At 35.2% G+C, this 112,906-nt stretch overlaps 14 protein-coding genes and 1 long non-coding RNA gene across 33 annotated transcripts; 7 read left to right on the forward strand and 8 right to left on the reverse strand.

Annotated features, from left to right (window-relative positions):
* Positions 1 to 3,458: 3,458 nt before the first annotated feature.
* On the reverse strand, positions 3,459 to 10,143 carry LOC116770136 (ATP-dependent RNA helicase DDX42). The gene is made up of 15 exons (XM_061527795.1): positions 9,696 to 10,143; positions 9,522 to 9,612; positions 8,522 to 8,691; positions 8,177 to 8,417; positions 7,649 to 7,805; positions 7,039 to 7,178; positions 6,714 to 6,813; positions 6,450 to 6,578; positions 5,936 to 6,110; positions 5,752 to 5,848; positions 5,336 to 5,486; positions 4,806 to 4,999; positions 4,378 to 4,487; positions 3,769 to 3,913; positions 3,459 to 3,627 (listed from the first exon to the last, which is right to left on the reverse strand). The coding sequence occupies exons 1-15, from the start codon at positions 9,935 to 9,937 to the stop codon at positions 3,493 to 3,495; spliced, it is 2,277 nt and encodes a 758-aa protein (XP_061383779.1). The 5' UTR covers positions 9,938 to 10,143; the 3' UTR covers positions 3,459 to 3,492.
* A 167-nt stretch (positions 10,144 to 10,310) lies between these two features.
* LOC133320212 (uncharacterized) lies at positions 10,311 to 11,103 on the forward strand. The gene is made up of 2 exons (XR_009753649.1): positions 10,311 to 10,660; positions 10,799 to 11,103. It is a non-coding gene; the product is annotated as an uncharacterized LOC133320212 (long non-coding RNA).
* An 82-nt stretch (positions 11,104 to 11,185) lies between these two features.
* LOC116770393 (partner of Y14 and mago) lies at positions 11,186 to 12,539 on the reverse strand. Its single transcript, XM_032661848.2, has 3 exons — positions 12,346 to 12,539; positions 11,791 to 12,054; positions 11,186 to 11,577 (listed from the first exon to the last, which is right to left on the reverse strand). Exons 1-3 carry the CDS (start codon positions 12,377 to 12,379, stop codon positions 11,315 to 11,317), a joined length of 561 nt encoding a protein of 186 aa, XP_032517739.2. The 5' UTR covers positions 12,380 to 12,539; the 3' UTR covers positions 11,186 to 11,314.
* Positions 12,540 to 13,147: 608 nt separating this feature from the next.
* On the forward strand, positions 13,148 to 15,372 carry LOC116770250 (protein lin-37 homolog). The gene is made up of 6 exons (XM_032661646.2): positions 13,148 to 13,451; positions 13,586 to 13,700; positions 13,788 to 13,991; positions 14,111 to 14,249; positions 14,708 to 14,856; positions 15,205 to 15,372. Exons 1-6 carry the CDS (start codon positions 13,370 to 13,372, stop codon positions 15,212 to 15,214), a joined length of 699 nt encoding a protein of 232 aa, XP_032517537.2. The 5' UTR covers positions 13,148 to 13,369; the 3' UTR covers positions 15,215 to 15,372.
* LOC116770248 (rRNA N6-adenosine-methyltransferase ZCCHC4) lies at positions 15,334 to 17,885 on the reverse strand. The gene is made up of 6 exons (XM_032661645.2): positions 17,508 to 17,885; positions 17,005 to 17,246; positions 16,429 to 16,632; positions 15,990 to 16,194; positions 15,564 to 15,893; positions 15,334 to 15,456 (listed from the first exon to the last, which is right to left on the reverse strand). The coding sequence occupies exons 1-6, from the start codon at positions 17,799 to 17,801 to the stop codon at positions 15,370 to 15,372; spliced, it is 1,362 nt and encodes a 453-aa protein (XP_032517536.2). The 5' UTR covers positions 17,802 to 17,885; the 3' UTR covers positions 15,334 to 15,369.
* A 3,538-nt stretch (positions 17,886 to 21,423) lies between these two features.
* On the forward strand, positions 21,424 to 24,798 carry LOC116770033 (complement component 1 Q subcomponent-binding protein, mitochondrial). Of its 2 annotated transcripts, XM_061527849.1 has the most exons (6): positions 21,424 to 21,761; positions 21,885 to 21,923; positions 22,644 to 22,794; positions 23,010 to 23,206; positions 23,398 to 23,486; positions 24,346 to 24,798. In XM_061527849.1, the coding sequence occupies exons 1-6, from the start codon at positions 21,527 to 21,529 to the stop codon at positions 24,496 to 24,498; spliced, it is 864 nt and encodes a 287-aa protein (XP_061383833.1). In that variant the 5' UTR covers positions 21,424 to 21,526; the 3' UTR covers positions 24,499 to 24,798. The 2 variants fall into 2 exon arrangements, with proteins under 2 accessions (XP_061383833.1, XP_061383834.1); XM_061527850.1 differs by lacking the exon at positions 21,885 to 21,923 and having other exon boundaries at positions 21,426 to 21,761.
* A 391-nt stretch (positions 24,799 to 25,189) lies between these two features.
* On the forward strand, positions 25,190 to 51,110 carry LOC116770425 (amyloid protein-binding protein 2). Its single transcript, XM_032661891.2, has 13 exons — positions 25,190 to 25,393; positions 43,047 to 43,160; positions 45,576 to 45,690; positions 46,392 to 46,518; positions 46,963 to 47,136; positions 47,205 to 47,363; positions 47,437 to 47,644; positions 47,839 to 47,997; positions 48,581 to 48,686; positions 48,828 to 48,970; positions 49,096 to 49,261; positions 49,371 to 49,499; positions 50,175 to 51,110. The coding sequence occupies exons 1-13, from the start codon at positions 25,205 to 25,207 to the stop codon at positions 50,276 to 50,278; spliced, it is 1,893 nt and encodes a 630-aa protein (XP_032517782.2). The 5' UTR covers positions 25,190 to 25,204; the 3' UTR covers positions 50,279 to 51,110.
* A 33-nt stretch (positions 51,111 to 51,143) lies between these two features.
* Positions 51,144 to 56,117, reverse strand: LOC116770426 (annexin B10). 7 transcript variants are annotated; one of them, XM_032661897.2, is made up of 8 exons: positions 55,908 to 56,117; positions 55,403 to 55,579; positions 54,692 to 54,896; positions 54,528 to 54,607; positions 53,549 to 53,662; positions 53,153 to 53,285; positions 52,066 to 52,247; positions 51,144 to 51,540 (listed from the first exon to the last, which is right to left on the reverse strand). In XM_032661897.2, exons 1-8 carry the CDS (start codon positions 55,914 to 55,916, stop codon positions 51,484 to 51,486), a joined length of 957 nt encoding a protein of 318 aa, XP_032517788.1. In that variant the 5' UTR covers positions 55,917 to 56,117; the 3' UTR covers positions 51,144 to 51,483. The 7 variants fall into 7 exon arrangements, with proteins under 7 accessions (XP_032517788.1, XP_032517787.1, XP_032517789.2 ...); XM_032661896.2 differs by having other exon boundaries at positions 51,144 to 51,543; XM_032661898.2 differs by lacking the exon at positions 52,066 to 52,247 and adding an exon at positions 52,275 to 52,456.
* A 787-nt stretch (positions 56,118 to 56,904) lies between these two features.
* LOC116770284 (SPRY domain-containing SOCS box protein 3) lies at positions 56,905 to 64,585 on the reverse strand. Of its 3 annotated transcripts, XM_061527808.1 has the most exons (7): positions 64,207 to 64,585; positions 63,576 to 63,772; positions 62,233 to 62,461; positions 60,860 to 61,087; positions 59,419 to 59,486; positions 58,806 to 58,865; positions 57,854 to 58,518 (listed from the first exon to the last, which is right to left on the reverse strand). In XM_061527808.1, exons 1-6 carry the CDS (start codon positions 64,331 to 64,333, stop codon positions 58,833 to 58,835), a joined length of 882 nt encoding a protein of 293 aa, XP_061383792.1. In that variant the 5' UTR covers positions 64,334 to 64,585; the 3' UTR covers positions 57,854 to 58,518; positions 58,806 to 58,832. The 3 variants fall into 3 exon arrangements, with proteins under 3 accessions (XP_061383790.1, XP_061383792.1, XP_061383791.1); XM_061527806.1 differs by lacking the exons at positions 57,854 to 58,518; positions 58,806 to 58,865 and adding an exon at positions 56,905 to 57,645 and having other exon boundaries at positions 64,207 to 64,584; XM_061527807.1 differs by lacking the exon at positions 58,806 to 58,865 and having other exon boundaries at positions 64,207 to 64,583.
* A 546-nt stretch (positions 64,586 to 65,131) lies between these two features.
* LOC116770034 (uncharacterized) lies at positions 65,132 to 71,186 on the forward strand. Its single transcript, XM_061527844.1, has 5 exons — positions 65,132 to 65,623; positions 66,563 to 66,686; positions 66,897 to 67,164; positions 67,641 to 67,841; positions 68,279 to 71,186. Exons 1-5 carry the CDS (start codon positions 65,548 to 65,550, stop codon positions 68,468 to 68,470), a joined length of 861 nt encoding a protein of 286 aa, XP_061383828.1. The 5' UTR covers positions 65,132 to 65,547; the 3' UTR covers positions 68,471 to 71,186.
* A 501-nt stretch (positions 71,187 to 71,687) lies between these two features.
* LOC116770035 (protein HID1) lies at positions 71,688 to 78,557 on the reverse strand. Of its 3 annotated transcripts, none has more exons than XM_061527958.1 (17): positions 78,400 to 78,557; positions 78,111 to 78,324; positions 77,523 to 77,668; positions 77,394 to 77,447; positions 77,125 to 77,324; positions 76,793 to 76,934; positions 76,630 to 76,701; positions 76,365 to 76,559; positions 75,895 to 75,985; positions 75,180 to 75,410; positions 74,728 to 74,892; positions 74,044 to 74,191; positions 73,710 to 73,813; positions 73,556 to 73,641; positions 73,088 to 73,248; positions 72,671 to 72,829; positions 71,688 to 72,370 (listed from the first exon to the last, which is right to left on the reverse strand). In XM_061527958.1, exons 1-17 carry the CDS (start codon positions 78,463 to 78,465, stop codon positions 72,307 to 72,309), a joined length of 2,298 nt encoding a protein of 765 aa, XP_061383942.1. In that variant the 5' UTR covers positions 78,466 to 78,557; the 3' UTR covers positions 71,688 to 72,306. The 3 variants fall into 3 exon arrangements, with proteins under 3 accessions (XP_061383942.1, XP_061383941.1, XP_061383943.1); XM_061527957.1 differs by having other exon boundaries at positions 73,088 to 73,251; XM_061527959.1 differs by having other exon boundaries at positions 73,088 to 73,251; positions 78,111 to 78,311; positions 78,400 to 78,520.
* A 210-nt stretch (positions 78,558 to 78,767) lies between these two features.
* On the forward strand, positions 78,768 to 80,039 carry LOC116769947 (acyl carrier protein, mitochondrial). Of its 2 annotated transcripts, none has more exons than XM_032661178.2 (3): positions 78,768 to 78,990; positions 79,180 to 79,299; positions 79,581 to 80,039. In XM_032661178.2, the coding sequence occupies exons 1-3, from the start codon at positions 78,823 to 78,825 to the stop codon at positions 79,758 to 79,760; spliced, it is 468 nt and encodes a 155-aa protein (XP_032517069.1). In that variant the 5' UTR covers positions 78,768 to 78,822; the 3' UTR covers positions 79,761 to 80,039. The 2 variants fall into 2 exon arrangements, with proteins under 2 accessions (XP_032517069.1, XP_061383944.1); XM_061527960.1 differs by lacking the exon at positions 79,180 to 79,299 and adding an exon at positions 79,334 to 79,447 and having other exon boundaries at positions 78,770 to 78,990.
* Positions 80,040 to 80,201: 162 nt separating this feature from the next.
* LOC116770009 (uncharacterized) lies at positions 80,202 to 86,252 on the reverse strand. 4 transcript variants are annotated; one of them, XM_032661326.2, is made up of 7 exons: positions 86,014 to 86,252; positions 85,859 to 85,944; positions 83,913 to 84,065; positions 83,619 to 83,725; positions 83,397 to 83,540; positions 82,223 to 83,319; positions 80,202 to 82,143 (listed from the first exon to the last, which is right to left on the reverse strand). In XM_032661326.2, exons 1-7 carry the CDS (start codon positions 86,051 to 86,053, stop codon positions 80,966 to 80,968), a joined length of 2,805 nt encoding a protein of 934 aa, XP_032517217.2. In that variant the 5' UTR covers positions 86,054 to 86,252; the 3' UTR covers positions 80,202 to 80,965. The 4 variants fall into 4 exon arrangements, with proteins under 4 accessions (XP_032517217.2, XP_032517219.2, XP_061383940.1 ...); XM_032661328.2 differs by lacking the exons at positions 85,859 to 85,944; positions 86,014 to 86,252 and adding an exon at positions 85,136 to 85,380; XM_061527956.1 differs by lacking the exons at positions 83,619 to 83,725; positions 86,014 to 86,252.
* Positions 86,253 to 88,877: 2,625 nt separating this feature from the next.
* LOC116770005 (6-phosphofructo-2-kinase/fructose-2,6-bisphosphatase) lies at positions 88,878 to 106,687 on the reverse strand. Of its 4 annotated transcripts, none has more exons than XM_032661323.2 (10): positions 106,265 to 106,687; positions 94,573 to 94,698; positions 94,157 to 94,317; positions 93,773 to 93,907; positions 92,488 to 92,748; positions 92,073 to 92,291; positions 91,242 to 91,476; positions 90,894 to 91,021; positions 90,453 to 90,483; positions 88,878 to 89,557 (listed from the first exon to the last, which is right to left on the reverse strand). In XM_032661323.2, exons 1-9 carry the CDS (start codon positions 106,431 to 106,433, stop codon positions 90,469 to 90,471), a joined length of 1,449 nt encoding a protein of 482 aa, XP_032517214.1. In that variant the 5' UTR covers positions 106,434 to 106,687; the 3' UTR covers positions 88,878 to 89,557; positions 90,453 to 90,468. The 4 variants fall into 4 exon arrangements, with proteins under 4 accessions (XP_032517214.1, XP_061383708.1, XP_061383710.1 ...); XM_061527724.1 differs by lacking the exon at positions 90,453 to 90,483 and adding an exon at positions 90,642 to 90,674; XM_061527726.1 differs by lacking the exons at positions 90,453 to 90,483; positions 106,265 to 106,687 and adding exons at positions 90,642 to 90,674; positions 96,708 to 96,903.
* Positions 106,688 to 108,698: 2,011 nt separating this feature from the next.
* Positions 108,699 to 111,040, forward strand: LOC116770008 (uncharacterized). Its single transcript, XM_061527654.1, has 5 exons — positions 108,699 to 109,057; positions 109,338 to 109,653; positions 109,848 to 109,936; positions 110,024 to 110,195; positions 110,848 to 111,040. Exons 2-5 carry the CDS (start codon positions 109,402 to 109,404, stop codon positions 110,875 to 110,877), a joined length of 543 nt encoding a protein of 180 aa, XP_061383638.1. The 5' UTR covers positions 108,699 to 109,057; positions 109,338 to 109,401; the 3' UTR covers positions 110,878 to 111,040.
* Positions 111,041 to 112,906: the final 1,866 nt, after the last annotated feature.

Raw genomic sequence — 112,906 nt, forward strand, 5'->3', positions numbered from 1 at the left:
TCCCCAGGCTCCGCCGTGACATGACATGAGATGGCTTCTGAGTCCAACGAAATCCTGTCACACTGTTTAGTTTATCAGTCCATCTAGTAATGAACACATGTGCTCTTGAAAATACGTTTACAACTCTTAGACTATATCAGCTCCTTTGTATTGTATTAACAATATAATATAATAGCTATTCTGCTGTGACAACAACAAACGTGAAGCAAGTATCCAAGGAGTATTATTGTGTCCGTTACATAAATTAGATTCAGACGGTGTTTGAACCACACTCATTCAATGATTAGAGTTCTTATCTACAATCAACGGTCGCGTGCAAGACAGCAATCAGACGAATAAATTAAAACTTAGACGATCGCAACTGCTTTATGTGTATTCAGAACGTTTTACTAATTCCATCACTAGGTATAAATAGTCTTATGTTGTTGACGGCTTCGTATATTAAAATAGTGTTTAATATAATTAAATTCTTACTCAAAATTTAATACGAGAGCCAAGAATCTAAATAACACTTTTATGGCCTTATTATAAGAACTTGTGTACGTCAAATGTTAACACTTAATATTTGAGTAGTAAGTATTTAATGCTAATGTTACCGTAGACCGTGTTATTAAAATATGTATAATAATAAATAATAGATATGTATCTACATCTAGTAGATGCGGTTGGACTATATGTACCTAACCGAGGTTATTCCAAAGTTAAATAGATACTAAAACAATTCTCCATTATTTATTTTAAAAAAAATTGCAACAACTACATTTATAACTATGTTATTAATATATATCAAGTACGATACCTTTGGCAGATATTCATATATTTTTTTATTTCATGATTCTGCTTTAGCGTGGATAGAATACCTTTATATTAGATCCAGAACATTATCTAACAATAAAATCAAAATGCAGTAGTTACTTTAATTATCAAATATCAAGATAATTTAATGAGGAAATTAAAGCAAAATCTTTTATAACATTCAGAATGATTTATAACCAAATAATAGTAGACATGAATATTAAAATAATGTTTAATTAAATAAGAAAAAAGGTTCTTTATGACTACTACAGCCTTTTTTGTACTTATTATGTTAGTTGAAATTCTTGTAAAAAATACTACTCATTGTACATCCGTATAGCATCCGGTTGGTTGGTTTTTCTGATAACAAAAAAGGTTTCGAATTTTATGATAAGTACATGAGATTATAGTTAAGATCCTTAGAAATAAATAATATTGAACTGCCTAATTAATAATTTTCTGTTTAGAGTCAGTCAGTCAAGTTATCATGCTAACTTTTTAAGGATAGACCAGCTAAGATATCATCTAAGGATATTTATAGGTAACAGAGCCAAGAAGTGGTCATACGACTAGAGCTCGACATGGGCTGGCTCGACCGGGGAGGTGCCACACTCTCTGAGAAGATCGGCGTGAAGTAGCCTTTAATGGCTGCAATTCGTCCACTGAGTGAGAGAGCCGTTTCCCTGTTCCTATTCCCATTCTTGTCTACCCTTTCTCTTTTCCTTCCCTTTCCTTTCCCTCTTCTACAATAACAGTCAGCAACACATCTACCACATCCCTTACAGCTACGTAACCCTGAAAATGTTTATAATATGAAAACGGCTTAATGTATAAAGTTGCCAATACTTTTATTGTTTTTCGAAATAATCTCCGTTCCTTTCTACACATCGTTGCACTTGATGGATCCACTGAGAAAAGCAGTGGGCCTATTGTTCTTTAGGGGTCTCTTCTATGGAATTTTCGTATTTCAAGTCTCGTAAAGCGAATACCATAAGCGAAGCCAACTACTAATTTTTATCTTCAGACTTGGTAATAAATAGGGCGCCAGGTCCGGAATGTATGGCGGATGACTCGTTATCTCAACACCTGCCATAGTCAAATATTCAACAGGCCGTTTTGCGGAGTGCGCCAATGCATGTCGTGGTGAAGAAGCATCCTCTTTCAGGACGCTGCTGTCGATTTTTTTTCAAGACAACAGGCAAACACCGATTGACATACTGGCCTGCAGTAACTATCCTTCCATCTTGTAGCGCAACTGTCGAGATGTGACTTTTCCGACCAAAGAATGAGGCAATCATTTTATATCCTTGACTTTTTACTTCTTTATCTCAGTTGTAACAAGAGTTTTAGAATTGCCTCCAATTCACAAAAACAAATAACAAATGAATGCAATATACTACATTAGGTTACGAAAGAGTTTTAAAATTGAAGTTCAATAAAAAGTTTCTAACTGGCCCGCTCTAAACATTTTCAGTGTTACCCACATATTGCAGATGTCCATGGGCGACGGTGACTACTTTCCGTCAAGTAGGAAGACTGCTCGTTTACCAAGTTTGATATAAAAAACAATCGAAAAAGGGTGAATATGTGTCGTGGATTTAAATAGATTTACTAAACAACGCTGATGTTTTGACGATTCCACCCAAAGGTCATAAGTCGATATGAGAATTTTTTTTTGTGCTATTAACATAAAGAAATTGACGGTTAGTATTTGTCAAATATCTGAATGTTAACGTAACGATTAAGTCGTAAATAGTTAACTGTTTTCTTGGTTTTGTTATAAATAGAAACATCTGTAGTTATTAGAATGGCGTCTTAAAATTATATTATATTGATAAAAGAAATCGACCTTTAGTTAAAGAGGTTTGTTTTCACTTTTCAAGCTAAGGCTTTCATAGTACCTTCTTCTAGAAACGTTTTGTAATTTGATAGTACAATAATTAAGGTAAAAAAAAGATTAAAGAATAATAGCGAGATTTTTTCAATAACTTTGATGTTGTGCACACATCTATCTATTGATAATATTATTTAGTAATATTTTACTAACTCCATATATAATCTATATAAGTGGAACTGTCTCGAGGGTAGACGTACATCATTGTGAATGTATACGGAGCTGTATAAATCTGTTATCTCTTTCTAGCACAATAACCTCAAGAATCTACCAATTTGTTAGACTTCTTCTTCCAGTGACATCATGAGCCCAAGTATCAAGAATCATTGCTGTCAACGTCGATACTTGCAGTGAACACATGCAGGGAACCATTCCAGAATAGAGATGCTGTGACCTTGAAGTATATACTGCCCCGACCGCAGAACTAACTTGGAGGTTAAAAAACAATTTTCAAAAATAAATTATATAAATCCATAGCAATATCAAAATACCTCCAACTCAAGCGTTACCAGAGAAATGTCCTATTTCTATGTCATCGGTAAATGTTGATCCTGCACCTGCTCCTCCTCCGCTTTAATACAGCTTTCACGTTATAACGTGACCGTTGCGGGCCCGTTGCTACACACGCTACTGGTCTTTATAGTAATTTAACGAAACAAAAGAATTTCGGAACATCTTCATGAGTGAGTTATAATTTATTTTCTTTGCTATTTGTATTGTGACAGGGGCGAGGGAGGGGGAGGGGGAGGGGGAGGCAAAACACATAAAAGGCATCATATCAACTGTAATATATTGTATGTACACTATTCCCAGCGGCTCTTCTTGCCGCTCTTGCGCAGTCTCTCGGTTTTGTCCGTGTTCGCGTTGGCCGGCGCGTTCACCCCCGGCTGGAGGACGGGCCGCGTCTGCTCCCAGGAGTGGTCCGACGACGCGGTGAACTGGAATAGATCAGCATTATAATAACATCAGAAATGACTCGGTTGATGCTTGTGAACAAATACGTACTGGTCTAATACATGTAATGGGTAATGTCTTGTCCATTCCTGCTGGTAGATGTAAAAGCATTAGGTATATCTCACCTGGTTGTATTGTGAGCGGAAGGCTTGTTTGAGCGAGGCGAGGCGGTCGGTGGCGGGGCCCCCGGCCTTCTCTACCGTCTTCTCCACGCTGGCTGTGAGAGACACCTCGTCGTTGTAGGCGGGCAGCCCGGGACGCTCTTTGTAACTGAAACAATCCATGATGGATACAATCGTTACTTCTATTTAATCTTGTGATTCTTTCTCTTCTTCTTCTGTTTCTTTCTTTCTCGCAGACTCTATTTTTGACTGACAATATAGTTTTGGATATCTCCTGGGACTTCTAGCTCAGCAGTGGGCTGGAACTGAAGAGTATAAAGCCTGTCGACTTAGACGTTATAAGACCCACAACCAGCTCTATCACAAAACTCTTCTATCGGAAGTACTATTCCACGGATTACCACGGATTACACATTATATGCATTTTTTCAATCTCAATCATCTTGATTTCTGTACATATATTTGTGACCGGAACACCAGTTTCTCATCCGATGGATTAAAGATCTCATCTATTAATTTCTCTCGTCTCCATAAAACTGGGACGTGTCGTGACTCTCAGTTCGTCTTCAGAGCCAGCCAGTGTGTATTCTCCATATAATGTGAACCATATACCCGAGTCCGCAGCCGCCTATGTTCAGATTCTTGCCCTTCCCCTTCTTGAACCGTGATTTCCGGAACCACGTTGACTGCATCGCTAGCTGCATCAACTCCTCCGGCACCTCCTGACAGATGGAAAATACGCAATGTATTACAATCATATGTATATTGTTCAACCATGACAATGAGGGAAATATAAGGAAACTTGATCGACCACAGACATCCAATGTGAACTGTTGGCTCATATCTTAGAACATGCAGGTTTTATCTGATTATTTTTCTCTATGACTTAGACCAGGACAAATAAAAGTACCAATTATAAACGTATAAACAGCATTATTTTTCAATGCCTAACATCATAGCAGAAATCTAGTTCTAAGTCAGTTTCACCCAGGCCGTGCCTATGGGCTGTAGCTGTATATGTAATCTCTGTTCCACCAGACCTGCTGCACTCCCTCAAGGTTCCTGAGCAGGTGTCCCGCGAAGTCCTTGTCCCTGTCCCGGGACAGCAGCGTGTGCGCCGTCCCCGGGACGCCGGCCCTCCCCGTGCGGCCCACTCTGTGTGTGTGTGTGTCGATGTCGCGCGCCACGGTGTAGTTCACCACCGTGCGGATGTGAGGGATGTCCAAACCGCGAGCTGGGAACGGAAACATCAGTAATTTGTATTAAATTAACTCTGCAAACGGACATTACGCTGGTTAAAAAAAAAGTTTTGTAGAATTAACTCTTAGTTAACAACATCTCTATTTCACCAAGTCCCAAGCTTGGATTAACCGATACCAAAACAAGTGGATGTATAATAATCGTAACCAACCAATAAAACTCGACGAATCTTAATGAAATTTGCCAAAAAAATAGAATACGTTTCTGTACTGAAACGGCTCTCAGTGGCGGCCATATCACCTCCTGTTCAAAGCCGTCCCATCTGTCTCTAAGACAAGGACATCTGTCCGCACTACTGCATCCTCATTACCAGCTACGTCGGTGGCGACGAGTATGTTGCTCTCCTGTCTCTTGAAGGCCGTGATGACCTTGTTCCTGTCCGCCTGCTCCAGGTCTCCGTGCAGCAGCAGCGCGTCATACTGCTGCACGCCGAGGTTTGCTGCTGTCTGTTCCGCTTCCAACTGCTCAAAACACTATACTGTTATGAGGTCCTTATTGACGATACTAATATGTTCTTAAAATCCTCAGTTCAATGTTAAAACATTTTTTCGAGAATCTTAGTGTACGAGGTATAGCTGAGGATCAACATTTATTTTTCTATAGTTATGTTTGGAATACTTTGAGCTAAAACACAAGTCAAGTAGGAGCTGCTCATGCGGGTCGTGTCGATGAATTGATTTTTGGATGTTGTAAAGATATCCTGAACACGTATAAAAGCGAGATCACCTTCTTCGTAACAAATATCAACACGCTCCCCGACGACAGGAAGTCGACTAAATTCTCCAACAGCCAGGGCCACTTCTCTTCCGGTTTATTGAAGATACTGAAACAGCAAAGAAGAGCTTCAGAACCAACTATCTCTATTGATAATGCCGGGGGAGTGTATTGGACCACTGGACGTGTATCTCACGTGACTCGTTGCTTCACCAGCTTGGAGGCTTCTCCGGCCGCTCCGTGTTGGACTCGCACGGGGTCGTGGAGAGCGTCACGGGCGAGGCGCTCCACACGACGAGGAAAGGTCGCGGAGAACAGCAGGGCCTGGCGCTCAGGACGGACGTGGCTGCAGATGGAACGGACCTGAGGCTCTGGAGGAAGAGGATGGAAAGATTAATATAGAGATACAGGACATACACGGGACACACGTGTAGGCTATCAAATATATTGCATCTGTGAAGATGTCTGCTGCTGAGCTTAATAATTCATTACAGAACTGCGAGAAAACAACATTTTTGTTTCCGTAATTAAACTATGTTAAATAGAGCGTGGATTTCATACGGACGAAACCAGAGGCTGGTGTGTCAGACGCATTTCATTCAAATATTTAATATATTACACGGTATAGATTAACGAAAAATTTAAGGCGATTGTTTAAAGTTTTGTGGTAGAAATATATAGACTATCTAGTAAATTTAGACACGACGAACCAAACCCCATGTCGAACATCCGGTCGGCCTCGTCCAGCACCAGGTACGTGACGCGCTGAAGATTGGTCGCCTTGCACTTCACCAGGTCGATGACCCGCCCCGGAGTGCCAACGACTATCTCCGCGCCCCCTACAAACACAGCGGTTGAAGGATATAAAATACCATGTAAGATCCTCTTCCAAACTGTCGCCGACAGTCCCCGCCACTCACATATTTAATAAACTATTTGGTAAATCTTAATTTTAAATAACAACAGGTCCGTACCTTCCAAAGCCTTACTCTGCTCCCACTTGGACCCCCCTCCATAACAACAAACACATCTGATGTTGTATACTTTGCCAAATTTCTTCGCCTCCATGTATATCTAGTGGAACAAAAACATACACACACGTGACACACGACAGAACTCGAATATGGCCGATCTAATACATGGCTAATGTGTTTAAAATCTAAAGTATATATAATTCTCATCGACTTGATCGAACACAGCGTTACATACAGACGAAACAAAATATAATTTTTAAAATAATAACAAAAGCCTAAACTTAACAAATATCATTATTATAAATATTAATATTAATATGTATACTTGTTGAGCCAACTCCCTAGTGGGGGCCAGTATGAGTCCGATGGGCCCATCCCCCGGAGCCAACTCTTTCTGATCCATGATGTGGACGAGCAGTGGCCAGAGGAATGCTGCCGTTTTACCAGAACCAGTGCGGGCAATACCTAGTGTTTGGAGACATTAAGTTAACATGACATATATATATAGGAACTGACAAAACCACTATCAGCCCCAGTCTTAGCTACGCCATCCATGAAACATGTAGTAAAGATATTTTAGATTTCTATACAGAAAATATATTTTATTTATATATGCTCTATTACACCCTTTTTTCTATTTTTATGCTAAAAGTAAGGATGGAAAAGTTAAATGTTTTTGAACAAACACATGTCTGCAATCTCCTTTATTTTGGCGACATTAGATATTATTGATTATTACTCGATTTGGGATATTTATATACAAGTGCCGCGTACAAACATAAAGTGTGTTTTATAAAAGGTCAAGAAAACTTAATCGAGGCCAGGGTATGCATATATTAAAATTAAAACTTTCAAACGTATTAAAATATTTTGGAGTAAAATAAAATGTTCCTGGAAGCACGTCTCCTGAACCGGGATACACAAGTCTAGATCACCTATGAGATCCCTTCCGGAGAGCGCCGCTGGTATGCCAGCCGCCTGCACCGGCGTCGGCTGAGTGTACTCTGACTTTCGAATAGCCTTCATCAGCTGTTCATCGAAGCCCAAATGACCGAAACTACTCACAGGTTTCGGAGGATCAGGTCCGGAAATCTGGAGACGATGAGATATTACATTGAAATAAATTCAAAACAACTTTTTCGTACTTTTTTACGTGCCGTTGTATTACGATTGTCAATGAGCATTACGATTTCTATAACGAACTCACTAAGAATAGGTTCGTAGGAAATATGTACACGGTAGAAGTGGGAGCGAGAGGTATAACGGCAAAATCTCTCTACAACCCACTGAAAGACCTCTTCCTGTCCGGAACTAATATCAATTCATTCTTGGAACGTACTTCGAAGGCAGCCCTAGTGGGTTCTTTCCAAATTTGGGTAGATAGAGAGAGGAGCTTGGACCCGCACGGTGATCCATTGAACCCTGCGGAGTTTCGTCATAAATGTATTAATATTTAAACGCACCTTGACCCCCAAGTTTTTCTTCAGCTCTTCCACCTGATGCTGCTCTAGTTTCTCTATATCTTCGTGTGGTGTATAGAAGTTCTTTTCGAACGGTTCATACTGAATCTCCGAATGGTCTATCGGTGGCAGCGGATCTATAAACTTTTTCTTAGGAGGAGCGATAGGATTTCCATCCTCGTCATACTCTATTTCAACGTCGGAGCCATCATCGGCTGTCTGGAGTGGATTATCTTCCATGTATCTAAATAAAATGTTAAATAATTTTAATGACAAAAAACAATATTGCTATTGAAAATGTAATACTAATGTGTCTGCCTACTTCAACCAGCCATGAAGACTACTCACTTATAGTAACTTTCTTCGTCGTCCATCTCATCAATATCTCCTCTGGTCCCTCTCCCGGCATCACCTTTTCCACTAACCGCATTCTCTTTGCTAACCTTCATATCTTTTGCCGCCTGTTTCTCCAGACCGGCCATGTACGCGTCCAGGGGATCTTCCTCTTCTTCATTTGCCTAACGACACATTTAAAATAGTAGTACTAGCTTTTGTTATGTAGATAGATAGTTTATAAAATAGTTATAGTTACAGCCGCCATATGTGAAACATACTACATTTAGTGTTCTGTACTTAAAAAGGCTGTTATAGAATAACAACCACCTATGTAGGATGTGGATCAAAATTAAGAAAATATTTTTAGACTATCTGACAATTACAGTTATATCTGATCTTAAACAAATCATTGAAGTAAATATAAATATAATTAAAAATAACCATTATTCATATTATTACTGAACTCATAATCTGATAATTAGAGTGAACAGGATAGATATTTCTTCATGTGCGGCTGTATACTTGGAGTAAATACCTTTATATTTAAAAAAAAAAATAATAAGCATCACATTTCTTGTGCTTTTTTAACTCTTATAATATATTCAACCATGCTTAGAAATAGAATTTCAAATATGACATTGTTATTGTGGTAAAATAACTCCATAGAATCTCTAGTACAGATTATAAAACCCTCAACCTCATAAATCACAAAAAGTATTAATTATCTTGAAAAAAGATTTTTCATTTTCAAAATATTGTTTGTTGATCCAGTCCCTGGTCGAAGCTGAGCAGTTCCAAAACCCAAATAAAGGAGAAATATTCTTAAAGCTACTAAGAGTCACATGACGTAAATACCATAAAAGTAATGTTCTCACAAATATTTAGGTACAGATTTAAATCATTATTTAGCCATGAACTTTTCCTGCCAGCCTATTGGATCAAACAAATATATAGTGCCTTAAGACATTCAGATTTTGTTTTGCTTGAGGTTTTTATAAATGTAATATTTTACCCTAGAGCTGTTGGCTTCATTAGTAGGGCTCCCTGGTGCTGGTATATAAGCAAGAGCTGGAGTCGGAGGCTCATCATCTTCATCAAAATACCTTCAAGCAAACATTATAACTTTGTTTGGTTATATTTTTCATTACTATGAATCCCCAACGAGCTTTATGTTAATGATACTCACTCATCTTCAGTCTTAGCTCGCTTTTTCCCAAGTGTACCCCAAGTACCACCGATGGCGTTCTGTGTTATCGCGTTCATAGTTGAATAACCCTGCTTCGATAACCCGGGATTCGGAGGAGGGACAGCATTCATTTGGGAAGGAGGCGGAGGAACAGCGTGTAGTGAAACGTTCGAAGGGTTCCGTTTTGGCATCGTGAATCCGGAAAATCCGAACCCCTTGCCCCCACTCGAATTGTAACTCATGTTGATGTTATAAATTCAAGCACTTAAACATACATTACAAATTAGTGTCTTTATGTTACCACGTAAATGGTCTCATTAGTTTTATATTATTTGTAGAGTTTAAGATTTATTGTATACATAATAAAATTTATTAGTAAGGAACGACACTTAAATATAAAGGTAACTTTTCGTCGATTTGTTCAGGATTCAGGAAACTAAAATGTCAAACATGCATAAATGTCAAATTATGTCTCAAGGAGTTACTCGTTTAAAAATATATTAGAAATTATTTTCATATATTTGACATGTAAAATATCTGATGTTCAGAAGTTATATCTAAAGAAATAAAATTATACACCTATTAAATTAATAATCAAGAATTCAGTATATAGTAACATGTTAAAACCACAGTGACAACAGATTGTACCTAAACCACAGATATTATGACTTTGACATTTAGTTTTAAACTTGACATAAATTTTTCATATTGAACTATCAACAATTATCAACGTTATCCACTACTTGTTTTTCTGTGTTAAAGAACGCAAAATGTTTTTCAAAGTATTCATGTTGATATTTTCTGCCTTAGCAATTAGCAATGTTGAAGCAGCGCACAGCTATGACTTTGGAGACTTCCTAGCCACAGTTTTAGGAATTGGGATATCTGTTATTGGTATTCTTGCGTGTTTAGGTAATTACGCCAGACAGAAAGCAAGAAACGAGTTTATTTAAATTATATTCAACGTAAGTAAGCAAAATTAGATTATAATTATTGTGTAATATTCTATTTTATAAACTTGTTAAGATTCTTGCTAAACAAGTTTGAATAAAATCCTGCAACATTTTTCTATCAATAAAACCTGTCATTTTATATATTTCCAGGTATAATCGCAGGATCAGAATATATCGTATCGAGGTAATCGTAAATATGTTTCTGTCTAATGAACAAGAACATACAACAAAACAAATGTAATTATTATTGCACATTTATATTTCTTATCTGTTATATCTGAGTTTGGCTGAAATAATATTATTAAAATCTTTTTTTTATCCTTTGACATAAAATGTAAAAAAATATCTATGATATAAAAAAACAATATTGTGATTTTTGATTATTATATTATACATGTGAAATATGGTGTTGCTGTATGGTACTTTAGTGAGGCAATAAATATGTATATATTAAAGATTTTGTATCATTAATTTTTTAAATTCACAATTTTCTTTTTTCATTGGAAGGTAGAAGAGGAATATGGAATAACAAAAAAGTTTTAATAGTTGTAAATAAAATTTTATTTTTGAGAATACTCAAATCCTGAGCTGATAGTCGGTGAGCTTTCAAATAAAAGAAAATGATTGCTTTATAATTTCTTACAAAGTTATGAACGTTGGCTCAATTCATCCGCAATTTTTCTCTAATAACTCTATTTCTTTGACAATTTCACTTTTCTTAGTAATTTTTTCTTTCTGTTCTTTGTCAGGATTTTTAAGGGAACCAGATTTGATTTTCTCTTCCAGTGTTTCTATATCCCTCAGTTTCTTTTTTAAGTTCTTGAGTCTTTTAGCAGGGTCGGTGGTCGTACTCGGGGCTGTCTTGAAGCTGGGTTCTATTATCTCGCATGTTGTAAGTTTTGAAAGTTTCTCAGCGGCTTCATCTACACCTGAAATATTTTTTTGAATTTAATATTATTGCTTTTACTGACTTTAAAAACTATTTAAATATTAAGTTCATTTGTTGTACCAAATATGAAATAACAAGAGATTTATGTAGACAGTTGATTTGGTTATAATACTAGATATAACAATAAGACTAAGTTGAAACAAGGTTTATAATATAGACTCTATATACTCTATATTATAGAGTATAATAGTACCTGTCTTCTTTTTTTTCTTCTTTTTTTCAACATTAATAATCATGCCAGGTATTGGTTGTATGACACCTTTTTTGGACTTTTTGGCTTCAGCGGCTATTTCTGGAGGAAGACCAACTGGGAGACCTGTGCTCTGCCGAGCTTTGAATTGCTTGCCTTTACTCTCATACAGAGGCACTTCTTCTTGAGGCACATAACCATCTTTTATGCGTCTAGGTTTTCTCCAAGTTCCATCGGGGCGCTGTGTAGCAGGTATAAATTTAGCCCCTAGAATATAGAACTCATTATGAATTATTATTATAATAGCTAGCATTATATATCGTGCGCCTTTAACCAATAACAACAGGTTGTTTACATGTGTAAATTAACTTTCTCCAGATAACTTGAAAACAATTATTTATGAACGTCTTTTATTTACGCGCCAATTAACATGACTGCACGTCCTAAATACTTGGCTAACAAGAAAATGATCACTGAAAATATATCTTAAATTTGATTATATTTTAAGAAATTATGAATTAGAATAAGAAATAATATAACTCTTTATTCAAATCTCACCATCAGCGTCATGTTGATATGCAGTTGTCGCCATTATTTTTCATTAACGTTTCGCTGCCGGCACTTATTATTTCTACAATTTTATAATACACACTTTAACATATAAATTGTTTAAATCTGGCAGTGTTACTTTTGAACCTAATAATAGGATTTAGTTAAGTCCTGGACTCGCCAATGAAATGCCAATATTGACATATACAAATTATCACGTCATTGTCAAAAAAATATTTACAACCTCTTGCGATTATAAATTATGTTTAACATATCAACTGTATTTGTCCTGATATAATTTTTTAGTTACGTTCTATTATTATTATTTTAAATTTTAAGGTCATTTAAATATTTCATTAAACAACTTTAGCTTTTTGAACCACTATATAGCTTAAATATAGTCTGTAATTTCATTATAAAACCAGAGATACTAGTAAAACAGCTTACTCAACCTAATCGTAAAACATTGTTTTGCATACTTTAATGCGGAGATAGATATAAAATTTTATCGTCAGAGAACTTAATTTTGTTAATAATATTCTCTTTCTTTAATTAATTAATAAATTTTAATACCTTGAAATGATAATTTTACAATAAAGCTTATGACTGAAAAAAATTAAACACCTTTCGGTTTCAAAAATTCATCAATCAATTTTTAGATTTTGTCATTATATTTGTTTAAAAAAATTATTAACTTGGCGCCATAAGGCCTAAACATCACAATTGAAATATTACGCTGGATGATAAATAATAAGTCGTAAAGTCATATAACTAGTGACATCTGTAGTGTAAATCTGGTTTATTTATTCTCATTGAAATATATCTGACATTTGACAAACTTAAACTGTTAAAACTAATAAGTAATAACTTTGTGTAAATGTTTACAAGGATTGTATGCTCCCGCTTTTGTTGTTTACTATCCTTATTTTAATCAAATGTATTACTGTGACTTGACGTATGACTAAATCTATCTTTTTAATTGTGTATATTTTGGATTTCCCTTTAATACCTTTTTTTTCATAACGAATAAAAAATGCCGTTGTCTAAAAGGAGAAGGTTGTTTACACCTAAAAAACACAAATCGAAACCGAATATAAAAGAAAGAGATTCAATTGGTAAAGTGAATAATGTCATTATAGTTTAATAAATTATTTTCAAAAGTATATTGTAAAAGTTAGAAACACATGAAGGCATTAAAAATTAAGATAATTTCAAAAAAAAAATTTCTATAATTTATCTATGATTACAGAGAATGAGGTTACAACAGCCCGAGGGCGCTTGAAGGGTGCTCTAATGGAAATGCTGGAACCTATGGCAGAAGAATCTGATGCCTCATCTGAATACACGCCCGTTAAAAGGGAAAGGTAATTTAGACCTATGTATATTAATAATTAAATTAAATTAATATTTAAACAACATTGACTCCCATTCTATCTATGTTATAAATTCAGAAAAGTAAGTCAAGAGAAATCGGAATCATCCTCAGATGAAGAGGAACAACTTGCTTCAAGAAAGTCTCCTCAAAGACAGTCATATGTCCTCAAGTTGTTTGACAGAAGTGTAGACCTCTCACAGTTCAGTGAGGACTCTCCACTTTATCCTATTTGCAGGGCATGGATTGCAAATCAGCCAAAAGCTAATTATAAGGAATTTGGGTATGTATGGAAACTTTAAAGATAGACAATAATATATCAATATATAGACATTTTATTGTAAAATGTGTCTGAACTCTGATTGTTTTCATAAATAACTAATTAGTTTACATATCATATAGGAAAAAAAATATTGAGCCCACAACACCATCAGATGATAGTTTAGAGTTACCGGGTCCAGAAGGACCACCTATATCCAAAATACCAGATTTAATACCAGAGCAGAAGGCCTGCAGTAAAGACAATATAAATTTAAACTATGTAAGTATATGCCTTCTTGTACCACACAAGTACAAAAATCTACTTCAGAAATATTTTAAGACCTTTCCGGAGTAGGCTTAACTTTGAATGTATAAATGTTTGTAAAAGTATTTTCTGCCAGTAATGTTAGTATGTCATAACATTACCCTCCATTACTTGGTCTTTAATTTTACTTTATTTATTATTTCTAAAGAATGTCAACAACATTTATGAATAAAGTTTATATATAGTAAACATCTTAGATTTAACGCAATGTAAAAAAAAAATTCTTCTATACTTTGGAGCATTAAATCCTTGAGCATTAGTTATACTAGGTTGATTCTGCTAATGATAAGATATCAAGTAGATAGGTAGATCATATAACAATATTAAGTTCTGTCATTTAGTCTTGCTACTTAGTACAATACATATATTGAACATAGTTTTATTTGATGCAACAATAATAACATATGCTTCAGAGGGAAGCACCACCACCTAGTAAAGACCAGCTAATAAGATGGCACACTGCTCGGTGGGCGAATGTACGCTCTGCCTGGCTACAACGAGCCCACGAAGCGGAGTCCAGATACAGTGCAACCCAGGCTGTACTCAATAAGATTAACATTAAGTGAGTATTTCTTGCTACGACATTTTATTAATAATTAATAAAGACCAGTAAGTGATTACCATCTGTTATTATTATTAAGTTTGTACAGATTCACAAATACAGATAACATCAAATAATTTATTGTGTTAATATTTTTGATTTAGAAACAGAGAGAGACAGTTTGTGGACATTTATAAGTTACACCTAGTAAATATTTAGTCATAATGATATTATTATATTGCCAATAATATACCATGGACAACAACTTTCACTAAGTTCCTGACAGCAGTTCTCTTAAATTTCAGTTATCTATTAATTTGTCAAATGTTACTTTTTTTCTGTTATTTTAAAACCCTTCTTTTATTTCAGTGCTATGTGATCATCTCTCCAAGACCGATTTTTTTTTTTCATATTTTTAATATAAGCCTTATTTGATATGATTTTCTATTAACAATCATTGTGATCAAATTCTATGGGATTTGTTAAAGAAAAATGTGATTATTATGATTTTAATCTTTAATAAACGTGTATTATTTATTTATGTTTTTTCTTCTTATTTTCTCCCTTGCTCTGTGGACATTCTGATTTCTTGTGACCTTTTTCATTGCAAATATAACAGGACTGTAACAAAATAAACAACAAAATATCAGAATAGAATTTTCCCGCGTGGTAAGATTCATTTAAAAATTAAAAATATAAATAAATTCCAAACATCTAAAGTCCCTCACCTGTGATTCAACAATAGTGCCGCAAACATGTCCTTTCTCCTGGCAACACCGTTCACATTTCTCACAGTGTACAAATGTAGGCTTCACACACCTCTTACAAATGTTACAGTGTTTGTATGTCATGCCATTCTTACTGGTGCATTCTCTGCACTTGGTGCAGTGTCTGTTAGATGTGGACACCCAGAATTTACACTTGTCACATAGTTTATAGCTGCTGTCATTGGAGAGGTCAATGGTAGAAAATGGTAGGTTAGTGAAGAACCTAACAGGTGATCCAAATTTGCGACCCCCATTCTTATTTCCAAACTTTTTGTGATTGGCATATTCCACCTTTAAAACATACAATATATATTAAATAAAAATTTTTTAAACATTAAAGATAATATACAAATAGGAAATAAATTTTCATCCAAGCCTATTCTTTACCTGATAATCATGCATTTTGATCTCGGGCATAATATTTTTAATATAAGGCTCTGCAAAGTATGGGAAAGCCCATATGATTGGCAAAATTTTATCAGCAGTTTCACATAATGTATTATACAAGTTAGATAGTTCTTTTATAGTCTGTATCAAAGGTTCAACTCTACCTCCAAACGGAGGGTCCATTACAATTGCAAGACCTTTGTTTCTGAAAAACGGTAAATACAGTTAATACAAGAAGAAAATAAAACCAATTTTCTATATTATACATACATTAGTATATTAAAATGAATTTTGGGTTTAATTAGTGGTTAAAAAGTCACAATGCCCACATCTAGCTGTGGGTGCATTATAATTTCTAATGTCTCTGTATTTATGTTATTATAGATGAGGAGCCATAGACTATTATCATAGATTAAAAAAAAATCAATTTATAACTTACTTAGACTGTTTCATGAATTTCTTAAGTATTTTTTCATCCTTATTACCATCAAAGAGGTAGTTGTTAAACATATTGTACCATAAAAACTTGTTAGTTGGATGAAACAGGTGGTGGCGAGTATCATAGTCCAGGAGCAGGGAGTTAAACTCGGGATGATCTTGAGCTGCTTCATGGATTGTTGGAGTGCCAATGCAGACGATATTACTGAAAAATGTTCAACAGTTGTTATTTAAAAATATATTTTTATAAAATCTATCAAAACAATATTTTTTAATGTCCAAACAAAAGGTATTATTCACTATTACTATTACCTGCAGTTAAAGTCTATAACACAAAATCAATAGCTTTTGAATTATACAATGTAAAAATATACTCATGTACAGCCTAATGAATGGTTTTAATTTGTTTGTCTTAAGATTCGCTGGAAAGAGGAACATAATGCATCCTAGGATTTTCACTCAAAGTGTAAATATACAAAAAACTATACAAGTGAAGTATGTATGAGCCATTATCATGAAACAGTTGATCGTTTTTGTATATTTGTGTGTAAAATGTGATTATCAACATTCAACATACCTTATCTTATTATTAGTCAATATCCCCAGCACAGTGCTGATAGCTTTCTTAGAGAATAAGTACTGTGCTTCATGGCCATCATTCTCGAGGGGTGGTAGTACGGTCGAGGGATGTGTTAGCTGTTCATTGGTCAGTGACAGGATAACTTTGTGATCCTTTATATGTTTCCTACTTTTGGATATTATGTACAGTTCCTTGCAGGTGTTGCAGTATGCTCTGTCTGATGGATGTTGAAGTTTAACCTTAAAAGTGGCACATTAACTTATATTTATATGTATAACATCTGTGACAGAAGCTGTATGCTTTAGATATGATATTCTTTTATTTAAAAAATATGTGATTATTTCCTTAAAATTGATTTGTAAGTTTTTCACAAGTAGTACATATTTGAATTGAATATAAATAAATTTTTAACTTATACTTGGGTCATTTCGCATTTGCGATTTATAAATTAACGTGTACACAGTAAGAGGACAAGTTTTGAGTAATTTAAGAAATCTAACCTCTTGCAAGTTCTTCCATGCAGCTTCTTTGTTTATCTTAGGGATAATGCTATAATATTTTTCATTTCTTTTCTTCACACCCTCTTTCTTCCACTCTTCTTCCTCAATGTGTACTGTACAGTCCTTCTTATTTCTACATGCAGAACATGCAAAATACCGGCCCTTAGGGGAGGCAAATAAGAGAGTCGGACCGTGCAAGCATAAAGGATGTGATGTTACATCTTCAACAACAACCTCTACAGGGCCAGAATTTTCAATTTTCTCTGCAGTTACATACTTCCTTTTCTTAGTCATCTTCAGTTTATTAATGTAATAAAAATAACGACTACACGTGAAAATGGAATGTGACAACAACAGGCTAACAGCACGTCCGTAACTTGTCACTTTTAACCATTGACAGCCTATTGTCAAAAATAAAGCTGGATACCCACCTATGTAATTGAAATTTTTGCTTATTTTGCTTGCTGAGTGATAAAAAGTTAGACTTTCGCAAAGAACCCAAAAGTCTGACTTAAACTGTACTACGTACTTGAAACAGTACAAGAGATGAGCCTGGTATATCAACATCTAAAAACACACAATAGTGTAGAAGCACGACAATCGTCGGTAAGTTTTTGCCTTTACTTCGGATAGAGTTGACCCTCATATATCCCATGGTGAATCATTGACTGGAAACTACCAGGAGTCCATTGACATCCGAACACGTCTTAGCATTCCAAACATGAAACAATCGACAGGGAAGGTTCACGACGACAATTTAGCGGTCCTATTAGAGCATCCGGGCTCGAAGCAGGAATTGAACTTGTAAGTAGAAACCTTCCAAAATACTGTTTACGACTACTTTCACGAGCAAAATCTACCTCAAAATTGTTATGCTCATAAAAATAAAGAAAACTCGTTCAAGATAGAAATGAGGAGGAATAATCTAGCTAGGGCGGTAAGATCAATTCTTAAATTAATTCAAGGAATATCGGTGCAAACCGCGGAACATCACAATAATTTTGACCAGGCAAAACATGAAGTAGATTTCGATAAAAAACCCCTTTTGAGTACTCGAAAACCACTTTTAAGAAAGAAAGCTTCTCTTGACCAAGGAACAAATTTACGACCATTATAAAAGCAAATATGAAGTGCCCAAAAGTTTCAGAATATATAGGGATCCGGACGGATACAAACCTGAAATTCTTCGCGTCGACTTCCACGGCATTCCACCAATGATGGAGGAAATAGATTATCATATTAAGAGATAATCGTCTAAATCTGCACCAGGACACGATGGTATCCCATATATAGTATTTAAAAAATGTTCATCGGTTCGTAAACATCTTAGAAATATATTCGATAAAATCTGGTCAAGGAAACAAATCCCGGAGTCCGTCGGGAAAGCAATCTTTGTCCTCATTTCACAAAAAGATCGAGTTACGGATCCGAAAGATACTAGACCGATAGCCTTAACAAGCACTGTAGCTAAAATCTTTTTCTCGGTCCTACAAACGAGAATGACGCCATTCATGCTTAATAACAGATATTTTAAGCCAAATCACCAGAAGGATTTTTTACCGGGGATATCTGGATGCCTAGAACACAACACTTTGTTGTCGGAGAACGTAAAAGATGCTAGAAAAAGCAAGAGGCAAATAATAGTTTGTTATATAGACTTAGAGAATGCGTTCGGGTCGATACAACATGAGCTAATGTTATTCGCGCTAAAATGGTATAACATTCCAATAGCAATTAGTGATATGATCGCGTCATATTACTCAAAATTAAAGTTTTCTATAATATCTAAAGAAGGCGTTTCAAAAACTTTTAAGTTATAATGTAGGACTATTTCAGGGCTGTTGTTTGTTTCCAATAATATTTAATATTGTAATTAATATTTTAGTAGATAAACTAATAAGCAACAATAAAAAATTGGGCTATCAGTTCAAGTTTAATGACAAATACACAGAATCCATCTTAGCCTTCGCTGACGATCTCGCAATACTGACACGTAACCCCAAACACTGTCAAGTTATATTGGTTAAGGTAGATAAATTCTGTGAGTGGACGGATGGATTGAGGACAAAACCAAATAAATGTCACTGTCTGTGTCTTGGTAGGCGAAATACAAAATATATCTCCTACGATCCGGGATTATCGTTAGGCGGTCAATGCCTTTACGGAAAATGCTCCTTTTAAATTTCTTAGTCGTAATATAGATAATATATTTAGAAGGAATAGTAGATTGCTTTTTGAACGATCTTAACAAGGTCGATAACCAACCGATTAGTAACGTCAGAAAAGCTTGGATCTACGGTAATGATCTAGTATCACGTTTGAATTGGCCTTTCCTTGTCTATGATTTTAGTAAGACCCTTCTGTCAAAAATATATGCAAGCATCGTAAAGCTTTTGAAGTTGTGGCTCGGGCTCGCGCTATCAGCAGATTCGTCAGCGTTATTCAGGGATCGAAATAATTTTGGGATAATTCTAAAAAGGCCATCGAAGCTCTATAAACACATAAGAGTTTTCAAGAGCAATATCCTGGGGAAATCCCAGGATGACGTTATTACATCATTCCCAAAAGACAAAGATACCCTAGAGCTAGAATTGAGACTTCAATTCCACAATCAGTTTATAATAGGGGAACAAAGTAATAGAGTAGGGTTAGGATCAAGTAGAAGAAGGCCAAAGATACGGATATATTAAAGACCCTTATTCGGCAAGACGAGAATTCTAAATATAAGATCCATGCAATGAGCCTAGATATGGAAGATTTTTGCATCCAATTAGCAGTACAATGGCGCACTTTAATTCATGATTGGTCGTCAGCACTACTAAAATTTTACCTCATTGCGTTCCAGATGATTCTCCCAGATCAGAGTAATTTAATAAGATGGGGTAAAGGTGCCGAAAAGACTTGCTATACCTGTGGGAAGGCAGTTCAAACTGCTAGGCATTTGTAAGTGGTACGTAAGGTACTCCTGGATAGCGGTCAATACTCGCTTCGTCAAGATAGGGTTCTGGAAATCATACGTGAAGCGGTTAGTCTTTCGGTATCCAGAGCGCAAAGGGAAATAACCAAAAACGAGCGATCAGTAGGGCTATAAAATCAAATTTCAAGCCATACACCATTCTTAAAGCGGCTACGGATTGGACTATAATAATGGATACATATGAGAAGCAATATAGAATCCCAGAGAATATTTGTGCGTCGGCCTCCAGACCGGACATATTTTTATATTCGCGAATTTTAAAGCGCGTTGTACTCATAGAGCTCACGGTTCCTTGGGAAACCAATATACCCAAAGACCATGCCATCAGGTCAACAAGTATTGCGAGCTCACTAAGAAAATGTTCGTTATAAATTTGTACTCGGTAGAAGTAGGAGCAAGAGGTATAATAGCCAAATCTCTCTACAACCTGTTAAAAGATTTAAGCCTCTCAAGAACTAACATCAGTTCATTCTTGGAACTTGTGTCGATGGCAGCTCTAGCAGGCTCGTTTCAAATTCGATTAGGCAGAGAGAGGAGCTTGGACAGTGGAGATGAGCGCTTAATGCGCGATAAATAGGGGCCCCTTAAACCTACATATGGGTCGCAAGTCCCAGGCAATGTTGAAGCTCCTCTCCTTGCAACGCAATGGACCCGGCACCCGCACGGTGAATCCATGGAATGCTGAGAGGATTTGTCTTTCTAAAATTATCAGGAATAGGGAAACCATATACTTTAAAAAAATATTTTAAACTTTTTTTCAAAACTTGTTTAAAATGTTATGTATTAACATTTTTTTTAACATTTTCTACGTAAGGTTCTTTTACTATTTTGTCTGAGAAACTAAGCTTTCAATTTTATTTTATTGGTTTGTGACATAAATAAAGTGTATACATGATATTAGATAAAGCGTTTTTTTTCTCTGACAACTGGCAACATAAACCACAATTTGCTCCTCAGTGTGAATTGTGAAGTATTCCAATTATTGTCATTTTATTTTTCATTTAAATACTTTTTTATTAAGGAAAGAGCAAAATATATTAAAATGAGTGGTTTAGTAAGAACAGCGCACCGAGTTATTCAGAGTTGCATAAAAAATTCTGGTCTCACTGGAGCTATAGTGTCCAGAACTCAAGCTCCCGTAAAGCGTGACTTTACTAGGGGAATATGGCACATGAGTTGTTCCAAGAGGATGGATAGCTCGTACACATCAGATCTTCTAAAAAATCACTCCAACACATGCAGTTGTGGTTGTGGTCTCAAAGCTCTTCATACTAAAGGTAAATGTTAACAGTTGCCGACTTTGAGGTTAGGATTGCACCACTCGTTATTTTCTGTTTAAACAAACAAATTAAATTTCTATTACTTGCTAAACTTTATGAAATATTATGTTTATTTAACAGACCAACAAGACGAAAAATCTCCAAATCCTAAACCTCTGGGTAAGCCATCCCATCCCTATCCTTTACTTACATAACCTATCCTAGTTTTTATGTTGCATTTCCTAAATATTATTATTATATGCAGTATTCCTTTGTTTAAATATATATGTATGTTTTTGTAGTTTATTTTAATAATATTAGAGGTATTTTCTGAAGACCTAAACTTCAAGAATTGATTTTTAAGTATGTACGTAGTAAAACATATATATCAAATAAAAGGTAAATTCCATTTATAACTTAGACTAAAAATGTACCACTACAAAATCAGATATCAAATATACTCCATACATCCCAGCAGAACTCAAATTCTGAATTATAATACAAATAATTTGGTGTCATCTGCTGGGTAGAACAACCAATATTCACATCCAGGAATGAAGCCATTGCTCTCCTCCTGCATAAAAATATTAGACAAAATTGAAATAAAACTAATACTTTCAATATGTTCCTGTTACTTTGTAGCAACTGTGATCACACAGACGTGAAGATCGTCCCGTCAGGAGTATGTTGTTGAAATTAATTATAAATATGTAATACACCCAGAAAATGTATTATTTTTATTTCAATGAATACTTGCAAAGTCTCAGATCTTATTATCGGTCAAAGTTATTGTAATGTCTTTATTATTAGAAATAATAATTATTTGTTGGTGTTTGAAATCATCAAATAATGTGGATATTTAAAGAAGGTTTTTATCCAATTCTTATATTTGTATTACAGGTGAACGGGAACTGGTAGAGTTTCTCACAGAGGAGATAGTTGCTGAACGTAAAGCTCAGAAGGTGAAAACACTTCCTGGTGAAGTAGAAGGATTCAAGGTTCAGGGAGATGGTGCCGAGGTTGTTCTCACTAAGCAGTTGAAGGATGAGATGTAATAATATATTTTTTATTAAATATAGTTGTGAGCGTATGTAAATTTCTGGTCGGGAAAAGAGTAGAAAAAATAATTTACTGTACCTATTAGAGATGTTGTAATATTTTTTGCACATGTGTGGGTTATGTATGTGTGTATTTGAATTACTGATGATTTGTAACAGCTATGGTCTCATACACTGCAGTGTCAACATAAGATTTAATTATTTTCAGTGTTAGAATAACATTCAATGTGAACCACACTGTGGACACGGAAGATTTTGGTGATGAAGCCCAGCAGGAGAAACAGGAGTTCTCTGAAATGAGATCCAAACCCCAGTTTGAAGTGGACCTCGTCCGTGGTGACACCACTCTTGGCTTTACTTGTTCCTTCCTTCAGGACCAACCATCTGCCAGTGCTGATGAATATAGTAGGTTTTCAAAATTCATCTCACATAATAAAGTTGTTCTCACGTTATATAATTTTTTTATACTGTCTAACAATATTTGCTACAAATACTATCACATCCATCAAAATTTTTTGTGAAAATTTATGTGAATCGAAAACACAATTGTGTAAGTTAAATTTTACAAATCTTATTTAATTGTATGCATTTTATAGATGACATCTTTGGTATTGATGAGGTGACTCTATACAAGGGTGAATGGTCGGACAAAGTGTATGCTGTCGCCGGTGATGTGCTCGATGGGGTTAGTACTGATATTGAGGACTACTTATGCATAAACAAATTTTTAAAATAACAAAAGCCATCATTCTACGTAATTTTTTTTTTTAAGTTTACATATATATTATACAATATTTCTTTGTCATTATTTACAAAAATAACAATTAAAGGAAATAATATTTGATTACGGTTAAGTCATTTAAATGAAACTAATATTTTTCGGATAAACTACGCGGATTTTTATTATTTTAAAAAACTACATAATCCCGACGTTTCGGTTACTTTTGCAGCAACCGTGATCACGGGCAGACGAGATGTGAATGTCTGTCAGTTGGTCCTTGTTATTTATCAACTACCGCCATCTATTTCTTAATTTTCTGGCATCCAGAGCGGTACGCCACGCTTCACGGTTGCTGAAAAGTAACCGAGACGTCAGGATTATGTAGTTTTGTAAATAATAAAAATCCGCGTAGTTTATCCAAAAAATATTAGTTTCATTTAAATGAATAAAACTCGCGAAAATCTTAGATCTCATTAAGGTTAAGTAATTTTATCATAAAATATTGGAGGAATAGTATCACATTTTCAGAGATGCCAATAGTGATCATTTGGATCATTGGTTACTACTGTTGACTTATGGTTGTGGGTTCAATTCCCAGCCAGGTGTGATTTTGTTTCCCCATTTATACGCCATACTTGATTCTATCGTCCATGATAGTGTTCAAGTGCCAAATATGGGGTACATCAATAACATTGTGATGAAGTTTATTCTCTAATTACATGTGGAGAAGATTTGTTACATGTGACATTTAATTTACATTTTTAATTTATAGCCAGACATGCCTTTAATAATGGAATAATAATAAAAAAAAACTTTTTTGCAGTATCTCTATGATCTTTTGATGAATCTACTCGAAGAGAAAGGTATCAGCAACGACTTTGTACAAAAATTGTCTGACTTCAGCACAGCATATGAACATACAGCCTACATCAATATGCTGGAGGGTATCTCAAAGTTTACTATTGGAAAACAATAAAACCTTCACAATTGATTTGTTTAAGACCTGAGTACCTAATCTGTTGAACCCTCTACAAACACAGTTTAAAAAAAAGTCTGGATATAAATAAAAGGTTCAATATTGTTATTGTAAAATAAATGCAAGATGAAAAACACAAAAAGTTTGAACGACTATTACTAAGGGTTAAACAAAAGGGATGTTTACAACAAGAAGTTGAAGCATTTATTTTGCTGTAGGATAGCTTTAAAGATTGTTTAGTTTAAAAAGTGATGTTCTGTTAGTGTTACGTTTTTAGTTTGAATAAAAGATATTCAAATATCTAAAGCATTTTATTTAACTCCAACATGTATGCTGGCAATACTTAATTTCTTGGCTCCATTTTTGACAATAGCTATAAAAATCTTGACTACATAGATGTGACTATATTGATGATATATTGTAACAATTAAAATTAGAAAATTAAATTATCAGCGTGAAAGGAAATCACGAAAAAAATAAAATGCGATATACTGCTTTCTTATCTTGAATAAATAAAATGCGATTTATGCTATACAAATAGGTTTAATTTTTATATCTTTGTTAGTGATACGTTTTTGATAAGAAAATAATCATCCAATGATAATTCTGCAAACATTTCCTAAGCCAATATAATGATTGAGAGACTGTAGTGAACATCGCGCGGATCGATCGGTACTGTCATTTGTCAAAGTGGCAATGCCGTAAAATGAAACGAGTTTTATTTTACCTCGCCAAAATGGCTGACGCGTCGTCGTCGGTGCGCGTGAAAAAAATACCCGATAATTTATATGAGGTGTGCTTAACTAATTTAGTGAACTTTTTGCAGAAATGTAAGTGCGAACGGAATGATTTGCGATATTTACCGGACAGCATCCTTATGGATGTTTATTACAAGGTGAGTGTGAATGCTACACTTCTTATCTTTGAATAATGTCGAACAAAAATGCACCGTTATTTGATTCTTTTGTGATTGTTGTAATCAGGACACTCTATTTAATGATAATTGAACATTTATGGAGTTCACGGTCATGTGATTATAGTATGGCGGGGTGGTAAATCACTTTCACTGTGAGCTCATTCGTCATACGATCCCAGAGTCTTTGTTGCGAAATCTATTGGATCTATTCAATGTGTTTACAATCATGTCTTGCGTAGTTTAGTAGGTTACAGTACTTGCTGAATGATTTTAGTGTATTCTGCTATTCAAACAAGTCATAAACAGAGTATAGGCACAAGTGGAAAACCACATGCTTACATATAGCTCGTTCTAAATAATCTTGTCGAATATTATGCCTATTAATAGTTACTGAAAAACTGATGCGTAAATTTTGCGTAAATAAGTAAATAACAATAAGATTGATCGTTAGTAACACTAAGCTATCATTATAATACGATTAATGTACAATAATATAAACTTCGATTAATGTGTCAATGTCTCTGATTGTACCATGCGAATAAAAACGCCGTGAACTTATAATATAAAATCTATTGTTCAATATTGTGCACTCGTTCGTTTATTTTCATGTAACGCAACATACAATAATACGGATTTATTACGAAATTGTTTATAGCACATGAAAACGAAAGAAAACAATGGCATGTTATGATAAGCCAAATAAATAATATGCGTACGGTAGTTAAAAAAGAAAAAACAAAACTATGGTCCATTTGTCCTATTTGTTGTTAAGAAATTCATCACAATTGTTTACATCTTTATTCGTTCAAAATAAATAGGACAAAACGAAATAATGTGTATACTGTTATTGAAAATGTCGCTGTGAAAGTTAGTTCGGGTAATAAATAATTTTTAAAGTTGTTCACTTTTAGGTTTGTCTTGGGATTAAAATTATTATAATTACAATATGTTCGCTCGTAAAACCAGAGCGTGTCAAGAGTGACCCGTATTATTCACGAGGCTAGTTTTCTTCTCTGTTCGTTACAGAATATTCAGTTGAAGTTTTTATCGTGGGTCGATTGTTTATATTTAAATCATACATTTACTAACAATTCATTCATATTAATTGACTAAACATTACAAACTAAAAATAGAGTATGTCAAGTGATGTAAAGGTGTTCGTGTTTTAACGAACATGAAATAATTCATGTTATTCAGAGAATTATTGCTTTCTTTTTACGGTTACTGGCCTTCCGTATATATATATATATTTATTAAAATTTACATTTTTGATAAATAAATAGTCGTTGCCCTAAATATTGACTTAATGGTCACTTCAAGGCGCTATTATAAAAACACGCAGTTGACTGTTGCAAAGACTTTGAATTGAATAAGTAGGTGTTACTTATTAGAGTGTACAAAAAAAGAGAAATTTACAACAATTACAGAATAATAAATACATTATTAACAAATGTATACATAAAAATATATTATTGAATTCTTATTTAAAAAAAAATCATTTGACACTTTAAATAATTGAAAATTATGTATTCAGTTGAGTTTTACACAAATAGTACACGTGGTTCTAACTTCTACCTAGTGCCAAGGGTTTATCAATCAATCAATCAGTTCCTATTGATATAAATCAAATACATGTTTGTACAAATTTATGCTGCTACTGCAATATGCTCGGGCCAGATGAAATGTGTTTGTTTGCGCTGCGCATGCGTACAACGCGCCTCGCTAGTGACGAGACCAAAATCTACTCCTAAATGCAATGTGCTGGTAACCCTGGGCAGGTGTTGTTTGTTCAGACGGTGCCGGTACTGCGACACCGCGGAAACGATACGTACACACGCACATTTACATAATCACATAAAAAATAACATCGAAATAAAATACAAGATCGTGTGGGATGTTTGTTAATTTTTTGTATTAATTTGCAAAAATTGTTAACTTTTAAATGTATTGTAAATAATTTTCAGCGTTTGTTTGTTCTTATTTTTTTTTTACAAGTAAGTAACTTACCTAGCACATGTGTCAGTTTCGATACATATGTATAAATTGATTAAATTTATTAAAGAAAAGAGCTTAATTTATTAAGACCGTCGCGGTCCCCGACGTGGTGGAACACGCGAAAGGTGTTTGTGATGCCGACGGATCGTCTTAACGAAAGTATCCTCGCATACTGAATACTAATATGATAATGATATAGACCATATACACACAGACGACTGTACAAACAACGTCTCCATATAAACATCCAGAGAAACTAGATCTACATGTTATTTTCTATACTTACATTACATAAATGTACGAACTTATTACCCAACAATTAACGAGCGTACATGAGAAGTCGTGGCGCGCAGCTAGTCTGTTGTGTGTAAAATATTTCATTCGCCATTTAATGAATTCGGAAATGCCGATGATATTAATAAATTATACAAGGAAGTGAATATTAAGTATATGAAATGTACGCATGTTTTTAATATATATAAATATAATATAAAAACATATATGACAAGTATATTATTTGGATGTAGTCACGGTCCTTGATATGTTCGTCCTCACGTCCTGTTCTCGAACCTTCGGTCCATTATCAACACAGCCTCTACGTCATTAATCATTTACGTAACACACCTTTCTATATGTACTCCTTCGTACGAAAACATGCGTCATGTTAATCATTTTCACCAACTTTCTAAATTTTCAACTCTTTGTGTCTATTTTTTAACAGCTTCTCATCATTCTTATTTATATACGTTTTAATTTAAATGGCTACATAGATTTCTTACGCGATTCTAACAGAGTAAATTATTTTTTATGAAATGTAAACATAAAATCGTCTTCTCTTGAACTGTTATAATGTTCTGTGTTGTTCGTTATGATAATAAACTCCCTGGGGAGAACAGATTGTACCGTTCGGTGTTCTCCCTCCCAGCTTGCATCGTCACAATGCGTACGGAGCTTGAACAGCTTTCCATTAATAATTATTTGCTCATTGTACTATTAACGAATAAGGTATCGGAATAACTTCATATGTAGTGTCAGGTGTTCATTAGTTGTGGTAGGCGTTAAGGTTGCCCACCAGTTTCACGTGATCACTCATCACGCATAAATCTTATCACCGTTATCAACACATGCTATCAGCTGTGAAAACGTCAATTCCTCTTATAATACTTTTCTGCTGTATATAACTTAAAATTATTTATACATACTTATCGTCGTGTGGGTAGTTGAGTACAGCTCTAAATGATGAGTTATTACGTACCATGAAAATAGTATGTTAATCGGATACTTAAAAAAAGGTTTTATATTCTAACTACCCTCACTAATTGATATCGAGTATTCTTAAACTCAAAAAACCATAATTTCTTTGTTTTGATATAAATTTTATTATTAACATGTGTATATAATTTTTTTAATAATAATAATAATGTTTAGTACAAATTCAAATTGAAAATATAAATATACAATAATAAATTTACCGTATAGCATTCGAATCTTTGCTCCGGAATATCGTTTTCCAGTTGTTTTAACTAAGCTATATATTCTATTTGATTCTTAATACAAGTGTCAATGTATGGCATCATACATGAGTGTTTTGGGAGATCACGTAAGACAATAGACATGAGTAATTTTATATTATTATATTTTCACAATGAAATGTCCTTAGATGTTCTAAACATACACTTAAAGTCCTATTTAGATATTTCGCCGATGATCGACTGAATATAGTCGTTTTGTTATAATACTAGCTCACATACAATGGAAAAGGAACAGATATACGTTATTGTTTGTGGGTGATTATATTATTTGTCATATGGGTGACGTAAATCGCCTAAATATACCAGAACTCTGTGTTAATGGAAGGTATGTTTGCGTACGATTTCACACACTGAATAAAAAAACGAAACAACGTACTACTGACTCAAACAATATTAATGTCTTATAAGGTTGATATTATATATAGAGAAGCTGAGAGCGAACCAAATAATACAAAAGCCGATACAATACAATACAGTTTCGTATATCATTGATGCGAGTAAAATTTTTATAAACATTTCTAATCGTATGAACGGTGTGTGGTGTGTACGAAAAGCAAACGGTGCTATTAAGTTGAACATGAATTCTTATGTGATATTTGCTTAAAACTGATATAAACGGACGGACTTAATGGCGGTGTTAAGGTTTGAGAAGACGGCTTTTAAAACATTAGTGTAACCGACGGATTAAGATCATGGCTCTTGAGATAAAACAGATTAGTTAGATGTGTTTAAACGAGTTTTTAAATTAGCGAGGGTTTAAATTGGTTATTAATTAAAATATATATATTAATAAATGTATAGTGCAGTTGTTTTTATATATTATTATTTTGTTTGTTAAAATTATTTATATATAAACAAAATTAATATTTTAATCGTACGTATTATTTCCGTATCTCAATTCCAATATCAATGTTTCCGGTCGTTAAATGTCAGATGTTTTGTAATGTGGGCAAAGCTGTAACGTTTCCTACGTCTGTGATCTGATCACATGATACGTGTGATATACACGTATACACGCGGTATTAACGATATTTCTCAATGAGTATCAATTAAATTAATCACTATTGTCTCAAACGACTCAATGCCAACTATATACATTACAGCAAAACACTTTCGATATGCAACAGTTTTTAATTTAAGTAGATAAATTCTGGTGTATATAAATATTTAAATAGAATACATATGCCTATTCATATATCAGAGCTCGGACCCAATTCACTCGACACGAAATAGACGTAGCCTTGACAATACGTTTTGACACAAAGCCTGTTTAAAATAATACGAAGATTTTTTTTTAAAGTTAATATTGATTCCTAATTGACACTAATTTACGTACATTAATAATAATTAACATTAAGCTAATGTAAGCTTTTTTATTATGGAAATCCATTTTATATTTCTTTGCTTTCGGTTCTAAAAGTATGTTATCTATGAGATGTCCGAAACTTTTTCTTCGAATCATGATCGTTTTAAAAGTAAAAACGTCATTAAAATTTGTTTAGCTGTTATAGTGAAGATATGTTTGTATTGAAAACAAATTCAATAAAAAAACCTTGTGTTAGATAGCGATGAATCATATCACATGTTGTGAATCTCCTAACAAAAAATAATATTAAGAGCTGAGCGCGCAGCATCCGTCTGAGATGTTAGTCATCTTATAACGGCCCATCCTCCCGTACCGTTAGGGCCATACAATGTACTCGTTTTTATACGCTCAATAAACTACTGCAAAATAATGGTACAAGTTTCTTTCTAAATATTCTTATCACTGAATACCATAGACACTTTTGTCTTTGAAAAGATTTTGGTAATTTTATACTAACATCTTCTCTGATATAATCAAGAAACTATTTTCCGACATAAAAATTAGTTGTTATTTTTTGTTTATACTTTTATAAAAAAAAAAAAAAATATATTATAAAAGCGAAACATATATTTAAGAAAAATATCAATGGTAGGTACTTATAGATAAATATATATAGAAATAGGTCACAAGAAAATTAAAATAATTAATTAAGATTGGGGACAAAGTCGTCGGTATCAACTAGTTTAGAATAAAAATCATCCAAGGTGATATGAGATCTAAATGAAACTAATATGATTCGGATATAAAATGCGTGTTTTATTTTTGTTAAAAACTACATACTCCCGACGTTTCGGTTAGTTTTCAGCAACCGTGATCACGCTTAGTGTATCCGAAAAATATTAGTTTCATTTAAATGAATAAAACTCGCGAAAGTCTTAGATCTCATTATGATATGAGATTGTTAACTTTAAATATTTTAAAGTTCAAACGGAGGAATTGACGTCCATAAGTCTGTTATGTATATTAAAAACAACACTTATATATAAATAAGACACTTATATATAAATAACAATCATATTGTTATGACCCAATCAATTTACTTTGTTCCATTCTTATTTAAAATTCCCTTCAAAATATTTCACGCTATAAAATATTATTAGCGCTATACATACAAGTCAGATGTTTTGTTTATTAAGTTAATATTATATTCTGTCTAAAATATATTAAATAGTAGGTATTCATATAATTGTTTGAGTTACTTTTTACCTCTTCTCTGGTTTTTTCCAATAAAATAACTCAATAAAATTAATTATGTTGTATGTGTGTCATGTTTCAATGAATAAAGTCTCAGTTCAAATTGAGGTCACATTGTTGGAGACTATTTTTGTTCTGGTCACATTTACACCGACCCTCCGCTATAGTAACTTGGATTCGCACACAATGACACCGCAGTGAACTTAGCTAAATAATTACCAACGGTATTCAGGTTAAATGTACGAGCTAGTATTTAATTCACACGTTCGCTTTGAAAAATCCACCGTTATTTGGTGTCCTTACAAACCTGTTAACATAGTTATGTCGTTTAAGTGATGTCGAACGATTGTCTAGCGGTCTGCGGTCCGCTGCGGACCGTTCTCAACTCGGTCCTTGTTGGCTTGGACTCGTTGGCGCATGGAACACGCTAATATTTTACATCTCACTCCGCTATGAGAAAGTTGACACCTAATTTGTTTGTACGATATCAAATCTTTGTTATTTTTAAATAAATTGTATGAGTATCGGGATTCGAATCTGCGACCGCACGTTTAAAACGTCGAAGGTGCTTTAGAAAATAAGCTATCGTGTCTGACTTAGTTAGTGACTCATGCATTTAACCCTCATATCGGGACGAGGTGCCGTCTACCGCGTTTTCATACGAAAATGTTATCCAATGTTTTCGTATTCGGCAGTATAGAAGAGACATTGTGAGATGTCACCACAGATATAAATTCCTATAACATTAGAATGGTGTAATGGCATCAAAAAATAATTGTACGAAATTGTATAAGCTTCGATTTTATTTGTTATTAAGTCTTAACATTAACATCTACATATTTAATGCCAAATGATTTTTCACGTACACTATTTTGGGACAATGTAACGTAATCAGAGAAGCCACTGGAACAGAACACAACCGAGGTCGCGGGTTCGAATCCTGTTCGTGTCGATAAATTTTTCGCTGTATATATTCTATTAAAAAAATCCAATTATTAGTTCAAGATTGTTTTAATATTAATGTGACTAAATATAGATGGATCATGTTTTCTTTATTTGTGACTTGTTATATTTTATACTGAGGTACGTAGGTAAATAATGTTGGTAATATTCCATTACGTTTATGTAATAAGTTTGTCACAGAGGCTCTATTATGAAATTCGATTAACTGTTTTTACTCTTCAGTTTGGTTCTGTATAAACTGATGATTTACTTACCTATTAGTACATATGAAAATACATGATTGTAAGTAAGGAAATGTATTATTGTAGGTATAAATTAAAATACGTTCTTGTATGTTTATATAAAGCGGTAAGGAAATAACGATAAAAGATTGTCGTGTCACGTGACTCAAAAATAATGAAGATATTTGAATTTAAACATATTTTATTAAAAAACTTATCTCTCATCCTCTGTTTTGTATAAGCACCAGCTAACGAGATGAATTCTTCTCCCTGATTAGCGAGGTTCATTCAAATGATCATGATCATGTACACATTCAGCAACAAGATGTCTAATGTGACATTTTACATGTAAATAGTAAACCTAGACATGACCCCAGCCGAACGGGGTCAAGTCGTATCCCCACTCTTCCCAGCCTCCCCCCCTCCCCCAGACACTCATACCATCTAACCCAATGCCTTTCTCCGTTTTGTGTCACATCATCGGTACTCCTTTCGCTTTTCAAGGTGAATTTCACCAAATGTTAAGAAGAAGACTTAGTTTTATATTTTATTTTAATTTACAATTAATTTATTATTACAAATAAATAAACAAAGCTTGAAATCTTTTAAATATTTCAACCGCGTACAGTTAAATCCGGGAAATAGGTAATAAATGTATAATAGCTGAGATGCTTTTCTAATAGGACAGTTAAAATATATATGTATAATGTCTAATGCATATATGAGTACAAAAGCTTGGTCGTATAAGTGGCTAAGATGCGATATTTCAGGAGTCCAGGGTTCGATACTACTCGCGCTTATACAACATTCAAAATATATGTATTTAAATCAAATATTTTTCAGTATAAAGTATTCTGTATACGTTTAAATGTAATTGTCTGATAGTATTTGCCGTTGACATATTTTTATAATTAGAATGCAATAAAAGAAAGCGTCACACTTCCCCTTAACAAGCACAGCCGGTGTCGGCAGCAAGGTGGACGTTTTCACTTTCGAGCTTATGTAAACGGACCTTTATATATTATAAGCGAGCTACATATATACATTACACTATACATATACTTGTATAATGCTGAGCATGTGTGTTATGAAGTGTCACTGGCTGGATGTTTATTAGATCCTTAGTGTATATGATAGAGATAAAGAATGTAACAGAATATGATATACATTATATATGACACTGTGTTTACTCTGGGATATTACGTTTTTTCTATGGCTTTAAATGGACGATCCAAGTCTACGTATTTAGTACTTACCATCCATTACGGTGATAGTGAAGCATTATCTATCTGTATATTTTATGATACTATAATAATTAACATATTTGAATTATCAATGGATGTACTCAAAATAGATCTCTATCATTACATTAGGTATGTTTTAAGTTTTTTTGGTTTTGTTCTTACTCAGGTTAGTATTATTTTAATATTTTCTTAATCTAAAGACTTGGAAATGAAACTAAACGGACAGCTTACAGATTTTCATGTTTATATATGACGATGAATAAATTAAAACATTACTACTGTATGAATTTCGTTTAACAATGTTACTAATGGTAAAGATACAGTTACTACGATTCGTGGATGGCAAACATTGAAAGTACCTCTGATCTAGTTACGATATGTACTGTCTGTGTAAGTTTAATGTAGGTACTATTAAGTACATATGTATGTCATTGTGGGCTTTGTTTCATGCCTGCCATTCATAAAAATGTTCATTATTCATGAATTCTATATATGAGGTCTCCAAAGTTATTTTGAATAAACAATGTAAATACATTGTGTGTCATATATGTTGTATCCAACGTGTTTATGTATTCCGACTTATCTCCGACTTGCGACTTTCCTGTTTACTTGGAAGATGAATGATGCTTAGTATTTTAAGAAATATCAGTTTGCAGGTAAAGTTTATTGTATAATGTTATAAAATAATTGTCGTACATAATTTTTGGGGTGTTTTTGACAAGTGGCATCTATTCGTCTTAGAGCCCGCGCACAGAGAATGCGGTCAGGAGAGTCGAGTTCCGCGTTCAGCGTTTATTAGAATATACCGAGTCTATAATAACAACGCACACAGAGGGCGCCGCGGTCGGACTGCCCCCGGAGGTCGGAACTCCTGACCGCTCTCTGGCTGCGCGGGCTCCTAAGCTGGTGCTTGGTGTGTGGCTTCGCGAGTCGATTGATAAATAAATATAAAAGTTTCTACTGATAGCACATTAATGTAGATGTATTAAAATGATCATTTACCAAACAACAACATCCCTTATCATTCATCAACATTATTATGATAATAAAATTCATATACATTGTATTTCAATCGTATTAACTTTCTTTCCTATAGATACTTCCAAATATGTCCAAATTTATAATGGCTCGTTCGATGATAACTGATAGTGATTATCAAAAAATATTGAAATGATAATCATAGTAGATGATTTATATATAATACAAATATATAATATTTACTAAGTCATTGGCCGACACAAATAACTTAGTCATCGGATGAGTAAGTGAGTTTTGATAGTAATTTTCTATTTATAGCTCCCCAGATCTTCACTTGTAACTAGATTCAATTTGATCGGTATAAATTCGTGTTCATGTGCACGCTTTACCACAAATGTGTGTCGTCACTTCATAAGAAGCGTTTACCGTTTCTCGTTCCGAAGCCTCCGTTAATAATGACGTGTGTAGAGGTATGAATGAAAAGCTATTAACGCTATGTGTGTGACGATACTGGTTTGTGATAAGCATGCAGATCACGTAATTAATTTAAATCTAAACGTATCTATTAGATGCCAACAGTGTAGTCATCTTTATATGATTTTTAAGAAAGATATCAGAAATATTCATCCAAAAGAGAAGTCAAATCGATTTCGACATATTTTTAACACTCGTCGAGAAAAGAGGTCTGTTAAAAGTTTGTATGAGTGTTTATCTGTGGCACCGTAGGCCTCAAGGACTTGACCGATGTCGATGTTTTTTTTTTTTCATTTGAACCAGTACCCTTGCGAGGGTTCGTAGCTATATTTGGTAAGCATAGGTGCAACAGTCTAAAATGATAGAAGGTATTTTTAGCTTATGATTACAAGATTAAATGCCTAACAAATGCATGGGAAGATTTAAAGAATAATAAAAAAAATTGTTGCTACCAATCTGAACACACAATACACTATCGCTCAATTGATTTAAATTATCAATCATTTAAGATAATGTAAGACATCGAGATGTTCTAATCAAGTAATCATTTACAAAAACAACTACAGTAGGAAGCCATAACAAGTGGCAACGAACATTCTAATACAGAAATGGAATCAAAGAGTTTAAATTAGATTTATACTGAGAGTTACATCTAAAAACATTTAAAGTGTTACATACGCAGCATCCCGAGCGCATCTAATACTTGGCAGGCCATGAAAAGCAACCGCTCAGAAGTATCTAGAATGCGGTTTGTCTGCTACAAAATATTCGCCATGGCTTCCGTGTCCCTGATGTCTTCAGATAACTGGCTAGAAATCTGGTTGCATTCCTTTAACCCTTTATTAGTTAAACGGTGTTAATGCTTACCGTATAGGAACTGTTACACGCTCGCAAATACACTGAAACACATTTGTATTATGTATTACATCATCAGACAATCACACATTATGCCTTTATTTCAGCCTGTGTTTTCTTTTTTGAATCGAAAGTAATTTTAATGTGAAGAATGACAAAAGTACGCACACCCACACAGTGTACTTTACAATAGTGACACACACATACAAATAAATAATAGACAATACTCAATAAATTATTAAGTGCCGTTTTATTTTTCAACATGGCGACACTAAATAATAAATACGGCTTCATTTATAATCAATATTAGTGTCTAGACCAAGCCTAGGACCCGGTAACCCGCTGGCATGGTTTCATAGCTGAGGCTTGCGCGTGCGCAATACACACACGGACACACACATAGACATACTCGTATAGCTATATTAATGCACACACACAAATAGTTATATTTTAAATAGTTTCGACGGATGGACATATGTATATGAAAACAAGGGAAAGTTGAATGAGCTCCAAATAGGTGGGCAATAATATGATAAAATGCTTGTTTTATTTATTGTTGTGATATTGTTGGGATGCTGTTACTGACCGATAACGGCTAGTTTAGAAGTATCAGTGGAATGAATATACATATGTATGTCCGCTATTAGATAGCTACGAAGTGTTTGTCATAAATACATAATGTTATGACAATTTTTTTTAGTATATATGAATTCCTAAACTTCATACAGCAATTAAAATACCTCCAGAAACATATTGATATATAAATTTTCTTTCATAGCTTTGTTATGCAAATTAAACACGATGCATCATTCTAACAGAGCTAACAAAAAACTCGACCAACTCAATATAGACATATTACAATATGAGAGTTACAATATGTAGGGTAGAATTAAATTTGTATACATTAACATACAATGAATATGATTCAAGTTATATATAGTGTTGTGTACAAATATTAAGTATATGATATATATATATACACTTAAATGATTGTCTACTCGAGCTGCAGGTAGTCACACCTTTTAAATTGAGGTCACTTTTTTTATTATACGTTAAGCTTTCTAGATAATTTAGTTTCAGATATGAACGTTCAATAAATACTTAGATGTAAATAAAGTGCAAAAGTTTCCAGCTACAAGTCGTAACTATTTAGTTAGTACGAGTTTTCATCGGATTACTACGCATCTCCAGTGTCAACGTTTTCTACAAAATGCATGCGATTTAGACGAAACTAATGGTATTGAGTTGTTATGTACTAGTGCTGATGTCCGATGGTAGGCGTTGTAGTTGTGTGACGAAATTTAAACAGGAATTAACGTTCATATAATTAATAATTCAATTTAGCCTCTTTCTATGCAATAATAAATTATTACCTGTTTGTTTTGTCGCACAGAAAAAATATATCTACTAAAGTAAGTATTCTCTGTTGTTTTTGTATTTTCCGTAAATAAGTGAGTCACGAGTACACTGGAATTTTAAGGTATCCGAACGAGTAATATATTTAGCATATTTTTTTTATATTATTCTATTTCTTTCATGGATAATATTATCATTAATTAATACATGTTATCAGTAAATTATCTGTATTTTATTTTCATTCGTCATCTCATCTATCTCCTACGATCTGTTTACTCGGGCGGTTATTGCAGATGTTTCATCAAATCTGACGGAAGGTTCCAGATGTATCGTGAATCATTCCTCTCTGTAACCAGCTTCACGTCCAGTGATTTGTGTTCCTTTAAAATGTTTTATTTTCATAGTTTATTTTCGTTAGCAGTTCACACGTTACTCTCCCTCTTAATATTTTTTCGTTCTATTTTGTATTTGAGTACTTATGGTAAATCACAAATAGCCTATTAATATGCCGATGGCTTCTTCTAAGATCGAATTATAAATAAACGATAAATTTCATTATATAGCGAAAGATTTACTTTTGTCATTATTGTTTTTAAGTAGGAACACAGAAAACGTTGAAGCAAAAGAAATACATTTGTCATTGGAAACGTTATAAAAAAATGAACCCAGCTCATTAACCCCGATCTCAAGGCTGGTTGATGTGAATCAGTAGAAAAAGTGTAACAGGCCGTTGAACTACTGAGCAATAGTCGAGCGTGCTGACCGGTCAAGGTTAGGATTGACAAACATACATACATTAACTTGGAGCTGATACGGCTATAAAGGGAGTCCCCAGACTCCCAAAAACATATGGAATTACTTTCCCTTTCATATCACAAAAAATATAAATACAACCTGTATACAATATGCCTATTATTTTTATATATGTAATTCTAAAGTAAATATACTACTGTCATTGGCAATTTAGGGGTAAGACTGAAATTACTGTTATATATATGTATAATGCAATCAAAACAAGCCGCTGTTAAAGAAACTTGAAAAACATCATAACCTTGCGCAGACGCAGCCACGCACAGTGCTCTCAAAACCATACGGCTGCAGAGACCGCCAGGCCAAAATGAGATTTCCACTTGAAGACACAAGGTTCAACTTCGCCTTTGAGGTTACAACATTTCGTCAAGTCTTCCGTAACAAACATTTGCATCGGAATCCGCTAAATTGGTTCTAAATTATTTAGTCTCGTATTCAAATTGAATAAGCGGTCGGTCCTCATTTTGAGGCAATCAACAACTTGTCAATAAATTACTCGCTCGATTTTCTTCCTTTGAATTTAAAGTTGAAAGGAATGCTACACTATGTTTTCCACCCGACTCGTTGGACCACTTGTCCTGGCGATGTCGTGGAATGACTTTTCCAAGTTTGTAGTTGTCCAGGAGTCGGTCTCAAAGTGCATCAGTGGTGATGATGTGATGTTGACTGTAGATGACACAGATCGATTGCGGCTGGCATTGAGCGATGACACCAATATCCATCTAACTGGCTTTGTATGACGTATATGTACAGAATTACTTAGACCTCACGTATTTTATGATAAAAAATAACAATTGTACAGTTTGAACGAAATTTTTGAGGAAAATTCAAACAACACGGTAATATGTAAAATAAGCAAATTATTTATGGACGATGTTAAAAACGATGAGCGTTCACTGTCAAAGGTGAGTTTTTACTGATAATAAAAAATCACCTCTACAATAGGTTTCGTAAACAGAAAAGGTAGTTGAGATGCTTTATTGTGACGTCATTAATACGTCACTGTCATTAATGTGCCCCCGAATACCGAATTCTGTTTAGTTTATAATATTTTTTTTTAATCTAATGTAATATAAACAGATTATACATATATATACTGTCTTAATCTCATTTCAAATTATTATTTTCTTGTTTACGAACGATACGTAAATAGCAAGTAAAAAACTAAATTTGTCGTATTAAACTGTCCTTAGTCGAAACTGACTAATGTTCTGAAATTTTTTGTTTAAAGTTTTCCCAGGAAACGGTTCCATACTGAGGTAACAGCGTTTTCATAATTATTTTCTATTAAATATATTAACGTGTTTGTATAAAGACAGTTATGTTTCACCACATGGAATACAAAATCACATTTTTCCACAGCAATGCAGCCAATCAGTAATCACGTCTATATTTATAAGGAATTCATATAAAAAACAAAACATATATATATTTTTAAAGAACTCACATGTCAAGATTAAATCTCGGGACGTATAATTCGTTTTTACTTAATTCGCGGAGTTCAACTTACAACACCATCGAACCTGTAAACACTGGCGATGAAGCTGTTACTGAACATGGTGTTGCCAGTCTGATATATAGTTTAAAAGAAATTAATGAGATATACATATTTTCAAATATAAGGAGGGTGATGTTAACAATATATGTTCTATATAATAATCATCGTGCATGTAACATATATTATATTTTTAAAATATAAAATTGTGGCCTAAAATTATATGAATATTAAATTTAAAAAAAACCTTATTTGAATTGTATTTAAATTAAATTTCAGTAGTATATATTATAAAAATATAATCCTGTGATATATCTGTATACATATATAATATGTATACATATATAATATATATACATATATTATATATATATATATATATATAATATATATATATATATATAATGATTCTACATTTATTTCCTGTCAAACTTGGCATATATAAAATATTACTTACCAAATTTATTTATATCTAAGAACCCGATCGTATATAATAGGAACATCATCTCCGAGAAACATTTTATTAATTTTGAAAGGCAAGAAAATATACTTTATACTATTTAATGTATGTAGTCGTATGTGTGGTGTAAATGATTGACTATTTCGATTACTAACAATATATGTACATGAAGTGCCCAGAGCACACAAGCATGGATAGTGAATGAACTCAAATTCACATTGATTGATACAACGATGATAAGTTAAAGTTAAAACAGTTAAAGTATTGGCTCGAGAAGAAGAGGATTTTCAGAAGAGAGAAGAAAACATATGCGTTAGTTACACTCACAAACATGTTTAAGGAATGTTTGTCATTTACTATTTGGTCTCTTTTAGTGTTCACAAATATCGAACTAAGAATTTGTGAGTAACAATAATACGTATCGATGAGACAATTTGAAATATGGCTGTTTGTGCGTGTTTGTCTGTCCATTGATAATTACATAACACGGGAATGACTTAAATTCATTGACGTTATTCTATACAGATAGCGAGCCCGTTGTTTACAAACGCGCTTTCCTCTATAGTGTTGTACAAACAATCGCACGTTGTAAAACTGAATTATTTCTGTGAAAAGGTAAATCCCATTATCACGACGGCATCGTCTGATTGTTGTGTTGCGTTATAAGGCGATCACACAACCATCACACGGGAACAGGCGACATGTTTACGCGTTGATAAGGATTGACAAATCAACTTAGTACATGTTAGTTTAGCTTAATGTCTAATTTCATACAGTTTTTTATACCATATGAATCACGTCTCGACCTGCTATATACACGCTAGACAGACGACAACATTAATAATTGTACTATAATTAATGTTTTATTAAAAAATAACAGAATCAATTTTTTTGAAAATATCTTTGCATCTGAATAAAAGCTTTATTATTATTACTATTATTAGAATATTTTTTTTATATATCGATCCCTGTGACCCCGTGAACTTCGTCTATAAGAACAATATCCTATTGCTCTATTTTAAAGGAGATTCTAGAGCTTCTCAAAGTTCCATCATAATGAGATCTAAGATTTTCGCGAGTATTCATTTAAATAAAACTAGTATTATTCGGATTTACTACGCGGATTTTTATTATTTAAAAACTACATAATCCCGACGTTTCGGTTACTTTGCAGCAACCGTGATCACGGGCAGACGAGGTGTGAATGTCTGTCAGTTGGTCCTTGTTATTTATCATCTACCGCCATCGATTTCTTAATTTTCTGGCGTACCGCTCTGGATGCCGGCAGAATGCGTTCACGGTGTCTTGAGGTGTGTCCAAAAAAAGACATCAAAAAAAAAAAAAAAGACATCAAACATAGCGGCAGGATACTCCATCAGGCATGTCCGTAACCACACCGCAGGACCTCAAGACACCGTGAACGCATTCTGCCGGCATCCAGAGCGGTACGCCAGAAAATTAAGAAATCGATGGCGGTAGATGATAAATAACAAGGACCAACTGACAGACATTCACACCTCGTCTGCCCGTGATCACGGTTGCTGCAAAGTAACCGAAACGTCGGGATTATGTAGTTTTTAAATAATAAAAATCCGCGTAGTAAATCCGAATAATACTAGTTTTATTTAAGTTCCATCATTATAGGTATCCAAATTAATTTCAGTTCATCAATCTCGCTTTTATTAATTACATAGTTTCATCAATTACATCGATAATATTTATCCAACTGCGACGTTTCTTAGTTCTCGTTTGTTTTGTCTTTTAAAAATTAGAATCTACATACAAACGCTTTCTTGAGAGGAATGACTCGACGCAGAGAAAGTGTTTTTGATTTGCTCGATCACTTAAATCTGTGAAAAATGTATTTTAACCGTCTATTGATACCAGACCCGTTCTCGGAACTCAGTCATGCTTATGTTATATATAGTTTTATTGTATATATGTCTGAATTGACTTAAGTCGGATAACATTATCCCATAGTAAATGTCGTGATGTAACGATGTCTTCATCACGCCCGTCGTATTGTTCTCTCGTCTGTCATATGTAGGTATGATGATCACGGTCCTGTATAAATAAAATATTATATGTTTAGTTTTTTAATGTTATATTAAAGTTGGTATGATGTCCTCGTTATGTACGGAACTGTTGGTGGGTTGACTTGAACCTTACGACGAGGATATTTTTAATTCATATTACATGTGGATTTATGTCAAAGAGAGATGTATAATATAGTCGCCCGTCTTTGATATAATAAAAATGTATAGATTTAACTGTAAACCGTGAGTTACGGTTGAAGCCGAGGACGTCGACCGACTTCGCTCCATACACCTTGTATGTACATACATAAATTAGAGCCCTCGTGTTTACGTCATGTGTACATTGACACTTGATATTAGATGATGTATTAAAGATTAAACGGACCGTTCTCATGAGACGATACGTGATTGTTTCCTAAACATTATTATTTATAAGGACCTCGAGTACTGTTATGATTTTTTTTACATTTAAAGCTTTTCGCAAATTAATAAATATAAGTAGTTATTTATATTCAACGCCAAAATATCTGTACCATTTCATTTGGAATGTTTAACGGAAATTTAAGTTTTTTTATTTTGTTGTTAGTTTCATAATTTCTTTTTTAACTAGGACAAGCAGAACGTAATCATTGAAATGTCACATTTCATTGCAGATGTTGCAGGAGAAGCGTCTCTGTATCCTGGGCGCAGAACTATCAGAGCTGGACATCTTTGAGAGGCTGCTGCGCTTTTCGGGAGCACAGCTGAGACTGCTGCAATGCTTTCAGGTTTGAGAAACTTTGATTGCTAAGTGTGAAGCGATTGAATTTTAAAATAAATAAGTGATTTATATTAAAAATTTGTAAATAAATTCAATTAAAAATTAATTATGTTATGGCATTTGTACATACTGTAACTATTGCTTTATATCAAACAATGTGGTTGGAAGATATTGCCAAGGCTTAAGATGTATTTATCTGATCTAATGGTAACCATGGCAACAATACGACGCCACCGTAACACACGAGTATGGTATGAGGACTACATTTTTTTAACAATACTCCATCTGAACAATCTACAACAAGCGCCCGTATGTAAATGGGTCAGTACTTTTTTATGTTTCAGTGACGTCACGCCCTCAATGACGTCACAATGTTTCCATTCCATATCTTCCTGCCATGAAATCGTCAAGGGCATCAGATTAGTGTTACGAGAACACGTATGCGGGAGTTTTGATATTTTAATATTATGTATTCCCTCATGAATATATATGTGTATATAGTATTTTTTCATTATTTTCAATATGGAAGATTTCGTATAAGATTATTTAGTTACAGCTAAATATATGATAATGTATATAACAGCAACATATTTACGTAATACATCTGAATAAATGTATTCACTGTAATAATTCCTCGTTCGTAGGCTGCAGCACGCACTAATCGACTTATCATTATATATATCAAAGGTTTTATCAGTTGAACAGCGATGTTGTTACTAATGATTTTATATATAAACATGATTTGTGACTTCGCTGCTCTAGGAGGCTCCAAACTATATATATCACAGAGATGTAATTACAATACTTTAAATATCCTATATAATATTTTTATTTTATCATCATATCTAAGATAAGTCTCATTATGTTTTCTTTTGTGACGCGCGCTTACTCGAGTTTGTTTGGTCAAATAAATGTATCTCATGGCAACAATGTTAATGTGCATCATTTAATGTTCTAGTGACGCATTCCGATGTACTGTAGCGGGTTATATGAAGGAGGGGAATTATTCTATAATTTTGAGTGTTTTAATCTATAATTGTTTGACAAGAAAACGACGTACGATATTCTATTTCCTATTGATGAATGCGAAAGTTTGTGAGCATGTACGCATGTTTGTTGCTCTCTCACACGAAAACTATTTAACAGATTTTCATGAAACTTTGAAGTGACGTAGCTGAGACAACAGAATAAAGCATAGGCCGTAATTCATTTTTAATTTCGAGTTTCTGTGGGATCATTTCATACCAGTTGTTTGTATGGAGTATGAAGTCACGTGATACAAAGTATCGCTGACGAACGACTAACATAATACAAGTTATTGTTGTATTCGCATTATATATCTCTCACTGAACGTTATTCCGAATATCGTTCAGGCAAAGTCGCAGTCAAAAACTAGTTATATTAATGAAATGCAGTGTCTTTGTTTTGATAACGTTATTTTACCACTCATGTCTTGTTACAGCCACTTCATACTGTTATTTCCCCTTTAAATATATATATAATATCTTTCAAACCTGATAGAAACGTTACTTTTACAAAAGTTAACCGAAGCGGTCAAGCATTCAAATTGATGTAACATGGGAAACTATTTATTTCTTATAAAATATTTGAATCATCAAATAATATAAATAACATAAGGGGATATTAATAATATTCACCGGCTATTATTTCTATTGAAAATAACAAATATGTTTTTAATATGCTGGTGAGCCAACAGACAAAACTTTCCTTAAATAAGCACAATTGCTAAACCGACGCTATTTGTATACTTTATTTGTTATTTCTCATAAACAGTAATATATTCTTATTTATTAATTAGTACCTAATGGTTAGTGTGTCGTTACTTACGCTGAATGACAATATACTAAATACATTTTATTGAATAATCTATACTATACGTGTAAATATTAAAATTATGCTTTATCCGAAAAGGACTTTCTTTGTTCAGTTTGTTTTGATTTTAAAAACGTAAAAAGATAGATAATTAAAAATAGTGTTAATATTATAAGCTCCACAGAAAATTATATTATTGAGATGCTAATAGGGCTTTACTACTGTACATTATTTTTATCATAAATATGAGACATTTCGGAACTCTGCTTTCTATGAACTTACAAGTGACACAAGACATACGTGCATACAGAATATACACGCCTCATGCGAAGCCTTGGACCATATTTAAACAAGCGCTCACAAATTTATCAACCGCTACCTACATAGAGTGTGATTTTTAAATATATGAACAGTTTGTCTGTGTGTCATCGTTTCAAGAGTAAACTAATTAATTGAATCGTATCAGATATCTTATATCCGTCACCAGGAAGGAACCGCCGAGACAATAGTTTTGTCTGTGATACACGTTTTGTAATTGTTTACAATGTTACTGATGAATAGTTTTATCTGTATGTATGTTTGTTGTCAGGCGGTGATAGAGCACGGCTCGAAGCTGTCCGCGGAGCTGGCCTGCGGCTACCTCGCCAGGTGCGACGCCAGCACGGACTCAAACAACACACTCATACAACTGGGACTACGGCTGGGTGAGTTACTAACCTTATGACGTGAGCTGTATATTGTTGTCAAAGCAGCAGATATAATGCCATCTCCTCACAGTGTATGTTATCAGTTTTAAATCTATTTACTGTAAATAACTTGCGCAATGATTATTATCCTTAACAAAATAAGTTTTAAATTTATTTTGATGAGAACTAGGTCTGAGATGTTAGGAAACGATCTCATGAAAATTTATATACATATAGCGTAAATATCACCTAACGATGAATTCTTCGTAGCACCCTGTATAAGCTCTTAATGTTATTTATTGATTTCTTTTAAAAGAAATAAGTTTTTATTCATTCTCATCTCGTCTGCCCGCGATCACGGTTGCTGCGAAGGAACCGAAACCGAAACGGAGTATGTAGTTTTAAAAGAGACGAAACCTCTCAGCATTCAATGGATTCACCGTGCGGGTGCCGGGTTGCTGGGATAGGAGCTTCAACAGTGCCTGGGACTCGCGACCCAGGTGTAGCTTTAGGGGACCTCTATGTAACGCGCGTTAAACTCTCACCTCCACTGTTCAAGCTCCTCTCCCTACCTAAAACATAAAACACGCGTAGTAATGCGAAAAATATTATTTTCATTTAAAGTTTTTAAAGATGACAGCGCGGGGGAGTATTGTTCAATTAGTCTTAGCGCAATGATAGAAGACCTTCCATATATTCGTTTGTCTGTGTTCACTCAGGTGGTTTCCTGAACGAGGCCGGCTGGTACGCGGACGCTCAGAGGGTCCTCGTACGATGTCGGGACCTCTGCCAGGCCCAGCCGCAGACGATACATTACAAACGATTGACCCTAGAATGCTGTCACAGGTACTCGACATAAACATGCAGATATGGAGACCTCTTGTGTTTTATATACAGGTTGTAAGACGTAAAGATTAAATGTAGGGTAGTTGGTATTCTCACCGGCGGATTCATAGACTGCTGTTAACGAAAACAATCGCGATCACTGAACATACAGCGAATACGGTGTGGAGCGAGCTCCGTCTGTACGGAGGAGACTCATAGAGGACTTGATGAATGAGATTTGAAATGTGACTTAGTAAGACTTAAGAAGCGGAATGTGATAGTGAAATAACAACACATAGAATGAAAACCAGTCGCTCTAAGACTGGTTTAAATCTAAAAAGTTTGAAAAAAGGTGTAACTTAAATTGCAATAAGCACCCGAGATGACAATAACTTCATAATCAGGTTATAATATATACATGTACTAGAAGTGAGTCGTATAATGTTGTTTGGTTTCATCTTCCAGACTTCTGAACACCCAGTCGGCGTACTGCTGTTTAGCGGCCGCTGCGGAGACGTACGAGCTGGCCCTCCAGCTGCTGGGCCTGCCGGGAGACGCCGCCCTCCGCCTCACCGACAGGCCCATGCAGGTCGCCGGGGAGTGGTTCGCCAGTATGCTGCAGGACTACGAGGAAGACAGGTGACATGCGGGCTACGGACACGTCACGCACTGGTGATTCTGTACTATAACGTGTGTATGTCTGGCAGTGAGCTGAGTGCGAGCTGCGGCTCGTGGAAGGCGTCGTCGCTGCTCGCTCGCCTGTGCAAGGAGTTCAGCGCTCTGTTCTTCTTCCGCTGCGACTACAGCGCCGCCCACGCCTGGAGCCTGGCCGCGCTCAGCCTCCTCACCCCGCACACGCCCGCCAAGTGAGACCATACACATTCATATGAACAACGGTACTAGTGTGACCGCGCGGTGCTGATTATGACGTCTACCCAGGATAACGGTGGAGGTGGTGCGCGCGTGCGGCAAGGCGTGTGTGGTGAAGCGGCGGTTCAAGGCGGCGGGTCTGCTGGTGAGGCAGGGCGTGTCCCTGGCGAGGGCGGCCTTCGGCACCCACCACCCGCGGTACGCCGCCGCCCTACTCGACTACGGCTTCTACCTCCTCAACGTGGACTCCATCACTCACAGCGTGGCCGTGTACGAGGTGATCACTCCATTACCGACGACATATAACATTACATTACTGATGCTCCATCTAGCGCTAACCTGCCCACACCTTAAGGTGTTCCAGGCGGACAGAAAAAATAAGATTAACATAAAATCAAAAGTGATCGGAACCACCTCCGCTGTCATTGAAAAGATAACGCCACTATATGTCCAAGTGTGTCTCGTCTCCAGGAGGCGCTGGGTACCCTCCGACGCGTGTTCGGTCGCAGCAGCCTTCACGTGGCCACGGCCCAGGAGGACCTCGCCTACGCCCTGTACGTGCTGGAGTACTCCTCGGGGAGGTTCTACAAAGCCAGAGACCACGCGGAGAGGGCTATAAGGATTATTGAAGTGAGTCACGACACTTCATATAATAATTGGAGTTATTAAAGACCTTTATTATGCTTCGTTTATTTTTGAGAAGTAGGGGGGGGGGGGTCTTTTGGTTCTGTGTGTTGTTGATGTTCAAATAAGGATATAATAATAAAAAATTGTTCTTGGACTCCCTCCTCGCGGAGGAAGTGAAACTTGGTAATGTTGGATGAAAGAGGAAGGTGTGGAAATTGAGTTTTAAAGAATTTTGTCTTTCTTTAAGACAAACTTAATTAACATTACTTACAAGTCACAATAGATTTCCCACATGCGTCTGAGCACCACGCACTCCCTCTCTATCTTGCTTTATCTCTCCCCCCCCCCCGTCCCCGCAGGAGCACATATCGTTTAACGCAACCTTGTTGGAAGTCGCATAAGAAGTTTCGCTTCAAGTGAGCTTGCTAAGTTACGTTTCCCCAAGTCTTGCACAGTCCAAAAACACACGTCGTTACTATCACGTGGTGGCTCATGAACGACACCGGGAGATGGCGACATTAACAGTCGTGCCGGGGATGACGTGTAGTGTAGTGTGTATGTGACGTGAGCGTTCCGTTCGTTTCAGAACCTCGTGCCTCCTGACCACTTGCTGCTCGCGTCTGCGAAACGCGTTAAGGCACTCATTTTAGAAGAAATCGCCCTGGACACACCCGCGGGGCAAGACATGAGAGGTACTGGAAAATCAATGACTAAATAAAAAATTCCTTGACAGTCAGTCTTTCAGAATTATTATGGGACTTGGTATTTAATAGATCACAAACGATAAAGCTGGACTTTGGCACGTTTATCGACATTTAAATATTACTCTCCAGAGCCGAGTCTTCTAGAGGAGTCCGAGGCGCTCCATAAAGCGGCGCTCGAGCTGAGCATGATGGCGTTCGGAGAGAAGAACGTTCAGACGGCCAAACACTACGGAAACCTCGGCAGACTGTACCAGAGCATGCAGAAGTTTAAGGTCGACTCCCGTACATACATTACTACCACCATGGACCACACACGGCCCTGACATACATACATACTACTGAAAACAACTCGAAAACTGGCGCTACTGTGTAATTAAACCGGCATTCTCATTAATAGGACGCAGAAACCATGCACCTCAAGGCCATAGCGATAAAAGAGGAACTTCTCGGGGCCGAGGACTACGAGGTCGGCCTGAGTGTGGGACACCTCGCCTCGCTCTACAACTACCACATGAACATGCATCGCGCGGCTGAGAAACTATACCTCAGATCTATATCTATTAGTGAGAGCTCGTCTATGTCTGCTACCTTCTATGTTCTTGTGGATAAATTGAACTCATGCTGTTGGTTCCCGTGACAGCGCGTGGTATAATGTAACTCTTCACATTTCAGGTTTAAAACTGTTCGGCGAGCGGTACTCGGGGCTGGAGTACGACTACCGCGGGCTGGTGCACGTGTTCACTCAGCTCAAGAGGCACGAACGCGCTCACCACTACAACGCTCTGTTACAGCACTGGCACGGTACGGCGGACATACGTTATTTATTATGTGAAAGGTGGCTAAATGGATGCGTTGCCGACCTTGATTGTTGAGGAAAAGGGAGGGGTGGGAATAAGGAAATGGGAACCGGCTCCCTCACTCATCGGACGAAACGCAGCCACTCAAGGCTACTTCACTCCGATCTTGTGTGAGAGGGCGGTACTTCCCCGGTCGAGCCGGCCACCTCCTTACTTGTCACACATGCTCAGCGGAAGTCTTTAATGCTGTGCCGGTCGTAGCGCACGTTTCAACTTTTGCAATACTTTTTTTAGTTTGATCGTTATTATAAGCCTGTACATGTGAGACGACGACACACTTGTCGTTAGATTATATTTGGACCTTCAGGCTATATAGATAGGTTCACATGTATACATAGAGTATAGACTTACCCAAGTGGTGCGCAGGGATAAGGCTCCACGTATTGGGGTTAACAATAATAACAGTGACGGAAGTCGAAATGTGAGAATCCAGGGGAATTCCTTTAATTTCGATACTTCCATAACAAAGAAGGAAACTCATGGTTATAGCAACACTGCGTCCCTATTGCCATACATGCCGTGATGTATATACTGTGTCGTAGAACGTAAAACTAAGGTAATATTGTTCTGTGATCTGGTACGGTGTGTTATCTGTTAACGTAAACCTTGTAACCGTCAGATCTCCGCGAGCAGTCCAAGGCGGAGCAGCAGCCGGCGCTGGGAGACGAGCAGGTGATGCCGCTGGAACAGCTGCAGGCGCACTTCTTCAACAACAACGACTGAACCCCTCGTGACCCGCTGGCGAGATCTGTCGACTACTGCCATGATGTAGCTTCGCTTGCGACTCTGTTAGAGTTAATGTTGTGGCAACACTGACGGCTCTGTCTGAGTTAACGATATTCCATTGGATCTTTTCGTTCGATGCTTCAAAGACAGCGTCCGTCTAGGATTGTTTTATGAGACTTGTCTCGGTCACGAAACGTCTTTGAATGTGATAAATTTTCTGTAAAAAAATATTAAGTAAACTCGACAGATCTACCGATAGAGCTTTTATGTTCCTCACGTGTAAGTAATGTTTTTTATATATATATAAACTTGTATAAATCTTAGTTTATGATTTATCGCTTTAAGAAAATTATTTTTAGTATATATTTTGACGTGCAATGACGGCAGCATGTGTAAATATTGATTTGTTAACGCCAGTGTTGCCAGGTTTTAATCTTCGCTCGTGTATAAAGCGTCGGATGTCTCACGATAAGCTAGGCGGTACTTAACAATATATCGGACGGGTGACGGCTGTACATAGAAGCGCGCCGGGCACCGTTTTGGCAATACTATATATCGGTAACTTTAAAAATGCTTATAATAAGATAAAAATCTCAAAGATTTAGATAATGCCGGGAATGTAAGCGTTCCTTATTTAGATGAATACGCGCAGTCGATGAGTATTTTATTAAATTTTATATTCAAAGTGTAGGCAATTTGTAATTGTTCGATAGTCTGTAGCGTTACTGGTATAGAGATGAATATGAATTGTCTATGTTTGTGTATTGTCTATGGCTGTACAGATGATGGATGGCAGAGTTGTGGAGCAAATAAATAAGTTTTATGATGACATTAGGCGTTTCATTGGAATTAAAACACTTCACTGGGGAAAAAATTTAATACGAAACAAAAATAAGCTCAGTCACACGGGGGCTTTCTGTGAGACGTGGAATGATTCGTTCACATCTTATAATAAAATAATTGTATTTCAACTTCAATCAATAAATAATTTTTAATAAATAACACTTTAAAAGGCACTTTAATAACAGATCTATCGAGAAGCATCTATTAGAATATATTTAAAATATGTATTTTATAATAAACAGCGCAACGCCGATGTATAATCTATATAAACAATAAAAATACAATCGGAGATTCAAAAATTAAGCTGCTGTATGCTGCCGGCGGCTGTGCTGATCCGGTCCACCCCGGGCCGATCCGGTCTAGGCAGGTCCGAGCAGCGCCAGGAGCGCGCGCTTGTAGTCCCCGGACGTCTCCCCCTGCTGCGGCCGCGGGAGCCGTCAGTAAACGTGCAAGAGACGAGCAACGCGGCAACATTAGTATGCGTGAAAATATATGGATACTACATAGCAGTGGGTCGATGTTATCAGAGACGGCATGCTCGGCGCCCCGGGACAGACAGACCAGGAAACAGTACGTGACATATTAAGGCTCATAGATTAAAATTACAAACACCCTCACCTCCTTCCGATCACCAAAGTTGCGTTGAAACGAAATAAGATTAAAATACATTACATACGGGAGAGAAAGCTTCGAGGAAATTTAATTTCATTCATCAGCCAATTTCCAAAATGTCTTTAAAGCATAAAGTGCTTTAGTTTATCAAGCTGCGCTGGGGCTGGCTGCTGCGAAGCGTTACTTCAGCCAGTCCACTGATACTGGCTGAAGTAACGCTTCTGATACTGAACTTTAATTAAGTTAACGGAGATATATGAAAGCTGAGCGATCTAAAGTATTCCCACGTGTGTGGAAATCGTTTTGCCCAACACAGTATGGCAACTAACCGCAACGTCGCTCTCCAGAGTCTTATCGTACAGGCGCTCGTACTCCGCCTTAATGGTCTGGAGGTCGAGCTCGGCCCTGCTGACGATGACTCGGACTAAGGTCTTATCCTCGGTGCCGGCGCCCTGGGTGGCGTCTCTCAGCCGCCTCGCGAACCAGGCCGCGGCGTTCTCGACACACTCCACTGTAAAACAGTCACACTATAACGTACCCTGATCTCGCTCTCGAGCGTCTTGTCGTACATTGTCTCGTACTGCTCCTTGATGCGGCCGAGGTCGACCTCGGACCTGCTGACCACGACCCTGATGAGGGTCCTGTCGTCCGTCCCCAGCCCTTGCATGGCTCCCCGCAGACGCGCCGCGAACCAACTCGCTGAACACTGAACACACTCCACTGCGGACATACCAGGTCCGCGCCGCCGTCAACGATTAAACAATCAGAAATATTATAAACTTGTCACTGGAGAGGCTCGCCTACCGGCGCGGAGCCTAAGGTAAATGTGTTTGACAGATACCGTGGTTTTAACAAATATAAATCTATTGGTTTCGGTTCATCACTAACTAAACCCCTGGTATATAAAATAGTAAGAATGTCGAACATTTCCGAGGATCGCCCTTTTATTATAGTATTTAAAAAAGCTTCACTCCATGAACAACCTGCTGTCTGTTCGTACATGCTTTCTAAGGTCTCAGACCTAAAACATTAATTTCTGTCGTCACACAAATGATAGTATGTACGCATCAATTGGTCACTTCCTCCCATACAGTCTGAGAATGTGTCACCGGCTAATAGTCTCGAGTGGTTTCCGCTCACGAACTCTATAACATTATTAATATAAACACATGCTATAAAAAGAACAATTTACAACAGCGATTGAGGAGCCGGTCAGTTGCGACCCCTCAAGGTCACACGGGAGTACAACTAAGAAATACTTATAAAATCCAATATTACATTTCTAAAGCAACATTCTGTCCCTAATGATATGCAGTGACGACACATCCCAGTCTTTATCATGAACTGAATGCCCTCATAACAATATATTTGTGAAGTACCCATGCTTGTATATTAATATCAAAGTGACTGCCGGACCTATGGCGGACAGGGCGTCCTTGAGCTCTCCGTCGACCTCCGCCTTGATGGCCTGCTCGATGGTGCGCCCCGCGATGTTCTTGTACTCCTCGAACACCAACTGCAGCTGGGCGAAGCTCTCGTGCGCCAGGATCTGGGAACAGGCGATTACATAACTCCATAGTCAGACTTCGAACGATACATTAAATTAGTACTATTAAAAATCCGTGATCACTCACGACTGTAGAAAAGAAAAATTAAAGTTTCAAATCAGATATTTTAATAGACATAACGACTCGACTCGTGACTTTTACTTGTAATAATCTCACGTGTAATTTACCCCTTACATAAGAGGTGTTTGGACCTTGGGTAATATACTGTTGTATAGTTAACAAACGTAATAAATTAAATCACTACCTTATTGAAGATCTCCTCGTCAGTGCCCCACTTGGCCTCGCCGGCCTCGTACAGTTGCTGCGCGGCCTCCGCGGCCCGGGCGGGGTCCACGCCCGTCTCCTCGTCCCGGGCACCCTGAGCGTGGCTCTAATTTATATGTGACACTGATCTTGGGCTCGGATGAACAAACTTGATAGATTTCACTTACTCTTTGATTATTGGTCACAAAATTGTATGTGAATATAATTTTTTGGGTAAGTAATTATTCGCTATATTTTTAAATTGGTTTCATTAGAATGAAATAAAATTCTTAAACCTCAGAATTACAGAACATATAAGATCTACGAGACATTAGTTATTGTACTAACATTTTATTCATATTTAATCTGCGTATTTCGAGTAACCGCAGTGTCATTATAACAAAGAGATCAAACTCCAGAGAATGAAAGTGTCGTAAGTAGTTCTAAGGTCATTAAGTTGAGACAAAAAAATGAAAGTTTTCAAAAGTTGTTCATCCGAGACGGAGCTGGTGTCGGCGAAAGCGAAAGTAAAAGTCAGTGAGAAGCTCACTTTGAATTAAAAATATTTTGGTGAGACAAAAACTGGAACACGAGAACTTTAAGATATAATTCTCTTGTATAAATAAAATAATGATATTGTATTTAAACAAGTGACTTGTTAAAATTCACTCCACACTATTATTAGCGCAAAAGAAAGTGAACAGCGAAGCAGTTTGTTTGTTTAGTGTGTTAATCACAATATATATTGTTTGCTTATATTAAAACATGGAACCGAAATAATAAGTTCTCAGACTGTACACAGTAACTGTAAAAAACAAAAAAAAATTAACGAAATATTATAGTTTTAAATAACAGTTCACTGAACTCTCTAACCCATTATAATATTAGAAATTAATGTTACAAAATCTTCCATAGACTTAATAATTAACTTTGTATATTATATAAATTTGACAAACCAACAAAAACCAAAAATAACTTACAGTAACAATCAGTGTGAGAAGACGACGGAAGTCTCCGGATGTCTCGGAGCACATGTGTTCAGCCAAGGGACGGTTGTACACTGAAACAGAATGTTTGTTGCATAAAGTACTAAACTATACACTAGCAAGGTGTAAATGAAATACATCACACAAAACATCCTTACATCTCTCATATGCCTGTACGATCTCAGCTATTTCAGGTTTGGTGCGTGTGCACAGTATCTCAACGAGCACACTTTCATCAGTTCCCATTCCCTCCATACAGTGATTCAATTCCTTGCACAGATACTCCGCTGGGGGCAGCATGAGGGCCACAATAACATCTTCAAAATGGCCGCCCAGCTCGGATTTCAAATCCTCAATAAGATCCTATTATAAATATAATTTTGTTTATAACAGTGGTCAGTATTTAGCTGATAGATCAGTAGCGGGATCGGATAAGGACATAAAATTTAGTCTCAGAGTGTATGACCCTGGACATTATAATGTAACAGGTTATAATAATCAGTTGTTAAGGAATAACTCGATAAAATACAGTACATTAAACAAAGTTATTGTAAAATTAACAGGTTGCCAAAATATGATTTTGCATTTTTGCTCAGCTAAATTTATTTATATGAATTTAATTTTTAATTAGAATTTAAAACAAAATTCTTTATTAAAACTTCAGTTAAAAGTTAAACAGATCATATTATATGAAAAGCAATTTATCTGCAAAGCATGAGTGTTAATTCATGGTAAATTAATGACTCAGAATCTTCAAGGCAAACACTATTGTTGAGTTAACAACAGAAGACTACACTCACTACAAGTTTTTTATTAATTATTTAATTGCTTCATTATCATGTGTCCATTGTCAATTACTAGTTACTCACTCTTCCATACTCGTGAGTGAAAGCCTTTGAAATAGCCTGTCTCTGAATGTTGGAGCGGGTGGTCAGGATATCAATAATGGCCTGTTCATCAGTGCCAAGGCCTTTCATGGCGGCGCGCAAAGCAGCTGCATCTTCAGCAGCGTTAAAATTGGGTACGCCGACTACTGTGGGCTGGCGCTGTATCAAACATGTTTATGAATTTTTAACGTATAACAATAAAAGATTAATTTCATTATTTAAATAACAAATAACAGAGCAATACATGTGACATAGTTTATAATAATTCGATATTTTATGATATTCATATTAGACATACTCATAGCGATGAGTGTTATAACTTATTTTAATAGTCAATATACTTTTACTATACGAGTACATATAGAGACAATTGGGTCAAGGTAACGATCCACCCTGATGTCATCAGGGACCGCCCTTAAGTACTAAATAGTTTCGGCTTTATAAAAACATTCTAACATAAAAAGTAACATTGTACAATTATACTTACGTTGGCCATGATAATTCCTTGATCACTGATAACTTACACAAAGCAGAAATAATATGCAAACAATTTTATGCAATATAGTTATTTATTGTTTAGGTCCTATGTGCGTCTAACACAAGAACACGAAACTCAGCACGATATAGCTACCTTTCCAACAAGTAGACAGTAGTCACTAGTCAGTAGTTGCCCTTTTATGACAAACGACGCTAACTCAAATGTCACACTCAACTGTCAAAACCATTTAATGCCATGACACCAGCAGTCATCGTCAAAGAAACTTAAAAGTTGAAATTGACAGAATAAAAAAAAACGAGGCTACAGCGGCTATTTTTAAAAAGCATGTTTTTACATCCAAATATAAGGGGGTTTATTATAATAATATTATAAACATAAAAATGTTTCACAATTGACTCGACTATCGACTATTTGTCAATTTGTAAAGAAGTATAAGTACTATACGAATTACGACCACATACGACATAGCACTATAGTAACATTATTGAGCTCTTCGAGATGAATGTATTGCAACGAGTGAGAACCGTTAGTTCAAAAATCAAAAGTTTTCTAAGTTGAAAGATGAAACGTGAATATGTAAAGTATTCATAGCATTTTTTTCATATGTTACCTAAACATAAAACGTTATCCTCTGTTTTTACCAGATATTTCGTGACATGAATGTAGAAATGTAAAACTTGTATAAAGTTGATGTCAAGTTGACAATTAAAGCTTGGGTTATAAATTGTTTGACTATTGATTGAGTTTATCTCCTCTGAGATATTAGGTATTCCTTACGTTTTTCATTCATTATGGTAGCACTGCGTATGTAGCCATGATGCCAACTTAGATTAAGATAATTTAAAGTTATCAATAGAAATTGCGAACGAACAGCGAAAAAACATATCTTATTACGTATACTTGTCGATGTTTTATCAATAATGTACTAAGTACTATTGTTAATTATTCAAATGTTTTAATGTCGTCATGAAAAATAAAACAACACTTATTCTGCGTAATTTATTTTTAGGTTCTACAAATTTTAATACCAAAAAAGTAGAAAAAAAAGATTTATTTTAAAATTTAAATTCTCACGAACACCACGTTCATAATTTATACGTTATAAAAACTTATCAAATATATCTAGCTTTACTACCAATACGCATATTAAACACGTTCGTTCTATTTAAAACATTAAGAAGAGAAATTGAGAAAAGATATATGAAGAGCCAAGTTAACACTAGACTAGTTCGAATAATAATCAATAAAAAAAATGTATACTACGGCAGCCCCACACTCTACACTCGATATATACTTATAGTCTTTTAGATTTAGATCTTATAATCCATAACATTAATAGAATATATCTGATCTATTACTCTGTAAACATTAATATTACTTAATACCATTTTATTTCTGGACGCTAAATACAGTTTAAGAACTAAGTGTAAAAGAAAAGGGTGTCTCAATGACCTTGTGGAACAGATCTATATTAATTGAAATAAAAAACTAAATTTCGATTTCGTCACTGTTTAAAAATCTTTAGTAAGAGGAAAAACAGGATTGTTTTTATGTTCTGCAAGGATTGTACCTCTATGAAGTCAATTAATTTACTGAGACAACCTAACCTAACCTAAGTCTTAGTTCAAATCTGTAGTCTCTACTCGTATACGACCACACGGAAGTCTCGCTCGACGCTGTCGACGTAGAAGCCGTTCATATATTGGTGAGGATGAACATCTGTCAGCTGAAACAAGAATATTACAAATTTTGTTTTTTTTATTTATGTATTGTACACTTTTTGAAGATGGCCACTCGTTTATGAGACGAGTTTTAGAGATCTTATAATCAATTATATATATATATATATATACATATGTATAGTCGTGATAAACTACTTGGACAGCAGTTTTCAGTAAGTTTTAAATGTTAATGTGGTTTAAGTAAAAAACCTGTTCATATCACAGACATTTTAATAAATCACCTCGGATCACTATCACCAACATAAATACATTTTGTCGAGAATATTTTTGTAGCACAACATTTATAAAGAGGTTACATGAAGAGACTAATAAATATCTTTATGAAAAAAATATATCTCAAAGTAAATTTATTTTCTTATCTTATATTTTTTTGTAGAATTTTAGTTACAGGCTGTCAACTTAATATTAATCTAAATGTGTCATTTTAAATACAAAACAAATAAAATTATCAATCACCTACTCTATACTTATGCTAATTATTTTTCAGCTATCACCTTCTTTCTGATTTCTTTTAAAATATTGTTATATGGCAACACTACATTTTTATTCTTTAATCCATTTGAAAGAACTATACATTTATGAAATCAAACAAAAATTATATTAACTTACAGAACTGATTCCAGTTTGACATATTAAGACCATATTTAATAAATATAAGAGTACAAAAGGAGAACATATTTATGCCTTACATTTATACAATAAATCACTATAATAGGAACCAGCTCGACATTTGTGTCAATTAAACACATAATATCGTCCAATGTATGATGTCAGTGTATGACATTAGTGTCAGACAGTGTATTTTTTATCGGCTACCTCAGCTGCCAGTGGCGCCTCTTCATGCCGGTAGCCAGCCTCTGAAGAATACATGAAATGTATCCTAATTATTAATTTCTATATAAACACAAGACATAAAAATCATTATAATTTTTTAGTCCGAATCATTTTAAGCCATATAATGAGGGTTATTGGTTTACAATGAGATGAGAATCCTTTTATTTCAACTACACTCGCTTGACTCTCATCGAGGAGATATTGATATCAGTTAGGGCATTCTAAAAATTGTATGTAACAACCATCAAGCTCCTAGTCATGAGTCAACCAAGATCTAACATTTCAGATTATTTTGAAACTCATTTCTTACCGCAGCTCTTGATCTACACAACAACGGTCAGGAAGAGCTGATGACATCACATAACATCAGCTTTGAAAAGATGAAAATTTACTTCTTTTATCCATATTACTAAATCAATGTTTTAGATATAATGGATATTAATTCGAAAGGTAAGATTCATTGTTATGTTAATTTTCGCCTTTTAGTAGTAGAATTTTCGTTCGACCCTCGTTATTGACTGAGAAATATTTAAACATTAAATTAAATAATTTGCGTTCTATATTCTGATCTCTGCTGTCCAAGTTTACATCTTTTTGTGGGCCTTAATAAATTTTCGTCTCAAATGATAAAAAAATATAATAAAATAAAAGTGGGAAACATTAAATATTTAATACTGTTCGTACTAAATATTCTGTACTCAAGATATTTTTAATATGTTTGACAAACATTCAAAAACTCAGTCAAGCTTGAAGGGACAAGTAATTCAAAAATGTGTATAGAAAAAAAATATTCAGATGCTTCTTTAGAATATCATAAACTATTATATATAATTCAACCGAACATATATAGAAAATACGTTATTAAATATTAATAGTAAAAGCAATTCAACGTTAACACTTTCTTTAGCAAACTTATTACTTACCACGTTAGTAGTCAAATAAGAGCCAACGTCCAAAGACTCGATGCTCTCTGGTTCATCGTCTTCACAGACTGTCAAAAAATCATAGACAACAAATTAATATTTACTTTTTCATAGATCTTAACTATTTGTTATCTTTTTATTAGCTGATAGATGCAGGTGTATTTGAGAATGTTATTGTCGTTTCGTCTGTGAGTAGAGGCTAGGGTTCACCGCACGGAGTGGAAATGTTTTGCTATTAATGATATGAAAACATTAATTAGGGTAAAAATAATAACAAAACGTTAAGGAAAGTTTCCTTTAGGTTGATAAGGTTATGTGAACTTATGTATGAAAAAAGTAGATAAAGATATCCGCTAGCTATTTCTTCTTAAAAACATTACATTTTTAAGAAAAAAATTGGTGATTCCATCTACATAGGCATGAATGGACGAATTTTAATAAAACTGATTTTCTGTGATATACTTCATTCATTTTACGTGTCTTGCATTTTTTCCTTTCTTTTTTATTTGTTTATTAAATATTTTTTATCACTTTATTTATTACATTGATAGTTCGGCTTGAAGAACAATAACATGCTGGGCGTCGTTTGACCGATATTAATTCTATCTAAACCCGTTCTTATCACAACACGTTTTAATCACGTGTATTCGTCACTAGTACATCAATAACATAAATATATATCAAAAATTTTTATATATGATATTCTCATTTTGTTTAAAAAAATAATCCCTTTCAGTCCACATTAATAATGTCCATTAATTTAAATAATATGTTTTAAGGCTACTAATATTAGAATTGCAAAAAATTCTCAGAATTTATAGATGTCAGTTGATCTTTAACTCCAATACACTTTAAGGATTTTTGATGAAAACTTACAGTAAAGCGGTTTAGACATCAGAATGAGAAAAGGCTTTATTATATTAAAGGCTTTACGATATTTATCTCGAAATATCGTATAGTTTACAACAGTCGTGTCGTCAATGAAATTCCGTGAGCCAGACAAGAGATGTCGCTGTCGGCTGGTTACTTTAGCTAGGATTCTAACACAGTATACATTTGTTATGAGCCTAATTCCGAAATCGCAGATATAACTCTTATATGACCATATCTTTTATTCCATTATTACATTCGTTTACGTAAAAGACTTAGTCACCTTAATATTCTGTTAAAGATGTTTATATCTTACGTTAGGAGGAAGTAGGTTATTGACAGAAGGGGGTCAAACGTTCAATGTCTTTAAAAATTGGTAAACAAATTATGTACATAAAAATATTCTTAATGATCTCTCAACATGTGACATAAAAAAAATGATAGTGAGAGTTCTTTGGGAGAGATTTAATTATATGAGAAAAATATTATTGAAACTAAAAGTTATTGAACATTCGAGATATAAAACACACTTCAGGATGATTGAAGGGTATATTAAGGTAACTTAGCTTACCTTCGGAGGGCAGCGTCAACCAGAACCGCGTCCTACAAGTATACTGGAGCCCCGGCGGTAGATTTTTCTTGAAATTCTTAACCGAAGCCGTCAGTATCTTGGCGGCGTCCACCAGGAGCGAGGCTCGCCAGGAATCAGCGTATATGAGACGCATTGACGACTGGGCGGCCGTCGAGCACACCATGGGATACAACTCCTTGTGACGACGCAGGTTGTAGAACATGCCACCTGGTACAGATACGAGTACATGATAAAGATACAGAGGTAGCGGAACTGGTAACAGTGGAGAGATGAAGCAACATCGGGTCAAGTGTTACTTGCTATAGGTGAAGTGAATTGGTTTTCAAATGTAATATGAATTTTGTCAAACATTGAAAGAATAATATAGTAATCATATATTTTTAACAGTGTTTTAAAAAACCTGGAACAAGATACATTGAAATCTAAAGCAAGAGTTGGGAAAATAGGGTAGTACAATTTACAAATATGTATAAATTGTTGTATAAATTGTTGGGATATGTTCTGACAAAACATGGAAATATTGATAGTTTGTAACATCTTTCTCATTAAGAAAAAAGTTATGATTGAGTCTGGGGAAAAAATGATGACCAAGATTAATTACCAATTGAATTCTCTTTAAGATTAAGCAACACTCAATTCTAGAAGTATCCTCAAGATAGTACAAGAGATAAGGGGAAGGTACTATTTTGCTGTAATCAATAATTGACCCGAGTGTGGCTGTATAGAAGCTTTTTCCTTTTAAGATTTCATAAAAAAAAAAGAAAATACTATGGACAAATACTCTCATTAGAAAATTCGTTCAAAATCACTGTCATTATATTTTTGAAAAAATAATGGATGGTTCACAAATAAAGATGACAAGAATGATTTGAAATTGATTAATATAAATTAATAGGAACGAACGACAATGTCAGTACAAAGTATCGAGTCTTAAGTTAACCTTGGAGAGTTTATCAGTAAAACGATCACTTAACTAATGTTACTATGAGAGACTTGCATCCCATATGATCGAGTTTATCAAAAGGTTAACATAATGAGTTGTCCAACAAGGTTTAGACGAGAGAAAATAAACTATATACTTAGTTATATCACAAATGATATATATAAACTATGAAATGACCTCTTCATGAGATACTACCCAAAATATTTAGAATATTCAAAATTATTTGATACCTTAAATTACATGACTATCAAAAGAACAGGCAAAAAAATCATTCATTACATTTAAATAATATTTTTGGGACTTTAGTTTAACTGCAACGGCTTTAATTTAAACAAAATTAAATTTTAATTTATGCTTATAGAAACGTTGATGTATTATGTAGTTATACTCAATACAGTAATCAACATACATTGAGGTTTCCTGTTGACGAAGAACTCCAGGGTCCCGTGCCACATGTCCAGCCTGACTCCCACTATACTGCCGCGACAGAAGCCGGACGAGTCCCGGGACGACACGTCATCGTGACGCACGGCTCCCGTGTACGAGAAGCCATAAGACTCGCCGTCACTGCCCAGGAGTGACGTGAACCGGAACTGGGAGTCCTCCGTGTTGATCCTGTCGGTTGCCAGCCCTACCATCTTGTATGGATAGGAAAAAAACATACACGATTTAGTTTCAAATGTAATAATAAGCAAACATACGTCATAATCTTTACTAACAGCTAACACAGCACATAAAGTCTGAAGCTTTTGTGATGCTATATAATTTGTACGACAGAATTATCTTCAGAATATTTAACACTGTATGATTAATAATATTCTAAGCTCAAAGTGCATCAATTCATATTCAATACACACTAATATATGAGTTATTTTTAACTCGTTTTTGTTAGCTTGGGTTGTATGTATGTACCGGAATCTTTGAGCTTAATTTTCACCGGTTTCTAGAAGTCTGAATGACAATGCAAGTGTGGGGTGCATTTGTCTTCATTTCATATCTTCCTATCACAGATAGTTGCCACTGTGTACAATGATTGTAACATTCAATATCAAGCACTCCCACACTTTTTACTCTGAATTAAATTATTCTGTTAATAACTTAAATTTTATTATCATTTTATTTTGAGCTGATCAACTATCAACGATTGTTTGTCCTTCAACTACTGTAATATAATTTCTTTGTATGTGAATATTTTTTCTATTTTTCAGTTTGGTTAGCTCTGAAAGCGTGTTTTTAAGTTTTTTTAACTATTATTTGTTAAAATAACAGGCTATTTCTTTCATAGTATAGTTAAAATTTTTACCAGACTCAGCTATGGAGGCAATTTTCATAACAATCGTCAGCTGCATAAACAAGAAACTTAATTATATTGAAATTTAATAGATTTATGTAATATCCAAATATAACATTTTGGACACCAGCGGTGTAATAAAATATATTTAAATATTTAGTGTGAAATTTCCTAAATTTTATAATTATTAAGTTATAAGTAACATTCATTTTTTTTAAATAATTTCAATATTAAGTTTGAAAGCACAGCTGTCATGATTGTTGTACAGACTATAGATATACTACTATAATCTGTATACTCTCACATTCTTTGTATTTCAGATATGTATAATCTATAAATAAAACACTCCCAAATTGACTGAACCAAGGGTGATTGAGAATTATCCATATTGGGTGATTGCCAAAACTGTGTTATATTTATAAAGCCATTAAGAAAAAGAAATAAGCAAACAAACCACTCACAATATCAGTTCCATATGTCTCTGATAGTATCTTGACCTCCCAGTAATAATGATAGTTTAGTTTCATTGGCACTACTCCCTTGACGGCCGCAGTTCCCGTGCTGAAGAATGGATGGAATGTGACTTGCTTCCTGTCCTCGCTGACCACAACTCTGCTGGCACGGGAACTGTCCGGGAGATCCCATCCCCATTCAATAACTATAGATTCACACATTAAAAATAATTAGCTTTGTTACTACATTTCAAATACACAGCTGTTAATGTTTCTTTCTACTTATTTATGTTTCATTAATAGTATATCTTACTTATCAAAAAATATACTTTATTATGAAATTTTAAATGCCCTCAAGGATATACTAATATGAAAACAAAATATTTTTTTGTTTTACACCAAATTTTCTAAACTCCAGTTTTGCAAAAATTCATCTGCAAAATCATTGTAGTAGCATAAAATGCATGGAAAGTATTTTGTTGTTCTCTATAAACCTAAACAACCTTGACTATCATTCCACCTGTCGGTAGGTGGAAATAAAGCAGAGCATGATACATGCACTCTCTATTATTAAACTATCTTTTATATCACTATCCATTTCGATACAATTGTTAGATCCTGAATGTACGCTATTGCTTACCATTATCATCTTCGCCACATCCGCAAGCGCCTCTGTCGACCCATAACACAGGTACCTTTTTATTCCAGCATTGGCAATAGGGCTTAAGGGGTTTAACGGTCTTGGAACGAGGGTGACAGACCAACATCACGATCGCAAGAATAAAAAACTATAAACAAATATAACTAATCACAGTGCACATTAAAGATAACATGAACATGAATTCGGTATAGTCAAAATATTTAACGCATCTCGTTTTTCTAGTATTCTCTCGAAAGGCAACATCAATGTAACAGACGAAATAATTCTCTTTCAATACAGACAAGCTTTATATATAACTGTCGATAGCCAACTACTGCCCGAGTACTGACAAGTTGACAACCAAATCCCTATTGACAAAGGTGTCAGGCATAGAATAAAATAATACAGACAGCACTTAGCACTAGATAACCGAGAAGTGATATTTATATGACCTTCACAATGCTTTTAAATATATATGCATTACAATGTACAAATTTATGTATTTTTTTAACAAATTGTAAGATCCTTAGATAGAAATTATTATAATTTAACCTCCTTGTTTTTTTTAGATATTTAATCATTATGAATATTACATTTAATAATTTCACTTTTTATCAGATATAAGTTTCAAAACGCTATTTGTCGGTCTTGAGATTGGTCAGGAAATCTCAAATCAAATCTTATTTCGATTTAGCGGCAATTTCAAAAACGTATTGCATAATTTATTTTTAATAAAAGTAAATCTGTAATTCAATACAATTATCACAATCAAAAGTTTCATATACGAATTATATTATACATATCTCAATTAATAATGTTTAAACAGTAAAATTATGTATAATTTCTCATATTTCTTTACCCGAAGCAACGATATTGATTTTCTCACTCACATTTTAACTTGAAATGTTTATTTTGTACCGCGCGCGCCGCCAACCCCGCCCACTAATGGCTGTCAAGTGTACCTTATAAACATCAACTGATGGATATTTTGAATTTAATTATTCCATACTGTTAAATTAGTATTGTTTATCCATCCTTTATAGTTATTTTATTTCTTTGTTTTAATATTAAAATATTATAAACCGTTCCGAAGAACATGCTGTGTAATTGTAACTAAAAAAATATAATATATAACACGGAATTTTTTTAAGTATTTATTTGTGTAAGTCAGCTAGCTCTGCTTCAGTTTTAAAATGATTTTACTTAAAGCTCGATAAATATGACGCAGACAATTATGTTGATACAATATTATTTATTTTTAAAAGTATGATAAATTCGCTCGCTATTTAAGTCGCGAATATAAAATATTTTTTCGGAAAGTGTTTGCTGTGGCTGAGCTCGATGCATTTCTGGATCGACAAACGAAGCCAGTGCGCCTATAGCGGCCGCCACCGTGTTCCATCCTCATTATCGGCTGGTAAGGAATTTATACCACCACATATATTTGGTACTTTTTATTTATTTTTAATGAAATAGTTTTAAACTCGTAAATTGTTCCGTAGTATTGTTATGTTCATCAAGTTGTTAATTCTTGGGTCCATAGAATTAAAATTTTCACATAAAGGAGTATAATAAAAATATATATAAAAACTATATTATATGAAAAAAAAATCAAAGTATACTTACGATAATTAAATGTCTTTGAGTCTGAATAATTATAAGATAAAAATATTAAAATACCACGATTGTATAACAGTTAGTTTAAAAAAAATTGGGAGTTTTAAATATTATTGATTTTCAACATATAATTTATTATCAAACAAGGAATTTATCAGTTTTAATGTTAATAATTAAGTTCATTAAATTATAAAATATTTAATACCTTTTGAGACCTCAATTTTTCTTATATGCTGGCATTTTTGAATAAATTAAATTGTACTTTCAAAGATAATATTTTATCACTGTATGTTTATGTTGAAGCATTAACAGTTGTTATGTCAATTTAATTATTTCAATATTAAGTTAACAAACAGTGGGCTGTTTGCAGAACAATATGAATCTTTTTTGCATGGACAGCTCATACACCATCATCGGCACCAGTGTAACTATATAGAAAGAGTAATATAATGTAAGAAATTTTAAAGAAGATTATGAGTATGGTTCCCTGCATATGTAAATCCTGTGACCATAAAAGACTTTTTAAGAATATGAACCCTCTACCTTAAAACGTACCTGATGTTAAATAGACCTGATACTACACATGGTGTTTATTTGAAGTCCTAAGTAAACATAAACATATTTGAGAATCCACATCAGATCAAAAGCCATTCCAAGGACTCTCTCCTTGAACTGTTCTCGTTTAACCCAGCATTGAGAATCACCAGTATAGAGTACACTATGTTTGATTTATTTTTAGGTGTGGGTCGTTCCCGTGGGCGAGTCTGTGCAGCGACGGGAAGAAAGGGGATGGCGGCGCCGGTGCACCGGTTCGCGCCCGTGGAGTGTGCACCGCGCCGCCCGAGACCTCTCAGACACTATGGGTAGAAAATAAAAATAAAATATATGATAAAAGACAATTAATCTGACGGAAGACCAAGGAAAGTTGGGAGTAATATATAAGGAAAACTAAATTAATTATATGTACATTAACGTTGATTAGATATGTATATGGAAATACTTATCAGTTGCGTACATTTAACTTTGTCGTTAGAATTGTAATGGATGCTTTTCAAATAGCGGTTTTCTCACAGGCCTCCTCCGATGCCGGCTGTTCATTCCTCGAGGCGTCACAATGAGGACGCCAGCCTGTACGTGGAGATACCGCCGGAGCCTCCTCAGCCTACCATCGCCAGCCTGGCAGCCGCTCGAAGCGTCACCCCGGACACTCTGCTCCGGACCGCAGCCCTAGGGCTCCACCACTCCCCGATGATGGCTCCTCACCTCAAATTCGGAATGCTGGTGTCTTTCGCTCTGGCAACCGTTTTCCTAGCCGGCGCTAAATACTATTTTGATAGACACGTTAGTAACTTTGCCTTATAATTTAAATCATACATTGGGTAGGATAGGATGAATGATTAGAACTTACGTATGTTTTCTGCTTTTTATATAAAATATACTGTACCGATTTGGATGAAACTGTCCAATAATGTAACTTAGACTTCCGACCAACAAACAGGCTATAATTTCATCCATCACAATAGTTGTATTTGGTATGAAGTCACGTGACACAGACAAAATACTATCGTTACTACTGCAATTATTATGATTTTTTTATTTTTGAAGGCCTATAGTCCTATACTATAGAAGTTACTGCCAAGGACTAGTATGTCCTATATAAATAAATCTCAAATTGTTAGCGTTTTACAATTTAAGCTTCAAAACATAATTATCTGTTAAGTGAAACTAAAAAACTGTTAGTAGTTGTTGGAGTCGTTGTTGTTCCCTCGTCCGAGCAGTCTATCCATCATCATGTATATGGTTCTGTGTGTCAGCAGCTGGTCCGCGGGTCTCCGTCCGAGGGTAGCGGCGAGGCTGGCGTGGTGTGTGCGGCGGTGGCGTGTGTGTGTGGTGTGGGCTGTGCGCTGTCCCTGTGCCGAGGGCGCTCCGCCCCGCCGCCTGCGCCCCCCGAACGCGTGTCGTCCACCGCGCGCCGCCCTCTACCACGGACACCCACCCGAGCGCCCACACACAGAGAGGTGATAGCATCAGCGGTTCCTATCTCTTCCAACATCAACTATCCATATTTATCAATTATCGATCTCGCCTCAAGGGCGATCGTCACATCCCAACTCGTGATCTAAGTGCCCTTCTTGTAACTAAACACCTTAACCTTGGTGATCCACGTCAGCTAGGCGAGGGTATGTTTTTGGGGTCCGTTTCTTACAAGCGGAGAACGCCGGCACATGATGGAGCAAACGTTTCCCCGGGCAGGAACCACACAACATAGGAGTGGCCCTACGACGTCGGGGTCGTCATTAAATTAAAGAAGAAAAAAAAATGTTTCAACAAATAATATTTTTATGTAGTTGGTTTGCGTAGTTGTCAGTATGTTCGAGGGGCCAACATTGCTTGGTCACTAATGAGGATTGACTTCATGTGATCCCGTCACATTCAACACATCCGTTTTTCGCAGGTGACGATATCCGAGCCCACTGAGGACATCTCTCTGACAGTGATATCTCGTCCGGACCGCGAGATGGCGGGTCCCAGCGCGTCGGGCGCCGCCTCGGCCGCCACCACGGGCGAGGCGCCGCCGCCGTACCACATCGCCGTGCTACTGCCGGCGCCCTCGCCCCCGCCGCCAGCGTACCACGCACTCAGCTAGCGTGAGCTGCGCCCCGCCGCCGAGCTCATCATATAATGGTCGTGCGGCAGGGCGTCAGTGTCGCCGGTGTGGGTGTGAGCGACCTCTAGTGTGTTGATCGTTCGGTGTTGTGTTGATTCAAGATGTGTTATTCAGTCGTCTTACATAGCTCGGCTTTCCGATGATAACAAGTGTTGCCTAATTCGGTTCTTAATGTTTTCCGTACTGTCAGTGGCTCGTCCACAGTTAATATAAGTATATGTGTAGTTAGTGTTGTCGGTGTGACGACGTTCAGTTTGATACATCGGCCTAAATATATTAAAATCGTAAAGGTTCTGTCATTTTTAACGTTTAAATATTACGTTTTAAACATTATTTTTTCACGTGATCTTACCAACGCTTCTCTGTACGCACAAATAGATTATACAATGTATTTATTTTTTAAATAATAGTCGCAAAGCTTTGAATACCTTTGTGTTAAATGTTCAGTGAATTTAAAACTATTAAATATAAAAAAAAGTTTTGTATAAAATATATGTAACAGTTATAAAGCGTTGTGTACACATGTTCGTTTAGAAAAATATTTTTAAATTGAATTATATTGTGAGAACATGCTTTATGTGTGTTTTATATAATACAGTGTTAAGTCGCGCCTAAGACGTACTGATATGTAATAACGAATTTTAAATGACCATGGAGTGACCAGACGTTAGACTTGTATAACGATAGTGTGTCACTAGACTAATGTCCGTCTAGATTTAAACATAGCGTCACCTCGTAAGGAGGAGCCGTGGAATTAATAGGGAATGTATATTATCTTTTGTTACTTTTAATATGTAAATCTTCATCCGTCAGCCGGTGTGTACAGTCGTCTGGAAGTTGAAGGCGTTCTATGAAATACAAGCTTACTATTGATCCAGCTGGTCTGAGACAATAGCACGCTGTCAACATTCAGTTCGCAACCAATACAAATATTTTACCCATATTAAATTTTAACTATGTTCATATATACAGTAGCTGGCTGTACATAAAAGTTAAGACCGATGTAGTATTTTCTGTAACGAACGCATTATTTGTAACATTCCATTGATAATTGTAACTGATATAAAAAACTATAATACTTTATGACATTATATTTTTGTCTCTTTAAGTATAGTTATTTATGTCATTAGATAGACAATTTATATGTGCAGTGTAAGCTATGTATGGGAATTCTTAGGACGGCGATTGAGTAAAGAGATTTGTTTAGTAAGAGGAGAGAATATATAATAATAATTAAGTACATACTTTAATTAAATGAGAACATGTATCATAATGTAGTGATGGGTCATTTCATGTTGGTCGTCTCTTACTCGGACAGTATTTAAACTGTCTCATTGTATGTCGTTTATATCTTGAGGTGTGGTGGGATCTTAATTGAATGTATAAAAATATTCTTATAGTATTGTACCATGCTCGGTGTCTGATCACTCGTTTCCTTCACATTTGTTTTAGCTTCATTAAAATTTTTCTCTAGTGACGTCAAACACTTGTGATCCCTTTTTCATCTATTGATTGTGAGCTACTAGTTGTGTTAGTTAAAACAAAATGGCGATTCTATATTTTATCTATTATACATGGGGGAGGGACAGTTGTCGTTGGTAAGAAATGTTTTGGACCCTTTAATTCTACACCCATCTTAATAATTCTTCTTTAAAGAGTTACCTCAGCCTTATTTTTTTACTAGTCTTGTCACCCAGTCACGGATTTGTTGACTTTACAGGCGACTGACAAGTGACTTATATTTTTTAAATACCGTGTTTCTTATTCCTACAGCCGTTGGCTTCTTTTGGTCTAGGCCAATCATATTATCAGCGCCGAGCACTCTGATATTCTCTTTGGAGAGATTTCCTCCTATATAATTCTCTCCAAATTCCAATGTTTATCAACTTGTAGAAGATTTCGGATTCATCTGCTTTAAAAATATGAGAAAGTGATGTCTATGGAGCAAAAATAAATAGTTATGTATTGTTTCTCAATTGAGGGAGGTCGCTAGGACATAAGAGGTGTCTCAACACCAGGATAGTAATGTGAACCAAACAGACGTTAGGAAATTCTCAGATTTTAAGAGTTTCTCGTTACATATAAGTTCGCTGTATATATGTGAATAGTCATGCGAGTGTTGGTGTTCAAATACCTAGGACGTAATGTAAAAATGAATGTAACTTTATTTACTGTTTTAGATGTGTAACATAATGCTTCAATATTTTTGGAAAATAAGGAAACGTTCGGGTAGAGACAGCTAGTTGTATTACCAGCAGGAAATAGACAGGACACACGAGGTGGGACAGAGGCTGAAGAAAAGATTGAACAGGGATTGGAGCTTCCAGCGGCCGGGTGATTGATGATGAATGTCCGTTCACGGAGACACTTTTCTGTCGGACTATTTCATTTTAACTACGATTTTTTTTATAATTATATTAGATAATGTATTTTTTTAGGAACATTGTTTCGTGTATAGTCTAGTGATCAGATTTAGTACAATACGTGATGCTTTAATATTGTGTTAGTGTAAACCTGATCTCGTCCGGGGCCTCGCCGCAGGGGTCCGACCTCCGGATATCGTATGTGTCGGTGTGGTGTTTGTATGGACGCGATGTCTTTATTTTGCATTTATAGACAATGTTATTTTTGTATGTACCGCTGTAGAGGGCGCTGCGTTTGTAACTGACGCTTTAATAAACTAATGTAAATGTCATTTTATTTATCCTTACTTACAAAAAAATATTAGATTAAATGTCTTATATTAAATGATTGTGGAGGTGTTAAGGGACATCTATTGTATACTCCCCCATGAGATTCAGAGCAGTAATCGTCACTTTATAGAAAAAAACAAATAAGACGAAATTAAATAAAGAAAATATTAGTATATATTACCCTTATAGCTGATTTAATATTCAGCTCGTCGTTTCTATCACATAATGTGAACGAGTGTTTAAATATAATAATTTTCATATATAATACAATATATATATATTATTTTTAAAGCTGGACTCGTATCTATTAATTCGTTATGAACGCGTCCAGACGGAGACTATGGGTGTATGGGTGTCACAGTAACATGCATATGTGGTCGAAACAAAGAGGAAAGAAGGAATCCGCTAACTACATGTAATTAATGTATTTTACTCCTTAGCATCGTACTACAATACAATACTGCGCGCGCCGCGGCTGGGTCGGCTGACAAAAACAAGACACGCTCACCACATCGTTTATTTCAACTCGATAACATTAAGTACATCTATTACAATATTAAGGTTACGTAGTAAAAAATAAATAGATTTATACTAACTATGTGTTGCTGCGGAGACAGTGCACTTATCACGATACGAAAGGCTAACATATTTTTTTTTTTTTTTTGGTAAATTCACAATGATTTAGAAAATTGGAATGCGATATAAAGGCATGTTTTCACATAAGAAATTATAAGGTCCGGTCGAGGTCATCTCATATAATCTCAGATTCTTCATAGATAAAGAGATTTAGTTTTCCGAAAGCAAATACATAAAGCGTATTCCATCATAAGATACGTTGCGTCGAAACGAAGTCACAAAATAATAACGACATTTAGAATATTAAAAATTAACAAACGCTTTGATTATAATAAAATTAATTACGTATACATCAAAAGATCCGCGAAAACGCGGCGAGCGAACCTCCCGCGCCACGGACTGAACTAAGAATACTACGACTGAAGATAATCACTGCAACGTAAACATTACTATACGTCTCACTGGTTCGGAGCCGGGAACCCAGGAGTCGGGGCGCAGGCGTGTGCGCGGCGGGCTCAGGGTGTGTGACAGGCAGTGGTCCGCGGCTCACACCCGCTGGATCTCGAACAGCTTGACGTCCGTGTCGTACCATATGGGCGGGTCCACGTTCCTGGCACAGACGAAATCATGCATGGTGAGGGAATGTTTGTGTGGACTGTCATAACATCACATTGAAGCTGTTTATATTCGAATAAAAATGTTCGGCGACGATTCTCTGAAATGATACTTTTTTTAAAGAGCCGACTTTGAGAGAGAGAGAGTTGTAACGCTCACATTCAGTCGGTCTGCAGAAACTGGAGTTCAAATCTTTAATCGATATAATTTGCTTTGAACTCCGACCAGTTTAAGGAGAGTCGACTTGATAATCTCTAACTGCGCCGAGCGTGTTTATGTCAATAATGATATTCACCGTATGTATATAACTCCCCACATGTATGTCCTGAACCAGGCGGCGGTCCCGGCGTTGGCCTGGTACTTCCTGATGAGTATGGGATGCGGCACCGGCAGCAGACCCACCAGCGTGCCGTGCTGCAGGAAGCGGAGGATCTCGGACTCGTCCGTCAGACCTCTGGGATTCAAACGATATATTTAAATCTAAACATTGGTTCTGTATAGAACTGAAGTGAACGCTATGAAACGAAAATGACAGGACTCCGGACTCATCACATTGGAACCGCTTCACCGACCGAGCCGACGCGCGACTCCAGGGAATTAGTTGCAATAGACCTTGGTTTCATGCGGATGTGCGTCCACCCCGCGTCCAGCCCACGCGTGTCCACGGGCTCGTTGATCTGGTTGCGGTCACATTCCCCGTGCGTGTACTCACTTGTCGATGCAGATCTTCTCGACCTGCGGCACCAGCACCTGCAGCAGTCTCATGATGGTCTGCAGCGGCAGCCGCGTGCGCCAGCTGGAGACCCACTCGCCGGTGGGCCGCCACTCGCCGTCGCCCTCGCCGGCGCCCGCCTCGGACTCGCACGGACTCTCCTTCTGGATGAAACGTACTCTTTGAGTTCTCTGAGTTAATGGAACTAAGATGAAAATTTCGAAAGGAATAAAATAATGAGATGTAAGATTTTCGCGAGTTTCATTTAAAGGAATAAAATAACATTTACGGGAAAGTTACAACGAAGGACCATCAGGGTCAGGTGGGAGCCGAGAAGAAACTGTTTGGTTATGACGAGGTCAATGTTCTGAGTGTGGATGTTCCTGGCTGGAGATGGTTGCTGGTGTCTTGGCTCGTTGTTGTGTGCGCGAGCGCGTGTGTGTGTGTGTGTGAGTGTGTGTCACTGACCGTAGTGTGAGCGTCTTCTCCGTCTCCTCCCGAGCGTCTCGTCAGCGGCGGGTGAGCTGACTCTCGCTCCGTCATCGTCGCTATGGCTGGAACAGACGAGCTTTATAATAACTTTATCTGTCTGTATGTGTGCGTGTGTGTGTCTGTCTGTTACCGGGTGTATCTGGTAAAGTGGCGTTGAGTGTTCCGGGTTCCGCGGGCTGCGCTGGCCGGGAGCCCTCCATGGCCGCCTCCGACACAGACTCCGCACTTCGTGTCCTGAAAACATAATACAATATAACAAAAGGGAGTATTTGTGCTTCAGGCCGTACTCCGGAAAACATAATTTTCTTTAAAAACTGATAAAATTCAATAAAGTAACCGTCTTAAATACGTACACATACTTAATGGTCACATTTTGTTTGTCCGGAGGTCTTGTCTTTATGAGTACTTATATTGTTTCGCGTCTCTAGTATATCAAGTAATATATATTCCTAGTATTAACCGACCTGGGCAGCGCCTTGTGTCCGGCGGTGGAGCCCCGGGCTTTGGCGGCGGCCAGCGAGCGAGCGATGGCGGCGTGCTCGTGAGGCAGATTGGCCAGCGAGTGGAACACGGAGCGCTTGCGGATTATCGTGTACACCAGGTTGGAGTTACCTGGAGCACGACAGACGTGAGGAGGAAGGCTATCACAACACATACACACGGGTCCTGAAGCCCGGACGTTACAGGGTGCTGATGAAGGAATAATCGCTGTGATTGCCACGAGTCTGCACTACACACTTTTTTATTCATAAATGTGTCTGTGTGTGTGTGTGTGTGTGTGTGTGTGTGTGTGTGTGTGTGTGTGTGTGTGTGTGTGTGTGTGTGTGTGTGTGTGTGTGCGTGCGTGCGTGTGTGTGTGTGTGTGTGTGTGTGTGTGTGTGTGTGTGTGTGTGTGTGTGTGTGTGTGTGTGTGTGTGTGTGTGTGTGTCTGTCTGTGTGTGTGTGTGTCTGTCTGTGTGTGTGTGTGTGTGTCTGTCTGTCTGTCTGCGTGTGTGTGTGTCTCTCTGTGTGTGTGTGTGTGTGCGTGCGCGTGTGTGTTTAGTTTTAATTTCATATAAAAAAATGTGAACTACATTCGACGTCACAAGTAATAATTTATTTCAATTTAAGTGCTTATTCATTCATTATGGCATGTTGTATATAGTGACCGTCAAATTGGTACTGTATCATGTTGTTGAACATCTCGAGGAGGAAGAACACGAGGTGATGATGGTGAGGTCTCGAGAACAGGAACCACGGAGTACTGAACGCCTCCAGCAGGTGCAGCAGCTTGCTGGACGACACCATCGACAGCGTCTTCAGGTACGGAGACACTGGGGACACGCGCGGAGAATCATGATCTAAGTCTACACGCACGCTTTAACATCAAGTGTAATAAAATGCTTCGAAGCTTTTAGAATTCGATTTCATTAAGTTATAGACAAGTCTATTGAGCGACTGCCTTCCTTCTGTCGGCTCCTAAGCAGTAATAAGGTGACGCGTCTGATTATACCAAGATCCATTGCCATGAACCGTATAGTCGTTATTGCTGAGAGTGTGATGGGATTTGGTAACGTCATGGTGACCACCTCGCTTCAAACAGAGCGGTGTTGGTACTAACCGTTGACGAGTATGGTGAGCAGACAGTCGAACAGCGGCTGCAGCCTCTGGTGGCCGGTGGTGATGATCTTGTGGAACACCACCACCAGCAGGTCGGCGTGCGTGCCCGTGAACACCGGGATGTCCATGGGCACGGTCGCCGTGTACGGCTTGTTCAGGCGGACGCCGAAGTTCCGCTCGCCCGAGAGCAGCAGCAGGATGAACACGCCGATGTGCATCAGACCCACCCGAGCTGGCGCACACAAATACATGCATATATATTCACACTTCCGCTTCGGTCGACCGGGTCGCGGGGCGAAGCAGGAACTCGTCACTAAGTCTTGTAACAGTCCGTCACCCACGCTATATCTCGTAAACAGTATGTAATAGACATTTAAAGTTTTCACAAATAACATATTTCTGTTGCCGTTACGTAAATAGATACTAAAGAATGCAACTAAATGTATATCTACAAAGGCACCAATAATATAAAAATATATTTTTTCCCGACTAAATATGAAACCCTCCACGGCCTAGCCAAGGCCTCGACCGACTCGCACTTGGAGACTACCGAAACACCTATTCACTCTATTGAATTCAGACTGCCATAGATTAATGTAAACGAGAAGGACTAGAGCGCCATTAAGTGTAGTGTAAGTAACTCACGAGGAAACCTTATCATTATATAAGTTTGAACATTATCTATCGCGCTGGTCGGTTGAACCTGCGATACTCACACTGATCAGCTCTGGAGTCGTTGAGGTGGTAGAGGATGGGCACCAGCACCTCCAGCACGTCGCTGCTCTTTAGCACGTAGTACATGAACTTCTATAAAGACAAAGAAACATGTGTTACCTTATGTAGTGATTGGGTACGAGTTAGTTACTGGTGTACGCCGTGGCCTGGGCAGCTGACGGCATATAGACATCAAAGAAAAACTTCGCAATCAGACGGCTAGGACGGCTAGCAGACGGCTAGGAGTTATACTATCCTGAAGAGTCAGAGGACGTACGAACAATCGTCTCCTGGTCTCATACCTCCTTCGGCAACAACAAACCTCACCGGTTCAGGTTACTACAGAAACCAACATCCGAAAATCCTGTCAAGTCACCGGGATCTTCATCGAGTGATCGAAACTTTGACCTCCAGCCGTTTGATTAATCTTTGTTATATCAAAAAAACATGCACTGAAACTATAACATTCTACCTTATTGTAGTCGCACATCTTCCAAAACAGCACCAGCAGCTCCTGATGCAGCGCCACCTTCTTATTGGAGTTGGGTAGGTAGGTCTGCTGGAGGGGATTGTTCAGGAGCCTGGTGACCCCTCGCAGGGCGAACTGGAAGTCCTCGTCGCGATGGATGCGGGACAAATAATTGATGAACAAATTGTCGGGCAACCTCTGGGAAACGAACATCGATGTCTGAGCCATGGATAGACTATGTACTCGCTGGACGTTAAAAAAGAATTACCTCGTCTGAATCCTCGTTCACCACGTTACTGGTGTCATGATCCAAGGTCACTATCAGCACTTGCAGGGCCACCTGCGAATGGAGACGCACTCACTGTGTTACATGTAACATAGTGCAGTGAAGCCAAATCGTATGTGAACCCCTCTCCGCTCTACACATGTACCTCCACCAAGGGTTCCAAAGTGTCAGCGAACAGCAGATGGTTGTAAGGCAACCCGAGGCCGACGGGATCATACGAGCAAACCGTATTCAGGAGAGAGGTGAAGAGGGGCAGGGCGTGTCTGTTCTCTGGGCTTGTTAGGTACCTGTGGATGTATTAGTGGCAGACTTCCTGTCAACTGGTTTATCACCGAAATTAGTCACCCGGGGGCCGGAACCCACAGCATTAGAAGGAATAAAAACTCAGAACATCACGAGACAGTTATTAATTGTTTAAGGGACTCATACCGTGAACATAAGTTAGTGGACTATACAAGACACGACTCGAATATTTACGCAATCCACTTGTTGTGATGTGCAGCGGCCTGGTTGGCCGGTTTGTATATTGTTTCACTGAAGCATGTCAACAGAAGTCTCAAGAGTTCAGCACGAGCCGCCTCATGCTGCGCGGTCCGCGGCGGACTGCGAGCGAACCCGACTCCCCCCGCCCAGATGTACTCGCAGCTGTCCAGTGAGGATAACTCTTCAGCTCGTTCCTGACAGACATTGCAATAATTATAGAAGAAAATTTTTATTTTGAAGTGCTTATGTTCATCAGCGCTTACTGGTCCCACTCGTTTGGTGCTGACGACTGTGAAGTCAGGGCAGAAGAGGAGGTCCTGTGATAAATAAACAATTATTATATTGAAATGTATACAGCATAATTATTATCACAACCAGAATTAAGATCTTACGCAAATGGCATTGATCAGTGACTGAGCGAGAGGGATGGACTCGTTCTCTCCGGAAGCTGGCAGTTGGGACCAAAAGAAACCGTGCCACTCAGGCTCCTCCAACATGTGCGGTAACAAGCGAGTTAACAGACGAGCACAGTTTAAAGCTGTCAATTATAGAAATAATGATATTGGTATCTGATCAGAGAATTATATTTTAACGGCTGTAAGTAATGACAAATATTGCAAGACTTATGAGTGTCTCAATTGTGCCATTTTAAGGATCACTAAGATTCAAAATTAGTGTAATGCATGATAATAATTTTCTTAATAAAGAATTGCAGTTCTATAATTACAATATCAATATGGCAGAAATAATTTAAATATTCAACTGCATGGTGTAGTAAACTTAATTATGTAATTTATGTAAATATTAAAATTATCCATAATTAAGATTTAAGTCTTATTATACTAAAAATAAACTAAACAACAATAAGGATAGATATTTAAAGAAAAACATTTCTTTACAGTAATTTACATTAATATTTATGAATCAGATGTAAAATATGTAATACAAATATGTTCATTCTTGATTTATCTATTACTCACCAGTCTGTTGTTCACGCTGCGTTCTACAGCTACTATCAACAATTTTTACTAATTTTTCAACAGCTTTATAAACTAGGGTAGCCAAATTGTTAGGAGACTCTTCACGCAAGGCGCGAATTTCTGCTCCCGGAACCAAAGCGAAGACATCTTGAACGTTTGTCACGCTCTCTGACCAGAATTGATCCCAAAAACCCTCATCTGCTGCATCGATAGGCTACATTAAATAAATTCAATCGATAAAAACAGTGGCAGTATAAAATTGAGCGTAGGTGGAAAATAAAATACCAACTTGAGACTTCGATGTTAATTGAACTACGGCTTTACGAAAATTTAATTTCGTGTCTGCGTTACCCATTTTTTTAATTAATAGTTTTTGAAAACAATAAATTCATATCCAACATACGTCCACATAACAAAATGAAAATGACAATATGACAACTGTCGCTTGTCAGAGTCAGCTTAAATTTGTTGATGTGGTTGGAAATTTTATAATTTAATTGAAAGAACCTATACCTTTTTTATAATACTGATTTTAATTATCTATTGGCTTAAAACATAAAGAAAAATAATCATTTAAATTAAACTTTCATTTAAATTAGAGAAACAAAGTGATTATGTATTGATCGTACTTTATGAATAGCGAAGTGGCAGAAAAGAATTTTCCTGACAGTTCAGTTTTTACCACGGTCTATGGTATATCTTAAGCGGAAAAATGGCTGCTGCAAATCTCGTTCGAAGTGCTTTTAATGGATTATTACGAAAATCCACAACGTATAAAACACCGATAGTATGCAGACTATCCACCGTAGCCCTTCGGCAAAAATTCTATACAGTTAAAGCTTTCGCTAGGACACAAAACATTCTCGACAATAAAAATGGGGTAAGACAGTTTTCTATCATAATCTCCCTCTTTCTTATCCACGATACAAGATAATGTGAACATCGACTACCCTGCACTTCGATATCTCCCTAGCGCATTACGGGTGAAAATTATTCGGCTTAAAATATGGTCAATAACATAACCTATTCACGATATTGCATAACGAAGTATAGAGATACAATTGTTTAGGTACAATTTCATCGTAAAGTGCAGTTCGCCACGGGACCCGAACGTAAGATAACGCAGCAGGAGATCGAGGACCGAGTGATCAAAGTTTGCAGGGCTTACGACAAGCTCGTATCATGTCAGGTACATAAAAATTATTTTTTTAATTTTGTTTCAGAATCAGAAAATCACTGTCCGTAACTACAGCGGTGGTCCTCCGCTAACGCTCGATCTTATTAGAAGTAGGGTTATTCTTGTTCTTCAACTTTATGACAAAATTAACCCTGAAAAGGTAGCTCTTCAACTTTTATAATCACTCAGCTTTTTGGTATATTAATGTTTATTGAAGAAATGTTGAAGTAGTCAAGTACGATAAAATTAATCATTGATTGATTTAATATTCATATTATATGTTTGTCTTTCAGCTCTCATTGGAGTCTCATTTTATGACCGACTTGGGTCTAGATTCACTCGACCATGTGGAAGTCATTATGGCAATGGAAGACGAATTTGGGTTTGAAATCCCCGATGGAGATGCCGAGAGACTGGTTAGACCCAAAGACATTGTCCAGTATATCGCTGACAAGGAAGACATTTATCATTGAAACACTAGTTACTTAATCTCAGTGATCTTAGACCAAATGTACTCCAAATCATTAGTAAATAGACAGTTCCCAACAATTGGTCTAAGATGTTTGCGATTCTCTTTGTAGTTTGTGATTTAATTCTATTTCATTAAGTATGAACAAACATCTACACATCTGAAGGGGATGTGAAAAGTGTACATTGTTTTATTGATTACATCATGCTTGTTAGAATAGATGGATTGCTTTTTATTTATGGCAATGTAACCTATTCGCCACAATAAATGTTCCAAACTGTAACTTTGTTTAAAACTGAAGGTTTCTACTGATTTTTTTTTATTATTTTGGTCAACAACAAGTTAAGGTTTTTATCTGAACTTGCAACCTAGTTGCTCACGTTATCATCGTTTAAATATATCTCTATTTGCTAGTAACTTTTAGAGTGACCAATGAAACAGTATAATGTATAATGACATTTTATTTTATACAACTTTTACTGATGAATCTTGACATTGAACAGTTGTCATCCAATGAAAAAGAAATGTTTAAGCATATGAAAAACATCCATTTATGTACATACTAAGCTCAATCTTTAAATCTTTCACGTTTTCCTACACTCCTGCTAGTTTAACAAAATACTTTGAATGTGTCGGATATTTACACTATGTTATTTACTATTATGGAGACGTGTTGTGCATCTTTAACTAACAAATTGGTGCACAATATATAACAACTGAAACTATTCACAATTAAAAGAAATATACAAGGAAGGGATTGCAATCCCAAAACAACAAATAAGCCTCCGATAACTAAATGAAACGCTATTTTACATAAATTTTGATCAAATCAAGCCATCACATAAACGACTGGCAATACTAAACTATCCAAAGAAATACATAAAATAAGTTATAATATATTAAATAAATAACATGGAATAATAATACATCTGTTTGAAGTGAAGTGGGAATCTTAACTGGCATAATGTTACATCTCTTGAATTGTACTACACAGATAGGCTGGTCGATATAGACTATTGCATTACACGGCTTTATTGAGGAATCACTAAGTGCTTCAAAACTTAAAACCTAAGAGTAGATTAGTGGTAGGAAAACATTTTATAAAAATGCTTCCATCAGAAACACAGATCTGCATCTGGAGGAAGACGAGAGTATGTGCAACCGTTGGCCAAACACTGGTTTAGTCACTGCCCTTTAGGTGGCTAGCCGTTATCTGTAGCGACTACATCTAGGTCTTGCAGCTGATCGTAGCCGCCGTCCTATAGTGGGATCGACGCGCGCCACACGCACTATGGGCTGGAGGAGTAAGCTTTGCAGCGTCTTCTTCCTCTTCTTAGCCTTATCATCTTTATCATCGTCAGACATTGAAGAGTTGACTTCTTTATCTTTCTCACTGCCACATTTTGTAGACTTTTCATTAATCTTATCCTGAACTACCACTTTTAAATCTAACTGTAATTGTTCTTTGACAGGTTCCTTTTCCTCATCATCGGCTTCCAATGTGTCAACAATATCTTTTATTTTTTCAGATAGTGTTTTATCTATGTCTTTCTTGGGAGATTCATGTTGTTGAATCTCATCCAATTTTAACTTATCCTCTACCAAGGTCTTATCTCTGTCTGTGTCTTCTAATGTCCGATCTTCTTCACTGATTGTATCCTGGGATGTGTCATCGTCGGGTGACTCTGCTGAAGACCTCTCCCTGCTACTTCCTTCCTTCGGTTCTTGCTCCACACTGTTGGTTCTTGGGTCTTTCTTTGTCTGCTTTCTCTTACTCGGCCAACCTGTTTTGTTCTTCTTTTTGAATTTCCCCCTTCTTCCTCGTAAACGTCCCGAGCTCCCTTGAGAGATTTCTTTCCTAATAATGTCACAACCTTCACACTCTGAAACTAAACTTGACACATCAGGTATGTTTTTTGAAGCTATGACAGATGTTTCATCTCCCATTAATTGGTCATAGATATCGTAGTCTGTAGGTTCTTCAAATACTTCAGACAAGAATTGCTGCAGTCTTTCAGAAGCTTCCTGGGTTTCAGATAATACTGACTCGACCTTAGTGTTACTATGAGTGTCACTGACTGTTTCTTCGGATGCTGTTGATTTTGTATCTTCATTATGTTTCCGTCTGTGTAGTAATCCTGCAGATCCTAGTATAGCTAAGGTAGATGCATGTTCCCTGGGTGATTTCCTAGAGTGACCTTCCAGTGCGATGAGAGCTGCTGTCCGTTTTCTTATTTTCTGCTTTTTCATCCCTCTTGTACCATAAGATCGCGAAGGACCAGGTTTTTCTTCCCGTTTGACGAGATCACTCAGTGGACAGCAATTTGGTTTTAATGGTGGTAACTGACTGATTTCATATGGTAACTTTGGTGACTTAGAGTACAATTCTGAAATGAATTAAATTGTTTTTATTAAAGAGTCCGACTAACGTCATGAGAAACTAATGATTAGGAATAATATACTAACCAAAATACTGTGGCACATTTTTCGTCACTAGTTTATCCTGATCTTGCCGCTTAAAAGTTTCAAACCAGGGTTCACTCTGAGGAACTGATTCAAATGCAAATTCTAACTGTTCAACAGCTGGTGTATACTTAAGTCTGCCGTCCTCCCACTTTAAGCATTTCTCTGAGGGTTCTTCTCTTAAAGGACTAACTTCTGGCTTTGGTGATTCTTCTATTTTTTCTGGAGGACATTCAGGGACTTTCACCAGAGGCTCCGCTACAGAAGCTTTTGCCACAGACTTTCGTCCCCGTTTAACAACAGATGGCCCTCGTCTTTTACGTCTTCTCTTATCTTCAGGCCAACTGTCTTCTTCTGAGGATTCTTCTTTAAGCGCAATTGGTCTAGCAAGGCGCTGACGTTCAAGAAGCGGTGGGGGCTGTGGAGGCGTTCTTCTCCTAGATAAAGGAAGCTCTACAGGCTCCTCATCTTCGGAAGACGATGAGCTAGTTGAGCTAGCACGCTTGGGAAACATGAACTGCTCTGCTTCGTCACTCAGCACCGATAACTCTGAACGTCTTACTTTGCGAAACTTAACAACGAGTGGTTTAGCTCCGTTACAAGTAGGTGGAGATTCTTTTTTCTTCACAAATCCACCACTCGAGCGCAGTTTTGTGCTCACACCGACCACCTTATAATACTGACGATCTTCAGAAGTTCGGGAATCGCTCGTCCGTTTACTACATCTGGTGTTGTGTTTTCTTTCATCTTCCAAACCTCCATTACGTCTTGGACTAGCGTGACCGTTAAGGTCTGGGGATTGGGAGAGTTTTGATCTCTTTCCTTTTGGTTCCGTATCACCATTACATATTTTACGAAGTGATCTTCGCTCTCCATTGACTGGGGTCGCTTTGTCTAAGAATGTACTGACATCAGCTCCTGAAGTAATGAGAGTATCTAATGCCAGGAAGTTTGTATGATCTCTGACAAAGGCCAGATGATGTGGGGAGCGCCGATGAAGTGCCGCGTCGATGTAATCAGTGTTACACATCTCACAGTAGCCTCCCTTCTGTTCCTTATCTTCCTTTTCTTTGATGCGAGGCCGACTCTTTCTTGTCATTCTAGAATAAAGAGATTGATTAAATTAAAATATCTTTTAGCAAACAAACATTATTCATATAATATTAATATTACTGACTTTGATATGGTGTTGTTATTGGATGGAATTGCGTTTACTTGCTGTTCCGGAGATTCTTTTTTAACTATCTTCTCCTTTGGTGGATCAGGTTCTAGTGATATAAGTGGCCATTCATCAAACTCCTTGAAAACTGGCCTCCATAGTCTGTAAATAAATAATAAAGATCTATAAACCAAATCCGGAGTGTTTTCTAAACTTAAATTTCAAAACATATTTCCATACTTGTCCAAAAATTCAATCTTGATAAAATGTTTACTGAAGAGGTTGACATGCGCTTTATGTGGTGCCGTGAAGAATGTGTCATACAGTTTATCCAATAGACTTATAGCCTGAAAGATTAATAAATATGCAATAAGGATATAAAGATATGTTAAGGAAGAAATATTAGCAATTAAATACATAATAGATAAAAATAATGTCACCAAGCATTACATGCAACTTAAACATATATGTAATAAATAAATAGATTTAATGTGTGGTATGGTGTTAATATAGATCTGGTAATATCCGACATACTTTCTGCACAGTGAGTTGAACGTATGTGTGTGTGGTCCGAGCCCGCAGGCGCTGCAGCATGGCATCGGCGCGGGAGCGACCCTCACGCGCGCATCGCGCCTTCTCTGCACACACTACGTGCGTAACACGAGATGTCAGGAACACTTCTTCACGCTGGGACAAGAAAAATAAAACTTTAATACAAATATCAAATAATCTACATCAATATTATTATTCACCCAGGTCTGAGTTATTAAAAGGAATTTCCATTATTTAAAATCATTTAAGGCTTAAAGTTTGGAATGTAAAAAAAAATATTTACTTAAATGTCATAAAAATATGTATAAATATAATTTAATAGAATAATAATCTTGACTTATTGTTAACTTATTATTTATATATATAATGTAAACTTTGAACAGGAAATTTTGCTTTTAAAAACTTACATATTTCTTGTAGAACAATTGCCATAGGTAAATATAAATTCATATTTTTATATTTATAATTATTAATGTGGCAACTCTAATTAGAACTGTCACTGTAAACAATTTTAAAATAACACTAGTTCATTAGAATATTATACGTAAGTATGTTGTGAGAGTCAGCAAATGGAATATGACCTGGGACAGAGTTTTGCAATGACCATAGCAAAAAATATAGAAAACGCTGATGATGTGTATAATCGTACATGTGTTTCGTCGAATACGGATTTCTGCTAGTGTGAGAACTAACGCGTGTCATTGGTATAACGTACGTAAAGCTACCGTTCTAATTTTCTTTGAAATACAGTCGGCAATTTGACGCCGGCGGAACAAGCCCGCGCCCTACGTAGAATCGCGCCAACCGTCCCGCGCAAAAAAATAACACCCCGATACATTCAAACCAATTTCATCCCTAATATACGTTTCTTAAGAATGACATCTCCGTGACGATACTTAGGAAATATCAACTGTCAAAAATTAAGCATACACACGCGTAGGCTAAAGAAAACTACATTTCAAACTGCTTTTAAATGGATGTATTGCAACGCAGCTTGATAGAGCGCGGCGCGCGGCCTCGGCATCATGCATTTTGCGTTCAGACGGCGGCTCTAACGCAGGCACACAAAAGATGACCTAAAATCGAAGGAAGCTACGCGCCTAACAGGCCAATTCAACAACACTTTTAAACTGTTTTCTAAACAATTCTGACTTGATCAATGTATCAACCTGGATGTAAAACTGTCAGGCAGAGTATATACTCACACAAAAGCCGTCCGCGAGGACCACGCACGGCGCTTATCACAAAAATAAGTAACTATATACTAGTCACAGAGACGGGCACTTCGTCACTATTACAATTTCGTCGAATCACAACTTACACTTAATATTTTAAATATATTAAATATGCACCACATTTACAATAATTTTATACAAAGAATAATATACTTTTTACAGTTATTCCTACTAATTAACTAAATAAAATCGAAATAGCAACAACAAACACAAATCTGTCATACAAGATGGAGATATTAAGCTATAGTTCGTGTTTAGGACGCTGGCGGCGCCACTGCGGTGTGGAAGGGGGATGGCCTCCCATTGGACGTTACGATTATTACATTCCTTTTCACTGTTTTTTGGAAGTTTCAGTATTTTATTATACTTATGTTATTCACTCAACGGTCTAAATATTAAAAAAGGGGGCGATTTCAATCTGTTAAATTGCTAATAATAATAATATTTAAATAAGTTGACTCAATTGTAATAATTTGAATACAAATGCACAAACTTACGAAAAACAAAGAATGGAACGTTTATAATACGACTATGTTACATATGAACGTTAGCAATTCGATATTCATTGGTATAAATAGTGTTAAGAACTTGGCTCCATTATTGTTATACATAACCACAAAGCTAAGGTAAAACATTTTACTAATAATGTTACGAGTGGAAAAGTTTTGGCGGCAAAAATATAACTTTACTCACCAAACCCATGTCTTGTAATCTTCGGGATATTGACCGAGACAATGCAGGATTTTGAATATCCAAGTAAAAGCAGAAATTTTTTCTAACTGAAAAATAAAACAATCGTTAATATCTCCGAAATCGACAAAAAGCGATCGTATTGATCTGCGTCATACTTTTGTTATATTTATCTTGCAGTTGCGAATTCGGGACCATCGTGTACTGTTACATATCACAAAAAAAACAATGTATTTATCCTCCTTCAATTGTCACTAGTTGGCACACGCGTTGAATTTAAACGATGATAACGTTGTTTGCAATTACATAAGCACGATACAAACTTAGCTAATTATTATATATCACATTTCAACACGAATTTTATTTAATTTACGTTTTGACTCTATAAAAGACGAAATGTCACTGACAGCTGAGATCAATAGACAAAATACGTTTATCAATGATCTATGGTTTAAATCGATGTGGCGATCAATATGTCTTTTTTTTTAGTAATTTACCTAATTATTTTTAGTTTGTCTATGGTTATTTCCTCTTTCAAATACGTAACGGTTTGTAATGACTAGAAACACTATGATTCATATATAATTCATAGTTATAAAATATTAACAAAATATCCACTCCATACCTTTCCTTATTCCCGAACGGTTTATGTACGAGAGTATTGACGGACTGTAACTACGTAATATATATGTGCATATTTTATTGATTTCTCAATGTTCGATGTTCACGTTGTTTGTGTGCATTGGAACAGGTGAACGGGAAGTTCAATATAAGAGCGTTAAGTGAAGAATTTACGTTACAAATTATTTCATTCCGAACATATTATGAAATGTCCACCAAATATTACTTTAGTTTACTTTATTTTACTTTTTGAATATATAGTTTCTTCTTTAACAGCTAAAATCAAATAGCATTTACAGATATTATATTTAACAGATTCTGAAATGTTAACATTTAGCAATATTATGGTTGTTAACTTAAAAAATATTCAAATGTAACTGAAATGTTCTTCAAAATGTGATTATGTAAGCTGTTTGAAGGACAGGTTGGAGTGCATATCGTGACTGATGTGTTGTGCCAAGTCAGTAATCGATATTTCTGTGCTAGCATCACTTGTTTATCTTTGCTCTATGGTTTATTTACCTTTTGCTAGATGGCGCCCTTCGTTTCTTGATAATAAAGCGACCTTTCGAAATCATAGGTGGCGGTAAACATAGGATAAGGATATTTTTTTTAATTTATTACCTATATCAATTTTTGTAAATATACATACTTATCATTTCCACAAAAAACTCTTCTGTAGAATTAAGATTTACGTGAAATAATAACTAATAATATTCGACAAGTCAGTCATAAAATGTTTACCAATTTGTTGTACTCATTTATTACGACAAATACTTAATACGGCCACGAATATATTAAGACAAGCAGAGGTCTACCAAACTTTTTTTAACGTTTATATTTCAGTTATGATTTATTACAATACATTAGATTTTTCGCTCCTATTTCTAGGTACCTAGTATTACCAAAAAGAAATGTTTTTTCGTACTTTGGTCATTGTTACATTTTTTGTTCCTTAAATATGGATTCTGAAATATTCGTTCATCTCGCTGGTGTTGCCTGTAATATACTAATACATTTTTTTTATTTGTAGTTAAAAAAAATTAGAACACCAATAACTAAAGTTAGTTTAGTTAATATTTTGAATTAGAGGTCAAGGCTGTGGACAAACGCGGGGTTTCAAACGTAGTACATAAATTGTGTCGATGTATAAGTGATTTCAGACAGTAGTCATGTGGTGAACTTAGCTATTTGAGGTTGTAAGTACTCGCTAATGATTTAGAGGAATACGAAAAACGACATTTATGATGATAGTTTTGATAAACTATCATTTGTTAAAAAACAATAACTTCCTCTTCACGATAATATGTATAATAAATAAATGCCCTGAAAAACCACGAGTGTATTCTATTAGACTTTATGTCTCAGCAGGCCAGATGCATATATATAATTATGTACCCATATTTTATTTATATATGAAACTAAAAATATTTTTTTCGTTTGTTTATGATAATTGGTTGATTTAAGTCTGGCTGCCAACAAGGTTTGCTGCCTGCTAAAAAAAAGAATTATACAAGTATTAAGGCAGAGTTTAAAAGAGATTCCGATAGGTTAGAGTTTGAGTTGTTTATCTCTGGGTACGCCCTGGCAGTGGCAGACAATGTTGTTATTTGATAATAAGTACATATAAATATACTATTTTGCAAATATTCAAAGGTTTCTTTTCGATGCAAATACCCCAGTGTTGGAAGTGTTTCGAAAAAAGTAGTTGTGGACTTTCTGTCAATTCGATGAGATAAATTACCGGTGAGAAAAAAATGCGAGGGTGCATCTCCTATTGTGCAGTCAAGTGAACCACGACGTATACGGCTGCTCCATACGTTTAACATTATCGGATTTATCACGCGACTAGTCCACCGATATGTTTGCATACAAGTTTTAGTTTACGAAACAGTCGACGCTCTCACCATACAATCGTTCATCAATATTTTGCACTCATACATCTAAATAAAAAAAAAGTAGTGGGGCGCGCCATTTCAGTTTAGACAATCTGTATCTCGGTCTTTACACTATTTCTATAGTAGGATTTATGACCATGATTATAGATATTGGATTTAAAAAACGGACTATTTATTGGCAAAAGACTTGTTTGATGTAGAAAGATAACGGTCAGAAATTCAAGAAAATGAAAACAAAAGACAATTCTCATCGTTGCTCGATCAGAATCTTTGGTTTATTATTGATCAGTCGGACATTTATTGTTGATTATTTAACAAAAAAAAAAAAAATTTTTTTTTTCTAGTTATAACAGCGGTTGCAGTTCCATTGAACGAGTCTGATATATTTGTAGTTATTCCACTGTGATTTTGTATTATAAAGATGACAAGTATTCGGAGATATTCAATTAAGCTGGGAACTAATCGTGTAGAGTAACAAACAGAGGTAAAATGAAAAACAGAAACCCACTTAGAATACGCTTATATTTAAGAATTAAATTAACAATAATAAATTTACATATAACATAGAGCCACTTTGTAAAAATTCCTTTATAATTATTATCATATTATTTATAAATATATCAATACGACGCGAAACAAGTTGAGATAATCAGTTGAGATATAAAAATATACAAGCGCGGAGTCAGCGAGACGTACAGTGTCAGGAGCCACGGCACTCGTCACTTAATATAATAAGATACGCTTATTACGAAACGTCAGACAGAATATAAAACGTCTTTGGTATCGACTATCCCACTGTATTAAAACAAAAGGTATTACATACCGACAGTTAAAAATATTAAATGTATATACATATGTATATATTTTAAAAAATGTATTGTAGAAAAACCTAAGAATATAAACAAAAAGCTCTAAAAGTCCCCGCGCATTTTATAGATGACAGTGAAATTTGATTTCATCAAATTCGCGAGCTGTCATGATGACAGTCCAAGCTAACATCAGTCTCATGTCATAGACCCTCTCTAAGTAGACACATTCCAATAAATCATAGACAGTTTGAAAATTGGTCATTAAAAACTAAATACAGAATGCTTGTCTATGGTTAGTTGACACTGTCGTAGCTGTTGTTGTCTCCGTTCAGGATCGGCGGGACGGTCTGCTTGATAGGCGGCGCTGGTATCACCTGTGGTTGTAAATCAATTAATTAATTACAAAAAAATATATTAATGACATATTCAATGCAATTTGTTTGAAATCGAGTTTCGAATGTCCTGATTGATTTTTTTTTTAATTTTTTATCCAGCAACAATTTTGATTTATGAATTTTTAAGAAAAATTATGGTATTTTAATGAATAGCTACACAATTAGAATTCTATACAACTCAAGAAACGCTTTTCTTATAATGTATGACGTAATTAAATATTTTGAAGTATTCACACTGTTAGCTTGGCAATACATATAACTAAAATTTTATTATATGTAATACATGAGGAACAAACAAAATGTCGTCCTGGGATACCATCATGCATATAAACTAGACAATTCTGAATTTTATTATTATGTCTAAAATATATGATTGTCACTAAGACGGTACAAAAATAAAATAAAAATATGCAACACTTTACTACAAACACACACACAAATCTAGATCTGACCTGCATCGGACCAGATTTTATAAAAATATGACTTATTATATTTTACATACTATTTAATACACTCCAATGAGATGGTGATTATTTACAAGGCATTGGTTTTTATTTATTAGTCTGTACTAAACATTTTGTACGTTATTTTTAAAGATAGCAGACGTCTTGGTTCGAATCCAAGTTTTTCTATAAGTCGAGGGAGCTAATTCAAAACAAGCAGATAACAATACTAAAAATTTCGCCCACCACCCGCCAAAAAAAAAATAAACAAAATTAACTTAACTTCAACGACCCATTTCTTCGTTTGATCTATTATATCTTATAATATATTTTTTGTCAACATGTTGCAAAGAGGGAGATAAAATACACATACATGACATGTTATATATGATCTGGTTATCGGACACAGTGGTTTATACATGGACACTTACAGTTACATAGATAATTTTAACGCCACTTACGCTGAAAAACAAAGTGTAGTTATATATATACATACATAGATATATATAAGAAGAATTATATCTATATAATACGTTAAAAATATAAAAGATATTTAAATAGGATAAGAATATAATAGGATAAAGCAACATGATGACAGAATGTAATGTTTGATGTCATACATTCAATTCTTTGGGATCCCCGTCCTCGGCGTCCTGTTAGGAACAAGTAGAATTTTGAAAAGAATCACTAGCTGATGAAGCAAATATTATTAAGCCTTATTGATGGCAACACAGACGCCATTGTGTTACTAAAGCGGATGCAGATCATTGTTTTAACTGAGATTATTTTAAGCTTTCTGATATCAACTGAATTGGTTATCTGTGTGTGCGTGTGTGTGGGTCGTGTGAGTATCTGTGCGTGTGTATTCATACAGCTGGTTTGGGCCTGTGTGTGTCGACCGCGTCCACGGACAGCTTGATGTGTTCCTCGCGACAGCCGTAGGCCACAGGAGTCAACTTGATGACTGTGTGCAGGGGAACGTGCAAGTACGGCAGCTCGTCTGAAACATTATTGCATGAAAATAATGCCTTAAACAAACATTCAATATATTGATAATGGGATGGATCTTTATAATTGTAAAATATTTTATCAAAATTTAAATAATATATAGGCTATAGGTATTGAAATTTAAGTAACAGAAGGTAACACCAATTTAAATGATCATAAATAAGGTCTGTCAAAATTAAGCCAAAGTTACTGTAAATATTAATGTAGCTTACCTGCTGACTTATCTAGGAAGTATGCCAGGAGGCACCTCATGACGGCCTGGTGAGAAACCACCAGGACATTCCCCTGTCGCTCCAGTTCCATGATGACAGGCTCCAGCCGGGCCACCAGGTCCTCGTAACTCTCCCCTCGGGGGTAGCGGTACGCGAACTTGTTGGCATCACGAGCATTGAAGTCATTGGGATACTTCTGCTGGATCTCCGCGTACGTCATCTCTTCACAGATGCCCTGGCGATGAATCCAAACGTTTCAATGACGTAGAAAATTCTTTGCTACGGTATTTATCGAGAAGACATGTACTCAGTGTCGTATTTGTTCTTAATGGGACATCACTAATTTTATCTAGCCATTCATTGTATATTAAGAAGTAAATATTCCTCTGAATATATTTTAAGCTTCAGTTCTGTACCGTGATGTGACATCTAACTTCTGTGTCAGCAACATTATTAATCATTTCGTGAGATCATAAAGACTATAACGCTAACAATGAGATCTAAGACTTCCACGGGTTTTATTCGTTTAAATGAAACTAATATATTTCGGATATACTTCGCTAATAAATAAGAATAACAGCTTTTAGTGTCATTTTAATTTAACTGCTCTGAGAACTATATTTTTATGTATTATATAAGTTATAAAGATTTTACAGTACAAGATGTACCTTAACCAGTTTAAACGATTTACCGCTCAATAGATAATAGATTCACAAAAGTAGGACTCGAGCATTTAAGCGTAAACTTCAGTTCCTGGCTTTCAAAATTAGTTATCTGAAGTAACCAGTTCCATAGTTTGTTGTTGTTAATGTGAGTAAGTAGTGAGCTCACAGCGTCTATCTCGTTGAGCGCCTTCCATCTCTCTTGCGGAGCTTTTACATCTCTCACAGTCTGGATGGCCCTCTGCATCCAGGAGGTCCACACCCTCAGGCCCGCTATGCTCTGCTGGTCGATGTAGGTGGCGAGGGCGCCGGCGTATTGACAACCGCGTGGAGACAGGGAACTGTCACCACCGATACGACCGTCCAGGTTGTGGAGGCTCTCACCGTGCTGGAATATGATAAGAGAATATTAGGCGAGATATAGTATGATGATAACATGGACGGGCGAAGGTTAGATGTAGAGTAAAAGTCGTTTCAGTGAGAGAGAAATTGACATGGAAACTAGTATGAGGGAGTGTGGGTAGAAATTTGAAGGCCGATAGAAGTGTTATGGAAGGTAGTATCTATATGAGTGCACAGCATACCCTGGTCAGGTAAATAGTCCTGGGCACGATGTGGATGTTCATCAAGTAATAAACAATCCGGCTCTGTATGTGGCCCTCGTGTTTATGGACCACGACCTTCTCCCCGGTGTCGTATATCTTCATGAAGCTACATTCCGACTCCAGGGACTCGTCCAGAGGCTCGTACTTCTCCTTATAATGTTCTATCCTCAGTAGGAAGTCGTTGAGGACGTTGTCGGTATTCTGGATGTTCGTATAGTCGGGACTGCTCACTTTCACCTCCTGGAATTTTAAAAGAGTTAGCTGTGGGTTAATGAACCACAATGTGAGGTAACTTTTTTGGGAGTGTACGCGTTCTACAAGAAATATTCTTAACATTACTTTCATGAGGGAAAGTAAATAGAATCTTTGGTTTATCTTATTTTGATTTATGAATAATGGGCACAACAGTTGGATGTGAATAGTAGACTAAAGAGGTTCTAATGTTAAGTACGAGTACTCTCGTATGGAACAGATAATTAATAGAATAATTCACATGTTTCAAGCATAATAAAGACACAAATACTGAGAAGAACTTGCTGTCATGAGTGAGCATGCGAATGGTACAAGCTGTAACACTTGTATTCTCACTCATGTCATATTCCCACTCACTCAGCTGTTGCGATTGGAGTCGAGATGTTTATACGACAACCCCTAATCTATGATTGGGTGTAATGCGATATGCGATAGACGGACGAAAAAAAAGGTTTGTCATAAAATTAATTTGAAAAACAGATAAACAAATGGAAGTGAAAAATTAATGTATTGGACATACAAAAGGTAAATTGCCATTTTAAATTTAGAAACGTTTGCTTTTGGGTACAAATTAAGTTTGTTAGTCTATGTTTGTATCGTTAAATTATAAGGAGAGGAAGAGTATTAAAAAACACACGTTTTATACTACAATAAAAAGAAAACTGGGCGGGGATTATTGTCCTATCTGAATTGTGATATGAACTAGGCCATATGATGTCATATAAATACATCCGATAAGGCAAAATCACACACCCACTATAAAAATCATGTACTTAAGAGATGTAAATGGTACCAGGACAGAAATATACGTTGAGGCAATTGGGAGGTTCGGTCTCTCTATTAGGATGCTGTCTGTTTTATTAATGAATTCTCTCATACTTTTGTTGAATGTTTTGTAAATTCTGATAAAAAAATAATCATTTAGAGAGTGATTTTGAGAAAATCAAGCGACATTTGGTGATGATAATTACGTAATTTTTTTAGGGATGGCAATGGATGATGGTGGACGTACCATAATATTCTGTTCTATGATCCGGGGGTCGTCGCAGATGGACTCCACGAAGAACAGCTTGAAGCCCATCTTGTGCACGACGATGTCTCTTATCATACGACGTCTCTCCATGGTCGAGTTAGTCGCGTCAAACACCTGAACACAGCCATCAGACAAACACTCACTTTGACATAATACGTTTCCTTGATACTGATATTTTTTCTGTAGTGTGAATCGGTTTATAAGGAAAATAACGAAGTTGCATTTAAAATTATAGCAACCAAACAATGGTCTTTATTTTGCAGGTTGCTGATAACTTTATACGAGCATTAGGATGCAATGACACAATTTCCAGGTGGGGATTACTTATTTGATTAAGTGTCGTGTGATTATTGTGGTACTCACGGCCACCTCCCCGCCTTTGACCAGCCATTCGCAGACATCGTGCAGGGCGTCCAACGCACACTGCTGTCTGATGGCCATCGCCTCTTTGTTATCAGCTCGGAAGAACTCGTGACTCGTGTAGGCGGTGGTCGCGTGCCGTCTATACTCGCCCAGATTGAACACTGTAGGACATTCAATTCTATGTATAGGAGTCTCTGGTGAGCTTTGTAGAGGTGGAAGTAAAGGAAATTTATTAATTAATTTGATAGTCAAATTTTCCACTCTATTCGAGGAACCTTCGGAGAGTTACTATTACTATGAAGTGCGTCGAAATAAAAACATGATACACCTAAGTTTAGTACAAAATAAAATAGTTATTGTAATGCATATAGTAATGAAGTTCTTTTACATATTACATCTATACTACTTCGACTCACCCCTGGTGTTGATGCCTATCCAGTTGAGGTATCGTGAGAGCTTCTTAGAGATGTAGGTCTTCCCGCGCGCCGGCAGGCCCACCATGGCGATCACGTGTGGAATGTTCACATAGTTGGCTCGTTCACCTGAACACCATAAAAGGAATAAGGATTCAAAAAATATAAAACCTCATCAACACAAAAACAAAAATTCATTCTGAAAACAATGTGTGTAATAATAATAGCCATTGCCATAATGGGACAGGTACTTAAAACAAATATTTTCTTTCAGGGGAAGTTCGGACTAATGCAAATTTGATTAGATCTTAAAGATAATTATTTAGCATTTTAACTTTATATAAAATTAAATATGAACACATCTCTTATTTACTTTATATACTATTGTGAGTTTGTGATGAGTTGTCAAAGTGACTAAGACCACAATAAGTAAAAACTTTTTAATACAAGTTAAAATATATTTAAAACAATACAATAATATCAACGGAGATATAATGAATTCTATTATTGCTACCAATATTAAAGCTATCAATTACGCCCAGACTCATTGTATTCAACAATAGCTGTGAACGACTTTAATCCGAGCTATATGCATTAAGAGACATATCTGAACCGATATATATCTAAGTATGGACTTATGATGACACATTTATTACACTGCTTCACCTCCATTTAAAGAATGAATTTCATTATTCTTTTTTTTTAAAATAATTTTTTGTATCCCAATGTCCCGTCGAAGGTCCTCGTTAGATTGGATGAAATTTATAGGGATAATGAAATATATTTAAAAGGGAATTTATATGTAGGTGAAGTCACAGGCGACAGCTAGTAGAAGAGTAAGGTAATGCCTTAGACAATAAAATTAATTGTGTATGAGATCACTAAGTGTTTGACGTGTGATTGTAATATTATATGTCCCACATTTCAATACAAAACATTTTATATATCCAGTCATACTTGAATATCTATTTAAATGGTTTTTGATTTTGTTTTTTCACCAAAATTCCCTTTCATTACTCCTATAGAACAAAATTACGTTAAAAATTACATTTACTAACATTAACCTCATATCAGTTGTCAAAATGCAGCCGGTGAAAAATTTACACAATTTGTAAGTTTTATAATTAAGGTCAATGTTGTCCGACTCTTAATGTATCAAAATATAGTAATTGTAATATTTGCTACAGTGTTAATTTCGTCCAATATGACTACCTTTTTCACATTTAACAGAATATTTCATTAACAACATAAACAGCCGACATACAAAATATAATTACATATATTATATAAAGAGTGAAGCGAGTTAGCAGTCTAACGAATTTGTGTAAGTAAAGAGACATTTTTAAATTTATACAATTAGTTATAGGAATGAGATAAAATTAAGACTCTTTTATTACAGGTGTTCTAAAACTCCAGGATATGTTACAAAAAGCATTTCTTAATGAATACAACACTAGTCTCATGATATAAAAGTGTTTATCGAGTCTGCATAGTTAACATTGTTTACTTTTTAATGATAATGTGGAATGTCTATTGACATTTAAATTTGTCGCTGACCTTACACTTAGAATTTTAATATCCTGTAATAACTGTGTTAGTAACCTTGTTTTTAAATTATAGAGCAAATGATGTTAGCTTCTTTCAATTGACTATTATGTTATATATAAAGCAAAATATGTTTGTGCAAATTCATGATGTCATTTACTACTACATAGTTGTTATGTTGAAATTTACTTTAAACATGATTTTTTTTTCATAATTCGTTTACATGTTTTTTTCTTACACATATATGATATAAGAATAAACTTATTATGACTTTGAGAGCATATGCAGATTGAAAATTAATAGCATTATGTTAATCATTTAATAAAAGGTAATGTAGCTAGATAAGGTCCAGCGGCTGTCTGTAATGATCTGCACATGATTAATTAACGCTGTATCAGAAAAGCAATTATAGATATGTGAAAACATGGTGATGATAGAATAAGTTTAACACTGTTATAAAACACTCCAATTGTCGTATTAAATGATGATTTGATCCACCCTTCTATTGATTTTCAGCTTGTAAGGAATGATATAAAGATAAAACTATAAAAATTAACAATTTTTCACTAGTACGCGAGATTAAATGTACTAACCATCGCCGAAAAACTGTTTGTTTAAATACTTCCAACCCTCAGCGCGGTTGTCTTCTGATTCCATTTCGATGTATTAAATCACACACGTGTAAGAATGTACTAAACTGGTTGTAATATAAAAATTAACGGGGTCCACTACCGTTTATACAGAATCAGAATTCGCAACTAGTCAGTAGTTACTGACTTACTGAGGTCAGGCCGACTGTCAACTAAATCTATAAGACGGTGTCATATCTGACAGTGACGTTTCACTGAACGGATTTGACATTGGCCGAATACGCTGTGCACATTTTGCACTGATAAAACCGTGTATCAAAAAAAATAATTGAAAAGCGGATGCTCGATGTAAAATGTAGTATTTTGCCTTAAGATTAATTTATAATAAATAATCCTTTGAGTATTATATTCATTTAAATGAAACTAATATTTTTGGGATATACTAAGCGTGCTTTATTTTTGCAAAAAAGGACATACTCCCGACGTTTCGGTTACCTTTCACAAACCGTGAATACGGGCAGACGAGACGGGCTGAAAAGTAAACGAAATGTTCGGGAGTATGTAGTTTTTTTTTACAAAAAAAGAGCACGCGTAGTAAATCCGAAAAATATTGGTTTCATTTAAATAAATATAGCTGGCAAAAGTTTAAATCTCATTATGAGTATTTTATTGTTATAAGATGGATACGGCAATTATCAGACTTAAAAGATGTATGTCTATTTATCTTTTCTGAAAGCCCTTGTACAGGGTTCTCATGGAAGGATTAAGGATAAATTAGAACATAACACGACTTTCACAGATTGCATATATATATATATATATATATATATATATATATATGTTTAATCTACTTGGTCGAATGTGAAGTTGTCGACTATGCTGAATTTTAGAAAATACATACATATTACGATTTTTGACCGAAAATAAATATAGATAACCTTTAGTTGCATGTTATGTTATCTAACATATTTTATCATAATAATCACCTATGAATATGGCCTTATTAGAAAGCGTATAAACATGACATGCTGCTTTCTATCTCAAATGGAAAATATTTTAATCGTCTATATTTAATTGAATACAAAACAAACATTAAGAAAGATATGTGTAACAAATTTAATCACGCATTAAGAATAAACACAGTAATTAACTTGTAATTCAGACGTATAGCGAACTATATTAGCGTTTGAGAAAATCTTAATGACTAAAAATTATCTTTATGACGATTTCTTATCAAGGCAAACCGTGATCTTATTAACATAGCGAAACAATTAGGAAGTTAATTTAAATTGGATAATTTTATTTCCCAACAATTGCCAGTTGCCGTTCTCAATGTTATTGTCAAGTTCTAAACATGATCAGATCGTAAATTGGAAATTGTCCCGAGGCGAGACACGTGGTCTTCCCTGTTTGGCAGCCCCGGAGTTTGGCTTAAGTAATTTGGCTCGGATATATTCTTTCGTACCTTACAGAGATAATCTGTGTATTGACACACCCATTTTTTAAGACGTGATGATGTTAGAAGCATTCATAACAGATTATATATAAGTAAATAAGGAACAAATAATGTACATTATATATTGACTTATTATATATTAATTTATTGGACTTATACTAAAAGGTCACTTATTTGTTTTTTTACACGTAGACATGATAGATTTATATTTTTCTGTTTGACGTACCGAACAGTAGACGGAGTTGCAAAAAAATATTTCATATATATAAATTATCAGTAGTGCATTTAATATTTAAGTTTAAATTAATGATGCATAGACGAGCGATTCATTTCCTGTAAAAGTATCCGAACCAGTCAGCTGTGTGCTGGATGACACGGTTAGAGACAGATGTAACGATTTACAATAAGAGATAAAAACAGCCCAAGGACTGCGACATCAAAACTGTTCAGAGTTTTATTATACTTGTAGTTATTTTAGATTTATTTTTTAATCGACATCATTCAGCCAACGTCATCATAATAAATCACATATATTATTTACGATCACAATTAAATCTTTTGTAAAATAAAATTTATTCAACTTTAGTTTTACTAGGATCAGAGAATTGAAAAAAGACAGGATATTTTTTGTAAGGTATTCATTTACGTAACTTTGTTTTGGCAATGTGACGTCATGTGGCGTCATATTTGTCTTAATATGATACATGCAGGTAATGGAAACGTGAAATGAATTTTCCGGCACGAAACATCTTCTAGTGTTAACTAGCTGATAACCGCGACTTCGTCCGCGTGTTTAGATATATTTACAAACTTTTCACATGCGCAGGGAAACATCACTAAATAGTGGTTATAAAAATCGGCGTTTCTTAAAACAATAGTAATAGTAATTCATGTTTTTTTAAAGAGCCAAAATAAGGCCCAGCAGTTTTCTCGTTATTTATATCAATAGAAAGCAATCAAACATTCCCGTACCACAAGCAGCTAGTTATTTACATCTAACAAACGTATCAAGAATAAAGAGTTTCAGTCATAAATCTATGCATGAAACACTACAGCCGCGGTCATTGCGGGAGAATCCTTGAAAGGCTCGTTTTTATAATGAAAATTATGCCTGCAATAACATCGAGCGATACCTCACGTGATTCTAGATACATCGTGTAGACTGGGCCTTAGAGGTCATGGCTTTCGTTTCACCATACACGCTAACTATAGTGACTAACCAATATCAGACGTCAAGTGAATTAGGGACGTAACAGCTTAACATGGTTTATTTGTTTCAGTTTAGTTATCTTACACATTTTTAGCAAGTGATAAGTTTAACAGAAGTTCCGGAGCTTTCACATATCTTCGTTCCGTCTGCCAAATTGTTTAGACGTTCGGATATTTTTATATTAATAAAAATACCAGTACACTTAATTGTAATGGCACATGCATTAACAGATAAAAAATTGTTCTATTTTTTTTTATACGAGTTTTAGAAGTCGGAATGTAATAACAAAGATTTGAATATATCTGGTTCAAAATTTATGAAATTAATTAATATTTATAATAATAATAACATGTGCCTGTTTATTTTAACAGTCACGTGATCCATATACTAATATTAAGTGACGATTTTAAATGTTTAAATTAACATTGACCCACTTTTTACAACGAGATAAGTTCATGTTCAACGCCTTATCAATAAAATTAAAAAAAAAGCTAATACAGGTAGAGGTGAATTGCAAAATAAACATATTATAAATTGAATAATAATAAATGCCATAAAACATAATTTACTTATGATCTTGGTTTATAATTTAGTTGTAAATGTCAAGATAATTTTTAAGTGTGATGTGAAATACACGTGCTGTGTGCATGTGCACTATCAAGTTGCATGTGACAACGTCACACGTCACACGTCATGATACTCTGCAGAAGAGATATATCACAGAATGCCTTTATCCCATGTACGATAAGTTATTAACATAAATCAAAAATAATAATTACATATTAAATTATTATAGGATACTGTTGCTATATTGTGATTACAAACAACGCTTGTTACGTAATAGGCGCCACTTATATATATATATTTTCAATTATGGCAACAATTAGTCGATATTGGGTAGTAGTTATTTACGATTATTTATATCTTAATTGATAATTAAAATAATTAAATACAGATATACGAGTAATACGCTGGGGTCAGGGTACCTTTAATGCTTAATTTATTAATAGGCAAATTAAAAGATATTAAGTTATAAATAGAATATATGATATTATTTGAAAAACATTCAGCATGCTTGGCTTAATTAATATCACGTCCGGTGCAGATAAGGACGCAATGTGTTTATTAGTAAGGAAGCAAAGATTATCAAAAAAAAAAAAAAACAGGAATGACGTATATAACAGTACGAAAGGAATGAAATACAAAAGATTATTATTAGTTAAAAGCTGTCTGTGTGTATTGATTGCAAACCGAAAACAAGCTTAGACTTTTAATAAGAATTCACTATATTTTGTTGCGCGTAAGACGGTGTAGATTTTTTAAAGATATTTTTTTGCGGCTATGATACGTCCTAATCAGTGGATTTCTCACATCCGATAAGTGAGAGCTCGACTTGCGTCAAGAGTTCCGTATCAACTATCGAGTGACGGAAGTTACGGGCACGGTTTTTGATAGAATGTTTGTTGTTTAAAAAAATTAATATACATTTTGATATCCGTATTCATAGATGACGATAATAACTAACTCTCGTGTTCAAGTCTTTGTAAGTTCCGAAATAATTCCATAGAAAAAATTCATGAGATTTAAAATCGCAAAATTTTTTGTCATTATCATAATATGTTACTTTAAAAAATAAGTGTATTTTTTTAGTTTCATGGTAATTATGCTACCTTATTTTGTAACACTGGAACGGAATATTCTCTTGTTTTAATGCTGTACTAATATCAAAAGGGAAATGTAGTTATGTATTTCTTTTAAGTTTTTCAAAACATTAATTTTATACAAACTAAATGAAAAATCGATAGCGTTTTTTTTACTAATGAACAAGGTCATGGGTTTTAGTGTCTTCACACACACAGTATTTAAAACATATAAGTTATAAGTAAATACATACAAGGTATTTAAACGAGCATTTTAATTCAAGCAAGTCTGGTGTATTTGTTCTACAAGAAGACGATGTGGGCCATTCACTTGAAAAGACAATGAACTAACTTACTCTGTTTACGGGTCCCGATGAAAATACTTGGATTGGAAGTTTCAAAATTGCACAATATATACTATATTCACTTTAAGGATAAACAATACAAAGAAATAAAATTTTAAAGAACACACATGGCAACATTTACACGATAGAGAAAAACTAAGTGCTTGAAAAAATTATAACGCTTTTAATTCTTTGTGCTTCTGTTGTGGTGTAGTGATATTAAATATAATGACTTCATTTAATTCGTATATTATTAAAATATGTATATATCGGAAATACATTCATCTACACATATATATATATATATATATATATATATATATATATATATATATATATATATATATGGACCAAGTAATATGAACATTGAACACATATCACTGATCACGTTTTATAATGTTACGGAGTACCTCTATGACATTATTTGTAGTAGGAAAAGTTACGTGCTGTCATTTATCGCTCGCGTAATTTCTAACAATTATAAGCAATATGAAAATCAAGCAGAAAAGTAATATTTTTGTTGCTTCGTAACACGTTTTTAATATCAAAACACTGCTATTCTTAGATATTGTAAATTTCATAATTCATTGGCTATTTATTTACAATTTTTAGACAACCTCCATCGTGCTACTGGCCTTGAATCGTTTTTTAATCTGTGGTTATCTTTTAGTCATGCAAAAATATTTGCTATACTCGCTGGAGACTGAACGGCAAGCACGTTCGTTTTTATACCCTAAGCTTCTACAGCATCCTTATCAGCATGTTTTCGAGTACTGTTACTAGTTCCGCGTCTTCCAAATACGGGATGGGAAATGTAAATGGTTTTCCAAAAACGGGTATAAATAATCCCATATCTTTGCTCATCAAATATATTTATCACGTAACTTCCTAAATTGTTTTTTAAGATCGATATTAGAATTTCATGTGGAATGTTTAAGGAGAGCCCGGTGCAGTAGATTGCTCCAGGTTTTGTGTGCGTCCATTGGTTTTTCCATGCTTAATATCCAACAAATTTTATCCAAAATTTATGTCCCCTTATACCGATACACCTTTCCTTAATCGAAGGAACGTTGACATTGTTTTGGGGATCCGAGATAATATTACATTCATCAGATTGAAATATTTTTTAATCTTATAATTAAGATAAATAAAATACACGTATATTATATAATAGTATTATTATATATTATAAGTGTATTTTATATTTCTATTTCCAATGTAACTAACTCACTATTTGAATAGAAGAAATATATTGTTGTTTAAAAAGTGGTTCTCATTTTTGTGTTCCAGCCGACGGTTAATCTAACACTGAACTAAACTCTCAGGCTCATATCAAGCCAGGTTACTCACAGGTCTTTTGAAATAATTATCTATTTTGGAATCAATTCATTCACTCACTTAACATCATTAGAAAATATTTTTAATTAGATATATGTAATAGTTATATATAAAAAAATGTCTTAATTAATTAATGCATTGTATAAAACCAAGTGTACATTTTCACGAATGAAAGCTATTGATATTAATATCAAGGGCCGAGCACAAACGTATTAATGATGAAATTAGATTACAGTTTTAAGAAATGGATTGAAGGCATACACCAGAAACAGCATAGTTTTCAATGTAGGTACATAGTTATAGCGTAGGGTATAATTTAATATACAGTGATGCGTGTTGTTTTGTTAGCAAACAAATACGTTAGTGGTTATCGCAGTTCAGACAGCTGACGGCTGACCACGCGATCGTCTCGTGATCCCCGAGAATTCATTTTAAGACTAGAATATCTTTGTATCTACGCGACGAGAACATTTATTACAGAATTTATTGTCTCTGGTTATTTTGTTTTTATTTTTTTATTTTTACGTATTGTTGCAAGAGCAAAGAAGAATAAGAACTCTTTGTAATAAATTTTGAAGATGTTTTTTATTGTATCTATTGACTTTTTTCTATTTGACTTCGCATTGATCAGAACGTTGTAATGTTTGTTATAATTAAAAAATACAGCAATTTTTGGATGTCATTATTGTTAGTTTTCGTCTTGACATAAATTACTTACACAATAGAATATTTATAGATAGTGATACTTATTTATTGTTATTCTAAATGTTTAATTACAGAAAATATTTACGTATATACTACATACATGTTAATATTTGTATCGTGGCACGCGTAGTGTATAGATCCTATTTTATAAGTTACTTTAAATTTAATTAAGAATTTTAGCTAAATGATAGTTAATTTCTGTTTAAATAGTTTTGTAAATTTAAAATCAATTGAAGTTCATTCGCCGGGCATATGTTTGTTACAAAATTGACTGTGTATTTTGTTGTTTTCAATTGAATTATATTATAGTAATATATATATATATATATAAATCAACCACAAGAAATCTTTCGAAGACTTTTGATGACTTAGAAATTTCAAAATCTGGCTCATTCCAAATAATAACAGGAAAATAAGATTTTCCTTTTCCAAGTCCCAGCAGAGGTACAAACTATACAGCCAATATTTTAATTGTATACCTGATAGTAGAGTCACGCCTGATAACAGTAGGGTAAAGTTCGTTCTAAAATTTTTCATTTCAATTCTAATCCCTGCATAAAATCTCAAAACTGCATCCAAGCCACATTACAAAAAAAAAAAAAAAATTACTTAGGTGAGGTCAAAAATTGAAATATTTTATTCATAATTTGGATTTGGATGCAACATATTTTTTTTTATTTTGCTTCCTTTGTTAGTGTAACAGATAATTTATTTTATTATTTTTAAGCAGAATAATGGTGACGTCACTATTAATGACGTGTTCGAGACGCAGTACGAGACAAAAAATAAAAGAATTCCACAAAATATAACTAATATTTAAAATTAAATTTAGTTTTGATACTCTCGGATCACAAACAATGTACGCGGTTTGAAACAGAGACGCGTTCGGCCTCTGTTAAGGATTTTATATGGAAATGCTAATATATATGATAAAATTATAAAGTACATAATAATAAGTTGCTGTTTCATATATAATACATAAGGATTATTATATAAGACGTGTTAACACTGTTCCTTTGTTTAATTTGCGATGACCGTTTTATACTGTATGTACTTCAGAATAAAATGTGAGAATATTTTTGTATTACACTTATAGTATATCACATTTTTTGTTTCCATTAAAACACCATCATTATTCAACTTCGGAGTTCTAAACTTATTTGGACAAAATGAGTTTGCTTTGTACAATAAAACCTCCATTGTAGGTAGCAAATATTGTATGTCATTTGCTTTTGTCAATTATTGTATTACGTTAAATAATCTGTGCTTCATAAAATAGTATGATCTATATCATTTTTGAATAAACGAATTGTTTATTTAGCTGAGCATATTTTATATCTACTTACATACAATGTAATACACTTCACGAATATTTTTTATTTTTTTTACTTTAAAATTTTAATGCACGCTACATAAAATGTTAATATAAATTTAAATATAAAGCGGTTTTCCTATTTCTTCTTTTTAATATTAAATTAATCGTGTGTAAGCGTCTTTTTATTTCGTTATGTGACTCAATTTTTTTTCTATCAACCTCAATGGCTGAATAGAGGTCAAGTTTGTCAATAGAGGTGAAGAGGTGAACAGCTGCGCTGCACTTTATTATCATTTGATGATGATGATGATGATTAACATAATTGTTTTTGGTTTTATTTTCATGAAAAATAATACATTTTTATATGGGATTATTGGTGAGAAGAGCGTCGCTACCCCTTAGCAATTTACGTAATTGAGAGAAGCCTTATATCAAGGACTTGTTAGTCTCATTTAATGTTCTGGTCAGTGGTAACATATTTTTCCATCTATTTTTTAAGTAATGATATATATTTTCTCAATCGTAAAATCTGTTATATTTTTTGGGCTAACCAGAATTTAAAATATAAAGTTTGCAAACAAAAACATTATTATGGTTCCAATTTGACATAATTATATATATTCCATATAATTAATTTTTATTTATAAATTAAAAAGCAAACTTTTAACCCGATCTCAGTGTGACAACAAAAAAATATATATTTACTTTAGGTTGAAGCCTTCAGCTTTTATAAATCATTCTATAGCTCTGAATATTATGTTTTTTACTTTATCAGCTCCATTTTATGATATTTACATTTTCCTATGACGTCTTGTAACGAGATGTTTCAGATTTTTTTAATGTATTAAGCCTACTGATTTGTGATGTGTGCTATTTGAAGTTAATGTACGCGACATTCCACGATTTAATGGAGTATCATAGACAGTGTTGCCATTATAAGTAGATTAGTAATATGTATATATATATTTATAATTAATTATTTATATACACTAATAATACGTTCATATGTTTTAAACATACATAGAAGGCGTCTTTAAAAGACGTTTATACTTTATAGACAACAAATAAAAAAATATTAAAAATTTTTTTTTAGTAGTTCGTTAGTTAGTAGTTTTAGTTTTAGTTAATTAGTTAGTAACATCCGTTAATAATAATTACATTAAGCCGTTTATGTTTCTGTTATTGTTTTGCTTACGTATTTTTAATTTATTCATTTTAAACTTATAAAAACATTAGCCACTTCGTATTAAACGACTTAATGGTTATATTTATAAATGCTTAACATGTAGATAATAGATATGCAGTCAAGAAAACATAATGCCAATATCATCGTAACTAATAACAAAGAATCAATTAACTAAGTACTGCATAATATTTTTTCCTTAAAAAAATTGAACAATATAAAAATAAAAGTGTTCTAAATCATATTTTATGTGTCGATGATATATGGGTATAACACTTTCAGTTTATTGTAAGAGGATTCTTAACTTTCCGCGAACAGGCCCAGCGGGGACGCGGTGCTATAATCGCTGTATTTTTATCGACAGTTTACCTCTAATCGGGAACGGCTTGGTCATGATGGTCTCGGAGGTTGGCGGTAATAGCCGCTGTGTCTCCGGGGACATGGCACTTGTACACAAATTTATTTCATGTTTCTTATTATCACTGTTATTATTTACGCCGCCGCGTAACCGCAGCGACGGACCGTTAGCCGCGTCCATCTGCGTGCGATATCACGACATGACTGACGACTATACTCTCAAATGAACCGTGAAAGATTATTTCATTGCGTTTTAACACTATCAGCTGATTTTATGGAATCGAATGGAATTACATTTACGTTCTACTAATGCGTGTAGAGTTCGCTGCGCAGTTCGACACTAGACTGCTCAATACCGACCAAATTATCAATTTATATGTCAATGTCACACAACAAGTTTGACGCGCACCGCGTGCAGTACTGGCTGGTTTTCGGGCATACTGCCATAGTTTTAGAGCGGAGTGCGGACCCACGCACACACGCTCAATGTCTATACGCGTTAGTGCATGTGTTGCGTTGTACGTCACCCATCGTTTTGTGTGAGAGCCAAATAATGTTCATAGATGCATTATGTAGCAAAAATTCTAAAATTAATTTTCGCGGTTATGATGAAAAATTAAATAACATTCATTTGAATATGTATTCATTATTATGAAGACTTGTACTCATATATATAACTTTTTTGTATAAAAGTTTTGCGTGCTTTATAGTAGACAGCAATAAATAAATGATTGAACATAGCAAAAGGTGTTCCACTTATTTATTTTATATTTTCGCAATGGAATTTTAAAACTTGTTTTAAAATATCCTTTTAAAATGCCAACGACTCAAAGAAAATCTTTTAAAATATGTATACCATAAACAAAAAAAAAAAATCTATAAAAAATATATTTTCAAGTCGTAACTAAATACTTCAATTTTATTTGTACTTAAGATAAATAAAGTGTTACTAAGAAACTACGGTATCTTGAAACTTTCTAAAAAAAAAAAACAAGACATATTAACTTTTTTTTCTCATGTAATTACCTACTTCAATTCATTACAAAATTCTATATAGTAATGTATGTTTTTATGATACAATGAAGTTGTATTTATTATAAATTGAAATAATAAACATCCTATGATTATATCTCAATCATGAGTCGTCTGTACATAATAATAGTATATTATTTAGTGCTCTACAGTAGCATTGCTGATAGTCGGATTGATTTTAGTTCAAGGTCACTCATTTAATTCTCCGACCGATCATAAAGCAAGGATAAAATATCTGTAACGTAAAACCTTCGTCAACGATACCTACTTACACTAATTGGATAACTGCCATTAATTTTCTTGAAATAGTAAATTGGGTATAAAATAATGATAGCAGTGATTACATGAGTTAAATGGGAATTAAAAAAAAATCTCATTTGTCAAACTTCAATTTCAAGTTTCAAGTTTTAATACGTAAAGATGTCATGACGTAATTTTTTTTTGACTTTTGGTAATAATAAGAAAAGATCATAGCTTATATTAACTGAATTTAATTAATATTATACGTACGCGTATTCTCAGTACCTACCCATATAACGTTATGAATATGTTAAGTCTCAGGAGTACTATTGTTATTGGACACTTAAATGGTGTTCAATGTAAGGATATAATATATAATTTTTTTGTGTTCATGAAATTTTCTCTTACAACTGATAATGATAAATTCGAAACGAAATGACTGCGCTCTTTTCAATTAATTATTTTTTAATATCTAATTAAATACAAACAACATTAAGGTAATATTGTAAACAAATCGAATATTGTGACAGACTTATCTATTATATCAGCAAGTATGACACAACACATATTATAACTGTTAAAGCTTTACAAAATACACAATCCCATATACATTATTGATCGGCCTGATTTGTTCGCGACCTGCATTTATTTAGCTTTGTAATGAACTGCCGGCTTTTGTTCTGAAAATTAACATAATAAAAACACACATTATGATGACAAAATATTAATAAATAAATACGTTTACATTAACTATAGTATAATGGAGACTTGTTTTGCCTTCATTACGATTATTGTTAGGTATAACTGCGTTGTCTAATGTCAAAAATGTTGTTTGGTACTAACCGATAACATTCAGAGTATTCCGGTTATCAGGAGTTATAATACTCGGCCTGTACTCCTAGCGGCCATTCATAGGAAGAGACACAATGAGGCATTATGTAACCTGAGGCTAGTACAATGTTCTGTTATAGATGGACTATGGAGACATACCTATAATCCTTTTAGTCTAATACTTTGACGGCATCCTTTCTCCTTTCTTTGAATAACAGATTTATTTAGAAAGTGAAAGAATAACTTAAGTATAAAGAATGTATTGAACGAATGAACGAAACGATAATAATGTTTATATATTTATTAATACTTAGAATTAAATAATCTTTATTACTGAAGATATTGTTATTGTCGTAAACAATGAATGTTATACGTAAGGTTTACTAAGATAAGCAGGAAGTACCTCAAGAAGTGGATTTGTTAACTGGAAAAGTTATTTTTTTTTTATTAATTTGCAACTTTTATAATACTGACGGTTAATAACTGAAATATTTCTCAGGAAAAGATTAAGCGTTTCATGAATAATAGCAAGGATTTATTCCCTACCTTTTACCAGGTAGGGTACATGCTAATATGCATGAAATATTTTCCTTATATGAGCAAAACATTTTATCATTGACCTCTAAACCAAAATTAGCATAATACTGCAGTTCACTTCTGATCCGATGAAGATATCATTTGGGTTCGCGTGTCGGATCTCACGTAAGTATCGACCAAACCTGAGCTGGTATTTATTTCGATTATTCAGCAGTGACTACGTGACTACTTCACAGTGCAAAGTTAACTCTAGTTTTGATTAGATTCTCACTCATCGAAAGTGAGTTTTCTACATAACTAAGGTACGTCTCATGTGCATCTTTATATGAAAAAGCTAAGGTTCTAGTGCTCTTTGTACTTCTAACTTCAAATGTCAAAAAAATACGCACGCTGTAACGTAGAACCAAACATGAATCATAATTAACAATCATATTGTTTGTTTAAGTTTAAAAATTCTGGCGAAGTCAAACAAGCGGTTAGTCTTATATATTTTGAGGTTCTCTTCCAACATGAACATGTTCCAATCTGTCCTGGAGACGGTGCCGAAAACCAGGTCTCAGATGGTAAACGAGCTGGATATTCCAGAGGATATTACAGTCGATCCTTACGTTTGGCGGGAACCTGATGAGGATTTAGACAGCGACAGCACCACATCCATTACTATTGATGACTTTGAAGTCGCAACTGTAAGCTCAGAGTCCAGCTTAGCGTTGTCTAGAGCCATGACGGATTCCGAAATAGATTACACTAGATACAGAAAGGTGAGGTTTCATAAAGCGATACGGCTTTATAACTTGTATTTATATCAGTGTTTTATCACGTCTTTAAGATGCTAGAGAATCTCTCAACTTATTTACATGTTTTAATGACCACCACTTTCATAGTTCTCGCGACAGTTCTTATCTGTGTATCAAAGTATATTTTATTGAACAAAAACCTCTTGTTCTTTTTTTAGTTAAAAAACAGAAGCTTGAGTGATCCATGGGCTCTCATAAGAACAGCGAACGACTCGTTTCCCTCGGGTTATCTTGAATCTTTACAGAGGTTTGTACGAGTTAAAAGAAAAACATGGAAAGTTATTGACGTATTAAGTATATTTATTGATATCATCTCGTATCATTATAATTGAAGTTGCCAGGACACGACATTAGGAAGTCTCCAAGAGTTGTTCTATGTGCGTCACAAGAACAACGATGAGTTGAAGCAGAAGATGGAAAGATTCTTCGAGGAGATCAGCGTCTTCACACCTGACGACCCAGGGCTGATGGAGTTGCAGGAAGCCTTGGAGGCTATTGATGTGAAGGTTATATAATATTCTAATAACATCAGTGATGCGTCACGTCTTAAATTAATTTAAAATTGGAATAAGAGAATATAGAAAAGAAAATCATTAACACGGGCAGGATTTGAACCTGCAACCTCTGGTACGGTGCGTTTCAGTTGCTTTACAAAATAAACTATCGTACTATAGTGTGCAGTCTGTCGTATAGTGTTAGTATAGCCTGTGAATAATAAATATTGGATAATTAACCTTCATGTTGGAACGGAGATAATATCTATCAAATTCTCCAACTCCTAAGTGATGTTTTCTATAAAATTCAAGCCAAAAAATATTTATTAAGATTTGAAATTGTAAGACCACTAGGTTTATAGTATAGATTAATTTTTGAGCTCTTCTATGGAGTTGTTAACTCAGCGTTAATAAATTATTATAATAATTAATAACTAATTAATAGCGCTTCATTGCGATATGAGAATGGGAAATGTAATATAAATACTCATGATATACACACACACACACACACACACACACACACACAGCAACTTTCGCATTTATTATAACAATGGGAAGTAGGACAGGACGCTATTGATTCATATATTTACACACATCTATGTTACAATAAACATTCTAAGTGATTCACACTATTAAATCATACGTATATAACTTTTTGCAGAGTACGGATTTGGACAGTGACACTTCCTGAAATAACGATAAGTATGGAGAAAATGTTAACAGGCTTTTATAGTATGCTACGCATTAAAAGCTCCAGAATATTTCTAAACAAAGCAAATAATATAATCAAAAAGGAATTTTATATGATATTTATTAATGAAAAAAAAAAATATTTTTGTCTTATATATGAATATTGTCGTACATTCTGAATGTTATAGCGACAGTTATCAAAGAAAAATATTATAGTGTATGTCGAAGAGCCATGTCCAAGTTGATTATTAGGAGCTGTGACGTCAGCGATGTTATCGTCACATAACACTATTTCCACCTATCAGTTTATCCATTTTCACCAATAAAGCACTCTCACTTACTCACACCACTTTATTTTCAACTTTAACTAACACTTAGTAATTTCTCCTGGATAGCTCTCACACCACTGTGTCCTCGCCACAGATGTCTCCGAATATAAATGGTTTTCGTGGAGTCATTACATTTACTCTTAATTTTAAATAATAACTTACAAAGATTATTCGTAGTAATTCAAATAAACAGTAATTATTACAAAATGTTTTCGTAATCAATTATTAAACCAACTAAACTTTATATTGCCATTTAAAATTTAAAGAAATCATAATTGAATAACATTGATTACAAAATGGTTACTGTTTAAGTTTGTGTTTTACTAAAAGTCACAAAATAACTTATCTTTACATATTACAAATCACGATACGAATTGTCATTTACTTTCCTTCAATACAAATCGTACGACGATCTATAAAACAAATAATTTTGTTAAAGTTATTACTAACGCCTTGACATTGTTTATGTCACATCTACCCTCTAAAGTGAAATACATATGAAACAACTATACATATGAAACAACTACCCTTTATAATGGTTTGTTAAATGTCGTTGCGCCGACACGGCCATTCTGCGGCCTGGTGCGTGCCCTGCACCAGTTTTACTTTGTTGTGATATATCAACGTATCAACATACGCTGTATTAAAGAGATCACTTGGATTCTCTGAACCTGTGTTTGTGTTTTTTTTTTTTTTTTTTTTTTACGCAAAATGCTCCACGCATCTTTGCTTACTTTTATTGAAGTGGGTTTGTTGCTGTGGTCTGGGCGGTCTTGTACGCCGTGGTCCACAGGGGCTCTAAGGGATTGAGGTAGGTCGATGCTGTGGTCTGGGACTTTCGTCCGTGGTCCACAGAGGATATTGATTTTATGATGTTGCTGTGGTCTGGGCGGTCTCGTACGCCGTGGTCCACAGGGGCTCTAAGGGATTAAGGTAGGTCGATGCTGTGGTCTGGGCGGTCTCGTACGCCGTGGTCCACAGAGGATATTGATTTTATGATGTTGCTGTGGTCTGGGCGGTCTTGTACGCCGTGGTCCACAGGGGCTCTAAGGGATTGAGGTAGGTCGATGCTGTGGTCTGGGCGGTCTCGTACGCCGTGGTCCACAGAGGATATTGATTTTATGATGTTGCTGTGGTCTGGGACTTTTGTCCGTGGTCCACAGAGAATATTGATTTTATGATGTTGCTGTGGTCTGGGCGGTCTCGTACGCCGTGGTCCACAGGGGCTCTAAGGGATTAAGGTAGGTCGATGCTGTGGTCTGGGCGGTCTCGTACGCCGTGGTCCACAGAGGATATTGATTTTATGATGTTGCTGTGGTCTGGGCGGTCTTGTACGCCGTGGTCCACAGGGGCTCTAAGGGATTGAGGTAGGTCGATGCTGTGGTCTGGGACTTTTGTCCGTGGTCCACAGAGGATATTGATTTTATGATGTTGCTGTGGTCTGGGCGGTCTTGTACGCCGTGGTCCACAGGGGCTCTAAGGGATTGAGGTAGGTCGATGCTGTGGTCTAGGACTTTTGTCCGTGGTCCACAGAGGCTCTAAAAGATTTGAAGAAAGGTAATATTTTAGTACAGGTTCTAAAATTATTATTATTATTATTATTATTATTATTATTTTTTTTTTTTATTGACCTCATGTCAAGTTCCTCAACTTGAGAGATCTTTTGATAAAGACAATTGTCAATAAATTGATACTTTACTA

Source organism: Danaus plexippus (assembly GCF_018135715.1).
Source record: "Danaus plexippus chromosome 13 unlocalized genomic scaffold, MEX_DaPlex mxdp_15, whole genome shotgun sequence".
Taxonomy (NCBI): domain Eukaryota; kingdom Metazoa; phylum Arthropoda; class Insecta; order Lepidoptera; family Nymphalidae; genus Danaus; species Danaus plexippus.

Bases quoted from the DNA above. Each gene is read 5' to 3' on its own strand.
- LOC116770136 (XM_061527795.1), bottom strand. From the start codon at position 9,937: ATGAGTTACAATTCGAGTGGGGGCAAGGGGTTCGGATTTTCCGGATTC. The intron at 8,692-9,521 runs GTAAAATATTAC...ATGTGTCGTTAG, and splicing joins ATGAAGCCAACAGCTCTAGG to GCAAATGAAGAAGAGGAAGA. The intron at 6,814-7,038 runs GTATACATATTA...TTGTTCCACTAG, and splicing joins CTAGGGAGTTGGCTCAACAA to ATATACATGGAGGCGAAGAA.
- LOC116770393 (XM_032661848.2), bottom strand. From the start codon at position 12,379: ATGGCGACAACTGCATATCAACATGACGCTGATG. The intron at 12,055-12,345 runs GTGAGATTTGAA...TCTATATTCTAG, and splicing joins ATATCAACATGACGCTGATG to GGGCTAAATTTATACCTGCT. The intron at 11,578-11,790 runs GTACTATTATAC...AAAATATTTCAG, and splicing joins GAAGAAAAAAAAGAAGACAG to GTGTAGATGAAGCCGCTGAG.
- LOC116770250 (XM_032661646.2), top strand. From the start codon at position 13,370: ATGCCGTTGTCTAAAAGGAGAAGGTTGTTTACACCTAAAAAACACAAA. The intron at 13,452-13,585 runs GTAAAGTGAATA...CTATGATTACAG, and splicing joins AAAAGAAAGAGATTCAATTG to AGAATGAGGTTACAACAGCC. The intron at 13,992-14,110 runs GTATGTATGGAA...CATATCATATAG, and splicing joins GCTAATTATAAGGAATTTGG to GAAAAAAAATATTGAGCCCA.
- LOC116770248 (XM_032661645.2), bottom strand. From the start codon at position 17,801: ATGACTAAGAAAAGGAAGTATGTAACTGCAGAGAAAATTGAAAATTCT. The intron at 16,195-16,428 runs GTAAGTTATAAA...ACCGTTTTTCAG, and splicing joins AAATTCATGAAACAGTCTAA to AAACAAAGGTCTTGCAATTG. The intron at 15,894-15,989 runs GTAAAGAATAGG...TATGTTTTAAAG, and splicing joins TCAAAATGCATGATTATCAG to GTGGAATATGCCAATCACAA.
- LOC116770033 (XM_061527849.1), top strand. From the start codon at position 21,527: ATGAGTGGTTTAGTAAGAACAGCGCACCGAGTTATTCAGAGTTGCATA. The intron at 21,762-21,884 runs GTAAATGTTAAC...TTTATTTAACAG, and splicing joins CAAAGCTCTTCATACTAAAG to ACCAACAAGACGAAAAATCT. The intron at 21,924-22,643 runs GTAAGCCATCCC...TTTGTATTACAG, and splicing joins TCCAAATCCTAAACCTCTGG to GTGAACGGGAACTGGTAGAG.
- LOC116770425 (XM_032661891.2), top strand. From the start codon at position 25,205: ATGAAACGAGTTTTATTTTACCTCGCCAAAATGGCTGACGCGTCGTCG. The intron at 25,394-43,046 runs GTGAGTGTGAAT...ATTTCATTGCAG, and splicing joins TTATGGATGTTTATTACAAG to ATGTTGCAGGAGAAGCGTCT. The intron at 47,137-47,204 runs GTGACATGCGGG...TATGTCTGGCAG, and splicing joins CAGGACTACGAGGAAGACAG to TGAGCTGAGTGCGAGCTGCG.
- LOC116770426 (XM_032661893.2), bottom strand. The intron at 54,897-55,402 runs GTGAGTAACTAG...TATTTATAATAG, and splicing joins TCACTCACGAGTATGGAAGA to GATCTTATTGAGGATTTGAA. The intron at 53,286-53,548 runs GTAGTGATTTAA...GCCTGTTCCCAG, and splicing joins ACGAGGAGATCTTCAATAAG to ATCCTGGCGCACGAGAGCTT.
- LOC116770284 (XM_061527806.1), bottom strand. From the start codon at position 64,333: ATGTTGGTCTGTCACCCTCGTTCCAAGACCGTTAAACCCCTTAAGCCC. The intron at 63,773-64,206 runs GTAAGCAATAGC...GTGAATCTATAG, and splicing joins ATGTGGCGAAGATGATAATG to TTATTGAATGGGGATGGGAT. The intron at 62,462-63,575 runs GTGAGTGGTTTG...TATCCATACAAG, and splicing joins AGACATATGGAACTGATATT to ATGGTAGGGCTGGCAACCGA.
- LOC116770034 (XM_061527844.1), top strand. From the start codon at position 65,548: ATGCATTTCTGGATCGACAAACGAAGCCAGTGCGCCTATAGCGGCCGC. The intron at 65,624-66,562 runs GTAAGGAATTTA...ATTTATTTTTAG, and splicing joins TCCATCCTCATTATCGGCTG to GTGTGGGTCGTTCCCGTGGG. The intron at 66,687-66,896 runs GTAGAAAATAAA...GTTTTCTCACAG, and splicing joins AGACCTCTCAGACACTATGG to GCCTCCTCCGATGCCGGCTG.
- LOC116770035 (XM_061527957.1), bottom strand. From the start codon at position 78,465: ATGGGTAACGCAGACACGAAATTAAATTTTCGTAAAGCCGTAGTTCAA. The intron at 77,448-77,522 runs GTAAGATCTTAA...TATTTATCACAG, and splicing joins CACTGATCAATGCCATTTGC to GACCTCCTCTTCTGCCCTGA. The intron at 73,252-73,555 runs GTCAGTGACACA...CGTTTCATCCAG, and splicing joins GAGAAGACGCTCACACTACG to AAGGAGAGTCCGTGCGAGTC.
- LOC116769947 (XM_032661178.2), top strand. From the start codon at position 78,823: ATGGCTGCTGCAAATCTCGTTCGAAGTGCTTTTAATGGATTATTACGA. The intron at 78,991-79,179 runs GTAAGACAGTTT...ACAATTGTTTAG, and splicing joins TTCTCGACAATAAAAATGGG to GTACAATTTCATCGTAAAGT. The intron at 79,300-79,580 runs GTACATAAAAAT...TTTGTCTTTCAG, and splicing joins ACAAGCTCGTATCATGTCAG to CTCTCATTGGAGTCTCATTT.
- LOC116770009 (XM_032661326.2), bottom strand. From the start codon at position 86,053: ATGGTCCCGAATTCGCAACTGCAAGATAAATATAACAAAA. The intron at 84,066-85,858 runs GTGAGTAAAGTT...TTCTTGTCCCAG, and splicing joins GATTACAAGACATGGGTTTG to CGTGAAGAAGTGTTCCTGAC. The intron at 82,144-82,222 runs GTTAGTATATTA...AATTCATTTCAG, and splicing joins AAATGTGCCACAGTATTTTG to AATTGTACTCTAAGTCACCA.
- LOC116770005 (XM_061527724.1), bottom strand. From the start codon at position 106,433: ATGGACGCGGCTAACGGTCCGTCGCTGCGGTTACGCGGCGGCGTAAAT. The intron at 92,749-93,772 runs GTACGTCCACCA...TTAAAATTCCAG, and splicing joins TCATAGAACAGAATATTATG to GAGGTGAAAGTGAGCAGTCC. The intron at 89,558-90,641 runs GTATGACATCAA...TTACAACCACAG, and splicing joins GGGATCCCAAAGAATTGAAT to GTGATACCAGCGCCGCCTAT.
- LOC116770008 (XM_061527654.1), top strand. From the start codon at position 109,402: ATGAACATGTTCCAATCTGTCCTGGAGACGGTGCCGAAAACCAGGTCT. The intron at 109,937-110,023 runs GTTTGTACGAGT...TTATAATTGAAG, and splicing joins TATCTTGAATCTTTACAGAG to TTGCCAGGACACGACATTAG. The intron at 110,196-110,847 runs GTTATATAATAT...AACTTTTTGCAG, and splicing joins TGGAGGCTATTGATGTGAAG to AGTACGGATTTGGACAGTGA.